This window comes from Acomys russatus, chromosome 1 (genome assembly GCF_903995435.1).
Source record: "Acomys russatus chromosome 1, mAcoRus1.1, whole genome shotgun sequence".
In the NCBI taxonomy this organism is placed as follows: domain Eukaryota; kingdom Metazoa; phylum Chordata; class Mammalia; order Rodentia; family Muridae; genus Acomys; species Acomys russatus.
The window spans coordinates 23,091,994-23,234,926 of record NC_067137.1 but is presented as its reverse complement, the minus strand read 5'-3'; the positions used below and the strand labels follow the sequence as shown (position 1 = coordinate 23,234,926).

At 44.9% G+C, this 142,933-nt stretch overlaps 4 protein-coding genes and 1 pseudogene across 4 annotated transcripts in view; 3 read left to right on the top strand and 2 right to left on the bottom strand.

The window, feature by feature from the left end:
* The window catches only part of Selenoi (selenoprotein I), a 59,498-nt gene extending 33,243 nt beyond the window's left edge, over nucleotides 1–26,255 (bottom strand). Inside the window, exons 1-4 of the mRNA XM_051171894.1 lie at nucleotides 26,059–26,255; nucleotides 9,341–9,409; nucleotides 8,342–8,450; nucleotides 4,255–4,329 (exon numbers count right to left, since the gene is read on the bottom strand). Coding sequence (XP_051027851.1) covers nucleotides 4,255–4,329; nucleotides 8,342–8,450; nucleotides 9,341–9,409; nucleotides 26,059–26,115 — 310 coding nt within the window. The 5' untranslated portion in view covers nucleotides 26,116–26,255. The remainder of the gene's footprint in view (nucleotides 1–4,254; nucleotides 4,330–8,341; nucleotides 8,451–9,340; nucleotides 9,410–26,058) is intronic.
* A 52,456-nt stretch (nucleotides 26,256–78,711) lies between these two features.
* Nucleotides 78,712–113,248, top strand: Znf512 (zinc finger protein 512). The gene is made up of 14 exons (XM_051171777.1): nucleotides 78,712–78,900; nucleotides 79,444–79,502; nucleotides 93,906–94,090; nucleotides 94,776–94,880; nucleotides 95,173–95,256; nucleotides 95,865–95,989; nucleotides 96,859–96,945; nucleotides 101,018–101,116; nucleotides 101,646–101,813; nucleotides 103,649–103,837; nucleotides 106,213–106,314; nucleotides 107,518–107,580; nucleotides 108,907–109,005; nucleotides 111,366–113,248. Exons 1-14 carry the CDS (start codon nucleotides 78,871–78,873, stop codon nucleotides 111,693–111,695), a joined length of 1,725 nt encoding a protein of 574 aa, XP_051027734.1. The 5' UTR covers nucleotides 78,712–78,870; the 3' UTR covers nucleotides 111,696–113,248.
* Nucleotides 84,268–84,636, bottom strand: LOC127211623 (60S ribosomal protein L31-like; annotated as a pseudogene).
* Nucleotides 113,249–114,307: 1,059 nt separating the features above from the next.
* Ccdc121 (coiled-coil domain containing 121) lies at nucleotides 114,308–117,061 on the top strand. The gene is made up of 3 exons (XM_051154556.1): nucleotides 114,308–114,371; nucleotides 114,905–115,217; nucleotides 115,991–117,061. The coding sequence occupies exons 1-3, from the start codon at nucleotides 114,308–114,310 to the stop codon at nucleotides 116,928–116,930; spliced, it is 1,317 nt and encodes a 438-aa protein (XP_051010513.1). The 3' UTR covers nucleotides 116,931–117,061.
* A 4,236-nt stretch (nucleotides 117,062–121,297) lies between these two features.
* Nucleotides 121,298–137,820, top strand: Gpn1 (GPN-loop GTPase 1). The gene is made up of 13 exons (XM_051154555.1): nucleotides 121,298–121,424; nucleotides 122,583–122,676; nucleotides 124,453–124,492; nucleotides 125,572–125,638; nucleotides 126,353–126,390; nucleotides 128,286–128,364; nucleotides 128,550–128,644; nucleotides 130,094–130,139; nucleotides 130,479–130,625; nucleotides 131,606–131,688; nucleotides 133,039–133,078; nucleotides 134,546–134,636; nucleotides 137,639–137,820. The coding sequence occupies exons 1-13, from the start codon at nucleotides 121,314–121,316 to the stop codon at nucleotides 137,818–137,820; spliced, it is 1,113 nt and encodes a 370-aa protein (XP_051010512.1). The 5' UTR covers nucleotides 121,298–121,313.
* The last annotated feature ends 5,113 nt before the right edge of the window (nucleotides 137,821–142,933 follow it).

The window sequence follows — 142,933 nt, the reverse complement described above, 5'->3', positions numbered from 1 at the left end:
AGCAGCTGTGAGACACCTGCTATGGGTGCTGGGAACAAGACTGGCTCTCTAGAAGCTAAGAGCACTCTTAACAACTGAGCCACCGCTCCTCCAGCCCTACAGTTTTTAAAATATAGAATACAAGAACTCATGACATTATTCCATTGAATGATGTCACTTTAGATCTAAGAAAGAAGCATTCGAGACAGACTCAAGTCCTCCAAACTGGGCAATGCTCTCTAGCTCTCACAGCATTCTCACGGTTGCTGCTCATTAGAATTACCTAACTCACTACTTGTTCCAGGAGCCAAGTTGTTTGTCACCACACTCAGTTCATGCTCGGAGACAGAAGTCCTCTCTTCACAGGTCTACTCTTTCCCTCATTTGAAGTGCTTTCAGAGTAAGCACTCAGTAAGGTAGTCAGCAAATATTATGATTTAATTTGTTGAACTTGTACAGTGCACTCACTATGCTTGGTGCTGTGAAAATGACAAGAAGGGACAGGAAAAGCAACTTAGTGGTAAGGACACTGGTCCTCTTCCAGAAGACTCAGGTTTGACTCCCAACACCCATGTGGTGACTGTGAATCATCTGTAATTCTAGTTCCAGGGGATCTGACAGCCTCTGCAGGCACCGGACACACACGGTATACAGACATAAATGCAGGCAAAATGAAATAAATAAAAATTACAAGAATCTTGACATTAACTGAGTTTGTGTCCTTGGAGTGTTTACAACTGAGAAAGGGACATAAGATAATCATTAAAAGCATGGTGGTGCATGCCTTTAATCCCAGCACTTGGGAGACAGAGGCAGGCAGATCACTTTGAGTTCGAAGCTGGCCTGGCCTACAAAGTGAGTCCAGGACGGCCAAGGCTACACAGAGAAACCCTGTCTTGAAAAACCAAAAAAAAAAAAAAAAAAAAAAGCATGGTGTGTCACAAACCATGAAAGAGTCCAAAAAAGGCAAGCGTTCCCTGTAGATAATCCAGACTGGCCTGTAGAACAAGATGAAATGTGAGTGGGAACATAAAGACTCAACTGGATTTCAGTAGGTAAGAAATATCGGAGTACATCATTTCAAGAGGGCAGAAGTGCTACTAGCAATATACACTGAGATGGAAAGCACAGTGCATATTAGAAGCCCTGAGATGAGATGTCAAAAAGCACACTTCATTTCAGAAAATGCAAGCAACATAGCTTGATTAGAAGCCAGTACCTGAAGGCAACATCAGAAAGCTATAAGAGAGGCTGGAGAGATGGTTTAGCATTTGCTGGTCCTGCAGAGGACCCAGGTTCAGTTTCTAGCATCCACATGGCAGTTCATGGCCATCCTTAACTCCAGTTCTAGGAGACCTGATACCTTTATCTGGCCTCTTCAAACACTTGATAGGGACGGGGACACACACACACACACACACACACACACACACACACACACACACACACACACACACACACACACACACACACACACACTCTAGACATTAAAAAAGAAAAAAAAGTAAAGCACTACACTTGTCTCTCTATCAAAAACAAACAAAAACAAAGAAACAAACAAAACCTCTGAGAAAAGAGATTTGAGGCAACTCAAAAGTTTAGGGATAAAAGATGCAGGAGTAGGAGAAGAGAAAAGCCACAGTTTAGGAAGTTTCACTGCAACCGTGTGAACGGCAGGCTGGAGACAGGCCCCAGTCAGTTAGCCTAGACAGAGACAGAGTACACGGGACTGAAAAGCTCACGGCAAGTGGAGCATTAGCAGAGAGGGCTGGAGAGCTGCGTGTGCTGGTGCAGACTCCTACGCTGGTGGCGGAAGCAGGAGGCTCTCAAACTGGAGGCCTGAGTTACAAGTGAGATTCAAAGAAAACAGAACAAGTGAAATGAGAGGGTAAGCATCGAAGCAAGACCCAAGAAGACACACAGCACCTTTCCACCTGGGTGACAGGAAACAGCAGTGCGCCTACAAAGAGGGAAGGCAGGTGACTAGCAGGAGTGGTGGAAGTACGCAGGGATAAGAGTGGTTCCTGTTTCTAGTGTAGCTGAAATATTCAAAAAACAACAACAAAACCAACTTTTTCCTATTCACTGACTTAATAATTTTTTATTTTCTGTGCAATTCTTACATGTTTTAAATCATCAAATCCACAAAATACACACTAATTGATTTGGTGCATTTTTTTTCTGCTCCTTATGTTGGGTCTGAAGTATGTTTCAGAATGTAATTTTTTTCTCAGAATGTGATTTCATAGGATATTCCACTATTATGAAAGACACGTCAACCCCACAAAAATACTACCGTGCAAAGTAAGTTAATATTTTGTGATACTCAAATAGTCACAAGCTAAAAAAATAATAAACTGCCTCATGTTAGTTTAAATTGCTTGTGTTGAGTCAGGATCTTTGCAGAAACTGTGGCCTTCAAACAACTGGAACATGGAACCTTACCTATGAAATGCTATGTACAAAAAGCAAGAGCACATAGGTCACCTCTCTTGTCCCTAGTGCTCAGGGCAACCCTTGACAACAACCTCCATCAGCAACAATTTAAATCCTGCTCACCTGTCCTATCAAGTGTATTAAGCCTCTATCTTTTGTTTTGTTGATTTTATTTTATTTTTTTTTTGAGACAGGGTTGCTCTGTGTAACCCTGGCTGTCCTGGAAACTCTCCTCTTTAGACTAGGCTGTGCCTTGAACTAGCCGAGATCCGCCTGGCTCTGCCCTCCTAGAGCCACTGGGATTTAAAGGTGTGAGCCACCAAGTCTGCTTTAAGCCTCTATCTATAGCCTTTAGCTCAGGCTTGCCCTGGCTCTTACAGACCTCACTCTCCTTCACTCTTACAGCCACTTGGCCTTGCCACCCACCATATCAGCACTGGTGCAGCACTGCTTCTGTGAGAACAGATGTTTTTATTTGAAAAGACTCAAACAACTTGAAACTCAGGTGTGCTATTTTACACCAAATAAATACTAAACTGCTACTACGTGCCAGACAATGATCTAGAAACTTAGGATGCAACAGTAAACAGAAGTACTTACTCTTAAAGAATTTAATATTTTAGTTAGAACAGCAGAGGGGAAAGAAGAACGGAAGAATGCAGAATGAGACAGGCACTCCTGCTGCAAAGCATTCTTGGCAGAACAGAGCATTATAGACCGTAGCCCGCGGCCCTGACTCCTTTACCGAGGAAGAGCAGCCAACCTCCTCATCTGTGTTCCCTCTGTACTCTATCGTTTCCCCCCCCAGCACCCATCAGTCATGTTCTGTGTCAGGGTTCCTTGGCAAACTTAAAGTAAACTCATGTCTTTATTCCACGAGCTGATCGATCTTGTGCTAACAGTGGCTGACTGGGGCTCTGTGGGCCACGTCTTTTGTGCGACTGTTGCACTTCTCGACTGGATGGTCCCTGCTGGAAGGCAGCCACAGACAACACAGAAGCAGAGGAGCACAGCCACGCTCCAGTGAAGCTGTGCTTCTGGCGAGTGAGTTCTCGTCAGAGGTGCGGCGTTGGTGGGCTGTCCAAGCCAATGGACGGCACACACACACATGCACATCTGGCAGCATGAGCTGACTCAGGGGGTTAAAAAGGAAAAGAACAGAGGCCTGAAGTTGGGAAGAGGAGGTGGAACGGGGACCAAAAACCGTGTAGGAGGAGTAGTGGGTTGATACACTCTAAACACATTATATATGTGTATATGAAATTACTAAAGAATTCTTAAAAATTTCTTGAACAACAACAACAAAACAACACACACACACACCAACAAAAACCTTACTTCTAGGGCTGGAGAGATGGCCCAGAGGTTAAGAGCACAGACTACTCTTCCAAAGGTCCTGAGTTCAATTCCCAGCAACCACATGGTAGCTCACAACCATCTATAATGGGATCTGATGCCCTCTTCTGGAGTGCAGGTGTACAGGCAGGCAGAACACTGTATACATAATACTAAAAAAATATAAAATAAAGGCGTGCATCACCACACCCAGCTCATGTTGTTAAAAAACAAAAAAGCCTTATTTCTAAGACTAGACCGTTAACCAGATTTGGCTTGCAAGCAGTCACCTGCCAACTTCTATTTTATTCTGGATCCCTAGCAGTAAGTGACAGCACTTTTTACAGATTCAAAAAGATAAATTTATCAATTTGAACAAAACATTAATAGACCCTAGACCCTAGTTAAAATGAATTAAGCATTGAAGAAAATGTTAATTTAACGAGTGCTTAGTCTTGCTGCTATGCCAACCACTGACAAAATAAATACTTGCCAGTTTCTTACCTAGAGTGTAGGCAACAAAGTTGAGGATGCCCACAACAATCCAGACCCAATCAGGTACATGCTTGTGACCTGGTGCTGTGAAGGAAGACAACAAGGTTTTAGTGCAGTCTAACACAATAGCGCTGACCAGCCTACCTATTGCCAGTGAGAATGCTGCCACTTGCTAATGAGAGGTTACATTACTTCACAGTGTATTCTGAATGCAGAACTAAAATGTTAAAATTTATCAGTAAACCACCAAAACCAAAGGCACTCCCTGGCTAGCCATACTGTTACTGTATATTTATTATAGTGCATGATTGAGTATTTATCTTTATTCCAAAATTACTTAAAAGGCTGGCTGTGGTGATGCACACCTTTAATCCTAGCACTTAGAAGCAGCGGCAGGTGTGTCTCTGAGCTCAAGGCCAGTCTGGTCTATCTAATGAGTTCAAGACACCCAAAGCTAAAGAGATCCTATCTCATGCAAAACAAAACAAAATATACTTATGGAATCAAAATAAAAAATTATATATGAGAGTCTGTCTTAAAAATGAGTTCACAGATGTGATAGCGCATGCCTGTGATCCGCTGGAAGGCTGATGAAGAGAGTGGCAGGTTAAAGTACAGTCTACGGAGTTCCAGGCCAGCCTGTGCTGCATAGCAGGATCTCATCTTAAGTAATCTTAAGAGTAATCAGAGAAAATATATCCCTAGATACAAAATAATGAATATATAATGAAAAGTTGATGTATATAATAAATATGTATATTTATTTATTAATTATTCATCTCTAAAGAGAAATGAAGTTTAAAAATCTGCAGGAAAAGGATGGATTTAGAATGTGTAATATTTAAGAGCAGTCACACATTCTCAAAAGAAAATAAAAACAAATGTTCTCTCTCACATACAGAATCTAACCAGTAATATAAGCATATATGTAAACAAATGTACAGGTGAGTACAATATTCCATAACGGGAAAATAAGGCTAAATCTTGGGGATGAGAAAGGGGTTGATTTCCGGCAATAGCCATGGGTTATGAAAGAAGATATAACCCAACTGCTCTTCTAGGTCTAACTCTGTCACGGCTTTTTTGTTTTGTGTAGTAGATGGATACAAAAATACCTTTGACACCAAAAGTGCAAAATTTAGTTTGATACTTCATAGTTTCCATCCCAAATGCCTATTCTTTGAGTTGTATAGACTTTGGGTCTGTCTAATTTGGATATGTGATGTTTTCATTTATTTGCAAGTTGTTTTTAAAGTTCATAAACTTAAAAAATAAAAACATGCATTTGAGGTATCCTTAGCATTAAAATACAAAATGCAAAAACCAGATCTGCAAACTTGGGGCATATAGGTGTATATAAAATAAGTATACAAGCCAAAGATTTACTGACAAATCATAAAGAAGTGTATTTTAAAACAACTTTGATAAACAAGGGATTCTTCCTTTTACTAAGGACTAAAGTGGGGCTAGAGAGATGGCTCAGTGGTTAAGAGCACTAGCTGTTCCCCATAGAACCCAGGTTCAAGTCCTAGGACCTACACGGCAGCTCAAAACTGTCTCTAACTCCCATTCTAGAGGACCCAACACCCTCACACAGACATACATGTAGGCAAAACACCAATGCATATGAAATAAAAAATAAACAAATTACATTAAAGACTAAACTAAGTTTGCACACTCATGAGATGGAGATGCTTGTTTATCTTTACATAAAGAATTCAAGCTTGGCCAAGTATTTGATATTGTAGAGGACACAGAGCACCATCAACATTTTCACGATTGGCTTTAATTTTAATTTTTTGTTTGTTTGGTTTTTCAAGACAGGGTTTCTCTGTGTAGCCTTGGCTGTCCTGGACTCACTTTATAAACCAGGTTGGCCTTGAACTCACAGTGATCCACCTGCTTCTGCCTCCCTGAGTGCTGGGATTAAAGGCTCTGAATTTTAATTTTATAACTGTTAATGCTGAGAATATTACTTCATATAAATGTGCAGTGTAAAATACTAGAAGCCTGTTAGAGACATTTCAGAAGTTGTAGGAATTCTGTCCTAATCCTAAGGCAAAATTCATTTAAGCATATTTTTTAAAAATGAAAACTAAAACCAGCCAGCAATTCAAACAGCAACTTTTAAAGATTTTGTTGAAATGCGCACATGTGCGCATGCGTGGGTATAGGCACATGAATGCAAGTACCTAAGAAGGCCAGAGGGGTCTGATTTCTTTAGAGTTGAATATACAAGCCATTGAGAGCTGCCTAGCTTAGGTGCTGGGACCAAACTCAAGTCCTCATCCAGAACAATAACTCTTAACCCCTGAGCCATCTCTCCAGCTTAAAATGGGTCACAGTTTTTATTTTTATTTTAGTTTTTTGATGAATGGTCTCATGTAGCCCATTCTGACCTTGAACTCAGTATGTTGCAAAGGCTGACTCTGAACTCCTGATGCTCCTATTTCTACCTTCCAAGAGCTGGGATTACAGGTACACCACATCCACTTTATTCTAAGTCTTTGTGCCTGCCAGACACGCACTTTACCGACAGCTGTATCTCCAGCTCCTAACAGTTAAAAAAATTAATAAATAAAAATAAATATATATATATTTTCCCTTTCTTTTTTTTTTTTTTTTTTAAAGACAGGGTCTCATTGTGTAGTTTTGGCTGGCCTTGAATTCAGAGACAAACTTGCCTCTGCCTCTGCCTCCTGCTTCCCGCCTCCCAAGCATTAGAATTAAAGGCCTGTACCAACTCGTCTAGTCCTAAACATCAATTTTAAATCAAACATTCTAATACAATACAATCCAAAGACATAGCAATTTTATACTTACATGTTGAAGATGCACAGGAAACTGTTACATCTGCTTCCCATTAAAAAGCCAGGGCTGAGTGTTTAGGGCAGTGTTCTGAAGCAGGGCTACAGCGAGGTCACACACAACACCGGCAGGGGCCGCCATATACACCACACACTTTATTTGCTTCATTCTGAACTTGATTTTGGTGGACGAGAGCTCACAAATATTTTGCTGTTGCCAATTTTTGTGATGTGACCCCATATGAGGTCCTAACCATGCTCTAGACCAGTGTCAAAAATATTTTACAAAAGGCCAGGTGTTGGACTCAGGCCTATAGTTTCAGCCTCTCAGGAGCCTGAGGTAGAAAGATCCAAGCTTGAGGCCAGCCTGGGCAACCTAGAAAGACCCTGTCTCAAAAAGAAATGTGAAAAACATACTGGGTTCATAGCTCAGTGGTATAGTACATGCCGAACCTGTGTAAGATCCTGAGTTTATTCCCCACTACAAAAAAGAAAACAAATAAATAACTAAGGCTCAATTAAGAGCCATTTTCAGAGGATCCTAGGAACCGTGTAAAGGGAAGACGCAAACAGAAGGAAGGGACACCACACTCCCGGTACATGAGCGTTCTCTTCTGTGACGGGAAATGGGAGAGGGTTGCTCCTGGCCTTACAGGCATGGTGGGCCCTACTTAGTACTGACTTTTAGATAGTTTCAAATCCTAAACTTCTGTCTACATGTAAATCTTTTTTCATTTTTTGTATGTTTGTGAACTTATGCTATATGCTAAGGCTAGCCCTGAAATCCTGACTTTCCCGCCTCACACATGCACAGTGCTGGGATTACAAGCATGCACCACCACACCAAGCTTCTAATTATTCATTATTTGCAAAAGCCTCACAGCTTTTTAGAAGGCACATCTAAGTTTAATAGGTAAGTGACTGTTTCTAAAACTTAATGGAAACATATACATTATAAAAACACAACTTAGAGGCCAGGCAGTGGTGGTGCATGCCTTTAATCCTAGCACGTGGGAGGCAGAGGCAAGCAGATCTCTGTGAATTTGAGGCCAGCCTGGTCTACAAACTGAGTCCAGGACAGCCAAGGCTACACAGAGAAACCCTGTCTCAAACAAACAAACAAACAAAAATAAAAACTACACACCTTAGTTTTATATATAATACCAACATCTTATGTAACATCCAAAACTCTCAGAAACATAAGCATCTTAGAGTCAGAAATTAACCACACTTTACTTTTTGCTACCTAAAACATTTTAAATTATGTATTATGATAATAAAATTCTTACCTGAAGCATAAAAGTCAGGATCGAAGTATGTCAGGAGTAGAAAATTGAACACAACCAGCATAAAGCCAGAAAAGGTTATGAGATTGGGTGCCAGCCACGTAGGAAATACCTGTTGGGGTTTTCCCAAAATAGTTGTAAATTAAAGAAAGCTCAGTTTAATAAACATCACAACATAAAAATTAAGATTATTAAAAAGCCATCAGTTTGAAAAATCATATGCAGGATTTGTGTACATTAAAATAGAAACAGTGACTGCAGTGGTAAAGGAGCGCTTCTGTCTTCTTCCCGTCCCCTTTCTTGGCCTGATTCTTTAATACGCAAATTTTTATAATGACAGCATTTGGTTAATTTTAGAAGGTTTCAAAAAGCCTTTTGATAAACATGATCCATCACAGTGTGTACATTTAGATTTCAACAGGAAGACACATCAAAAGCGAAAGCTGACTGGGGAGGACTGACAAAGGAGCACCTCAGATACGGCCTGTGAAAACACAGTTGGCCTGTGAGCACAAGCCTGTAGTCTCAGTTACTCAGGACGATAAGGCAGGAGGATCCAAGCGCACAGCAATTCAGTGAGTCCCTGTTTTAAAAAGTAAAGCGAGGCTAGAAAGCTGGCTTCGTGACTAAGAGCACCTGTTCTTCCAGAAGACCCGAGTTCAACTCCCGGTACCACATGATGGCTCACAACCATCTGTAACTTGAGTTCTGGCTCATCAGATGCCCTCTGCTGACCTCTGAGGCACTAGACATGCACGCAGGCTAGACACTCACACTCATAAAATAATAAACAAGCCTAAAAACAAAATTTTCAAAAAGTAAAAAGAAGGCCGAGGATACAGTTCTGTGTCGACCAACTGGATGGCGTGAATGAGGCCCTTGGTTCAAAAACCAGAAGAACAAAACATAAACTGAGAGTGGCAGCAGCAAGACTCTGTAAGACGGGTTAAAATACTTAAAGCTTGTTTTAAAAACAAAAATGCACACCATTAATAATCTTACCTTCACTATAGCGTTCCAAAATGGATGCATGACATACAGAGAGAGCGGGTTGGTATCCAACGCACTGTACTGTAAAGAAATAAGATAGTTCAGAGTTAACCCTCAATCACTAACAAATATAGTAGTATTTCTTAATGAAAAACAAAACAGTGTAAAATAACTCTGAAAAGAGCACGTCCATCTACATGCTATCCTCTTCTGGATAACAAGACTACAGCAGCAATGTCAATGGGGCAAGGCTGCCAACCAGTCAAATATTGTTTTATTTTGAGAAGGAAGAGCCACAGGGGAAGTAAACAGATCTCACCAAAGTATGGAGTTAATGCTAAGGTGGTTGCTTCATTCACATACACCCAGAGTCCAAACTGCCATGATTGTCACCGACCCATCCTTCCCCATCTCAATCAACTGTGGAATGTTGTAGTGTTTCAGTAAAGACATCACATCACGGACTAGGCATGCAGCTTAGTGTTGGGCACTGAGTTTAGGCATTGGCACTGGGAGAAAACTTTTAAGAGAAAAGTGTACATATTTTTCAGTTGTTACAGTTATTACATAGGACAGGTAATATGCACACTGTGCACATTAAACAAAGACCAGATATTTTCTCAGTCTTCTACATCTCTCGTTTGTTGTTGTTGTTGTTTTGTTTTGTTTTTTCAAGACAGGGTTTCCCTGTGTAGTCCTGGCTTTCCTGGAACTCACTCAGTAGACCAGGCTAGCCTTGAACTCAGAGATCCACCTGCCTCTGCCTCCCAAATGCTGGGATTAAAGGTGTGTGCCACCACCTTGCAGCTTCCCTATGTCCCTCTTAACCTACAGGGGTCTAGTTGCTCCCCCTCACATACTATTATTAAAACTCTTACTGACCTTTCTGCCTATTTACCTGTGAACTGAATGTGACAACCATTATCTCAGAGGCCTATCACAAGGATTGGGGAAGTTAATAGTACATGCAAAACACATAGAATAGTACATAGTAAGTGCTATCTAAAAATTAGCTATTATTATTACAGGTACTAAGCACCAAAGGAATGATAAACCCTTCAGAACAATTGTATAAATAAAAATTAGGGTCATGTGGCAACTGAGTTACATTACACTCCAATTACCAACTTAAATGCTTGGTAAGAATTGGTGGGGGAAAAGACTTGCAAAGACAGTTTAGCAGATAAATTATATATAAATATGCAAGTCTGTATAAATTATACTAATAACTTACCTAACACACACACACACACACACACACACACACTCTCTCTCTCTCTCTCTCTTTCTCTCTCTCTCTCCAGGATATCCTCTACTAGATAGAGAGAATAAGAAATAAAAATCAGACAGAGCCTGATGAAGGTATGCAAGCTTTAATCTTATCACTGATACTGAAGCAGGAGGAGGAGATGCTTCCAGCTCAGCCTGTGCTACACAGTGAGAAGACCTCAGAACCTGAAATGCCAAGGTGACGGCTCAGAAGGAAAAGATACTTGCAGTCGAACCTGACAACCCCAGTTCATCCCTGGGAACACACGGTAGAAGGAAAGAACCAGCTCCCAGAAGTTGTCCTGACTTCCACATATGTGCCATGGCATGCACATGCCTACACATAGACACGCATGAAATAAATAATATAAATATGTAAATAAAAGTTATAAAATAACCTCAAATTACAACTAAATAAATACAGACATGAACAGCAGAACTGCTAAAAGGGTGGTTCCATGCTCAAGGAGTTGATGGTCTTATCTGGGACAGTATTAAATCATTCATTTACCTGACACTTAAGTATTCAACTAGCCAATGTTTGGGAGTTGTTGGCTATACTTTATATTTATACTTAGCATGTATATAAAATACATAGTAAATAGTCATAGCTAGTACTTTAATAGTTGATACAATTAATACCTTATTAATTAACATAATTAATTCCTTAATATAGTTATGATTACATTGTGGCTAAAATTTTGCTTGTTTTTCTAGTCAGGGTTTTTCTGGGTAGCCCTGACTGTCCTGAAACTCACTCTGTAAACTAGGCTGGCCTCGAACTCAGAGATCTATCTGCCTTTGACTCCCTAGTGCTGGGATTAAAGGCATGTGCCACCACCACCCAGCTCCAATTTTTTAAAAAAGCACAATTAAGGTCAAGAATGTTTTACAAGCATACAGCCAATATTGTCAATTGTTCAAGTACTAAAATATGAACAAAAAGAAACTGAAAATGATTAAACTACTGTTAGCAGAATCGATCCGTAGTTCAAATATCTACTCAACAGATTCTACTTGATGTAACAAGGATGTTCCTCCACCTCTCTAGCCCACTATGACTAAAATGGAGTAACTATCTGGGACAGAAGATCTGCCAGGGAGAAGAAGAAAACCATGATGGGGATGTAGTTTGCTTCTACTCCCCAGAATTATGCTCTGGGGCGATCTTCAGACTCTCAGCAGGCCTACTTAAGCCATCTTACTTTCAGCACCTGTGCTGTGTATGACAAGGCTTTCTCTTTCATCTGCACAGTGCACAGCAGACGCCAGCACAAGGAAGCGTCACAGGGAGAAATCACCTGCCCTGGCAGCAGACCTGTAGCCTCCAGAGCCAATCATCTGAACCTCTGTGCAGATGACTCATAGGGAGTGTCCTGGTCTCCAGTTAACATCTGACCACGCCACGTGGTGGAGCTAGGCAGCCTGAAAAACTGGAAAAGCATCCATTTTGAGCCCACCCTCTGCAAGGAAGTATGAAAGCTGTAAGAAGTTCAAGTGAGCCGGGCATGGTGGCGCACACCTTTAATCCCAGCACTTGGGAAGCAGAGGCAGGCGGTGAGTTCTAGGTCAGCCTGGCCTACAAAGAGAGTCCCGGACAGCCAAGGCTACACAGAGAAACCCTGTCTTGAAAAAAAAAACAAACACAAGAAAGAAAGAAAGAAAGAAAGAAAGAAAGAAAGAAAGAAAGAAAGCTCAAGTGAGAAGGAAGCAGCTAAGGTGCAACATGAGTATCTAATGGGCACAATGTCCAAAACACTGTTTCTTCAAACAGCCTCTCACATTAGCTTTCCATAACTTTGAATTAGATCCAGAAGAAAGTCTTTAATGGATAATATTTCAATGTGAAAAAGCTCTTTTTATAGGCTGGTACTTTAAACCTCTACTTTGGAAGCTCAGAATAAGTAAGATGATAATATAAAATAAACACAAAAAGAGATGTTGGATTCTAATTTGACATTCAATAGTGGCCAGTGAGCTCAAGTACATTATAGCAAGAAGATCAGTGTGTGACTCAAGGCAGCAAAACAGTGGCCCTAAACAATGCTCAGTGCTCTCAACTTACACCCAAGCTTCTTAAAGCCACAGATCATTTAAACAAATTCTTAACAATCCCGGGTCAAGAGGAGGAAGACTAACAAACTTCATGATGAAGACAAAAACAATATAAACTATTAAAGGTGCTAAGCTGGACACAGGTGTTTGCTCATGTTTGTTAAATACACTTTGACTTTGCACTGGGATGTTTTGGTACACCCGAGAGAATGTGAACCTAGCAGGTAACCCAGGTAACGTCTAGCGCAGCTTACTTTGGCTCCACGGTCTATAAGGCCTGAAAAGTACTCAAGACCACAGCCTCGGACTGAGAGACTCTTTCCTGGGAACTAACTATCCACCGGTGACTAGTGTAAAGTACTCCACAGCATGTCCGACCCACAGCTAGAGCAGTCTCAGTGACCTGTCTTTTTAAGTGGTTCTGGTTACCAAGAACAAAACTCACCACTTCCAGAAAGAACACAGTCATGCCAGGTGTGGTGGTGTACACCTGTAATCCCAGCACTCGGAAGGCAGAGGCAGGAGGATTTCTATGAGTTCAAAGCTAGCCTGGTCTACAAAGTGAGTCCAGGACATCTAATTCTATACAAAGAAATCTTGTCTCAAAAAACCAAGAAAAGAAAAACGAAAGAAAACAGTCTCAGGCTATCAGCTTTTCCATGCACTAAAACCCCAGCATATCAACCCTGGATTTCATTTTCTCTACAAAGCTAAACAGAGTAGGGCCTAAAAAACAGGCCTTTGAATAACTGGCAATATCACCCCCATCACAGCAGCCCATGCCTTCATATTCCCATATGTTCACCTTTTGTGACTCCTCTTCAAACATCTTGTTTGCCACCTGAGTGTAGTTCACTAGACGAATGGTTGGAGGGCTTTAGTTAAGAGTCAAATAATAAACATCTTAGGTTTTGGAGAATGGATGGTCTCTGCAACAAATATGCCACACTGCCATTTAGAGAGAAGCAGTCATTCAAAATACACATACAGATAAGGTTGGCCTTGTTCTAACAAAACTTCATTCACAAAAGCAGGTGGCTAGGAGACTCGGGAACCCCACAACAGACAACCCAACTTAGTGTTAATCCAACACAGAGCGTGACTAAGGGCAAAAGGAAACTGAAGTGACCCTGAGTGGGAAGGAAACAGCCTGGAAGCCTCCAGGACTCAACAAGGCAGATCCTCAAGACAGTCTATATCCTCTGGCAACAAACTCACACCACAGGCTTCAGAACCCTTCAGTCACCTCGGGACTGTCCCATACGGGCCACTGGGCCACCCTGCTGTATACTAATATAAGGCTAGCTGTTGGAAGCTAACTGTAAGACTACACTGTGGGCCCCCCTCCCCCAACGAGACAGGTTTTCTCTGTGTAACAGCCCTGGCTGTCCTGGACTCACTCTGTAGACCAGTCTGGGCTGGAACTCACAGAGATCTACCTGCCTCTGCCTTCCAAGAGTGCTGGGATTACAGGCGTGTGTCACTTCCCAGATGTGATTTTTTTTTAATCCAGATCAAATTGCCCAAGAAAGTAAGTACCTCCAAAACCTGACTCAGCATGCAAATCTAGCCATGCTAATAACACCATTCCTTAGGTCTCATAAAAATGCCAACTGAGGTAGAAGTTCTAGGCCACTCCCTCGGGTGGCTATAGCATTATTACATCTCATTGTTTTATTTGGATGTGGAACTCTGAATTATCACATAAAGCAATTATGCCTATGTTACAGTAAGAGACTTTCATAGTCCAAGTAAAAGCCACAATTACTCTAACTAATGTGTTGCCAAATATCTTACATCAAAAAGCTTTTCTAAACTTTCAATCTGAGTTGGGAAACAAAGTAAATCCACTCTTCCCTCACCCGCAGGCTACAATATTGATGAATACCTGTACTTTCTGACAGACACTGTGCTAGACCACAGCAGGAGAGCCAGTGTTTCCTGAGTTCACCCAGTTTGTAGTCTAACATGACACAGGCCAGAAGAACACAAGTATGTACATATCATGAGGCAAGACAAAGAAGCCTTGAACATCTTATGAGGCAAGATAAGAGAAGCCAAGAAAATATCATGAGGCAAGATAAATCTTTTTAAAAGAAGTCATACTAGTAGTTCAGTGAGAGGAACCAAAGTGCTGGAAATAATTCTAAATCATTTTAATGTTCATGAACTTACACACTTATGATCTGTGGGTTTGTATGTAATTCACATGCTGAAAGAAAAAAAGAGGTCCTGTGAGATGGCTTAGCAGGTTATGGCACTTGTCACCACGCCTAACTACAGGTTTGATCCCTAGAACTTCCATGGAGAGAACGAGAGCAAGAGCGAGAGAGAGAGAGAGAGAGAGAGAGAGAGAGAGAGAGAGAAAACACAGGTGTCCAACATCTCCAAGATGTCCTCTGTTTGTGCATTACCTTTTTGTTTGTTTGTTTTTTGAGACAGGGTTTCTCTGTGTAGCCTTGGCTGTCCTGGACTCACTTGTAGACCAGGCTGGCCTTGAACTCACAGATACCTACCTGCCTCTGCCTCCCAAGTGCTGGGATTAAAGGTGTGTGCCACCACGCCCAGCTCTTGTGCATTATCTTACTATGAATTACATGTAATAAAAGGCTCATGCTTACCTAACTGATACATAAACTTCATCTTGTAAAACACATTTAAAGCTGGGTACCGTGACTCACACCTGTAATCCCAGTTCTTGGGAGACCAAGGTAGGAGGCTACACAGTGAGAGACCCTGTCTCAAAACAAAACAAAATATGTACTAGCTAATTGTGGAAATCCATAAAGTAAGACAAATATAAATTAATGGTGGTTCATGAACTGTACTTACTGCCAATCACCATTTTAGATGTAAGAGCAAACTCAAAATGACATTTCTGATTTTATTTCCAAAATTCCTGAGTTCAGAATTGCCCGTGGCCATTTTTAAAGCAAGATAGTTCACAATCAGATTCTCTGTACAAATTTTAAAAATTCAAAGAACTACCTTTCATATGAAATTTGAGACACCCTGCTTGAATAGAAAGAAAAAGGTTGACAGCATAGACATTTCCTAATTTAACCCTTTATACTTCCAGCACAAAGTAGGAGTTCAATAAACGCATGTAACTGTCTGCACATGTGAACAAGTAAATGCATATTTACTAGGAGATCAGCACATTCACCTGTCAGCTAATATTGTCAAGTAGATACAACAGTGTTAACTGCCAATTGCCAGAATCTAGGAGCAGCTGGGAGATGGGCCTCTGAGCATGTGGGGAATTATGTTAGCTAAGGAGGGCAAGCCATCTTAATTGTGGGCTGCTCCTGGGCAGAGAATCATGGACTCTGTAGAGTGGAGAGAGCCAGCTGAGAAGCAGTGGCATAGCATTCACCCCTCTCCCTTTCCTGGTTGTGGAGCTGATGTGAGCAGCTGCTTCAAACTCTCGCTGCCTTCACTTCCCTGCCATCAACTGTGAGGAAGAATAAATCCTTTCTCCTTTAAGTTGCTTTTTCAAGAGTATTGTATCCTAGCAACAGGGGAAAAGGGGAAACTAAAGTAAGGATTATCTGTCCCCATCTTCCAGATAAAGAGGCTATAAAATTCAAACCAGCATGGCTAATAAACCGGAAGGTCTACGTTATAAATCCTGAGCCCAATAAGATTAAGTCATCTTAGAACACTCTTGTGAAACAGATCACTCTGCTTTAAGCCAGACTATGCTGTCTTAATACAACCATTAACTCCTAGGTCAGCAGTTCTCAACCTATGAGTTGCGACCCCTTTGGGGTGAATGACGCTTCCACAGGGGTCACAGGCCAGATACCCTGCATATCAGATATTTACATTATGACTCACAACAGTAGCAAAACTACAGTTATGAAGTAGCAATGAAAATAATTTTATGGTTGGGGTCACCACAACATAAAGAACTGTATGTATTAAAGGGTCACAGCATTAGGAAGGTTGAGAACCACTGTCCTAGATTCAATGCACTACAATTGCAAGCTCTCCCACCATAGCTTTTCCTCTCCCAATGAACGGTACACACATCTCAGACTGATTCCCAGAGTTACTCCCTTGTATGGCCTTGATGGTTAGTCTGCTTCCCTGAGGGTAGGACCCATGGCTGGCTTCTAACCAACAGACACAGCAAGGCTGATGGGTGCTACTGTTTTGTCTAAGATGTATCAAAAAGAGAAGTGTGAAGGCCAGATGTCAACCTCTGATGTTATGCCTCAGGAGCCATGTACAAAGCTGTTACAGGAACCTTGCTCATTGACTAGGCTAAGATGGTTGGCCAGTGAGCTCCAGGGACCCATCTATCTCTGTCTCTTGAATACTGAGGGTACAAGCATGGGCCGCCATGTCTAGCTATTTGAGTGCTGGGAATCTGAACTCGGGTCTTGATGCACTTCCTTAACTATCTTCCCAGCTCGAGAACAGACATGCTGAAGCCTGGTGGCATTCTTAGTACCTGGGAGGCAGAGGCAGAAACACCTCTAGTAAGAGGCCAATCTGGGCAACACAGCAAGACCCTACCTTAAAAAAATAAAAATAAAAAAGCAAGCCAGGGATATAGCTCAACAGCAGAGCACATGCTTAGTATGGACAAGTCTCTGGATTTAAGAAAAAGAAATCACGGCTACTTGATGTTTGAGAGATAAGGTAGGCATATTAACAGTAAGATAACTTCTCTTTCACATCCATTTCTTGTAATACAATTGAGTATTTCTTTGATGCAAGGTAGTTCTCAAAGTATCGGTCTCAAAGTGAACACAAATCATTGGCCTCAAGCAGATCCAGAGCATCAGGGGCCCCGGAGAGGATAGGTGAGACTTATAGGCAAAGATAAGAATTCTGGAAAACTCTCAGGCCTGAAGATTCACCAGTGGGAGCAGGCATCAAAGGTGTGCGCCACCGCATCTAGCCAGAATCCGCCTTTTAGCAAACCCTCTGAAGTGAAAATAAATGAGCTAAAGGATAAGCCACTATCAAGAGCCTAGGGGCCAACAGACACCTCCTGTGAGTAACCTCAAACATTACACTTTGAGCAAAAAGCAAAGTATAATAAACATCACTAAGTACCCATTAAATGCCTACTAAATACAAGAAAGCATTATGCCACAACTAAGATTAAAAAAAAAAAAAAAAGCTAACTCTAAACTTCAAATGCATTTAAGGAGGGGAAGAGTATTAACTCTGAACAGAAATGAAGTTTCTTATATTCTCTTTATGGCTATGAGGCTCTAAGAACCACACCCACAGACATGACTCAACGATCAGTGAGTACTGCCATTTATATCTGCTAACAAGTCAAACCAGACTAAAGAGGGAACACAGCCAGGAAAGAGATGCACACGGCTTGATGACAAGCAGGTCCAACTCAGTAAGCTCAGTAAGGAACGGAAATACTTGTTGAAGAATCTGGATATCAAGCATATGATAAATGCATAAAGCTCCATGCAGATTCTTACATAGGAAAGTCACATTTGAGAAACCTGAGAAATATGGCTATACGTGGGTTGGTGGCAACTATTACTGGACTTTCTTGGACCACCAGCTCCCAAATAATGACACGGAGACCTTTTATTTATTTGAAAGCCTGGCTTTACCTTAGGCTTGTTCCCAACTAGCTCTTATAACTTAAATTAACCCTTTATATAATCTACATTCTGCCACATGGCTCGTTACCTCTCAGTCTCTTAGTCCCAACACTTGTTTCTTCCTCCACATCTGGCTGGCAAATCTTCGGGCCTGAAAGTTTCCCAGAATTCCTATCTCTGTCTGTAAGTCTTACTTATCCTCTCCCGCTTTGCTATAGACTGTTTGGCTCTTTATTAAACCAATCAGAAGGTGTGGGAGAGTGTTTACAAAATATGATACAGGCATAGGAGTAACAATGCCCACGTCCAGCCTGCCCTCAGCTCTCTGCAGGGACAGAGTCAGCCTTTGAGCAATATAAGGACGATCTTTGCACAGTGCACAAGATTGTTCTAACAGACTGCAGAGCCAGAGGATGCTTTGACACAAGCCTAGAGTCCTAGCACTTGGGAGATGGGCTGAGCCCTTCCACATCCATCATTAATCAAGAAAATGCCCTAGAAATTTTTGCTAATCCTACAGAATCATTTTCCCAGCTGAGGATCCTCTTCCTAGATGACTCTTGTTTTGTGTCAAGCTGACAAATACTAAGGAGCACAAGAAGGTCTGTGTTTGGCTTGGGACCTGTGGGTCCTGAGTTTTTCAAATAATGTATCATGTACCCCAACCTGGGCTCTTACTCAGATCCTCCTGCTTGTGTCTCCCAAGGGCTGACATTAAAGGCATGTGTTACCATGCTTCAATGTATCTGTCCTGGAGTTGGAAAGATACTTCAGTTTATAAAGTGCACAAGGACCTGGGTCAGATTCCCAGCATCCATATGAGAAAGCTATGCATGACAGTACATAAATATCATTTCATGTAACCTCAGGGTGGGATGAGCGGGATGTGTGTGTATGTTATATGCTACTTAACATTACAAGCAAGAAAGTGTGAGTAGCAGGGTTATTCATTTACTAAACACTATATACTGGGTACATGACAAATATTAACCCACTCAACTTTGAAAATAATCCTGTGAAATAAAAACTATCAAACTCATAGATAAGGAAAATTAGAGCTCAGACTGTCTGCTAATGTTCACACACAATAGAATGTGTGTACTTTTTACTTAAATATTAGCCTCCAAACTATCTAATAAAAACATTTTCATTCTCAGAGCTAAGCTGTGAATGAAATGTCCCTTTTATCCACAGTTTCACTTTCTGTGTCTTCAGTCAACTGTAGGAAATAGTAAATGGAAAACTCAGGAATAAACAATTCATAAGTTTTAAAATTTAATGCTGTTCAGAGTATCAGTGAAATCTTGTTCCTGCACAACGAGGTAGAGATATGACTGTCCAACTGTCCAGCACATCCACGCCATACAGACTACCATCCATTAGCCACTCTGTAGGGGCCAAGGATCAATTATAGTGGGAATCACATTGTTTATGTTAAAAATCATATTCCCCAATGCCCATGTCACTCACCTCACTTGACTCACCAGTAGGCACTGTATGTCATGTGATCACAAGACGGCTATAATGAGTATTTTGGCAGAGATCAAGAGAGACCATGTTAATGCAACTTTTACTAAAGTATACTGTTACTATTATTAATCCCTTGCTATGCCTGTTATAAATTAAACTTTACCATAAGCTTGCTTGTACCTGTATCTGCAAAATACATGACATACAAAGTTCTGTGTTACCTCAGGGTTCAGGTATGCACTAAGTGTCCTGGAATATATCCCTTGCAGATGAGGGGTCTACAAGACTCAACTAAATGCACAACTAGCAATGTAAAGCCCACCCATGCCACTTCTGGTTTCCACTGGCCATTTTCTCATCTGCAAACCATTAGCTACATATCCAGGTAAGCACATTACTAAAGGTTATCGTTCCAACCTTACATATTTGTACAAAATACAGCTAGTACCAACAAGGAACAGCTTCCTCTTCACTGCTACGTTTAAGAGGCGGCATGGCATGTAAGAACACAGACTCCAAATCCAACTGCCTGCCACCAACTCTCAGTCGGCTGCACTGTGAGTGGCAGGGCCTTGGGTGCTTCCTCCACATGGCACCTGCAGACAACTTTCTCCCTCTCCTGCTGAATCTCTCCCCTGTGCCTGGCAGAACTTCTCCATCCACCCTCTTACTCCTTTGGAAAGATTTTCTCTTCTAACTTCAGAATATAATTCTTCAATAGACATTTGAAAGGGAAAGAAGGAAGAGAGGAAGGAAAGGCAATGTGTGGATTTGAAACTGGGTCTTTGCTACCTTGCCCTGGTGGCTTTACATTCCAGCCCCTGCCTCCTGCGTGTTGAAACTGCATGTGTGCATCAGCACACCCGGCAACTGTACATCTTTGCCTAAAACTGCTGGCGTATTTCCAAGGCTTATTAATGTACTCAGCGAGAATAACCTCATCAAGGCGACTAAGGTGTCACTGGTGATGGGTTATTCTTGAATCACAGTTGACATCTAGGCATTGCCATGTTTACATGTAAGACTGCACTACGGGCAGTTTGCAGGCACAATAAACAGAAATCTAGCCAATAAGCTAGCATACTATTTCTACTGAGGTTCAGGAAGCATCCTAGTCTTTGAAATTACAGAAACTGTCTCTAATAGAAGACAACTCGTTCATAAACTATAGTTCGTGTTTTGTTTCCTTTTGGGTTTTTGTTTGTTTGTTTTTCTTTTTCATTCGTTTGTTTGTTTTTTCAAGACAGGGTCTCTCTGTGTAGCCTTGGCTATCCTGGACTAGGATTGTAAAGCAGGCTGGCCTCAAACTCACAGCACTCCGCCTGCCTAAATTCTTGCTAACCCTCCTGTCTCTGCCTTCAGAGTGCTGAGATTTTTGGCAGGTGCTACAATGCCCAGCTTGAGAGTTCTTTAGAAGAAGAAATTTGTGTTTTAATTCAAAATCTACAAACTATACTTTCATGTATCCCCATCCAACAAGAAATCTACCTAAATGGTTACTATAAAGCCCTACCTAGGGCCTGTCATCACAGCTTAGGAAGGACAGGTCAGAAAGATCAGGCGCTCCAAGGCATCCATCCCCGGCCGCCTCAGACTCTGAAACCAGACTGGTCTCCAAGAGACCCATTACATACAAATATAATAAGGGAATTTTTTTAAATTCACAAAACCCTGCCTCATATGACTGCCACCTCCCCCCACCTAGTCTACCTACCAGCCTGAGTCATCCCTGGGCTGCTTCTTACTTTTTATGTGTCCCCTACCCCCACCTCCAATGCCACCCCCAGCTACTCGGTCACCAGGTTCTGTCAATATTAAATGAGGGATGGAGAAGATCAAATGAACAAAGAGGACCTCTTTGAGATACATGGGCCAGTAGGAAAATGGCAAACAGGAGAGCACATACTATATTTATTTATTTATGGTTTTTAGAGGTTTTTTCCATTGTGTTCTTGTTGTTTGAGACTAAGTCTCACAATATCCTGGATGGCCTGAAACTTGCTATGTATCTCAAGCTGCCCCTGATCTTCCTGTAGCCACCCCAAAAATGTTGGGAATCACAGAAGCATGTGCCTCCTTACCAAGCCATATACTCGTTAGACATAAGCTTCGCTATGCAGCCTTGGTTGGCCTGGAACTCACTGTGTGGAGCAGGCTGGCCTCTCACTCATAGGAGTCCATCTATGTGGATTCTGGTGCGTGCAATCACGCCCAGTCATACACCTTTATAAAAGAAGCTAAGCACAACTGAGCCTCAACTATAAGGACAGCACGGCCCAATATTCTGATTTTTCAAGAACAACTGAAAATCTGGACTTTATGAGAAAGATTAATTATTAAAACAATGTAAGTTTAAACACATCTGCTGGATAAATTCAGTATGAGCTTTCCAGTTGTGACCTCTACTTTCAGACTCCCCTCTCCCTTGCTAGGTGTGGTGGTTCGGGCCTGTAACCCTAGAACTAGGCAAGATCAGAAGTTGGAGGTTAGCTGGGCTACAGATCAAGACTGTCGAGGAGACAAAAAGAGAGAGAGAGAGAGGGAGGGAGGGAGGGAGACTCTCTGCTCCCTTGGAGGACATGATGGTGCCAGGCCTGTCATCGCAGCATTCCAGATATGGAGGCAAGATTAGTAGCTTGAGGCACACCAGGACAGACACAGACACTCGTGCACACACACACACACACACACACACACACAATTTCGAATCCCTCTTTTCTGCCATAGCATTCATGTCTTCAACATTCCTAGGCAGGGATTTATTGATTATTTATTGGCATCAGCATCACTTGGTGGGGGGAATCACCGCCCCCACACACACACCAAGTGATGCTGACACCAATAAACGGGCCACAGACTAACCCACAGAAGAAATTACTCCCACTCTGCTATGAGGCTATGAGCCTGCCTTCCTCTCCAGTTTCACCTGCCACGGCGCCATTATACTCAAAAGCCTGACTTTGTGGTTCTTAGAAAGCCTCTCAGCTCATCTCTGCGTTTCATGGCTCTCATGGAACAGGCTGCCTTTCCCTTGTTCATGCTCTCTACTCAGTTTTCTTTTTTCTAGGCTGGCCTTGCCTTCTCCATCACCTTGGAAGCCTTCCTCAGGTGTAATGTTTGTTCTCACCCCATCAGTGTGTGCTCCTCTCAGCCTTTCCCGCAGCACCTAGAACTTACAGTCTGTACTCATAAATTATAAAGGGTTGTTTACCCATCAGAGAGCCACCAAACTGGGCTCTCTGAAGTCAGGAATTTCACCTTAGCTTAATTTTGCAACCCCAGTACTGGGCCTGATAAGCAGATCTTCCATGCTTGCTGAATAAATAAGACTACACAGGATGACCCCGTTTGGATTCTGGTTTTCTGGCATTGCTATCAAGATGCAAATACAGTCTCCCTTTAAAACTGAGCTGTAATGGTAATAAATTCACAGTAACTACGATCTCTGAATCAGGTTGTTGTCATCAACACATTAATTAACTAACCAACAGAAGAAACCAACTCTTGAAATTCTACTCTTGAAACTAAACAAGGTATTTAGCTCTTTTCCTCTCTAAAGCAAAAGGATACAATGCAGCACTGGCTGCTACAGTATAAATTAAAACTGTGCCTTCCCTAGGTCTGACTAAGCAAAGCACAGCAATTTAACCCATCAAGTGTGGAGTCCTTCAACAGTATCTGTCCAATGTGAAGAAGAGGAACAGAAAGGGTGGGGAGAGAAGTGATACACCTCATGAAGGTGGAATACTTCAACACAACTTTCTGAGCTTGTTATTAAGTAACGAAGCAGAACAATAGTACTTCTAAACCGGCACGTCATATTCAAAAGGAATATTCAAAAGAAGCCTTCCAGCACCCACACATACTTAAAATACCTTCTATTCACTTTCATTCCTTCAGAGGACTCTCTTGACTGGGCAGCTCTTTGGCTCAGGATGCTTTGGAGACACTGACCATATTGAACAAGACAGCTATCAGCCCTGCCCACCTAGAGCTCGGATCCTAACACAGAAGGCAGACGTTCAGCTAATCATTAAGCTAACTACAAGGAGGACTGTTTAACTCTCCACCAGAAGATACAAGGATTGAGAGTATAAAAAAGTGGAGCCACCCCAGACTTTCTTCTGTGCTGAAAGTCATCTCTCTTGCTACAGAAACCCAGCTACCTCTCGTGTGCACCCGCTCTACAGCTCTCTGTGCAAGTGCCAGGTTTCCATATGTAGCTCTCAAATGTACCTCTAGAGAAGATAAAGAATTAAACTGGCTCAAAAGTAATTTTTTTTCCACCAGCTGTTATAGAAGTATCATTTTTTTCCCCTCTGTATCTTTTTGCTCTAATATAAAAAGCCCACACCAGAGAATAAAAACCTCTTGAAGTGTTTTGACTGCAGGTTTGGGGGTGGTGTTTAAATGTACGAAGTTATAAAACATGTACTCTCTAAAGACCACACAATGAGAAGGCACAGAGAAAGAAAAGATCTGTGTGCATGTCTCATCCCAACAAAACTGACCACACAGATTGTTCTCCCTTTGGATGACTCCGATTCATTCCTTTAATATGAATGAGATATGGTATCAAGCAAAGAGCCTTCTTCTACTAGAATGTTAAGTTATACATTTGTATTTGATTCTGGCGCCCCTCCCCCCAAAAAACGCCTCATTGTGACTACAATAACCTCAACAAACTATTTTAGTGAGCACTGGGGCACTTGCTAATTTGATGTTTGTTTTCCAGGATGATAGGAAACCTGCTGCCAAACATGGGAACCCAATCAGCTAACAGAGGAAGGGACAGCTAGGGCAAAACCACACTGAAATGTCTGATAAAACAGGACTCCTGTGGAGCTGAGAAATTTAATCTAGAGGAGACTGTAAGAAAAACAGAGTTCACTAAATAAAACTGCTATTTTATAAAAAAGCTTGCTCTAAAACTCTGACTCTAGTTAGAAATAGTTTAGCTGCCGATTTTTACAGTGCAGCACAGATAACTAAAAGAGGGTGGGGCTGACGACACAATAGGAGGTATCTGGGTTAACAGCCTTCTAAAACATGAGTTGTAAAGCTTTGACTCTAGTTACTAAGAGAGCTCTGGAACTTCTTCCCAATTACAGTTTTTTGGTTTGGTTTGGTTTGGTTTGGTTTTTCAAGAGAGGGTTTCTCTGTGTAGCCTTGGCTATCCTGCACTGGCTTTGTAGACCAGGCTGGCCTTGAACTCAAGTGATCCACCTGCCTCTGCCTCCTGAGTGCTGGGATTAAAGACAAGTCACCACTTTAGTTCAGAATGGTATGGCCCAACACTGCCTCAAACAGGAATATCCTAGGGCTTTCTAAAGTCCCTGGAGGTTTTTTCTATTCCAGTTTTTCTTTTTAATTAAAAAAAAAAGTGTTTCCCCAGATAATCATTCATTGCACACGTTTGTTGCATGCCCACGACAGTTTATCACTATCCTTCGGCCATGCTGGTCCACAGGTCCAGCCTCATCATTTGAACATTCTAGTCTATTCGACAGGCACACTACTAATTTCACAAAGGAACAGGCTACCCTCAGGAAAGGTTTATCAAAGAGTAGACACTAAAGCCCATTATTTCAAGTGAAGATGACTGGATGGCCAGTAATTACATAGATATGGATGAAAATACCAGCTTTTCCTGGGGTCTCTTTTCAAGCCCTTACTACAATCTACTCAGCCCAGCAGAAACTCAACACTTGAGCTAAGAGCCTAAAAGAGAGGCTGAGTTGGGTTTCAATGAGAAGCTTGACTTTGGCATCGGTTTCTATGTACTCGAAAAGCCCGCGCGCTCTTTGCACTACATAGTTCCTTCTAGCGCAAACTGTCTCAACCAGCAGCGCCAGCGCCTGCCTCTTTCCAGGGCCAGGGTGGAGTGCATCTGCATCAAGGCCTGGAGAAGTCACTTCCCCTCCCTGAGCATCGGCCAAAGGACCATCGGGCTCTCTGAAGTTGTAAGCACTGCGAGGAAAATGGGAAGTTCATTCAAGCGAAGACCAAAAAAGAAGGGCACGGAAGGGAACGACTCCCTCTCTGGGAAAGGCTGGAAACGAGCAGCAGTGACAAGTGATAAGGAAAAGGAGAGAAAGGAATTCCCACACCCCATTCTCTTCGGGCTAAGGAAAAGACCATCTCCTGCGGAGTGCCGAGACCCAGCGGCGGACCTAGGATGCTCCCAGGCTCCCCGGCCGCGAGGCCCCCCGGGATCCCCGCAACAACGCCCGCCGGCGCGCCACGCGGCAAGCACAAGGTGACACGGACCGCGCCGGCCCCTCAGTCGTCAGGGTGCGGCCGGGGCAAGGGGGGGAAAAGGGGCGACCGCCAGCCGGTCCGCTCTACCTTGTACTTGTCAAAGCCCGCCAGCTGTTCCGGGCTCACGTATTCGTAGCCAGCCATGACGACCCGAAAACCGAACACCCACTCCGCAGCGGCAGCGACTCTGCGCGACAGGGCAATGAAACACGAAAAGCACACCGAGCTGTTGCAGGCAGGGATGGGAGAGCCTGGGCTGGCAAAGAAGGTAGAAGAGCGCTCCGCCCACCGCGCACGCGTAGGCCCGTCCAGCGCGCAAGCGCAGCCCCCACGGCTCCCGCGGGGTAGGGACACCGCCCCTCGCACGGCCCGCCCCCAGCCCCACCTCTATCCAATCGGCACGAGTTAGCCTAGGCCAAGTCCCGCCCTCCCGCTGTCTTCGTCGCTTCATTTGCTAGAGTCAAAATAGGTGAACTGAAGTAAGAGAAGAGGTGAAAGGTCACCTTCCCAGCAGCCTTTGCTCTTGTGTCTGGTGTTGGATTCCCCGGGTTACTGTGTGGGACTCCTTCATAAGCTTGTGGTCCGGGTGAGTGTGTACACGGGAGGAAGGGCGAAGCCAGGTGCGTGCTTTAAGCGCCTGGAACCTCGGGATCCTGAGTTTATGATGCGGACGAACAGGAGACTGGAAGCGGTCCAATTAGGGACTTGAAAAGGCGTGGGTGTCCGTCCCCTCCCATCGGTGTTGTGTGTGAACCTTGGACTGCCTCGTCAAATTCCACTGGTTCAATCCAGTGCGAATTCCAATTGCTTAAATCTCCTCGATTCCCCCATTAAACCCTTGAACTCTCAGTATCAACGGGGCTTTAGCTGTATTTGCAAGGAGTGTTTTTACAACTACAGCACAATGCCTTGTGGAGGGAACACGTCACCAGTGGTTAATATGTATCTAATAATAGGAGATGTTTTATTTATAACTGCTACTTTTTATTGAGTGCCTTACGTGCAGAGAACTTTGCATACATTATTGCCAACACATTAACATTATTGAGACGAGAGGTATTTTCCTCACTTCCCCTAGCACAAATACTGTGTATTTCCCAGTACCAGCAAGAAGAAATTCAGATTGCACCCCCTGTCCAGAGACATTTGTTGGTCAACCCAATTAAAAATATAGCCCTATTAAAATTACATCAGTGAATCCGCCAGTCTCCCTACTTCCCTGGAATAAGGGCAATTAATTTGAAATCTTCTTTTATGTTCCTTGGAATCATTCACTTAACAAATACTTATTAGAACCTAAGATATGCCAAGCATTATTTCTGGATGTGTGGGGTTCAAGTGGGCAGGGTTGTCGGGTTTTTTTTGAGACAGGGTCTCATAATGTAGTCCCAGCTAGCCTGCGGCTCACTATACAGCCCAGACGAACCTCAAATTCATGACAATATTAACAGTATCTCACGTGCTTGGACTGTAGATGGGAGCCACCACATCCAGCTTTGTGTATTTCTTTTAGTCAATATAAATAGGACAAGAAGAAGGAACTTGTCATCAAAACTTTTTTTTTAATATAATAAGCCTTGTACTATTCCATCTGAAATACAAACTTCATACTTAATTTTCTAACTACTTGTGGAAAACTATGTAAAAAAGTGACATGATAGGGCTTGAGAGATGGCTGAGTGGTTGCAAGCAGACTAGAGGGCTTGAGTTCAGTTCCCAGCACCCACATGGTGGCTCACAACCAACCGTAGCTCCAGTTCCAGAGGACCTGATGCCCTCTTCTAGCCTCCATTGGGCACTGCATACACACGCTGCACAGACATGCAGGCCAACACCCTCCCGTACGGGTAAAATAAAAAAATTACATTTTTAAAAACTCACATGAGTGCAAGCTAATAATAGTACAAGAGCTGCAGTTGTTAATCCTTCACAAGGAAGCACACTCAGCGTGACTTTTCTTTTTGTTTCGTTTTGTTTTTTTAACTTAAAAAACAATTCCCCTCCGTCCCCAACCCGAGGTGAGTGGGAAGGTACACACTTATAGTCCCAGCTTTCTGGAACGTTAAGACCCAATCACTTTAGCCAGAGTTGACCTTAAATTCACGATCCTCCTGCCTTAAAGGTAATTGAGTAAATTTTTTTTAAAGAACAGTTTTGAATTTTTAGAGACTTTGTTATCTTTAATTATGTGTGGGTGGGGCTGGAGAGATGGCTCAGTGGTTAAGAGCACTGCATGCTCTTCCACAGGTCCTGAGTTCAAGTCCCAGCAACCACATAGTGGCTCACAGCTATCTATAATGTAACCTGATGCCCTCTTCTGGCCTGCAGATGTACAAGCAGACAACACTGTGTAGATAATAATAAATAAATCTTTTTTTTTTTAAATTATGTGTGGGTATGTGTATATGAGCATAGGTGTGTGAAGAGGCCAGAGGCATCCAATTTTCCTGGAGCTGGAGTTACAGGTGCCTGCCAGCTTCAGGACATGGGTGCTGAGAAGAAACCCTGGTCCTCTGCAGGGCAGTAAGTGCCCTTAACTGCGGAACCATCTCTCCAGCCCCACGGCTTTTAGTTTGGTAAAGGCAAGTAGCTGTGGTTTGCTGCTTTTGTGGAAGGCTGTTACAACATAGAGTCAGTTACAAATCCTGAGAAATTCTTAAACAGAAGCAATATAGAACTTTGCACTTTATCATCTTGTACATGCTCTCTGAGGGATCTTCAACAACTCAATTGTACTTGGCCCTGGTTTTCTATTTTATTTTTTTATTAATGCATTTATTTGTTTGGGGGAGCGGGCGTGGGTAGGTCAGAAGACAGCCTTCCACAGTTGATCTTCTTGTCCCACCACGTGGTTCCTGGGGATCTAACTTAGGTTGCTGGGCTTGCTGGCAAGTGGCTTTACTCTTCGAGCCATCTTGATAAAAATTTTAGTCACCTCTGGGAATCCAATGAAACTGTATCACTTAACTTCTCAGATGGAATCAACTCATCTGAAAAAGATGCCTTATCTTCAGTTATTACACAGATCATGTTATTACACAGAAATGGCATGGCCTAAGGTGATTAAATTGAAACCAGGCAAGCTTAAAATATGACTTGCCAGAGTTCTGTGAATCATAGGATTGGGTCAGTGTCCCACACACTTAGAAAACACCTAGAGGCCAGGCGGTGGTGGCGCCCGGTGTCTTTGTTCCTAGCACTGGGGAGACAGAGGCAGGCGGATCTTTGAGTTTGATCTCTGAGTTTGAGGCCAGCCTAGTCTACAAAAGCTAGTCCAGGACAAGCAAGGCTACACACAGAGGAACCCTATCTCGAAAAACCAAAAAAGGAAATGCCTAGAAAGAGGAAAGTGTTAGACAAAATTGCCTTTGGAATTGAACCATTCACCTGTCTCTTCTCTTCTGAATCTCATTCAATGGCGCTGTTATGCTCAGAGCAGCCCAGAGCGACCAGGGATGCCCTATGTTGGCCTGTCTGTTCCCATCCCTGTCTCTCTCCCCAGCAAACCATAACCCTGAGTGTGCGTTATTGTTGCCTTGCTTCCCTTGTCTGCCACCTCATCCGCCTGTTGAACTTTACCTCTTCTGCCTTCCTACCTGTGTCTCTCTCTCTTCTCCTCTCCCCTTTCTACCAGTATGGAGACTGAATCTAGGACCTTGCCCATGCTAGGCAAACGTCTGCAACTCATACCCTCAAAATCTAGCATATCACCCTCAAGAATGGTAATCACAGAGAATATCAATTCATGCTAAAAAAAAAAAAAAAAAAAAAAAAAAGAAATGCTATCTTTGTAATATAACCTGAAAAGAACTTAATTCTTGTAGTTTCTGTTTTATTTAGTCAGAAGGAAAAGGGTGTCAGATAAGGGAAAATAGCTAGTAAGTTAAGAAACTAATATAGTTAATAACACCAATAAAAGTCATAAAAATGAACAAAAGCTTTCCGTGGAAGGTTGTAAAAGATTTATAATAACTTTATCTCCATTTTTAAATAAAAGTAGGGCCAGTTGGGATGGCTCATGCCTGCAATTCAGCATTTGGGAAACTATACAGAAGAATTGCTCTAAGTTTGAAGCCAGCCTGAGCTACAATGTGTTATCTTTAAAAAAAAAAAAAAAAGAATTAATTTAAATAAATGAAATAAAAATAAGGTCTGAGGTATAAGTCAGTGGTAGAGTGTGAGTGCTTCATATGCATGAAGCCCTGGGTTTAATATTAACCCCAGTACCAAAATAATAATATCATAATAAAAATAATGTCTCATAAGCTTTACAGTTCTTAGCTGGGGTACAGCATTTGACCTTAAGGGCAAGAAGCTCTGGGTTCAATCCTCAGTACACACACACCACCAGCACTAATACTTCTAAGAGCAATTGGGCATCATGAGACCACCCTAACAGCCCTGAACAGGGCAGAGGACTATTGCAGTTGTTTAGACTAGAACAAGAGAGAAGTCATGTGTTTTGCCTTCAAACCACTCAATTTGTAATAAAACTTCCACTTTAAGTTGGATAATTTTTCTCCACTGGATCATACAAGGTACCATAATAAGGTAATATCAGCTGGGCAGTGGTGCTGCACATCTTTAAACCCAGCACTTGGGAGGCAGAGGCAGGCAGATCTCTATGAGTTCGAGGCCAGCCTGGTCTACAAAGTGAGTCCAGGACAGCCAAGGATACACAGAGGAAAAAAAAAATTTTGTTTTTGTTTTTGTTTTTTTTTGTTTTTTGAGACAAGGAGTTTCTCTATGTATCCCTGGCTGTCTTAGCCTTGAACTCACAGAGATCCACCTGCCTCCCTAGTGCTGGGATTAAAGGCATGCACCACCACGCCAGTCTAGACAAACACCCATGTCAAACCCTGTAAGCCAGATTGTATTTAAGGTTAGGGTATGTTGGAGAGGGACCAGGAAGAGCTGAAAAGACATTAAGGTCTATTGTTCCGTAAAAAAGCAATTACTCGTGTTGATGTTATTTAAAAAACAAAAACCAGTGTTTGTTTTTCTTAGCTTCTCTCTTATCCTGGCTATCACACAAGTGATTGAGACTCTTTTATAATACAAGGCCTCACAACACGATCTGAGCAGTTTAAGTCTGTCCTTAACCCTCTATGCTATCTTGTCTTACTCCCAGCAAACGTCCCAGTGATACTGCACTTTGTAGCTTTCCTCGGATCCAGCTCCTTCCTCCTGATCTTCAGCAACCCTCTGCTTCCGTTCCTAACTCCTCCTCCCCTGGCTGGCAGGAAGCCCAGCACTCTTCTCTCCCCTGCTCATTGACTGGCTGTAAGCTGCTTTATTGACATACAGGGGGACAATTGGGGAACAGAGTTTATACAACATTTAGACAGGAAATCAGAATTTAAACTACAAAATAAGCTTATGCCTATGTACTCAGCTGTAAAAAAAAGAGCCCTCCCTTTACTTTTAGTTTTCAATACAATGCTCCTGCATAAGAGTATTACAGGAGATCCCAAGTAACTGGTCGTTTCTAGCTGTATAGTGTGTCTGAAGTATGCTGAGTTGGCATCGACTAGCACCTGCTACTTTCTGTGTCCGTGGAGGAGGATGGTCACTGCTGAGCTGTTACTCGGAGTGTCCACCAGCTTCCCAATGATATTAGGGCCAGTTTCGTTTTCCCCAGACATTGACCATTAAGCCAGTACTGTGAGTAATCATTCAAATGAAAGGCAGACAGTGAGACACTTCAGAGGGAGTCAGAGGCCAAGGTTGGTGTCAGCAATCAACTGACTGAGGGTCATTTACTCCACCCAGATAGGAATCATGGGCAGATGAGGGGAGGCAGCTGCACAGCTCACTCCTGTACCCTTCTACCTGTAGTAGATAGCTGCAGACAACAGCAGGTCTTATTCTTTGTTCCCTGCTTTTGTGCAGCGAACCTTAGGTGCTGTGACCTTTAGCCTTGTGATAACAATGTTGAGCTTGGATGCAAGTCTAAAAAGCTGGGGTTCCTGGCTACTAATGGTAACTTTTAAACAGCTTTCAAGCTTAAGGTATCAAGATTCCCCAGCCCTGAACAAGGCTGAGCATTATAGCTTTGGGGCCCACAAGAGCCAAGACCTTTAGCCTTTCATCTCTGATAGCTCTCTGGAACTTTCCCAGTGGCCAGGGCCTGTGTGTGTGTGTTTGAGGCGTGGTCTCAGGCCAGCATCTTGGGGGAGGGGGCTCACCATATAGCTCAGGCTAGCAACTGTTTGTATGTGTGTGAGCTGGTGGGGGGCAGGGGGAGGGGGTCCACCTTGTAGCCCAGGACTCAGGCTCGTCTGGGTCTGTCTTGCTGTGTGGCCTCAAACTCGTTATACTGCCTCAGCCTCCTGATGCTGGGATTGTAAGTGTGCCCCACACAACAGGCTAGGCTTCCTCAGCTCTCAGCTCTCAAGCCTTTTTACTTCCGTTGTTGCCAGCTGTCTCTAACTTAACTAATCTCTAGAGCTCCTCAGCTCCCTCTTGTAGCCATTACCACTGTCATTTCTGCCACCATCTCCACAGCTGCCATTGCCAGTCCCTCAGCTTCCACCACTGCTTCTGTTTTTATGGCCAGCCCACAGTACTGACGACAAAGATCAGAAGTAGGCCAGGACAGGCAACTTGGAAGAAGCCTGTTATTGGGCCTCCTGTTGGCAACAACAGTGTGGTAGCACAGGAAGATGACTCCCAGCCAAAGTGAACCAAACAGCTGGCTTATATAGCTAGAAAAGTGGTACTGTGGTTTTGTGCCAATACAATAGACCCGTATGTATATGGAGGACTGTTCACACTAACCATGGCATTGTCCTGGCACCAGTCACAGAAGCCTCTCTGGTGTGCCCAAGGGGAGATGCTCTCCTCTTGACCTGAGTGGTGATTGCAGGGTTATGCAGAGTCCACCAAGACTTATGAGGACAGGAAAATCTTTGAAACAGGTGTGCCTAGGGTTCTGTCTTCGGGAGGTAAAACTTTACAGCAAGCAGCTAGATTGCTGTGCGGCTTCCCCAGCTGCTAGTCTGAGGGCAGTCAGCTGACCGCTTAGCTGATTGCCCTTCCATGAAAAATCGAGGGAACAAGGCAGGTATCTAGTAGCTCTCTGGAGGGCAAGCTGCCCTATCTCAAATTATCTACAGGAAAGCTAAACACAAGAGTGCTTATAATAAGGATGTCTTAACATCGATAGTGATTCTTTAGTTTTTAATAGTGCTTAACACCTGCCCAGAGCCCCAGGAGGGTGGTTCCCCCAAATCAGTCTCAGTAGGAAAGCCACAGAATAGGAATTTATTTAAACATGTATGCTTACCATTCGTGTTTGAAAGATGAGCGATTGTTTCTTACAGTGATTACTGATGAGGGTGGCCGTTAAGTAAAAGGAGTGTTCAAACTGATCTCAATCAGGGAGGCGAGTCAGCTGGTAAAAGCATTTACCATGCCAACCTGAGGACCTGACCCCGCATGGTAGAAAGAGAGAATCGAGCCCCAAAAGTTATTCTCTCACCATGCATGCACACACATGCACCTGTGCTTGAACACATACGTCATACATATACACAATAATAACTAATGGAATTTTAATGACTGATCTCAGACAAAGTTGTATACGTGACCGTTTAATTTTCAGCTTTTTGGAAGCACTGAGGGTGATCGAACAGCTGCAGTAATTGACACCTACTCCCCAATATTCCTCCCCATTTTAGCCGCACCCAAATGGAGTCAAAGCACAGAGTTTCGAGATGAGCTGTGGTGCCGTGCATCCAGGAGCTCTTGGGTGCCTTTCCCTTTATTTCTGATTCCAAACCCTAGTCCTGTCTAATAACAGTCCTGCAGATAAAGTCACATGTAACCACTACCATTCGGTTTACTTTCCTGTGTCTGTTTTTATCCTCATGAGCCACTGGATGATTGACTCAGCAGTCCTTTGGTTTGAGAGCTATATCAAGGGCAATAGTAAAGACAAACTAAATGGAGCAGGAGACGAGGGAATTTTGCTATGGTCCACTCTCCTCTAGGATTTCTGGAAGAGCCAGAGCAGTAATTGAAGCCACAAGATTGTCAACACAAATAGTAAGTAAGGCTCTGAAATCACTCTTTTTGGGCCCAGGGCTATGCAGCTTGCTTAACCAAAATGCAAGTTTTAACTGGCTTTATTCTTAGGAAATAAGACTTAGGAATATGAAACAATGTGTAAAGGTAAGTACTTCAGGATTCCTTAGTGTGTCTTCCTTGGATAGTAACCATGTGCTAGCTACAAAGAGAGCCAAAGTCTGTGGAGAAATACAAAGTAAGTTACTGTTGCAACTTGTGAAGAGCCAATACCATCCTGCATCACAATTCTCCCTTCTATCCTAACCCTCTTGTCCCTGTGAAAGTATGAGATACACTTTCTTGGATGGAGAACCACTTTAAAGGTAGGAATTGGGACCATCATTTGAAAAGAGTTTGAATGAATACTCTGAGATCCTTCAGGCGTTAACTTTAATATTTTGATGAATAATCTAAAGATGGGATACAGAGGTAACTAAATTATAAATGAAGGGTGAAGACATGGCTCAGTGATTAAAAGCACACACTGCTCTTGCAGAGAACCTAAGTTCAATTACCAGCACCCATTCACGTGGCTCACAAACTCCTGTAACCCCATTCCCAGGGGATCTGATAAGGATTACAAATTCAAGGTCAGCCAGGGCTACATAGAGTGACCCTGTCTAAGGAGGAGGAGGAGGAGGAAGAGGAGGAAGAGGAGGAGGAGAAGAAAATATAGCACACATACACAAAGGCCTCACCTTAAAATACTTGCAAATGACAGCTGGCTCATTCCTGCACTAAGAAGGCTATAGCAGGAGGATCACCATAAGTCAAAGACCATCCTGAGCTACATAGTTCCAGGCTAAGCCAGGGTAGAAAGAAAAGAAAAGAAAGGAAGGAAGGAAGGAAATGTGCTTTATAACAATATAACAGATTCCTCAAAACTTAATAACCTAAAATTCCTCCCTGGCACCTGTTACATTTTCTCATAAGCCTGTGTGTCAGCCATTTGAGATGCACTTAATGGAGTATCTTCTTCTGATATTATTTGCTAAATCATAATTATTTCACAAGGATGCATTATGTTGCACACCTTAAACATACACATTTTTATCTGTCAGTCATAGTTCTTGTTTTTATGAGCCTTTCCTTTCAGCACACATATGCATACTCACACCACATACTGAATATATATACTGTACAGGCACACAGCACACACTCAGGCTAAACACATACACACACATACGCACACAAACACACACACTCTGCATTACTCACTAAGCCCCAGACAACTGACTATGTACAACGTATTCATTTGTTTATACCTGATTAACTCCGTCTAAGCCTTCCAGGTTCAGCTTGTTCATTTTCTTCTATAAAAGTAATTTTTATTCTCCTGGCTCAATTGTCTGGGAGGTTTACTGCCTTCTTCTGCTAACCTAGGCCTAGTTCTGGAAGTTTGTAGCCTCCATACAATTTAACCTAGGTCTAGAATGTTTTCAGCCTCTGAGACTTACTTCCTAATAAGCTCATCCTTACTTGTTCTTACTGAGCTCTGGTCTGGCTAGTTCAACTCAGCCTTTCTGGCTCAAACTCTTCTCCCAGCTGACTTATACAATCTGGCTCTCTCTTGGCCCAGAATTGCTCTGCTTGGCTTCAAATTAACTCAGTAATCTGCTCTAATCTTCTGGCTTCTCATTTTCTGGCTTATTCCATCTTCACCTGAGTTCTTTCTCTGCAACCCATTTCTCTATTACTGTCCTGGTAAAACTGCCTCCTCTCTCTCTGGAAAACTGCCTCTTAAGTAGCTTCCCCTTCCTCTCTCTCTTCTCTTGAGAGTTGGGTGTATCCTATTGTGTCAAATCTTCTCTGATTCATCACCTTTTCTGCCATTCTATTAGACATCATTTTCGAACATGGGTGCTTCCTTCTACAAACTAACTTTTGCTTCATTTGGGATTAGAGGACTATACCACCATGCCTGGACCTAAGCTTTTCTTTACCTGATACTTGCTCTATACCAGGCTGGCCTTGAACTCAGATTTGTTTGCCTTTGTTTCCTGGATTAACGATATGTTTATATTCCAGCCAGATCACAGAGCTCTAGAAGGTCTTTGGATGTGATCTCTTGCCAGAACAGCTATGTTCTGGATTAACATTCCTCTACAACTTTCCCCTTTCTGTTTAAGCTAAAAAGTATACACAGTTTAAATTTTACAACAGAAACAATAGCCAATCTCACAGATGTAACAGTCAAAATGTCCTTATGAAGATCAGCTCAGCCACTGATGTGATGATCCTCCCTAACTGCAGTCCCCATCATCTGTCCTTCAGCAACAGTGCATTTCAGATCAAGGTTCTCCAGGCTGCCAGTCTGATGAACTGTGCGTCCCTCTTCAGCTGTTTTGTTACACTGTCTCCATGCAGAGGACTCAGCTTTCTGCATCATCTGCACTGCTATCTTTCTGCATGTCTTCCTTGGGTTGTGACTTTTATTTGGAAGCTCTCAAGCTCTCTCTCTCTCTCTCTCTCTCTCTCTCTCTCTCTCTCTCTCTCTCTCTCTCCCCCTCCCTCCCTCCCTCCCTCTCCCTCTCCCTCTCCCGCTCCCTCTCTCTCTCTCTGGGAGCAGGGGTGGTGTCCAGCAGGGTTTCTCTCCATAGTCATGACCGTTCTGGATTCACTTTGTAGACCAGGCTGGCCTCTAACTCACAGAGATCCGCCTGCCTTGGCTAGGAGTATAGGCATGAACTACCACTGCCTTTCTCAAATTTTTATCTTAGCTCCAATTACTCCAACTCTTAGGGATTTAGAATCAAGTTTGATCTGTGCTAAACCTTTAAAGTTAGCTAAAACATTTCAAATCCTTTAACTGTATTTTTCATACCAAACCACAAAAATATCCTTTTTATTTAAGAAGAAAGCTTTCGTCTTATATGTTAGTTTGAACTGAATGACCAAGCTGCCCGATGAACTCAGAGATCCACCCGCCTCTGCCTCCTGTGTCCCAGGACTAAAGGTGTGCGACACCACCCTAGGCCCAAACTTAAATAAACAAACAGACAAGCTAAACCTCAAACTCACATCCGTTCCCACCTCTGGTTCTCAAGAACGCCAAGAAAAGTTCTTGTGTCTCAGTTTCCACCTCACATCACCTAGACTTGTCCCTCTGTCCTCCCACAGTGTCTCAAGCATGCCACTTTTGCCCTTCTTACCTGGACCCTTCACCCTGTCTAGTCGTCTAGAGGCCCTCAGTAAGATTTCCCTGAAGTAAAACGAATCTCACGTCTTAATAAAGGAGTAGATGCGTGTTGCCCCCATCAGCCAGTGCTAAAGCAGTATTCGTACTACTTCATACTCACTTTAAAATGATTTAACATTGGGAAATAACCCAAGGGGGGAACTTGTTGCAAAAATGGAAGGGACCCTGAGACATTACGAACATGTCGGATAGGCTGACAGGAAGAATAGTAGCTGAGAAACCCCAGACAGCATGAGGACAAAGTCTGGTCAGCAGAAGGGTAAAGACAAGGCAGAGAGGTGGGGCTTTTGGCTTCTGTCTTCAACCTCCAGGGAGGGGAGGAGGTCCAGGTTCACCACTGACAGACAGTGATTCAGTCAATCATGTCCACATAAATGAAACTTCCTTTAAAAACCCAAGAGGGCTGGGTTTGGGAAGCTTCTAGATTGCTGAACTTGTGGAGGCTTCTAAAGTCGGTATACCCAAAGAGAAGAGGGATTCTCCTGTGCCTTCCCACATCACTTGCCTCCTGCATCTCTTCCTTATACAAACTGCTCTATGGATAAAAAGGAGTGCAAGTGCTTCTCTGAGTTTTCGTGAACAGCTCTGGCAGGTTAATCCAAGGAAGGTGTCATGGGAGTCTTGGATAGCCACTTGGTCAAAAGCACGAGCAAACAAACCTGGGGCCTGAGACTGGCATCAGGATTAGGCAGCAGCCTTGCAGGGTGAGCCCTGGGGATCTGAAGTGTCTTCAGGCAGATAGGGCCAGAAGTGAGTAGATGAGAAGATACCCCACCAGTGTGTGCTGCAGAATCAATAGATGCTTGCTGGATGTAGGGGGACATCTACATCCCATCTAATGTCAGAAGTGGATTGTTGGGAGAGTAAGAAAAACGATCCTGCCTTTCCTGTAGCATGACAGCGAGCCATTTTTATAACTGCAGAAGACAAGGAGTAGTCATGTGTCCAGTTAAACGAAAACCCGAACTATAGTGAATTAATGTAATAGAGCACAGGATTCCCTTTTAAAAAGGTAAATAAATTAGGGACAGAGAAAGGTAATAAGCAGTTTTGTGTATTTCCTGGGGAAATGTCTACCTCCAAATTGGGGTGATGCCTCCAACACCCCAAAGAATGATATATGAAAATCCAACGTGAAAAGGAGAGTGATTTTATTAAGAGTTGCTTACAGAGTGGCACACAACTACTCGTTTACTGGAAATCCACACCTTCCACCCACAAAATTTCTATTTTTTGAGGTTCTAAAGCTAAGGGAAAATTGAAACAAACCTGGGCTTGGAGCACCACCTAGTGTTAGAACAGAAGACATGACTACAGGCTCCCACACACCTAGAACAAAACAAGGCTGGGAAATGTACGTTTATTATTTGGTCTACTCTGCTCTTCTTCTTTTGCTATTACTATTAACGTGTGTGTGTGTGTGTGTGTGTGTGTGTGTGTGTGTGTGTGTATTCACATGCCTGCAACAACAACACACACACGTACAGATGTTGAGAACTTGTGAGAACAAACATGTGGACAGGGAGCCTGGGGGTGGTGGTACACGCCTTTAATCCCAGCACTATGGGAGACAGAGGCAGACGGATCTCTGTGAGTTCGAGGCCAGCCTGGTCTACAAAGTGAGTCCAGGTCAGCCAGGGCTACACAGAGAAACCCTGTCTTCAAAAACAAAAAACAAAAATACAGCTTGAGGCACGGGCATTGAGCCCAGATCATCAGGCTTGGCTTACAAGCACATTTTCTTACTGAGACATTTTGCTGACTCTTCCTTTTTACCAAGGTTTTTCCTGTCCACCACAAATACTCTCTAGCCATGGAAATCATGGCTTGATAGGCGGTTGTAGTTTAGATTGGATTCCGAGGACCAAAGTCTACACAGTCTTGGTAAGAATAGAGGGAAATCGAAATTCATGCTCTTCAAGTAGACATGTAAAATGGTTCAGTATCTATGGGGAAATGTTTGCTAACTCCTCAAAAATATAAGCATACACTTTCCACATGACCCCTTAGTTCGCTCCTAGCTACACACTCCAGAGCATGTCCCAGATGCTGTGGGAATTCACAAAACGACTGCCCAGAACCTGGTGCCTTGGGATGTGATGCTCCCTGAGACATCCCTCAGAGCTCCCATCCCTCCCATTTCCCCCTGTCTCTCCATGCCAGTGCTGACAGAGGCTTTACAAAGCCCCTGCCTGCCTGATGTCCTGTCCCACCTCCAGCCCTCCTCAACCTTCTGTTAACTAAACTCACACTAAAAGAGTGTGAGACCTGCCGAACCGTAGGTCCAATACTGTCCTCTGTTTTGGTCTCAGAATCATTTATAAATCATTGCCCATTCTGCAGAACAAACAGATTTTGTTCCAGACCATTGTGTGTCCTCCAAGACCTAAAAACTGTGTACTGTTCCCCTGACAGCCTGTGCTCCTGTCTCCCCTATAAAAAGACATGTATGCAAACTTGTGAGCACTTTGACCAGAAGATAAATCACACACCTGGAACTTTTATCATTTATTAATTTTTTGCAGATTGTAAATCTGTTTGTTTTTTATTTACGGTCTCTCTGCATAGCTCTGCCTGCCCTGAAATTTACCATGTAGACCATGTAGGCCTCTAACTCACAGAGAGCCACCTGCCTTTGATTCGCTCTCTCGTGCTGGGATAAAAGGTGTGTGCTACCATACACAGATGGATTATAAATCTAAGCATCTATCTTGTCTCCCATATAATCTTTGTCAGTTTATCCTGAGGAGCATCAGAAGGTAGAGAGAAGCAAGACAGGTGGTGCATTCCCATCTTTGGGAAGATGAAACAGAAGAGTCCATCACAAGTTCAAGGTCAGCCTGGCCTACAGAGTGAGCTCCCTGGTCCAAAACAAACAAAAAAGAAAGCAAGCAAAGGAATAAACAAACAAAAAAGCCACATGGAAAGTCAAGCGCTGACTCTTGATTTCCAAACCCTTCTCTTTATACAGGCACAGCCTGGCAGTAAAGACTTTTCCTTTAGAAAGTCAAGCCTGGGACTGTGTTAGGAATAATATTCTGTATTTTTGTTTGTTTGTTTTAAGGCATCTGAAGTCAGGGCACTGTATAGTCAGCTATAGCTATCACCACTTCTCTGTCTCCGGGATGCCCTTGATCTAAAAGGAAATCAAGGAATCGCTCCCTGGGACAAATTCATTCCCCCCCCCCCCCATCTCTCTCTCCCTCCGTCTCTCTCTCTCTCTCTCATGTTTTCAATGATGTCCTATTTTTTCTTATTTCCTCACCTCAAGTTTTTTTAAATCTTTATTTCGACCCTGTTTCTCAGATCAGTAACCACAAAGAGTAAGCACTTCTTTTTGTTTGTTTGTTTTGTTTTTTGAGTCAGGGTTTCTCTGTGTAGTCTTTGATGTCCTGGACTTGCTTTGTAGACCAGGCTGGCCTCAAACTCACAGTGATCTGCCTGCCTCTGCCTCCCAAGTGCTGGGATTAAAGGCATATGCGAGCAAGACTAGCTCAGTAAGTATTTCTATGATCTCAAACAGTCTTTGTTTAAAGAAGCTCTTTTGCCACCTATGCATAGTCAGCGTTGACCAACCAGTTATGTCTCACTCGGTCTCTTTCACAGACTCAAATGTCAAGTACGGCTTTAAAAACTGGGATAGAGTTTCGCTCTTATGCCTTATGATATCCTCTCTGCAATGCTGAAGGCCTCTTAGCCTCAGAGTTCCTGTTTTTTTCTTCTCTGCGTCCTGCACACAGCTCACTAGAACCATCTATCTTTACTTTTTTCTAACAAAACTTTTGCCTCCTGTCTCCCTCTGTCAGTGGTGGCCACATCTGAGACCTTCCTCCTGATCTTCACGTGAGATAGGAAGGGAAATCCTGTGGTAAATATGGCTTGTTCTTGTTTCACGGCTCTTTCCTCCTCACTCTACTGATTGGCTTTGTTTGGCTGTTGTTTTTCTTTCTTTCTTTCTTTCTTTCTTTCTTTTTTTTTTTCAGTTTTTTTTAGGGTTCCTCTGTGTAACAGCCCTGGCTATCCTGGACTCACTTCGTAGACCAGGCTGGCCTTGAACTCACATCAAACTGCCTGCCTCTGCCTCCCTAGTGCTGGTGTTGTTTTTCTTTTTTCTTTTCTTTTCTTTTTTTCCCTCTTTGGTTTTTCTAAGACAGGATCTCTCTGTGTAGTCTTGGCTGTCCTGGACTCGCTGGCCTCGAACTCATAGTGATCCTCCTGCCTCTGCCTCCCAAGTGCTGGGATTAAAGGCATGCACCATGATGCCGGGCTGGTGTTGTTTTTCTTAAAAGCTTATTTTTCAGTTATTTTTAGGTGTGTGTGTGTGTGTGTGTGTGTGTGTGTCCATCCTTAGAGGACAGAAGAGGGCATCCATTCCCCTGGAGCTGAGTTACAGACAGTTGTGAGCTTCCAGATGTGGGTGCTGGGAACTGAACTCAGGACGTCTGCAAGAGCAGTAAGCACTGTTAGCCACTGCGCTATCTCTCCAGCCTTCACTCCTCTGTTTTTAACCACTGGTCATGTCATTCTCTTTGCTGTAATCTTTGCTTGATGTACTGTGTTATAAATCTGTACCACTGAGTGTCAGCTTCATGTGTCTGTCTAAAGCGTGGGAAAATTCCCATAAGACATGATGGAGAAGGTTCTCAGAAAGAAAACTATTCTCTGAAAAGCCTTGACTCAGCTGACAGGAGACCCAGTCCCTGGCTTCCTCCTGGAGAGTCTTGAATGCGGCACAGAGATGGCCAGAGGTGGCCCTTTCCTTTTCTTCTTTCAGCTAAGCACACTCGAGCACCCCTCCCTTCCACACAGTGAAAGATTTGCTCAGAATCACTAACCAGAGTGAACGTCCACTGAGGACGACCAACCAGACTCATGCCTAGGAGTCCCGAGGCACACTCCACACCCAAGGATCACCAACACCCCTCCATGCTCAGGGGGTCATGAACCGGTGAACTGGTAGATTCCCGGGTTTTCTTCTTGGTCTCGTTGCTTCCTTAGCCTGAGGGGCTCAGTGGCTCCTCCCAGATGAAAGGTGGAAGTGCCACCAAGGTGCTGCTGGAAACCCTGCTACTGGTGGCCCATAAGACTGTGGACCGGAGGGGGGGGGTGTCTATGTCCTCTCAAAGCTATGAGGAGACAGACAGACAAGTTGAGGACAGATCCAAGCTGTGGCAGCTTCGGAATCCAGAGGCCAGCTTTCAGGAGTGCTTTGACTTGAGGATGAGCCAGGTCAGACAGCCTAGAACCCACCTGTGTGACTTCCCTTACCGGGCCTCCAGCCGAGCTTCTAGAATACCCAGGTCTGCTCTCCTCTCAGCTTTTGTTCTTCCCACTGACGCTCATTTAAAACAGACCCCTTTCTGCGCTTATCAAAGGCAGCTGGTGTCTTTCTCCCTCCTCCTTTCCTCTCTCCCCTCCAGCAGGGACTAGAAAAACTAACAAAACAAAACAAAACTACAGAGATTATGACTTCCCCTAGGTGTGGGTAGGGGTGCCTGTGTCATTTAGGGGGAGCACCAGGCCCTTTCTGAGAGCTAGTACATTTTCTCCTAGATGCCTTCTGGAAATCCTTCGGACATTCGAGAGGGCTCATCAGGTGACCTACAGTCAGAGTTCCAAAATTGCCACTCTAATGAAATGTGTCAGCACCAGGTATGTGGCTGTGTGTTTATAGGGGACATCTTTTTGTTGTTGTTTTGTTTTTTGAGACAGGGTCTCTCTGTGTAGCCCTGGCTGTCCTGGAACTCACTCTGTAGACCAGGCTGGCCGTGAACTCAGAGATCCACCTGCCTCTGCCTCCCAAGTGCTCAGATTAAAGGCATGTGCCACCACCTCCTGGCTTGCAGGGGACATCTTGAGAGTAGAGGAGACTCTGTGAGATGTGTTAACATGGCAAGAGTGACAGGGCCACGTGTTGGAAGGTCTTGGTTGTTTACTCCTATGTTCTTCTTTGGTCTCTTTTCACGGTGATCACTGGTGTCCTGGCCTCTGACTCACTCTCAGCCTGGAGAAGAAAGGCCAGGTGCACTTGGTCGGCGGGCAGACCCTCGGCATCATTGCCATCATGGATGGAGTAGAATGCATCCACGCCTTTGGTGCTCATGGGCCCTGGTCCTCATGGTCCTTCGGATTCCAACCATCCCAGCCCATTGGTCCACTATGAGAACATTTTCCTACAAACCCAAAGGTTCTCCGGTGCCTATCTGTCCTGCATAAGGAGGCATTTCAGTCAAAAGCTTCCTTGGCTTGAAGCATCAAATTCCACCTCCGTCCTTGATCTCTCTGTTCCCACCCCGGTGCCTAACTAAAGCCTCCCTCATCGCTTATCACTCACCCACATCCCACTTTCTGACCCCATCACAGCCCTTGAAGTCTAGAGCCTTCCTTTCTCCTACAGCCCACAACTCTTTTCTCTCTGATCTTAAACTTCCCAGATTTTTGAGATGTCCGTGGCTTTCTCATTGGTGACCACAATGACATGTTTAATGAGAAAGCAGAGCTCGTGGACCAGGTTGGAAGAGGGCAGGCTTTGGGAAGTTGTGGGACTCAATGGTCTGCAGAGAGCAGTAGGGGGTGGGGCCTGGAGGTGAGGGAATATGAGGGATGAACAGTCCCAAGGAGGAATGTCGGTGAGAGGTGATGGCGAGCTGAGGGAGTGGGGTGTGGAAGGCTTTGGGTTTGCTCAGCTTTAGTCCACTGACCTGCTACATCACCGTTGGCAAAATGCTACCATTCTGAACCCTGATTCTTTTCAACTGAAATCAAAAGGACAGTATTAGATGTCCCCTAAGGTCCCCTCTAGGCTTCGAGTCTGTGCTCTTGGGTGTCCTGCTGAGAGCAACTCTCCCATCTTCTGTCCCAGTGTTCCCAGTTCACCTTCTCCCAGGATGACTTCCTGACTTCCATCCTGCCATCCCTCTCAGAAATTGACACTGTGGTCTTCATTTTCACCCTGGATGGTGAGAGGGCAAGGGCTGGTTTAGAGGAGCTGTCATTTCTCTGAGTCTCAGGGTGCCTTGTCAGAGGGAGGCTGTCTTAGTTAGGGCTGCTATTGTTGTGATAAAACAGCATGACCAAAAGCAACTTGGGTAGGGAAGGGTTTATTTTGCCTTACAGTTCATAAGTCTATCTCGAGCGAAGTCAAGGCAGGAACCTGGACACAGGAACCGCAGCAGAAGCCATGGGCGAGTGCTGCTTACTGCCTTACTCCTCATGCCTGGCCCAGTGGGCTTTCCTATGACACTCAGGCCCACCAGCCCAGGGTGGCACCGCCCACCATGAGCTCTGCCAATTAACCAATCAAGAAAATGCACCACAGGCTTGCCCCCAGGCCGGTCTGATGGGGGCCATTTTCTCACAAGAAGTTCCCCCTCTCCAAATGATTCTGGCTTGAGACATAAAACTATCAGCACAGAGGGACTGAGCAAGTGTTCTGGCAGGACCTCAGGGTGGCAGGAGGAACAGTTTCATAGCCTTTTAACTCCAATATCTCCTCTCCTATCTAGATGACCTCACAGAAGCTGGTGGAGCGGGTGAGAGAGAAGAGCTCCAACATCCAGGCCCTGGTGCACAGCTCTGTGGGACAGTCCTTGCCAGTGAGTGTCCAGCACCAGGGAGAAGATGGGGGCGTGGTGCAGCCAGGCCTTCTAAACAGACCACTCCTGTTTACCTCTGTCTCCTCAGGCCCCTCTAAGGAAACTCTTTCCCGCCGTCATCAACATCACCTGGCCGCTTCTTTTCTTTGACTATGAAAGGAGCTACATCCAGGTAGGCAGGGAGGAGAAGGTAATGTCTACAGTGCGGCTTAGAAGGAGATGAGCCCAAAAGACACAAAGCTACATGGGGAAAAGTCAGAGTCTTTGTCTTCTCCCCTCCCCCAGTTGGGTAAATTCTCAAATTATCGGGCCTCTTAAGAGAGTTGCCAAGGCAACAGGTTTAGTTCTTTCTAGGAATATATAGAAAGGGCAGGACAGGCCACAATCATCTCATGTTCATTTGTTCTTTGGGACAGGTTAATTGTTGTTACTGAAGTCATTGTCACCACCCAAAAGCCTTTAAGGCACTTGCTTTTGCGTGGCACACTGTGCTTACCCTAACGCAGCTATTGTGCTGGTGGAGTCTGAGCTTAATAGTGGAACTATAATCCGGGAGATGCACTGAGAGGAAGCAGGGGAAGGCAGCAGTTTGTATGCACTTGCAGTTTGGTTTGGAGTGAACATCAGGAAATCTGGGTGCCTGTGCAGCTCTGCCATTTAGCCCAAGAAAGAAAACAGCTTTATCCCTCTGGGCTTTCCTTTTCTCACACATGACCTGCCCACCCTCTATTGGGCAGAACCAGGGCCTAGAAGGGGTCTGGGGGAGGTGTGGTCTTTTATCATTATTCAAACGACTTCCTTCTGGAAGCTTCCAGAGCTGACGAGACACAGGCAGCACACAGCCTCACTGAACTCAGAGCTCTTACAGAAATGTCTCTCTCCCTAACAGGAAATCCACTATCCTTCTTTGTCTTTGCTAATCAGTGGCGATCCGTGTCACATCTCTGCTTCTTGGCACATTTCCCACGGTCACCTTCCCCTCCGACATCGCCTGTTTTTGAGGAAATCTTCTCCAATTAACTTCTCATTGCCTTGCCTCTCCATGTTATATTCTTCTCCACACTTACACAATCGTGATGCCTAATACAAACATAGCCCGTTATACCCCTGGGAACATTTCCTGTGTCTTACCTCAGTTCTCGTAGCGGTCTCCTAAGGTGTGTGTGCTCAGTTTCGCCATCCCCCAGCCCCTCATCTCTGCTTTTTAAAAATTTTTTTATTTATTTAAGTAATTTATTCAGATTACATCTCATTTGTTATCCTCTCACCCCTCTCTTTCCATTCCTCCTCCCTCCCTCTTTCATCCTATTCCCCTCCCCTAGGTCTGTGTCAGAAGGGGACCTTGTCCCCCATTATAAGATCACAGCCTATCTGGTCTCATCTGGATAGCCTGCTTACTCTTCTGAGTGTCACCAGGTCTCCCCACCACAGGAAAGTAGTCAAATATGGGGTACCAGAATTCATGTCCGAGTCAGTCCCCTCTCTCCACACAATTGTGGAGAATGTGCTGTCCATTGGCTAGATCTGGATAGGGGTTCTAGGTTTACTGCATGCATTGTCCTTGGTTGGTGCCGTAGTTTGATCTGACCTGCCTGGGTTCAGATCCGCCAGCCTTAATAGTCTTCTTATAGATCTCTAGGACCCTCTGGATCCTTCTATTTCCCCCATCCTTCCTTACCTCCCTCACCTAGAGTCCCAATAGGAAGTCCCATTATCCATCCCAATCTCCAGCTAAGTGAAGATTTTCATGGGATATCTCTGTTGGTCTAGTGTCCAGTTAAAAGGGAGTATATGCCATGTGCCTCTTTCTGGGTCTGGGTTAACTCACTCAGGATTATCATTTCCAGTTCCATCCATTTGCCTGCAAATTTCAGGATTTCCTTGTTTTTAATAGCTGAGTAATATTCCATAGTGTAAATGTACCACAGTTTCTTTACCATTCTTCAACTGAGGGACATCTAGGTTGTTTCCATGTTCTGGCTATTACAAGTAAGGCTGCTATGAACATGGTTGAGCACGTGTCCTTGTTGTGTGGTGGAGCATCTTTTGGATACATTCCAAGGAGTGGTATAGCTGGGTCTTGAGGAAACCCTATTCCCAGTTTTCTGAGAAAGTGCCAGTTTGATTTCCAAAATGGTTGTAAAAGTTTGTACTCCCACCAGCAATGAAGGAGTGTTCCCCTTTCTCCACATCCTCGCCAGCCTGTGCTGTCACTTGAGTTTTTTATCTTAGCCATTCTGATGGGTGTAAGATGGAATCTTAGAGTCGTTTTGACTTGCATTTCTCTGATGACCAAGGACATTGAACATTTCTTTAAGTGTTTCTCAGCCATTCGATATTCCTCTGTTGAGAATTCTCTCTTTAGTTCTGAGCCCCATTTCTTAATTGGGTTATTTGGTTTGGTGGTATTTAATTTCTTGAGCTCTTTATATATTTTTGATATTAGTCCTACGTCAGATGTAGGGTTGGTGAAGATCTTTTCCCAGTCTATAGGCTGTCACTTTGTTTTGCTGACAGTGTCTTCTGCCTTACAGACGCTTCTCAGCCTTATGAGGTCCCATTTATTAATTGTTGACCTTAGAGCCTGGGCTGTTGGAGTCCTGTTCAGGAAGTTGTCTCCTGTGCTGATGAGCTCAAGGCTCTGCTTTTCTTTTTCTTCTATCAGATTTAGTGCGTCTGGTTTTATGTTGCGGTCTTTAATCCACTTGGACTTGAGTTTTGTGCAGAGTGATTCATCTCTGCTTTTAACGTAGTGACATTTATTTAAATTCTGTCTCTATTCAAATATATGAGTTGTTTTCCTGAGTGACTTTTAATCTTTCATTTGACGTCAGTCTCATCCTTTCCTATGGAATTGTCTGAAAGATGGTTTCCATTGGGACCTTTGCCTTACCTCACTGTCTGCTGCTGTGATAAGACACTGACCAAAACCAGAGTGGAACGGAAAGTTTTGGTTTTGGGGTTTTTTTTTTTTTTTTTTTTTTTTTTAGGTTTTTCAAGACAGTGTTTCTCTGTGTAGCCTTGGCTGTCCTGGACTCACTTTGTAGACCAGGCTGGCCTTGTACTCACAGAGATCTGCCTACCTCTGCCTCCCTGAGTGCTGGGATTACAGGCGTGCACCACCGCACCTGGCCTGGAAAGCAAAGCTTTATTTCATCACATCTATCATTTCAGGGGAGTCAGGGCAGGAGCTCAAGCAGGAAGCAGGAGCAGAAGCAGGATTTGGAGGTGGGGGGGGGCTAGGAGGGGAGCCATGAAGGAAAGCTGCTTCCTGCCTTATTTTCTATGGCTTGCTCAGTTTTCTTTCCTTTTGAATTTCCTATTACATTTTATTATTTGTGTGTGCGCGTGCGTGTGCTTGAAGGAGTTGGCCACTGTCTTCTACCTTGTGGATCCGGGGGATTGACCTTTGTTTGTCAGCCAGGGCCTCTACCCTGGCTGACTGCTGTCTTACACAACCCAAGACCACTTGCCCAGGGGTGGCACCACCCACTAGCATGTGCTGGACCCTAACACATCAACCATCAGCCAGGAAAACGCCCTATAGGCACCGGCCAGTCTGATGGAGGCAGTTCCTCATCTGAGGGTCCCTCTTTCCTGGTGACTCTAGTTTGTGTCAAGTTGACAAACCCAGCACAGAGTTATTGATCTCTACTTGTAGAAATATTTTTGATGCTGTAATCATTTTTACTCTTAATTTGAAGCATTTCACTCTATGCACCAGTCCTTTGTCACATTCACTTCACCCCTTTCTTTTCCCTAGATCGTGTGAAAGGTAAGTGAAGCCGTTTCATAGGTCACGAGACGTCAGGCGGAGCGACACACGCCTGTGACTTCAGCAGCTGGAGGAAGGGGCAGAGTCAGGAAGAGCTCAGGGCCATCGCCAGCCACATGAGGGATTGGAGGTCACTCTGCGTGACAGGGGACTCCATCTCAAACACACAGAGAACCCAAACAAGCCTCACACCAATTCCATCAGCAAATGTCCCTTAAGGACAAGGGCATTTGCTGCTCTAAGTAGCTATAATGTCCGCTCTGGGAATGACAGTTCATCTGATACAATCACCTAGATCCCGGTTTCCAGAGCTGTGTTGGGGACGTTGGTTTTATTTCCCGGATGTAGAAGCTGCTCAAGGAGACCCCGCTGACTCACTTGCCAGCTCTCTTCCCTCCCCTCCAACAGGCTGCAGTCTTTTCTCCCCTTGTCTCTCCTGACGTTGGTAGTTTTAGAAGTCTAGGCAAATCTTTTTCCAGAATGTACCTCACATTTCCAAAATGTACAAACAACTTGCTGAACTGTTTTGTTTTGTTTTCCATCATATTCAGGTTTCATTTTTTTTTTTTTTCGGAGGAGACTAGCATGTCACTTTAGGAGTCACCTGGCATCCGTTTGTCTCTTCCTTGCTGAGGTCTTGGTAGCTTATTTAGTGGTGGTAATGGCTGCCATCTCTTGGCCTCCTGCCGCCCAGCAGTCCTTACCCACTGTTTTCGCATCTGCTGCTGATTTCTGCTTGACTCGGTTGTTCCCACGGTGACTCTCAACTGGTGACTTTCTATTTCTAGCTCTCTTCCTCTTATATATTCATTACCTGGCATCTTTCCTAAGGACCTTCCCATCCATTCCCCACCCCAACTGTATTTGTTTAATGTCATTATAGACTCAAGAAGTTTCTGCTGATAAATGTTTAGGGTTTGTTGTTGGTTTTTGTTTGTTTGTTTGTTTGTTTGTTTGTTTGTTTTTGAGACAAGGTTTCTATGTAGTCAAAGCTGAACTAGAACTCATTATAAAGCCATGCTTGGCCTTGAACTCACAACCTTCCTACCTCAGCCTTCTGAATACTGGGATTACAGACATCCACCACTGGGCATGGCTTAGATGTGTTTAATACACTTTATTTTATCTCATTTTGTTTTATTTTTATATATATGTATGTGTGTGCCTGCTTGTGTGATGTGCACCGTGTGTGTGCAGTGTGATGGGCCAGGGGAGGGCTTTGGGTGTCTTGGAGCTGAAGTCACAGTATGGGTGCAAGAGCCTCAGGAGCTCTCCACACTGAGCGGCTCTCCAGCCCCTCAATACTCACTCCCCTCTCCCCCCACTCCTTCCACCTCCTGTCCATGTCTCCCCTTCCCCACCCCAAGCAGAGTCTCTCTGTTCAGCCCTGGCTGCCCTGGAATTTGCTCTGTAGACCAGCCTGGCCTTGAACTCACAGAGATATTCCTGCCTCTGCTCCCTGAGTGCTGGGATTAAAGGTGTGCTCCACCATGCTCGGTGACTTTCCTTAGTACATTCCCCTCCTCATTAACATTTAAAAATTTTTTTCTCTCACATATTACTTCCCAACCATTCCTCCCCCCACTTCTCCTCACAGTTCCCCTTCCCCCACCCCCAGATCCACCCCTCCTCTCTTTCTCTTCAGAAAAGGACAGGCCTCCCAGGGATATTAACCAAACATAGCAGGTCAAGTTGCAATCAGACTAGGCATAAACCCTCGTATGAAGACTAGACAAGGTCACCCAGCAGGAGGAAAAGCCCCCAGAAGCAGGCAAAAGCTCCCACTCCCACCACTAGGAGGCTGATAATTCTCTTAATACTTATTTTTCACTTTAATCCTCAGAATGAGAGTTTGTTCAAGTTGGCTTCCTCAGGCATATTATGTCCATATTTAAACATACGTTGGGTGGGTTTTTTTGGAAAAAAAGAAAAAACAAATCAGGAAGGAAAAAAGCCATGTCTTATTTGTGGGCAAAGGGTGGCATACATTTTATATCTCATGTATTCCTCCACCTCCGTGCACAGATGTCGTCTTCACTGACAGGTGTGTGTGTGTGTGTGTGTGTGTGTGTGTGTGTGAGAGAGAGAGAGAGAGAGAGAGAGAGAGAGACAGACAGACAGACAGAGAGAGAGAGACAGAGAGAGACAGACAGAGAGAGAGAGACAGAGAGAGAGAGAGAGAGAGAGAGAGAGAGAGAGAGAGAGAGAGACTTTACCTGACCAGTCTCTTATATGGGGCATTAGCTTGTTCTCAGCATTTTGCTATTACCAATAATGATGCAAGGAGTACGCATACGTCTAAGTGCTTCTTTGAGATAGACACCTGGGAATGTTAGCTCTTTGTCAAAGGTTAAATGCAAATGTAATTTTGTTACATGTTGGGAACTGTTCTTCCATAGGTTCTGCGCCGTTTTGCTTTTCCTAGCTACCATTTATGAGAAGGCTGGGTCCATGCAGCCTCCCAGAGAGATTTGTCTAGCGTTTGCATTTTGTTACTTGGTCAGTGAGAAATTCAATTTCTGTGTAATTTCCCTTTACGTTCTGTTATTTAGTGGCATTTAGAGGCTGTGGGGTGGTCCCAGCTTCACACGTGCTGGGCAAGTGCTCTGCTAAGGAGCCACATCCCAGCCTGTGTCTCTATCATGTGAGAAGTGCAGTGTCTCTCCCTCTGCTCCCATTTCCTCCTCGCCCACCCCCCTCCCTGCTCTCTTTGCCTTTCTCTGCCTTTATCCATTCATCCACTTGTCCTAGAACTCCCTATGTAGATGAGGCGCCTCAAATCTATAATGAGCCCTTCCTTTCTGCCTCCAGCATGCTAGCATTGCAGATGTCCTCCGCCAAGCCCAGATTTTTCTTCTTTTTCTAACAGGCTTTTAAATCTTTTCTAACCCTCTGACCTTGAGTTCTTCATAAAGTCATTAGTGTTCTATTTCTGAGATGCACTGTAAATATTTTCTCATGGCTTTTATCTGCAAGAAGTCTGCTTTAATTTTTCTGAGGTTGAATTTGTCAATCTCTATTACCATTTGGATCATGAAGCATAGAAAACTCCTCCAACACCCATACTGGTGTGGCTCTTGTGCGTTTCTTTTGCAATTCTCAGGATTCTTGAGTATTCTTGTATACGCAGTAAGCCATGAACCCATTTATATTTTCCATAGCAACTATCTAATTTTCTTAGTTAATTTTCCATTGCTGTGACTAAGCACCATGACCAAGGCAACTTCTAAAAGAAAGCATGTAATTGGAGGCTTGCGTACAGAGAGTGAGTCCATGACCATCAGAGCAGGGGCATGGCAACAGGCAGGCGGGCATGGTGCTGGAGCTGCAGCTGAGAGCTCACATGTTGAAACAACAACCATGAAACACAGAGAGTTAACTGGGAATGCTGTGGGCTTTTGAAGCCTTAAAGCCCACAGCTCCTCCAACAAGGCCACACCTCCTAATCCTTCCCAAACTGTTCCACATTCAAATATATGAGCCTATGGGAACCATCCTCATCCAAACTACCATAACAAGTGTTTCAGTCTAATTTTTAAGTCCAGCTTGAATGATTTAGGGTGTTACATGTGCCATATACTCAAGTTCCATGTGCACTGGTCCAATAACAATACAGTGAGTTTGTGTGTATTTTTGTAATGTGCGAAGCATTCGGGATTTTCCTTCCTTCCTTCCTTCCTTCCTTCCTTCCTTCCTTCCTTCCTTCCTTCCTTCCTTCCTGTGTGTGTGTGTGTGTGTGTGTGTGCTGGTGACTGAGGGCTACAGAGTGAAAGACTCAGAAGATGAGCTCTGTTTTATAGGCTCTAAACTCCACAATGATGGGGCATAGCGAAAGCAAGCAGGCAGAAGAACTTACCACAGATAAAACTGAAAAAAAAATCAAGCAACAGCATGAATGATGACAGTGTTGAGCCATAACACAAAGCACAAGAGAAATATTCACACATCAAAAGCAATAAATATAAATGATCAAATAGAATGTGGGGAGGGGAGGCAAATGTTTCATGCACAAGAATTTCAAGTAATATGTGTGTTGTGTTGTTCCTCCAGGACATGGGGACTTAGTCATGCTAGCCCCTGTACCTCCAATAGGAGATCTAGAGACCACTTCCAGGAGCAAAGTATGAACAAAGGGAAATGGTAACTTCAGGTAGAGAAATGCAGCACGCACCAGCCTAAAAGTACCTGGCCCTGGGGTCACAAGTTGATAGCACATCAGTCTTGATGTGCTGGAATAAGAAGGGCGTGCCACTGCTGTGTGTTCCCCATCCCACCCACCCCAAACGCACAGTCTCAGTCTAAGCGTACAGAGAACATCGCAGACACTCACATTTAGGGATTCCCTCCCCCTGCCCCCGTAGTGATAAAGCTCTTGCCTAGGACTCAGAGGATTCTGGGTTTGGTGTTCAGCACCATGGTACTACGGATTAGATCCTGAACATTTGTGGAGCAATATGAGATCCAATGGAAGGCTGGAGTTTAATTGTAAATGTACTGATTTTTTTTTTTTTTTTTTTTTGAGATAGGATGATTTGTGTAGCTCAAACTGGCTTTGGCTCTGCAGTGGAGCCAAGGATGACCTTGAATTTGGATCCTCCCACCTCCATCTCCCATGTTAGTCTCGTGGTCGTTACAAGTGTGCTAAAGCTATATAAGATGCTAAGAATGGGGCTGGGGAGATGGCTCAGCGGTTAAGAGCGCTGGCTGCTCTGGCAGAGGACTTGAGCCCTGTCCTAGCGCCCCCTGGTGCCTCACAACTGTCTGCAGCTCCAGTTCCAGGGGATCTGATGCCCTCTTCTGGCTCTCCAGCATGCATGTGGTGCACACACGTGCAGGCAAAATACCCATGTTAAGGATTGATGACAAGGGTCAAGAGATTTACTGTGCTATTGTTGCAGTTTTTGTGGTTATTCTAAAATAAAAAAATATAAACTTCGCAGTGAGACAGGAGGTCCTAAGAAAGGGTGCTCCTCAAAGGCCACTACTCACTGTGATGTGTCTCAGGGCGACAGAAACTAGAGAACATGGAGAGCCGTGGTCTTAGAAAACCAAGCACCTCAAAGTCTATGTGGGTTCCCACCTCAACTGTCCTAACTCTCTTCGTTTCTACTTGACTCTGTGTTCTAACCTCCAGTGTGAAATTTATGGCAGTGTACCCAGTCCAAACTTAGGACAGTGGCTGACTCCAAAGAAAATGTGAGGCAGAACAAGCCATTTTGGAAGCCCTTTGAAACTTTGCCTCATCACTCCTCCCTTAATGTCAGTTTGTGTAGCTAGGCCCCAGAAGATTCCTGCATGGACTCTTCCCTGAGCTTTGGCTATCAGACATCTCAGACAGAGGGCAACCACAGGGAAGGGCAGTGGCTGGGACTTGAGCGTGCACACTGACTGTGTGCCTACTGTGATGTCATGGAATCTCAGCCTGGAGACAGAAGCGCTTCAGTTGAGAGAGGCATGGGCTTGAGTAATGGCGCTAGTTTGGGAGCTGGGTATCCCACTGCCTGCCAGCCTCAGCTTTATACTTCTTGGTTTGTTAGTTTGAGGAATTTGGGAGCTGTTTTCTTGGAATCAGAGCCAGAAGCAGTGGGCACCCAAGACAGAGGTAGGTAATAGCCACTGTATCCTGGACCTCACTTCTCCACATGCTGAACCCCTGTAGGTTTGTATAAATGCTTAGCCTCTGGGCCATAGGAGGAAATGACTGGAGGGAAGGGGGAGTTGAGACAGCATGTCTTTCTCTCAATTCACTTTAGAAGCTTTAGGCTGGGCGTGGTAGTGCGCACCTTCCATCCCAGTGCTTGGGAGACAGAGGCGAGAGGATCTCTCTGAGATCAAAGTCAGCTTGATCATCATGTGGAGACTGAGGACAGCAAGGAGTACTGTCTAAAAACAAGATGAGGAAGAAGGAAGAAGAAAAGAAAGAAGAGGAAGAGACTGAAGAAAAAGAGGAAGAAAGAGGAGGAGGAGGAGTGGTAGTAGTGATGGCTGTAGCAGCAGCAGCAGCGTTAGGGTTATATTAAGAAGACACTGAGGAAGAATGTACTAGATGTTGAGGAATTGCTGCCTAGGAGTTCTGCCATGCAGATGGCTTTAGGGAAAAGAATGTGATAAGAGAGTTAAGAGAGATGTAGCGCCCTTTTTAATCCTATTTTATTTGGGTTCTTTATATTTTTTCTTCCTACTCTAAATCCCTCCTAATATCTTCCAATATCCCAATACCAGGTAGGAGAGAAAGGTTAGTGGGGAGATGGGGTGTAGTTCCCTTTAGCTACTTTCTGCTGGTTAGAGTCGTTGGGTTCTGTGGGGAAGTCCAATCTTTGTTTCAGGATATCTCCAACTTCTCAAACTGCAGCAACAGCAACCAGGAGGAGGAGGGGGAGTGCAGGGTGGAGGAGGGGGAGCACCAACATTCTTCTTTCTCAAAGCCTTCCCCTCTCCAGAGTCCTCAGATTTAAACTATGTGCAGCTGGCAAAGAGCGCCTCTCAGAGCCCACAGGAGGCAAATGGTTTGCTGCTGTGTACTTTCTGAATCAGCCCCGTATTCCACACCTGCGATGAAAACAAAAGCATGTTTACATAACATAACTGAGCTTTTAAAGGGACCAAAACTTTCCACCTACAGAGAGGCATGGATATTGTCCATCACATGGATGGGCAGCAGAAGGTAGAGTGCGTTTGATTTATAATCAAATTGCAAGTGCTAACTTTGTTGATGGGAGTTTTATTGCCAACAGGAGAGGAATTGTTTGCACACCCAGCACACATGTTTAACATTAGCAGGCCATACTTCTTTTCTGAGTTTTCTCTCCTGTTAGTAGACCGTGAGCATCTGGCTCCCCCATAGTTCTGCCATCTTGCCCAGACTTGGCACGTCGATCTTTTTTTATTCTAGTCATTACAGTGTGTGGTATCACATTGTGGTTCCATGTGTATTCCCCCTGTGACTAATAATGCTGAGCAGCTACTCCTGTTTATTATCCATTTGGAAATTGTCTTTTGTAAACAGCCTACTCAAGTCATTTGTTGTGGAGGAATGCTGAGTGGATGTTACAACTGTCAATAAAGTGCTGTTTAGCCAATCAGCTGGGCAGAAGGACAGGGAGTAGAAGGTGGGACCTCCTGGAGGAGAGCAAGGAGTCAGTTGGGAGTGAGAAGGTTGACTATGTAGGAGGATGAAGGGGCGAATAGCCAGAGGAGCATCTTACTGGCAAATGCTTGGGGTATATGTGATATATATATATATCAGTTTAGAGTAGTTGGTTACCATAATTTAGGAGATTTGTATTGGTTTAGATTCTGCCCAGCGTTGTGCTGGCAGCCTTGAAGTACGCTTCAGACTTTTTTTTTTATTAGCAATCTAAGGCAGAACCGATACATTTTTAATGTAACAAATTGAAGCCCAACAATTTGTACATATTTTTTTATTTGTGTGTGTTTGTGCACTTGCTCTCAGGTGCATAACGAATGTGTGAATGCGTTTGCCATTGTTCACATGTAGAGGTCAGAGGACAACTGGGTGGAGTTGCTTCTCTCCTTCTGCCTTTATGTGGCTTCTGAGCCTCAGGTCATCAGGCTTACACAGAAGTGTCTTTGCGTGCTGAGCCATCTCACCAGCCCCTTTGTATATTCCTAATGATTGGAGGGTTACTTCTTTATGTCGTGAAATGAAAGACTCCATTGTACAGTACAAACGGAGTTCTCCGCTAGACACTGCACAGCACACAGAATCTCTGTCCTTTTCCTTTTATACTTACAACTAAGATTCATACCAAATTACTTTTTGTGTGTGGCGTGAAGTAGGGCTGGAAGTCCTTCAAGTCCTAGGTAGACGTTTAGTCTCTCTAGCAGAGCAGAGGAAGGATGAGTGGCCACTTAGATACAAACACAAACTCAACACACGCACCCTTTGTAACCAAGACAATAATTTAATATTGCTGAAAAGTCAGTGCTCAGGAGGACGTTAGTCTGTAGAAAAGTATCTAACACTTACAAGGCCCTGAGTTCAACCCCCATCACTTCCCCTGAATCAAAGTTAATTTTAAAAAATCTATAATGAACAAAGATCAAAACTTGAAATCTGCATGTTTCTAGGACTTTCTTTGCCACTTCTTCCTGACCCCAGTCCTCTCCAGTGATGATTATTTCTTCTGCTGTTTGTTTGTTTTCTGAGACAGGCTCTTGTCATGTTGACCAGGCTGGCCTAAAATTTCCTATGTAGGTTGGGGTAACCTTGAACGCACTCCATCTCCTGAGTACTGGGATTTTAAGCACTGTGTTGACTGTTGTGTGATGGTGACTATGTGAGAGCCAAAGTATGCTGACAGCTGCAGGATGGCCATGGTGTGATGTTCCCAGTGTGATGGTCACTGTGCAATAGCCACTATTTGATGGCTGCTTTGTGATGGTCAATGTGTGATAACAACTGTGATTGCCCTTATGTTATGGGCCCCATGTGATAGGCACTGTTTGACGGCCCTTGTTTGGTGACCAGTGAATGACAGACACTATATGATGGTCATTGTATTATGGCTACTTTGTGATTGGCACTGTGTGATGGTCACCGTATAATAGCTACTCTTATGGACACAGTATGATGTCCACTGTATGATGGCCATTTTGCAGTGTCCACAATTTGATGACTAAGTATGAAATTGAGAAGGAGAGAGGGAGGGAGGGAGGCGTGGAGAGGGAAGGAGAGAGAGAGAGAAAGAGGGGAGAGGAGAGAGAAGAGAGAAGAGAGAAGAGAGGAGAGAAAAATCAGTGTGTTTGTGTAGGGCCCAGGGATAGAACTCAGGTTCTCGGGCTTGAAATCAGTGCCCACTGAACCATGTAGCTGGCCCCAATATAGAGTTTAAAGCTATAGCTTGTGTGTGTATGTGTGTGTGTGTGTGTGTGTGTGTGTATGTATGTGTGTGTGTGTGTGTGTTAATGGAGGTTCAAATTCAGGGCTTTATTCATGGTAGGCAAAGCACTGTACCACTGAGCTACATCTCTGGTCCATTTTTTCCTTGATTTTTATCAAGAATAATTTCAGGCAAATCAAAGGCACACAGAATCAGTACTGAGTTGAGCATATGCATGAAGGCCCATGTTCAATCCAGCATGCATGAAGACCTACGTTCAATCCTTAGTATGAAAACAGGTGCCACCTGTTGGGGACAATAGGCCATATGGCCAATGTTCAGCCATCTTGTCAGAGCCTGCACCTTTAAGTTTTTCTGTTTTTCCCAGAGGTTGCATTCACCAGAAACTAGCTGACCCTGTTATGGTTCAGCAGTTAGACTAGACAAAGATAGAGCAAGATATTCTGTGTGGCAGGACGTCATGCCCCTGCCTGGAATTCCCTGTGTTTTGGGATAGTCTGCAGCTGGGTTGCTATAGCAATATGCTTCCCTGCCTTCTGCCTTAAAAAAGCTACTGCCTGACTAATAAAATTTGAGAGCTTGATCAATATTTCAGACTTGCTCTCCTTCTTTGTGTCTTGTATTTTATTTTCATACAAGTGAATCTCCTCCCAAGCTTTAGTTGAACCTCCGCAGGTCGGGGCAGCCACCAGGTTCAACTTTTGCTTCATTATTTTGAAGCATGGTAAATGTTTTAGTAATATATTTTGAGATCCTTCCCTGACTCTACAAAGAAAAAAGAAAAGCATATTAATCACAATATCTGTATTAAATCTAAAAATGTAACAATAAAATCTGAACTATTCAAGCTGGGCAGTGGTGGCACACACCTTTAGTCCCAGCACTTGGGAGGCAGAGGCAGGCAATCTGTGAGTTCGAGGCCAACCTGGTCTACAAAGTGATTCTAGGACAGCCAAGGCTACACAGAGAAACTTTGTCTCAAAAATTAAAAAAACAAAAGTCTGAACAATTCCGGAACACCTCACACAGTGTCAGCATGTAAATCCTAATTAGTCATGAGATGTCAAGATCGAGCAGCTTCTTTACTCCTTCTGGTCCACACATTCTTTTTCTTTATTAGTCCCATTTATGTGCTGGAGAAAGGGTCATTTGTCTAGATTTTGTAGTCAACATATTGCTGATCAAGTACCCATGCTGTGTAGCCACGTACATAGGGGCCACATTAATTGGACTTAGTGGGTTATCCAAAAAGCAAGCATGACACTGGGAGGTGGACATGTTGTGGGGTGTGGGGGGAAAGTTGGTGAGGGGTGGGTATGATTGTATTTTATTGTATACATATATACATTTTTTAATTAGGAAATATTATGATGCTGCCCTTCGTGTTGTGACTCGACACATTCTGCTGTCTTTTGCACTTTTTGTGAGTTGGGATTTATACAAAGTTCATGGAGAAGTGCACTTGCCAGGGGATCAGGGTTGGAAAGTGAGACCTTTAAGAGGGATTAATGCTGTTCTTTCTAGACTGAGTAAGGTCTCACAGGCATGGCTCCTCACTCTTCTGTGGACTGGATGAGATGCCTCAGGAGTTGGCAACCCTGTTGTCTTCCACACCCTCTTGTTCTGCCTCTGCGCTGAGTTGAAGCCATGCAAAGATCGCATCCAAAGCTAAGGACTTGCTAGCACTAGGCTCTTAGACTTCTGGAACCACGAGGCCAAATAAACCTCTTTTCTTCATAAATGAGCCTACCACAAGTATTCTATTTCAGCAATGGAAGATGAACCAGAACCAGCAGGAAATTGGGTCTGAGACTTATCAGAATTTGTCTTCTGGCAGAGAGGGAGGACGCATTTTGTTGATGATGATAATCATCAGTAGGCAGCTAATATCCGGCTTGGTATGGCATTTTATTTTTATCTATTGTCTAGCTAGCATTTTTAGAGATCAAATTTTTATCAATCACAATATCATACACCTAGGGATCAAATCCAGGGTCTCTTGTGTGCTAGACACAGTCCACCATTGACCTCCATCCCCAGGCCTGTATGGTATTGTAAATACCATTTTCTAAATGATACTGAGACCTGAAACTACAATAGACCTTTCTGTATTGACCTGCTTAGAGGATTCTACTATGTTCGTCATTTTGACTCTGTCTCCAGTAGGAATATTCTTTAAATCATGCCATGTGTAAATAACAATAATTTTATTATTTAATTTCCAATCCTGTGTCTTTGTTCTCCTTGCTCTAATCTGTGATTGTCTTCCGGTACGATGTTTAGTAGCAGTTGAAAACAGAAGCAAATCCATATTTTCATCTCATTAGTGCAACAGATGCCCTCAACACTCATGGAGTTACAAGGGATTTTGGAGGTCTGTACTAAGAATCTGGAACAAAGACCAGGTTCTCTCTTCTTCTCTCTTCTCTTCTCTCTTTTCTCTCTCTCTCTCTCTCTCTCTCTCTCTCTCTCTCTCTCTCTCTCTCTCTCTCTCTCTCTCTCTCTCTCCGCCCCCCTCTGAAATTCATAGACAAACTCAGAGAAGAGTTAGTGTCATTGCCCTGAGTCTAAGTTCTGCAGGAAGGACAGGCACTTCTGTGTGCTTCAGTCTTGTGGAAGAACTCTTTCCTCTTCCGGAAGTTCTGGTCTCTGCTCTTAAAGCCTCCAGCTGATTGGGTGAAACCCACTCACAATATGGAGAGCAATCCACTTTAACGTGCACTGATTCTAAATGTTAATCACATGTAAAATTTACTGTCAAAAATGTTCTAGGCTAATATATGACCAAAAACTGGGTTCTATAGCCTAGCCAAGTTGACAGAAAATTAACCATTAGAATTCTTTCTCTTGCTTAGATTCATTATTTTTAAAATTGTGTGTTATATAAAATTGTGTGTTTGTGTAATTTTTTGTGTGTTTGTGTGAAAGAACTTGAGCACAGGTACCGGATGACACCAGAGGTGCTGGTTCCCTTGGAGCTGGAGTTACAGGTGATCGTGAGCCATCTGACATAGGTGCTGGGATTTGAACTCAGGTCCTCTGCAAGAGCAGTACGCACTGTTAACCTCCAAACCATCTCCTCATGCTCAGTTTTTTTTTTTTTAATTTGTAAAGGATTCATAATTTTGGTTCTTACATTTAGGTTTTCATTCCATCGCAGATTTTTAAGTATGATGTGAAATAAAGGCCCAACTTCATTCTATTACAAGTGGCTATCCAGTTGTCCCAGCAGCATTTATTGAAGATTATTCTTTTTGCACTGAATAGTCATGGTGCCTGAGAATCAGCCAATTTTTAGTATTAGATTCTATTGACCCTAGAGGTCTGTTCTTATGCCAGTCCGCAGCTGTATTTGTTTACTGTAGCTTTGTGCAAAGTCTTAAAATCAAAAAGTGAGTCTTCCAAGTGTTCCTTTTCAAATTTTGTTGTTTTTTTGGTTTTTTGGGTTTTTGTTTTTTGTTTTTTGTTTTTGGTTTTTTTGTTTTTTTGTGTTTTTTTTTTGTTTTTTTTGTTTTGTTTTGTTTTGTTTTTTTGTTTTGGCTCCTGGGAGACCTTTGTGATTCCTTCAACTTTTTAGGACAGGGTTTTCATTCCTGCCAATAGGGTCACTAGGGTCTGGATGGGGCTTACACAGCATCCCTACAGAATCTAGAGGTCGCCTTGGTAACAATGTCATCTTAACATCAAGCCTTCCCATCATGAACAAGGAATGTCTTATTTACTAGTTACTCTGTACAACAACATTTTGTAGTTTCCCATCTTATGACATAGCTACCTCCCAAGGCCCCACCTACTAATACTGTCACCTTGGGGGTTAGGAATTTAGTACATCAAGTTGGGGGATAATATCAGCCCCAGTGCATGTTGGGGAAGTTCCATGGTATTTCTAATTTGTTGGATGTGTTTTTAGAAATGAAGAGATGTTTGGTTTTCCCTGCACCACTGATGTGAGTGTGACAGTTCCCTGCTCTATGTTATTAGTATGGTATATAATGTCCTGATCATTGTGCTGTGTGTAGATATTCATTCACTATTTTAAAAATCATTTCCCTGTGTATGCGGTGTTATGTTCCATAACATTTTCATGTGAGTATGCTGTACATTGAGCACAGCCCCCCACTCTTCCCCACCCTTCTCCCACACTGTCTCCCCATTATCTTCACTCGCTCTTCTAGGTAATTTCATTTCTACTTTAGCGGCATGTTTACACATGTGATTTCATATCTACATAAACTCTAGCAATCACAAGTGAGAAAAATCGTCTGCTGTGGGCCTTTCTGAGCTTATTTGCTTAGGACGAGCTCCTTTTGCATCCTTTTTCACAAAAACTATGTAATTCTTTTTTTGTTGTTTTTGTTTTTCAAGACAGGGTTTCTCTGTGTGTATGCCTGCCTGTCCTGGACTCACTTTGTAGACCAGGCTGGCCTTGAACTCACAGCGATCCACCTGCCTCTGCCTCCCAAGTACTGGGATCAAAGGTGTGAGCCACCATGCCCGGCCATGTAATTCTTCTTTATGAAGGAAAAAAAATCCACTGTGTATGCACACGCATTTAAAATCCATTTCTCTGTTGTTGCAACATAGGTTGGTTCCATAAGTTAGTTATGCAGTAAACGCAGATGTGCAAATGTCTCTGTCATATTACACACCCACACATTCTTTGAATAAATTTCAAACTTTTATAATTGTCATTCTGTAAGTTCTGGCCAGTGCAATTAGGTGTACTATGTTTATGTCTGATGAAAAAGTTCTCCATTCTACCTTAAATTTTTTAGTAGTTTCACTAAGTATAAGTCTAGATAGGCCGTTATTCTCTTTCAACACATTAAAGAATGTTATTCTGTTGCTTTGTGGTGCCCACTGTTTCTAATAACGTATGAGCTCTTCACCTGACTACTCATTTGGATATGGGAACTCTTCTACTTGGAGCAGGTTGTAAGACTCTTTCTGTCCCATTCTTAGCAGTTTTGAATGTTCTTAATTCGCCTGTTTCTTGGCTCCTGCTGTCATAACACTTACATATCAATGAGTCTCAATTCTCACAAGTTTCTAGTTATTAAGTTAGAGAACAGACTGCTTCAAAGCCATTTTTAGAGCTGAGGAGATATGTCAGTCAGTGAGCTACTTGCTTTGCAAGCACAAGGACCTGACTTTGATCCCTAGGACTATGTAAGAGACCTGTGTTCGATGGCACACACTGTAATCCCAGCACAAGGGTAGGGGGTAGAGGCAGGCATGTTCTTGGGGCTCCCTGTCCCCCTAGTTTAGGCTTCTTGACAATCTCCAGGCCAATGAGAGACCTTGAGGTTGACTTTTGGCATCCATGTGAACAAGCTGCATTAAGCAGACACACCCCTGCATACTTGTGAACCCACATGAGCATGCACATGTACACACAAACATAGACAAAAAACCAGCAGTTTTTAGATTCCTGGAAATTTGAGCAGAAAGTACTGAGTTTTCCTATACTTCAGTGGTCTAATTTTCAAGTAATGTTTCCCTGCACTCTCGCTCCCCTTTCCCTCCGAGGCTCTTATTGCTGTATGTCCTGTGTTCCTTGGCTCTATTTTACGTCTCCACTCTGCATAGCACTCTTCAGATCTTTCATCACATGGAAATTCTAAATTGAATAGGATTTTTGAGATGGGGTTTCTTTTTCAGGAGCTTAGGGTAGCGAGTCCCTGCAGTAAAGAAACAGAGAGCTATGGTGACTCTGAACAGCTGCTTGCTTCTCTTTTCCCATGGACACAGTCTAGGATCCCAGTCAGAGAATAGCGCCACCTCGTGGCACCTCAGCTAGGGAACTACAGCATGCTCAGAGGCTCATCTCCAGATGATCCTAGATTTTGTCAAGCTGACATGTAATCGTGTCAGCTATGGAATTTGTGTGTGTGTGTGTGTATACATATACATATATTTAATAGATATATAGTATATAATTTATAAAGACTATATTTTATTACTTTAAATGCTAAATTTAGAGTTTTTACTGAAGTAAAAATGCTGTGCCTTTTTTTTTGTTGTTTGTTTGTTTTGTTTTTGTTTTTTTGGTTTTTCGAGACAGGGTTTCCCTGTGTAGCCTTGGCTGTCCTGGACTTACTTTGTAGACCAGGCTAGCCTTGAACTCACATCGATCCTCCTGCCTCTGCCTCCCGAATGCTAGGATTAAAGGCATGTACCACCACGCCTGGCATGCTGTGCATTTTTAAAAACTGCATATGTATATTTTGTTTTAGTTTTTGAGATAGGGTCTTACTTTATAGCCCTGGCTAGGCTGGTGCTCACTATGTAGTCCATGCTTGTCATAAACTTGTGACACTCTTCCTCCTTAGTCCCAAGTGCTGATATTACAGGCATGTCCCAGTACATGCAGCTGCTGTTATTTATAAGTTGTTCTGGATTCAGGAATTTGGTGAGGAAACTCCATGCACTATATGTGGCGTGGCCTGGTAGGGTTTGCTGTGATCTCAGCACTTGGGAGGTAGAAGCAGGAGCAGCAGGAGTTCAAGGTCACAGATAGGTAGGAAGTCCAGAGCAGCCTGAGCTGTGTAAATCCTTGTTTCAGCATAACGACAAGGCTGGGCAGGGTGGCTCATGCCTGCAACCCCAGAAGCTGGAAGGCAGAGGCAAGAGGATCAGGAGTTCAAGGTCATCTTCAGCTACTTAGACTTAGTAAACTAAAGACCATCCTGGGCTACATAAGACTTTGTCTCAAAACAAATAAAACAAAAAACCCTCACACATGCAAACACAAAGCACAACAAAGTGTTATATTTGTATATGTGTGTATTACACACATGCAAACACAAAGCACACTGTACGTGTGTGTTATACTTGTTGGAGAATATGTCTGTTATTGCCATATTGTTATACTTACTGGCTTACTCAAGTGATCTATATTATTGCAAATTTTGATGTTTTATAACAGTGACTTCCATCTGCAGAAAATTACCAGATTTGTTGAGGGTTCTGGCAATCCAGTGAACATTGGTTAAAATTCTCAGAGAAGGTTCTTTTACAACCTTGTGTTAAATTAATTTCTCTCAAAATGTATGAGGAAAACAACTCACAGGGAGAGTGGCTTCAGTTCCTGGCATGTGGAGGTAGCAGGGCAACATGTGGACATTGCTGCTCTCCTTTTACTACATGAGCTCCAGAGATGGAACTTAGGTCATCCGGCTTGGTGTCACAGATTTAATAAATCATTCACAAATAAATAAATGAGATGGTAACTAATGATACAGCTGCAGAAGATGAGTTAATACTTGATGTGGGTCATATCAATATCCATAGATGAGATGAGATGTGTTAATAAAATCTCCACGCTGGAATGTAAACCTGACAATGTTTCTTTCTATGTGTGTTTCTCTAGGCTTTGAAGCAACATGATGCAAAACAGATCCAGAAGCTCACAGATCGAAAAGATTCTACCCGTATCATTAGCTCAAGGCTAATGGCAGATCAACTGTGGATCTGCCTTAGGACTCTAGTCTTTAAGAGAGGGTGGAAAGGGGAGGGGATAGAGAGATGGCTCAGAGGTTAAGAGCACTGACTGCTCTTCCAAAGGTCATGAGTTCAATTCCCAGCAACCACATGGTGGCTCACAGCCATCACATCTGGCCTGCAGGCAGAATGCTGTACACAAATAAATCTTAAAAAAAAAAAAAAAAAAAAAGAGCAGGTGGAAGAAAGTGGGAAAAGAGGGTGTGACTGGAGAGTATACCATCTTTCTAACACCCTCCCTTCCAAAGTCATGCAAACAGTCCATGATTCCTCCATAGCTCCTTTTCTCATGCTTCTCAGTCCATATATTTTTATGTAAAGTCCCAATATGAGAAGGAAACTTGGTGGGACAGGAGAATGGATGAAGAAAACCCCCAAGAGTTTGATGAGGGAGGTCTGTTACCTTTATTCCTCTACCATGGATTCGGGGTAGACATCTTTGAGGGAAAAATGTGTCAGGATCTCTGTGTCCCCCACTGCCACATACTTCCCAGTCCCGTGCTTCTAATGGGATGCTTACAGTACATGATGGAGAGAGCTTAGCATGGACTTTTAAAAAGACTTGATAGCTGTGCTGTGCCACTAACTGCTCCATGATGGACACGACTTCACCTTTGCCCTCATGATTGTTAAATGACGGGTGTTCTCTTAGATGACATCAGCAGGCATTATGCTAAGTAGCAGCTGCTTTATTCCTATCACCAGCTTCACAGGTGGAAGAGGCCAGGATGAATTTTATTGGAAGTGACGATGTGACAGGGTGAGCAGAGTCTGACTTCAGTCTGCCCTACTGACAAAATGCCTGTGCTAGCTTGGTTCACGCCAACCTGATACAAGCCAGTGTTGTGTTGAAGAGGGCACCTCGACTGCCCCTTCCACATTGCCCAGCGGGCAAGACAGGGTGCATTTTCTTAATTGATGACTGGCGTGGGAAGGCGCAGCTTTGTGGGTGGTGCCACCCCTGGGCTGGTGGTTGTAGATTGTATAAGAAGGCAGAGTGAGCAAGCCATGAAAGCAAGCCAGTAAGCAGAATTCCTCCACGGCTTCTGTACCAGGGCCTGCCTCACAGATCCTGACCTGAGTTCCTACCCTGACTTCCCTCAGCAATGGAATAGTATCTGAGAAGTGTAAGATGAAACACATCTTTTCCCCACAAGTAGTTTGTGGTCACCATGTTTAATCACAGCAATAGAAACCCTAACGAAGGCACCATCTTAAGTGTAAATGCTATAAGTAAAATACCTGTACTTTTACTTCATTTACTATGACAGCAATTATCTCTTTCCTGAATTAACTTTCTATTTCTTCTCGGTTAGCTTACTGGGACTTTAATATCACTTCAGTTCCATTGACATTCTTTGTTTTTTTTTTTTTTTTTTTTTTTTTTTTTGACATTCTTTGCTGTGTCCAGTATTTCAGGACTTCCCATGGGCTGGACCCAGGAATATGTATGATGGTCAATAAACAAGAGTTTTTGATGGATCTTCCAACATCTGGAAAACACAAGGTCAGGAAATGGAGTTTCTGGGTAAAGGGTAGAGAAAGATTTAAAATAAAGGAAGGAAGGAGGAAAAGAGAATGAAAGGGAGATAAAGAGAAAAGTTTGAATAATAGAGACTTTTTGAGATGTACTTATGTTTTATGTGTATGGATGTTTTGCCTGCATGTATGTCTGTCCACCACATACATGCCTGCTGGCCTGCAGAGTCCAGAAGAGGGTGTGTCTCTCCTGGTACTGGAGTTACAGAAGTTTGTGAACCACCATGTCCATGTTGAGAATCAAATGTAGGTCCTCTGGAAGGGAAGTCACTGCTCTTAACTGCTGAGCCATCTCTCCAGCCCCCACAGCAGGGAGGTTTTTTGTTGTTGTTATTTGTTTGTTAAAATTCCATTTATTTATTTGTATTTTTTTCTTTTTTGTGCATGTGTGCACATGTGTTCCATGTCATGTATGTGGAAGTCAGAGGGCAAGTCATGGAAGTTGGTTCTCTTCTTCCAACATGTGGGTCTTAGGGATTGAACTCAGGTCATTGGCTTAATGACAAGCACAGGGGTGTGTGTGTGTGTGTGTGTGTGTGTGTGTGTGTGTGTGTGTGTGTGTAAAACTAGGGTGTCATTTCTTGGGAGCCATCCACCTGTTTTTTTTTTTAATTTCTTAAATTTTTTTTTCGAGACAGGGTTTCTCTGTGGAATAGTCCTGGCTGTCCTGGACTCACTTTTGTAGACAAGGCTGGCCTTGAACTCACAGCAATCCACCTGCCTCTGCCTCCAAGTGCTGGCACAGCTTCACTTTGCTTACTGAGATAGAACTTCTCACTTGGATTCACTGACTGGCCATGACTGGCCATGACTGGCCAGTGAGCCCACAGATGCACTTGTCTCTGTTTCCCCATCACCAGGGCACCCTGTCCTTTCATTATCATGTGGGCTCTGGGGATGGACCTTAGCTTTTCTATTTGTGTGGCATGCACTTCACTGACTGACTCATCTACCTTGCTCCCGATGGAGGAATTCTTCACATAAATAACTGATGTGTGTGAACGCAACTCCTTATCCCCCTCACAGCTCCCTTAGACCCAGCATATTTTGGACTTGAAATGACGACTACCTATCTTCTTCCTAATTTTCCCTTACTGGCTCCTAAGAAAATGGAAACATTTCTCTTGTTTTTCAGGTTGACATGTACAGAACTGAGTTTACAAGAATCCCACAATGCGTCTTTTTCCTCCGTCTCTGACTTTGTGGCTCAGGAGGTTGTCCCGCCTGGCTGCTACTGTAAAAAGGGAAAGTGTTCCAGTGACTACAGCATGTCCTCTGTGTCATCCAACAACAGCCCGAGCCTGTCTCATCTCCCTGTCCTTTCTGAAGGAACAACTTGGCAATCCCACAGCAATAGTGGGCCTGTTTCCCCGCCAAGGGAACCCTCTGTGTCTGGAAAACAAGGCACACCCCAGACTACTCCTCAGCTGACAGATCCTGAGGATGCCATATATTTTTTAGGATTTGGCAGTTCTTCCTCCCTTACAAGCTCTCAGCTCTTCTATTAGCTCTATTTTGGAATCCCTAGATCCTTGCAATCAACAAGAGAAAACAAAAGATAAAAGAATCGTTGAGTATCAGATCATGGGTCGAATTCTATTTTGAATGAGAGCCGGGGACCCCTAGCTTGGTCTCTACTCCAACTCTCTCCTTCAGTCAGAGGAGAACTGGAGGGGCGTGTGTCTCAGGAGGGCTCTGCTTTGCGGGAACAACTAGTGCCAGCTACAGAACCACAGACCGGAAGCACAACGCTTAGTCAGTGGCTACCAATAACTGAATTTCAAAGTGAGAAATGCAGAGGGTCGAACTTGAGGTCACCGTCTCCAAGTGTCAGACCTGCAGAACTGGAGCCATCTACACAATGGAGAGGTGTGAGGTCATCTGAATTGACTGACAGGCCAAAAGGGCGAGGAGAGAAATCTGTGGCATTTCATCTTGAGCCACAGTTGCCAAAAACCTCTCCACTAACAATAGGGCTTCAGAAACCAAAAACTTCAGAGCCACAGCCTCAAAGTCTCAAAACTGTGGAGGTAACCAAGGAGCCACGGGTTGAAAATGTAAGAGCCGTTCAGTGGCTACCCGGACCTGAGTTCCATGGTGCAAAGTTCGTAGGATTAAATTATGGCTCACCATCTCAAGGTGTCAAGTGTACATACTGTTGGGAGGTAGGAAGGCACCTGAAAGGACTCTGGGGCCAAAACCTCAAGGGAAAAAAAATCTGTGGATTTTAACCCAGGACCAGAACTAAAAAAAAAAAAAAAAGGCGGGGGGAGGAACTGTGCATCAACCCCAGAGCTACAGCCTCAAGGTGTGAAAACTGTGCCATTACTGCATGGGCCACAGCTTGAAAATACGAAATCTGTACAGTGGATACTGGTGTCTGAAATCCACATTAAGAAATCTATGAAAAGAGAAGAAGAAGAAGAAGAAGAAGAAGAAGAAGAAGAAGAAGAAGAAGAAGAAGAAGAAGAAAAGAAATCTACGACAAAAAAAAAAAAAAAAAAAAATCTTGGCCTGCAATCTAAACGCATCACACACAAAGAGTTAAAATCTCAGTACAACTAATGGATGAGAAGACATCTGATGCATTGACTACAAGGCCCAAGATACAAGGTAAACAACTTTCTGTGCTAACCCAGGAACATTCATTATCACAAGTTCAAAAGTATTGATTTAAAATCTGAGCTACAGTTTAGAAGTATGAAAACACGTGACCCAGCCTTAAGGTCAAAGGTCAGTAATATAAAATCAGCGGCATTCAAACCCAGGTTTCATTTAGAAGACAGCAACTCTCCTGAACTGACTCTGGAATACAGCCACAGGAAGTAATACCCCTAGGGTCATCTCCAGGAGCACAGCCTCAAGATGTGACATCTTTAGTGGTTTTTTGTTGTTGTTGTTTGTTTGTTTGTTTGTTTTTTTTGAGACAAGGTTTCTCTGTGTAGCCTTGGCTGTCCTGGACTCACTCTGTAGACCAGGCTGGCTTCGAACTCACAGCGATCTGCTTGCCTCTGCCTCCCGCATGCTGGGATTAAAGGCGCGCACCACCACTGCCCGGCTTCATCTTTAGTGTTTCAACAAGAGTCACAGTCATCATAAGTGAAATGTGGGGTGTTTAGCCAAGGGCCACAATCACAAAACAATAACAGAGTTGAAAAGCGCAAAATTCCCTGAGTTGGCACTTCAGACAAAGCCTCGAGGTATAAAACCTGAGATCAAGTCTGGGTCCCAGTGGCAAAGTGCAAAATATCCTGACTTGACACCTGAAACAAAGTCCCAAAATATGAAATGTGCTAAGCTAAGTCATAGCTCATCATTGACAGGTAAGCCATTTACTGACTTAACTGTGGGGACCAAAATTCAAAGTGTGAAACTAGACTCTAAAGTTGGACCACAGTCTCAGGGTATAAAATCTGATTCTGTGCTAAGGACAAAGCCTCAAGAGCTGCAGATGGAGGACTTTGGATCAGGCCCACAGTTACAAGATCTGAAGTCTTCGAGGGCGGTCATGGGCATGAAGGTCCAGGATGTCAAATGTGTGGGTAGACCACACTTACAAGGTCTGGCATCTGAAGCCTTTACAGAGAAGAGTGTTCATGGGGTGAAATCAGTAGAAATCAAACCTAGTCCAAGGTTACAAGGTGAAAACCCAATTTCACCCCAAAGAAGACTGTAGGGCTGGATTCACGTCCCTATTTGCTAGTCATGGGCACAAAACTTCAAGGTGTAGATGCTATGGGGCATCACTTTACAAGTGTATAAAGTCTTCTGAAGTAACAACACAGGTAAAATCCCAAGGTGTAACATCAGTGAACTTCAGTTTTGGACCACAGACACAATAAAAATCCATCTGAGTTGGTTCAAGGAGGAAAAGCTCCAAGATATGGAATCTGTAGAGTTTAGTCAAGGCCCAAAGTTACAAAGTATGACACTGGAGTTAACACCAGAGCCAAAGCCCCCAAATGGGGGATCTGTGAGGTTAAACTCAGGCCCTCAGCTGCAGGATGAGAACTATTCCAAGTTGATTCTGGGGACGAAACTTCAAGATGGAAGATCTACAGAGGTCAGTCCTGGCCTGCACTTACAGGTATGAAGCCTTCTCAAGTGACTTCAGGGGACACTTTCTAAAAAGAGAGACCCATGGGCTTTGTGCATCAGCCACTGTGGCAAGATGTAAAATCTTTTAATGGTCTTGATAGGCCATTGATAGGCATTTGATAGGAAACCTCTGCAGCTCCAGTTACCCTCTCAGTTACAGGGCAGGATACCACCTATGTTAACACCAGAATTACACCTTCAAGGTATGACCTCTGAGGCACTCAACCCTAGATCAGAGTTAAAGGTGTGAGCGCTGAGCTCACAAACCAACAAACAATGAAAGATAAGGAGGTTGATCGTGGTGCAGAATTGCAGGTTGTGGGATTATCAGAGTTGCCCTCAAACCCACCAATTTATAGCGTGATACCTTCTGAACTCAATGCTGGAAAGCAGGAGCGAGATGGGAAATCTCACACACTAGGTCAAAAGCAACAGCTTCAGAGTATAAAGTCAATGGTGTTCAATGATGAGCCACATTTGCAACATATCAAGGCGTCAGAATTACGGACAAAGCTTCAAGACCTGAAATCAGTGGGATTCAACTCAGAGCAAACGTTGCAAGACGTGACGTCCTCTGAGCTGGACCTGGGAAGAGGTATGCAGTCTTTAGGGCTCAGCCCTGGGCTACAGCTGCAAGAGATAAAACCTCCTCAGGTGTGTACAGAGACCACGCTTCTAGATGAGTCATCTCTGGAATTCAAGCATGAGTCTAGATTGCAAGGTAGGAAATCCTGTGACTGGAGTCACTGTAAAAATGTTCTGTCATCTGACACTGGGATGGAGGATGCAGACTCCTCTGAGTTGCACTCTGGTCCAGACCTTCAAGGTATAAAATCTAAGGTGTTCTGCCTTGGGCCACACTTGGAAGATATGAATTCTGCATGTACCCCCGATACAAATTCTCAATATGTACACCTGGGTCATATTTGCAAGCTATAAACTCTTCTGCATGCATTCCAGAGCCAAACCCTCAGTGTATGAATTCGGTGTGCACCCCTGCATCACATTTGCATGGAATGAATTCTTCCACATGCATTTCAGGATCAAAATTGCATTGTATAGATTCTACTGGATACAACTCTGAGCCACATTTCCAAGGTGTAAATTCTTCTGCATGCACCCCAGGGTCAAGTCCTCAGTGTGTGAATTCCACTGAATGCAATCCTGAAGCACATTTGCAAAGAGTGAATCATTGGACATCAATTCTAGGACCACAAATTCAATGTGTAAATTCTACTGGGGGCAATTCTGAATTACATATTCAAGGCATGACTACTACTGTCTGCACTCCAGGCCAAAACCCTCAGGGTGGAAACTCTAATAGGTATAATCTTGGGCCACTTATTCAAGGTGCACAACATCTCCAGAGTCACAAATTCAGTGTGTAAATCCTGTTTGGTGCAGTACTAAAACTTTGCAAGATACTAATAATTCTGCACATCCTCCAAGACAAGAATCTCAGTCTGTGAATTCTACCAGACACAATCCTAGACCACATTTACAAGCTCCAAAACTTCGAGGAAAACACTTGCGAGATTTGAATTCTGAATTAACTCCAGGGTAAAACAATCTGCATGTAGTACCTTTAGGATACAACCTGCAATGTACAAATTCGATGAAAGGTATACTTGGGGCCACATTTGCAGGGTATAAAGCCTTTTAAATTGACTCAAGGAACAAACGTTCAAGGTATTAACTCTGCTCCACAATTTCAAGGTATGAATTCTTCTGAGTCAAAATCTCAGTGCATACAGTCTGGGAGGCCCAGTTCAGGGCTACAGTTGCAAAGTATGGAGTCCTTTGAGTTGACCCCTGGCTCAGCAGCTCGATGTACCAAATCTGTTCTGTTGAACCCTGGGACGCCTTTTCAAGGTGTGAAATCATCTAACTTAGTGGTAGAGGCAAGGTTTCAAGAGAATCCTTTGGTTTTTTTTTTTGTTGTTGTTGTTGTTGTTGTTGTTGTTGTTGTTGTTGTTTTTTTAATGAACCCGCTTGAGTCATGGCAGCAAATTCACAATTTCTTGGAATAACTCCAATGCCAGTGAATAGACTGGATGTGTAGAGAAATCTCCAAGGCCACATCCTCAAGTCTTAAGACGTGTGGTGGTGAGCTCGGGGAAAAGATCTCAAAGGGGACAATCTTGGTGTCACCACCAAGACCATTCTGTCAAGTCCCAGATTCTGCTTCAGGGATAACACCAGGGCAGGGATCTCAGCTTCCTGAATCTCTCAGTCCGACCTCTAAGTCATAGCTGCAAACAGAAGGATCCTCAGCATCATCAACCAAGCAAACCAGTGAAGCTGTGGGAAATGGAGACTCTGCAGAGCTCACCTTTGAGACCCAGCAGCCACGGCAGGTAGCAGCTAGGCTAACTAAACCCCAGAATATGAGCATTGAAAATGCAACCATCGGGCTGGAGAGATGGCTCAGAATTTAAGAGTACTGCCTGCTCTTCCAAAGGCCCTGAGTCTCAAAGTACCGAGGAGGAAACCGAGCTGATCCATGGAAGGGCACTACATCACCACCACAACGGAAACCTAAAACCTGGAAGGTGGCTTCCGGAAGTCCTCTTAAAAGAGATTTCCAGTCCAGATCATGCCAGTCTCCCGCTTCTGTACAAGGCCATGTTAGAAAAAAACAAAACAAAACAAAACATGGAGGGCAGCAGAGATGTGGTAGGAAAGGCAGAGGCCAAAGACTATGATTTTTGTCAGGTTCACTCTGTATCAGAGAGTGATCAGGATGGGAAATGGGCCAAATCAAGCCTCAGGAAGAGCTCTGATTTAACAGAGCCAACCAGGACAACCACTGAAGACCTAAAACAAACACAAATCTCTACAAAACCAATGGGATGGCAGAAGAGAGTCCTTCCGGAACACTGACTGATCTGTCAAGAAGCAAGAGTATTACACCCTCTCAAACAACCACCGTTTCTTCAAAGAGACAGCCTAAAAATCCTCTCAGCCCAAGTTCACCCAACTGCTTTTTCAGGGCCTAAGGCAGATATTAAAAACAGCAAATAGAGTTGTGATTAATTCTCGACAGAAGCCTGAGGACAGGACAAGGCCAGGCAATTTGTGCTCAAGCAAAAATTTACACCCCAAACAAAAAGCCAAGGATTTCTGCCTAACAGGGGCCAGCACACCAGTTGTCAAGCGAGGGGCAACAGGTTTGATCCCTAAGCAAGAGGGCAGATCGCAGGGACAAGTGACCAATCTACACAAGCTCAACAGCCAAAACAAGTGAGCGCTCTCCAACCCAGACCTCTGCAGTGGCAGAAGACCAGGGTCTCTGAAAGACACGTCTCTATCCAGGCTGCTTCAATCATACAGCCTTTGAGGAGAGTTCCAAATGTCAACAGTAGAGCAAAGAAAAAGTACAGCCCAGCGTCTAGGAACTGTTCTAATGTCGGAGCCAAATTTCAGGCCCAAGAGAGAGTAGTGCCTGACTCCTCCTTGAAGAGAACCCTCAGAGTCACCTTAAAGAGAAGCACGCACAGGAGGAGGAACATCATGGCTTCTTCAGGGAGAGAGCCCTGTGTAATAAGCCTGAAAGAACCCAGCGCAGCCTCTCTGAGAGAACTCACTGAAACGTCTCTGAGGAGACATTACAATCATTACAGTGCTTCTCAGAGAAAGCACAGCAGTCCCTCTGACAGGAGTCATTGCAGTCCCTCCCATCAAAGTCTCTTCAAAGGAAGAGGTCACAGTCCATCAGAGAGGAGACAACCTAGTCCTAGGAGAAGCCCTTGGAATCCCTCAGGGAGGAGCCCTCATGGTCCTCCAGAGAGAAGAGGAAACAATCCCTCTGCAAAGAGACCACACAGTCTTTTGGGGAGGAGCCTACAGAGTTCCTCTTCTCAGACATGTCCCAGTCCCTCAAAAAGGGTCTATCTTAATCCCACCCGGAGGACACAAAGCAGTTCTACCAAAAGGAGCCATGGTAGACTCTCTGAAAGAACCTCTTCCAGCCCCTCTGTCAGGAAAAGCCATAGATCTTCTGGAAGGAACGCACTACATTCTTTGTAATACCAGGCCACACAGGCCTTCCAGACTCATCTGCAGTCATTCCGAGCAGACTCACTCCAGTCCTTCTGAGCGCTGCAGCAGTCACTCTGAGAGGAGCCAGAGCAGGCACACTGAGATACAGGGTCGCTTTGGAACAGCTCGGATGCACAAGCTGGCTATGAAGGAGGGAGTAGTGTTAGCAGGTGCCATCTGGCCACCTGAGCGCACCCCATGGGGTAATGTCTGTTCCCACCATCCTCTTCCATCCTCTTATGAACCCTGTAATGTAGCAGTGCAGCAGTGTCTTTTTTCTTACCTGGCGAGGCTTAGCTCCCAGACCATTCCCCTGCACAGGCAGTAGGGACAGGAAGCCCAGTGCCCGAGTGCTCTTAGGGCCAAGGTTAGATGCTCCTGAAGCCTGGGGAACCTAGACAAAGAGAGCATCCATTTACCTCAGTAGCAGTCTTGAAAGGCTGGTCAGGAAGGGTTCTCCACAGTTGGCCTGGGGCAAGTGCAACTACCCTAGTCTGCGTTCTGTGCTGGGTCCCCAGAGAAAGCAAAGCAGTAGAATTTTATCTCAGCTTATAATTGTGGTCTGAAGGGAGGGCAGTGCTGGGTTAAGACGGGAAGTGAATGGAGATTTAGAATGAGATGTGGAAGAATGGAGTTCGGTGTAAAGGATTCCAGACTTTTTAGTAATGGAAGAGCCTTTCGCATACAAAGCCACCAATTTTATAATTAATAATAAAGATATAAGATATAAGGAAATAAGTTACCAGATGCCAGATATTATACTACAGAGGAGTTTATTAAATGAGCATGGGGGGAGAAAGAAAGAGGGAAGGGGTACCCCAGAGAGAGAGGGAAAGAGACAGAGACAGAGACAGGAAGAGTGATAAGAGAGAGAGAGAAAGACAGAGGGGCAAGGTAGGACTGTCCTTTTATATTGCCCTGGGCAGGGACACGCCCTCATGGCTGGTAGGCAATGACATCACAGGTAGGCGGACTGAAGCAGAATCCTAACAAAGACACCAAAAATTTCAAAGGCTGGGCAAGTTTGGAGGCATGAAGTTAGTGGACAGGAGAGATCTGCCCCTAGTAAGTACATCCTGCAGAGCTTCACCCAGCTGCCGCTTCCTGCTCAGCCACTGCCTACAGTGACAGAGCATCTGGGAGAGAAGCAGGTGAGAATGGGTCTGTAATTTGAGATCAATAAAGGGGTGATACTTGAACTCCATTTGCACCCGTAAGACCACTTGTGGGATGGCTGGGACTAGGTGTGCATACTCAAGGTTGGGGTTCACGAGGACTCCTTAAAATTTCAGATTCCTATTTGCTCCAACCCCGCCCCCCACCATGGCCTCCCTAGTCCGCTGTGGAGTTGGGAATATGGGGTCTCAATAGAAGAGGAATACCAGTCATCACGTGACTCCTTCCCTGTTGCAGCCCCCTCCAAAGAAGCTAGGGTAAAGTAGATGTTCAGAACAGGGCTGGACCACATCCTGTAGAGGAGAGGAGAACAGAAATGGTGTTGGTCTGGCCGGAGGGAGCCCTTGGGTGAATTGTTAGGCGTGGAGGGCGAGTGACGTCTTCCAGAAACAGTGCAGTCACCGCCGTGAGTTTCTTGGTGTGAGCATTATACTTTAGAACTGTGGAGCCGAGAACACGCGGTCCTTTCTTTTGTCCGGTACTCAGAGTTGGGTTTTCAGAGCCCGCCGTAGGCCCCACCATTTATATCAGATCCACTTGCCCCTCACCCTTCTGACCAGGGGCTGGAATGGGGCTTATCGAAATGGTGGCAGGAAGTCAGGCTCTACTCACATTCTCATTTTCAAAGAAATATTTCTCATTGCCACCAGATCCTTGCCAGGCTATCTGCAAAGTAAGGAGAAAACAGCAGAGACCATTACCCAAGACAAGGCTGGAAGGATGTCGGTAGGGAGGAGGAGAGATGGCATTCAGGGAGGTCTGACGTCACACAAAAGATGCGCTGCTTCAGATTCTTGCCCTGATCTCTGCACTTCCGAGAGACGACACACAAAAACAGTCCAACTAGGGAAATCCGTACTCCAGGAGTCTATACCTCTCACTCCTTGAAACAGCATCAGAATGGCAGGGCCTCCTTTGGAGACCTTGCTTGTTGGGGTACTGGGTCCTCAGAAAGCAAGCCAAGACGTCCCATTACCCACCCATCCTTTCTCGGTTCCCACCTCACTGAGGCGGTTAGTGTTCAGGTCTCCCAGCAGCAGCGTATCTGACGTGTGGGCCACCAAGTAACGCTCCTTCCCCAGGATCTTCACCTCTTCTACCTCATAGCCATAGTGCGACTTGAGCACCACCCTGGTCCCCGAAGACAGGTTCTTCACAATCACCTGTAAGGGACAGGTCCGAGCCCTTCAGGCTTTCCCAGCACAAGAGGAGCGAAGGTGCCACGCCCTCACACACCTCCATGATGCTGAGCTCAACTAATACCTGTGTCTGCACCTGTCCCAGGATGCTGTTGATAAAGACAGTACCTTACACTCACACAGGGATTCGCTACCTAGGAAATGCCTTCACATCTCTCTTTTGCTGTTCATGGTACATGTGATTCTGAAAGTTCTACTGAATAACACCACTCACTCACTTTGTTCCCACAGCTTAGTACAAATCTACCTATTAGGTATAGTAGTGGTAATAATAATAATAAAAATGATAACTATTAATTAGTAATATAAAGTAATGATAATAATTAGTAATCAGTATTATTATTTGGGGTTTTCAGAGAGCCTCCCTATGTGCCTAAGATGACCTACAACTAGCCATCCTCCTGCCTCAACCTCCTGAGTACTAAGATTTTCTTTTTCTTCCTCTTCTGTTTTGTTTTTGCTTTTGTTTTTGCAACAAGGTCTCACTATGTAGCCTCAGTTGGCCTGGAACTTGTGATGTAGACCAGGCTGGCCTCAAACTCATGGGCCATATGCCAGAATAGTTATATAGCAAGAAAGCTGCCAGGAAGTGACCCTGACACCTTCTGTTCCCCACGACAGCTCTGCCAGAGGGACAAAGGTTACATTGGAGACTATGGCTGCAGCCTGCGCGTGAGGAAATGTTACAAAGATGAATGCGCCAAGAGCCATCTGTCCCAGCATGAGGGCCATCAGCTGCTCACCTAGCTAGGACCCACAAAAGTCAGCTCGAACTTGTTCTTGTAAATACTCCTTCGGAGGCAGCAGTCAAACTGTTCCACCCCACCACAGAGTGTGCCCTAGGGGGAAGGGACAACATGAGAGGCAACCCATAGTGCACTGGGGGGGGGGGGCAGGTATCAGATACCCTCAAGACCTCAAATCGTAGTGTCCCAGTCTAGAGACCAGTGGCCAGCAAATAGCTGGGCAGGCTTTGGACCCATCAGAAGAAAACAGGTGGAGACGCTAGGACTCACAGACACCACATGTGGACAAGGAAGAAGTCAAGCTGGCCTGGACAGCTCTGCCCCTTGGGGCCTCCAATAAGTGTAGGTCATTCTGAGAGACAGTCATTCTGAGAACCGCAGCTGTCACTCTGAGAAGAGCCAGAGCGGTCACACTGAGAGACAGTGCCAAGGAGAGGCTCAAGCACAGTTCCCCTAAGGAAAGGCCCAGATACAGCTTGTCTAAGAGTTCAAGACTTATTTAAGTATATCTCCTAGGGACCACACCAAATATTTCAAAGGCTGGGCAAGTTTGGAGGCATGAAGTTAGTGGACAGCAGAGATCTGCCCCTAGTAAGTACATCCTGCAGAGCTTCACCCAGCTGCCGCTTCCTGCTCAGCCACTGCCTACAGTGACAGAGCATCTGGGAGAGAAGGGGGTGAGAATGGGTCTGTAATTTGAGATCAATAAAGGGCGATACTTGAACTCCATTTGCACCTGTAAGACCACTTGTGGGATGGCTGGGACTAGGTGTGCAAACGCTAGGAACTCAAGGTTGGGGTTCACGAGGACCCTTTAAATATTCAGACTCCTCCCATTTGCTCCAACCCTCCCGCCCGGAGGGTCTCCGAGTTCCCTGTTGCGATGGGGAGGCGGGGTCTCAATGGAAGAGGAAGCCGAGCCATCACGTGACTCCTTCCCTGCCGCAGACCCCTTGGAAGCGGCTAGGCGGAAGTAGATGTTCAGAACAGGGCTAGTCGCCGCTGAGACCACATCCGGTAGCGGCGAGGAGAGCGGAAGTGGCGTTGGTCTGGCCGGAGCCCTTGGGTGAATTGTTAGGTGTGGAGGGGGAGTGATGTCTTCCAGACACAGTGCAGTCACCGCCGTGAGTTTCTTGGTGTGACCATTATACTTTAGAACTAGAACTGTGGAGCCGAGAACGCGCGGTCCCTTTCTTTTGTCCGGTACTCAGAGTTGGATTTTTCAGAGCCCATCGTAGGCCCCACCCTTTTATATGAGATCCAGCTGCCCCCCCCTTTCCCCATTTTTATTTTTGTCTATTCTCCATGCCCTCGAACTCAGTTCCTCAACAGATTGTAGTTTATATTCTTTCAGCATCCCCAGTGCCCCCCCCGTTTCTTTTATCTATTTGCCCCCCCCCGCCCCCCTCCCCCCCACGTCTTCCTTTTCGAGCCTCCGTCTAGGATAAGGCTTTGAGAATGGGTAAAGATGAAAGCTCTGGTATTGTCAACCCACCTTTACATGGTAGAAAAATAGGATGGCACACGTTTTCTAAAAAGTGTCGCCCTCGGTCCATTTGAAGTAGTTGCCGGGAGAGCGTCACATCTAGGCACTAGGGGGTTTGATTTCTTTGTGGATGAGGTTCAGAGGTCCCCTAGCACTTACTCGTGTGCTTATGATTTGCTAGACTCCGGGACCCACGTCCTCTAAGCAGCAGAGGAGCACCAGGATCGTGGGAGCTAAGAAGTAAGTGAGGTTTTCCGAGGACATTTTTGTAATCATGTACACAGTGCTGATAAAGATGTTCTGTGTCTGCACTGTGGAGCGTCACAAGCTTTTGGGCACTTGAATGTGGCTAGTGCAGTTGAAGAACTGAGCTACACATTTTATTTAATTTTAATTGACTTAAATTTCGATAGCCGTCGGTGGCTAGTGGCTGCTGGGTTGGGCAGTGCAGGTATAGTCCTAATGTGGGAAAGGAAGACCTAGCTTGCAATGAATTATAATAAAAATGGAATGTGTGATTCAGTTAGTGGTAAGCCCTGCTCCCCTCCCCCCAGATCAAATATGTGCTCATAATTGGTGAACTTGGGAAGGAAAATAAAAATAGCTGTAAGCAATCTTTATACTTCCAAGCTGCTTAGTTGTGACGCCGATTTATTATTTTGTGTAATGAATGTGCTAAGTTTTTCCATGGCTAATACAAAAAAGATTCTTATTAACTTGGACCTCCCTGGTGAATTCATTCGTTTAGATGACACTTATTAGATGTCTGATTTGTGCCAGCTGTGTAGTAGGTTGGGTATACAGGCATGGAAAACAGAGCTAATGGCTCAACAGATGAGACAGGTTAGCATAGCAACACAATCCAGTGTAATAGGGAAAAAAAATTTTGTTTTGAGGTAGGGCCTCAGTGTCTGGAAGTACCCTATGAAGCTTAGGCTGGCCTGTAACTTGCAGTATTCCTGCGTCTGCCTCCTGAGTACTGGGATTACATGCCCGTGCCAGCACACACGTGGTTTGTCTGTTTGAGAGAGGGCTTCATTCTAGCTCAGCCTGGCTAAGAACTAACTATGTCGCCCAGGCTGGACTTGAACTTTTGCGTTCTTCTTTTTCTCAGCCTTCCCAGTGCTGGCATCACAGGCATGGGCTGCACCTATGATCTGTGCACTGCTAGTCAATATTTTTATAGTGGAACTTAATACCACTTTTGGGGAGTGGAGTGATGGTTTCAGTATTACCAGAATATTCCACACGAAGACAGGCTTGAGGGTCAAAGAATAAGGCAGTTGACTAGATAGGAGTTGCAACCTCCTGTCCCAAGAGAACAGCGTCTGAGCAGATAAAAGATGTTTATAATAACTAGTTCTGTATCATTGGTCTGGAAGATGGCAGCAGGTGTAGGGCATTGCAAGGCATCCTCTAGAGAAGATAGCAAGAGCCAGCTCATAAAGGCATTGGGGCACCGTAAGGTACTGGAACTGTAATTATCCTGGAGGGGAAGGGTCATTTTTGAAGACGTGGATGTGGGTTGAAGGGTAAGTAAAACTTGTACCTAAGAAAGACATGTGGTGTGTGATAATAGTAACTATTACAGATGCCTGTGATTGGAGGAGAGGGGAGGAGGAGCGTAGGGTGTCTGCAGGTCTCTGTCTCTGGATTTGGGATTCCTAAACCAAACTGGGAATTTCTGAACGAGAGGTAACATCAAAAACAAAACAAATGGGTCTGCACTTCAAATGGAAGCAGATCTGAAATGCAGACTTGAGAGTTACCTTCTGTGAAAAGTAATTGGAGACACTATTTTCCTGTGCAAGATGAGTGTATTCACAAGCTCCTCTAGGAACTGTGGTAAAAGCAGCGTGTGTCAGTGTGCACCTTGGTTTGCTGGAGAGAGTTGTTAAGCAATATGAAGGCCAATGAGAAGCCCTTCTCTTAGCCAGGGTTGAAGTCTTTGAAACACACACACACACACACACACACACACACACACACACACACACACCAAACAAATAAACCAAAAAACCAACTCTTAGGTTTATTTATTTTATGCGTTTATTGTTTTGCTCACGCGATGTCGTACGGAGGTCAGAAGAGGCCATTGGGGCCCCTAGAACTGGTGTTATGGATGATTGTGAATCTCTGTGTGGATACTGGGAATCAAATCTGGGTCCTCTGCAGGAAGAGCAAGTGCTCTTAGGCACTGAGCCACGTCTCCAGCCCCAGGAATACTCATTCTTAATTATCTTCTTAGGGGACTGCAAAGTTTGAGAGTTGATGCTTTGAAAGCTGATGGGTTGAGAGTAGAATGCAAGCATGGAAAATAGCAGTCTTTAAAGAGAGGTTGAATAGGCCAAGGGGCAGGGGCTGGGGAAAAAAAAAAGATAGGTCGACTACAAAGTATGCTAAGCTGACCCAAAAGTCTTTTTTTTGTTGTTTTTTTGTTTTTTGTTTTTTTAATGAAATCTATATATTTGCTCTTAGAAGAATGGGCAAGGAACAGTGGTTCTCAGCCTTCCTAGTGCTGTAGCCCTTTAACCAAGTTCCTCATGTGGTGACTCTCCCCAGCCATAAAGTTATTTTCATTGCTCCTTCATAACTGTAATTTTGCTGCTGTTATGAATCATAATGTAAATATTTGTGTTTTTCCAGTGGTCTTAGGAAACCCCAAATGGGTCATAGCAACAGGTTGAGAACCACTGGACTAGAGGCTCTTTTTTTTTTTTTTTTTTTTTTTTATTGTTTGAGACAGGGTTTCTCTGTGTAGCCTTGACTGTCCAGGACTCACTTTGTAGACCAGGCTGGCCTTGAACTCACAGCAATCCGCCTGCCTCTGCCTCCCGAGTGCTGGGATTAAAGGCATGCGCCACCACTGTCCGGCTGAGGCTCTTAAAAATTCTTAATCCAAAAAGCATTGATAATAGGCTAACCTTGTCATTTAGGATTAGAAGCAGAGACTTGCTACACCAGTGATAATTATAAAGTCACTAGTCATGAAAGGCATTGCGTGATAATGAGGCATTTGTTCTAGTATCATTTTTGATAAATAAAACTGCCTTGGGATGACAGGTGGTACAAAACACTTGTTTTGCTGAATCATTTAAAAACAAGATAATAACCTAGAGGAGAGGGTTTTTGTTTTGTTTGTTTGTTTGGTTGGTTGGTTGGTTTTTTGAGACACAGTCTTTCTGGGTAGCCCTGGCTGTCCAGGAGCTTGCACTGTAGACCAGGCTGGCCTCCAATTTACAGCCATCTGCCTACCTCTGCTGGAATTAAAGGTGTGTGCCACCACCCTGCAGAGAGAGAGGCTCTTAGCCACCTTGACTTAGCCTGCCATATGCTAATCATGCTGATCCTGTGAACTATTGATTCTCTCCCATGCTTATGCTTATTCATGAGATAGCCGATGGAGATTTCTGAGTCTGTTGACAATAAAGACATTCTCTATAAGACTTTTCTAGCAGCAGTCGGTAGGGACTTGTCTCTTAGTGGCCTGTTGGTGATGTGAAGTCTTTTTTTCCTTCTTCTTCTTTTTTTTTTTAAATTACAGTTAAAAAAAAAAAAAGGTTTTATTCACTTTATATTCCTACCGAAGGCCCCTCCCTCCTCTCCTTCCAGTCTCACCCTCCCATCCCCTTTCCTCCCTCCCCTTTTTAGAAAAGGGGAGCCCCTACCCCACCAGCCCAGCCTGTCACATCAAGTTGCATCAGGACTAAATGCATCCTCTTCCACTGGGGCCCAACAAGGCAGCCCAACCAAGGGAATGATCCAGAAGCAGACATCAGAGTCCACGTCAGAGACAGCCCCTGCTCTAATTGGGAAGTCTTTATTAAATAGAGATTGTTCTTATTGTCTGGAATGCCTTTCACTTCTAGAGGCCTGTCGATTCTCATTAAAGTATAACTGACATAGAGTAGATGCATTTGCTTCATGTTTACACTATGTCCAATTTTGATATAAAAATCAATCTATAAAACCACAAAGACATTTCTGTCTAACCCCTCAAAAATTTTTTTTGTTTTAATTTAGCTTAATTTAATGTGTATGGGTATTTTTCTTGTATGTCTATACCACGTGTGTGTCTTGTGCTTGCCAAGACCAAAAGAGGGCATCAGATCCCTGGAACTGGAGGTAACAGTTATGAGCTGCCATAAGGCTGCTGGGAATTGAACCTGGGTCCTTTGCAAGAGCAGCCAGTGCTCTGAACTACAAGCTATCTCTTCAGCCTTTTTTGTTTTTGTTTTGGTTTGGCTTTGGTTTGGTTTTGGTTTTTCAAGACAGCATTTCTCTATGTAGCCTTGGCTGTCCTGGACCTGCTTTGTAGACCAGGTTGGCCTCAAACTCATAGCAATCCACCTGCCTCTGCCTCCCTAGTGCTGGGATTAAAGGCATGCACCACCATGCCCAGCTAAGTTTTGTTTGTTTGTTTGTTTGTTTGTTTTAAGATTTATTTTTATTGTTTTAAATTATGTGTGTGCATTTGTATCTGTGTAGGTGTTATGCATGTGTGTGCCTGTGTCCACAGAGGCCAGAGGGGTTGAATCTCCTAGAGCTGGAGTTGTAAGCCTCCCAGTTTGTGTGCTGGAAACTGAACTTGGGGCCTCTGGAAGGACAGCCAAGGCTCTTAACTGCTGAGCCATCTCTCCAGCCCCCTCTTAAAAGTTTCCTGTGTCCTTTTGCAGTCATTTCTCCCTTTACTCCTGTCCCTAAGCACTAATGACCTGTAGGTGTACAGTGGTTTACACGTCCTACAGTTTTATATAAATCAGTTCACATCTCATGCCCCTCATCTCTAAAAATAATGCCATTTCTTTGCCAGAACAATAATTTTGAGTTGAAAATAGTTATTTGTTGCCAAAAAGAATTCCATTATGGTTACATCACAATTTGTATAGATTGGGTCATAGCACAGCATTATGTGTAATTTTTTTATTTAAAATTATGTTCTTTTTTTTTTTTTTTTTTTTTTTTTTTTTGGGCAGTTCTGCAACTTTATTTGACATTCAGCAGGCTAGTTCTCATCCACATTGAGTGGCTATAGATTCTTGAATGTGGTAACAGGCATGTAAGTTACCAATGTGTAGAGCTTGTTTGGTGAGCCCTCATCTTCATTACATTTTCTGGACAAACATACTTGGATGCAATATGGAACATTCCTTATTCCTTTGGCCCAGACAGCTTTATTGAGCCTGGCGTCTATGCGCACATCTGGAGTCCCCATCTCCTTCACGATAAATTTCCGAATTTCTGTGAGTGCCCAAGGGCTTCTTGAAGGCCACTCCATGGATGCGCCTGTGAATGTTGACGGTGTATTCTCTGGTCACCACCTAACTGATGGTGGAACGGCCGTATTCTTGCCACCCTTCTTTGCAGGAGCCATTGTGCTGGGCCAAAGCTGGAAAGGACTGGTGTGAGGGATTGTTGGAGGATAACTTTTTCTATTCTTTTACCCTGAGATGATACCTGTGCTTGATGGTAAGGCGTGTTTCTTGGATGCAGCAGAAGGATAGGTCCTGTTTTCTCATCCACTTTGATTGTCTGTGTCTTCTTATTGGGAAGTTGAGACCACTGATGTTGAGAGACATCAATGAGTGGTGTTTGTTGATAACTGTTGTTTTGTTGTTGTGGAGTGTGTGTGTGTGTGTGTGTGTGTGTTTCCCCTTCTTGATTTGCTAGCCTGGTACTATATTTTCCTTGTTTTGTTTTGTTTTTTTTTAGGTTGGAGCTTTCCTTCAAAGGCCTACTATAGAGCTAGATTTGTACATAGATATTGCTTAAATTTGGTTTTTATCATGGAATAACTTATTTTCTTCATCTATTGTGATTGACAGTTTTGCTGGGTATAGTAAGCTGGGCTGAGCTGTTGTCTCTTAGAATCTGCAACACATCTGTCTTGGCTCTTCTGGCTTTTAAAGACCCCATTGAGAAGTGATGTGTTACTCTAACAGGTCTGCCTTTATATGTTACTTGGTCTTTTCCCTTGCAGCCTTTGTTCTGTATGTTTAGTGTTTTGATTATTATGTGCCAAGGGAGATTTTTTTCTGGTCCAGCCTATTTGGAGTTCTGTCTAATTCTTGTACCTTGAGAGGCATCTCATTCTTTAGGTTAGGGAAGTTTCCTTTTATGCTTTTGTTGAAAATATTTTCTATGCTTTTGACCTGTGATTCTTTTCCTTGTTCTATACCTGTTATTCTTAGATTTGGTCTTTTCATGGTTTCCCAGATTTTCAGGTTGTTTTCAGATTTAACATTTTCTTTCTTTTTCTTTTTGTTTTGTTTTGGTTTTTTGAGTCAGGGTTTCTCTGTGAAACAGCTCTAGCTGTCCTGACACTTGCTATGTAGGCTGGCCTTGAACTCACAGTGTCTGCCTCCTGAGTGCTGGGATCAAAGGCGTGCACCACCACTGCATGGCTTTTAGATTTAACATTTTCTTTGATCTGTCCATTTCTTCCATCATGTCTTCAGTGTTTGAGATTCTCTCTTCCATGTCTTGCATTCTGTTGGTGAGGCTTGCATCTGAGCTTTCGGACCAAGTTCCTACATTTTTCATTTCCAGATTTCCCTCAGTTTAGGTTTTCCTTATTGGTTCTATTTGTACTTTCAGGCCTTGAACTGTTTATTCATTTCCTTCCACTGTTTGTGTTTTCATTTTTTAAAAAAGGGATTTACTCATTTCCTCTTCAAAGACTTCTACTATCATATTCATAAAGACTAGTAAGGTCTTTTTCTTGTGCTTCAGCTGTGTTGCAGTATTCAGGGCCTGCTATGCCAGGGTTCCTGACCTCTAGCGCAGACATACTGTCCTGGCGGTTACTGGCTGTGTTTTTACAATGGTGTCTAGGCATCTGGGTTTGGAAGATTGTATTTCTAGGTGCTGATATCTGGTCTTGTGTTTGGTGGCTAAGTGTTTTGTTCCTTGGTCTGTTTCCTCTCTGGTTCTTAGGAGAGTGTGGTGGCTGTGTAGGAAATTCTTCTGGGATACTGATAGGTGCGGCCACTGGATATTCAAGGCAAAATGTGTGTCTAGGTTTGGGGAAGAACGAGGGTGGGCTAGCAGGTGTGAGCTGAGGGGGTACTTAGGAAGGAGGGAAGCAAGGTGTCCCACCAGGATCTGCTTAGTCCCCTGGGCATGGGGACAGAGAATTGAGGAGAGGCTGCAGCGGCTGGTCTGCTACAGAGCTGGGGAGGATACTGGGAGAACAGGACTTGGAGATCATGGAGAGACTGATGAGGATCTGCAGTTAGATGCTGCTTCCCTGTCCAGAGCAGCCTGTGGCTTCCAGGGAATGCCTGCTGGGAGTGCAGGCCTGGGATAGAGCCATGAGTGGGAGAGAGGGAAGTGATCAACCAGAGGTGGGGACAGTGTGGGGTACAGGGAGGCTGAGCAGGCAGTTGCTACAGAGCTGGGGATAAGACTGAGGGATTGGTTTCAGAGGAGCTGAGGGAGAAGCGAAGATCTGCAGGAAGCCTACCTGCTTCCCTGGCTGAAGTGCCAGAGGCTTTTGTAAAAATATACTTATGTTTCTTCTTTGTGTGTGTGTTGAGTAAGTGCAGCATGTGCCTGTGTGTGTGCTTATAGAAGCTAAAGGCCCAAGGTAGGCATCCTCTTCTATTGCCAGCCACCTTATTTTTTGGAGATTCCTTCCCTTCTTGCAGTGCTAGAGTAATAGACACATACATCCACGCCTGGCTTTTATGTGTGTGCTGGGGATTTGAACTCAGTTCCTCATGCTTGCATAGCAAACACTTTATCCACTAAGCCAGCTTCCAAGACTTCATCTGTGTTTCTTGTGTTTAAGAATCCCATTTAAGACTGTCTCTGATTCTGTTGCCTGCTTTTGGATCCCTTTCCCTTAGCTAGGCTGCCTCACCTGGCCTCAGTGGGAGAGGATGAGCTTAGTTCTGCTTCGACTTGGTATGCCAGGGTGGGTTGGTACCCATGGGGGGGGGGGCGAGACTCCCCTTCTCAAAGAAGGGGAGGGGAAAGGGGGGTCTGAAGTTGTGACTGGAAGGAGAGGAGCGAGGGGGCTGTAATGAGGCTGTTAAGTGATAAGAAACCTTTACTTTCCACGATTGCAAGAATTTCTCTTCTTTCATTTAGTATTTTTGATGTTTTGTTTTGTTTGTTTGTTTGTTTTTGAGATGGAATTTGGCCAAGAACTTGCCATATAGACCAGGCTGCCCTCAAACTCATAGAGATCAGATTCAGGGCCTTATGCGTGCTAAGCAAGCCCTGGGCCAAGGTCCTTTGCCAAGGTTCTCAACTTAATGCTTACTACAGAGCATGAGTTTTTCTCCTAATTTGTGCGTTAGATTGTGTTTTCTTCTCTGGCTAAGTTTGCTTTTCTTTTTAAGATATACTTAATGGGGTCCTTATGTCCTGAAGTGAGCAGTGAGAGCTTTGTGTCCCTCCCACGTGCTGTTACTTGCACCCCGGGAGGAGTGCACCGTAGTGGCGCACCATACAACGGCTCCAGTTTCCTTTACGACTTCATTCTCACCTGTTGTGAACTATTTAGGAGTAGGTTATTACATTCCTAGATATTTGGATTTTTTTGTGTTTTGTTTTAGAATATTTATTAGTGGTTTCCAGCTTGATTCTGATAGGGTCAAAAAACACAGTGAGTTTCCTATCAATAAAAATGTAAAGTTTGAGACCCAAAATATTGTCCATTTTGGTGACTGTCCAGTATGAAGTTGAGGAGTGCGTGTCCTTAACACAGTGCTCTGCAGAAGCTAATGGCCATGGGGTGTTTGGTAAGTGTTAGAGGCTGATGATGTAATTCACATCCTTTATTTCTTCACGGAAGTCTTGTCTGGTTGTTCCATCAGTTGTAGGAAAAGCAACAACTGTAGTTCTCTAAGCGTATGGCGTTGTCTGCTCTTCTCTAATTCGTAAGTGTTTAGCATGTGTATTTTGAGGTTCTATTGTTAGAGTTGCAACAGATCATTATGTGTTCTGAATAATTTGACATTTTGTCATTAGGAAGCCTGTCTTTTTATATCTGGCAATACTCTGTCTTGAAGTCTGTTTTATCAAGATTAAAACCGCCATCATAGTTGTCTTGTGTTTGCCGATTATATACTAGTTTTCGTTGATTCATTATTTTAAAATCTGTTGTTGTTGGTGTGTGTGTGTGTGTGTGTGTGTGTGTGTGTGTGTGTGAGAGAGAGAGAGAGAGAGATTTGTAAGTATGTGCAGGTGAGTACAGATGCCTGCCAAGAGCTCCCTTGGAGCTGGACTTGGAGGTCGTTATGAGCCACCTGATGTGGGTGCTGAGAACCAAACTCAGGTTCTCTAGAGTGCAGTACATGCTTTTAACTCCTGAGCCATCACTCCAGCCCCCATTTATTCTTGATTTGTGTATTTATATTTACAGGTTACTGATCATAGGTCACATATAGTAGGATATCATTGTAGTGACTGCCCATCTCCTGCTTTTAACGGGAGTGTTTAGACTAACAGCATTTGAGTTAATGTTAATAGGGTTGGATTTGTGTCTACCCTCTTATTCTTTGTTCTCTAGCTGTCTGTGCTATGGTTTGTTCCTGTTCTTGAATGCTTAAGGTCGCATTTAAACTTACTATTCTTGGTGGCTGGAGAGATGACTGACTGGTTAAGAGTGCATACTGCTCTTGTAGACCACCTAAGTTCAGTTCCCAGCCCTCACATTGGGTCCCTCACAACTGTCCATAACTCCAGCTCCAGGGGAATCTAGTGCATCCAGCTTTCATAGGCATGAGTGCATTTTCATGTATATCCCACACAGAGGCACACACCCATATATACAGAATTTAAAACAAAATAAGAATCTTCACATTTACTGCTGTATTGTTAGTTTGGCTAAGACTCTACATTAAAGGTTAAGTACAGAAGCTGGGTGTGGTGGCACATGCCTTTAATCCCAGAACTTGGGAGGCAGAGGCAGGCAGATTGTTGTGAGTTCGAGGCCAGCCTGGTCTACAAAGCAAGTTTAGGGCAGCCAAGGCTACACAGAAAAATGCTGTCTTGAAAAACCAAAAAAAATTTTTTCAGTGTTTCCTGTAGGAATTACAACATTTGTGCATCCTTTCATAATCTATTTAGAGTTAATATCTGCTCCTGCTTAAATGTATAAAGCTCACAAACTCATAGATGTCTTCCATCTCCTGCCATCTGACCCTTACAGCTTTGGGTGTGTTCTCCGCATGCTACTGAACCCTTACCAAATAGTGTTTACGTTTTGCTTTAAATGTTTCCCAAGCTATTTGTGCAAGCACACATTCTCTCCTTCTCTGAGACAAGGTCTTGCTTAGTAGTCTACCTGGCCTTGAATTTACCATCCTCCTGCCTCAGTCTTTCTAGGACTAGGAATATAGTACCAGAAAGCACTGTTATTCTGCGTCCCCAGCCACCGTTTTCCCAGATAGGGTTTCACTCTGCAGCCCAGGGTAGACTGGAACTTGAGGTAGTCCTCCTGCCTCATCCTCATAAGTACTGGGAAGATAGGTGTGAACTAACATATCTGAAGATAGGTGTGAACTAACACATCTGGCTGCCACATCTGGCTGTCTGTTTTCTCTTCCTTCTCCCTTACTGCCTTCTTCTCTTTTATTTAATTCATCTATTCTTGGACCATCAAGTTAGCCCTGTGGGTAAAGGCCACGCCTAAAAAACATTTTCAGTTCTTGGGATCCATATGGCAGAAGGAGAGAACCAACTTCATATGCAGCTAGCTTTCTTTTTTTTTTTTTTTTTTTTTAATGTAATCTAGGACCCAAGCTCAGGAAATAGTGTCCACTCGTAGGGTGGATTTTCCTACCCCAGTTAACCCGGTCAAGATAGGCACTCATCGGCGTGCCCAGAGGCTGACCTGATCTAGACAATCCTGCGCAAGTAGTCTCTCTGATGATTCTAGGTCCTCTCGGTTGAGAAATTACTGATCAAAACCTGAAACCCAAAGACATCAAGTATATTTTTATCACATTTTTGGTGTGTATATGCGTGGGCATGTGTGGGTACCAAGGAAAATGTATGGGGAGGTCAGGGACAACTTGCAGGAGTCAGTTCTCCACCATGTAGATCCTGAAAGTCAAACTCAGGTAGTCGTGTTTGACAGTAGGTACCTGCTGAGCCATCTCGCTGGCTCCCAAACACATCAGTTTTAATCTATGCTCGTCTATTTACTATTTGTCTTCATGGGTTCATGGCTACTTATAACAACAACAACAACAAAATCAAAAGCTTCTGTAGTCTAACAGTTCCAATACTACTTAAAACGTCTAAGTCTCTTCGGACATTCCAGTATGATTAAAAGCAAATTACATATTTAACCATAAAAGTATACAAAGTAAACAATCCTAGTCCAAAGAGAAGAATGGGAGCATAGCAGTGATCAGACCAAGACTGAAATCCAGCAGGGTGAACACTAAATTTTTTGTTTTTGTTTTTGTTTTTGTTTTTGTTTTTTTGAGATAGGGTTTCTTTGTAGACCAGGCTGGCCTCAAACTCAGTCGTCCGCCTGCCTCTGCCTCCCAAGTATAAATCTTAAATCTCTGTCCAGCATCTTGGCCTCATCCCTCCTGCTCTCCCACCTGCAGTACACACATCCTCTAACCTGAACAAGCTCCACTTTATGCCTGTAGCTTTCTTCCTGCAGCCCTGGCGTCTTCAGCATCCTGTGGTTTCCATTACTTCGCCTGCACAGCTTCACACAGTGGCATCAAGGGGCCTCCTTCCAGGGAGTCTGACCTGCCAACCGGACCAATTTCTGCGTGCATCTTCCCACCTTGATTAGCCTAATCAACGCAATCCTTCACAGGCATGTCCAGGCAAATCTAACCCAGATAGTTCCTCACAGGTGTGTCCTCACATGATTCTCCATTCTGTTGATTAGAAACCCTCACAAGCGGGTTACAGAAGACGGCTTCATCGTTAAAGTACTCTCTGTGCAAATGTGCAGACTGGGATTTGGATCCCCAGAAACTCATGGAAAGGTTGGATGAGCTTGGTGGCCCACTTGTAGTTTCAACGTCAGAAGGTGGAGGAGACAGGCTCTCCAGAGCAAGCTGGCTAGCAACAGTAGCCATATCAGCTAGCTCTGGTTTGATTGAGAGCTCCTGCTCCCGATGAAAGTGGTGGAAGAGCAATTGAGGACTATTTCTGACATCAGCCTTGGGCCTCCGTATGCATGCGCACCCATGTGCACCCACATACATGCAACGAACAAAAACATGTATACAACACAAACTGAGTTTACAAAATGGTATGCTTCCATATGGCATTTTCATACACTCTTAATCTCAGCGAATCCCCTGTTCCTCCCTCTCCTATGCCTCTACCAGCAGCCAGCTTAAACCTTACCCCCTCCAGTAGCCGCCTGTTTCTTCACTCTTCAAATCTAAGTCTCCTTCCCACAGCATTTTCCTCTGCTGGAGTGACTTGCTCACACATTCCTCACAGAACAAATCTACTGAAAACAAATTCTTAGGTTTTTTTTTTTTTTTTTTCATCTGAGGAAATAATACTGTAGGAACTTTTCACTGAAGCTAGAATTCTGAATTGACAAATATTTTCCTTCAAGATTTTAAAAAAATATCTATTTATTATTATGTATACAGTGTTCTGCCTACATATACATCCGCAGACCAGAAGAGGGCATGAGATCACATTATAGATAGCTGTGAGCCACCATGTGGTTGTTGGGAATTGAACTCAGGACCTCTGGAAGAGCAGTCAGTGCTCTTAACCATTGAGCCATCTCACCAGCCCCCCTCAAGATTTTAAAAATAGTGTCATGTGGCTCTCTGACTTCTTGGTTTCTTCTGGTCATCCATACTCCTAAGGGTCACTGTTCCCTCTATTGAAAAACGCTGCCTTTCTGAAGCTATGCTCTAGTGTTTTGTCTTTAATAGTTTCATTAAGGTGTGTGTAGCTGTGTCTGTCTTTGAGTAAAACTACTCAAAGTGTAGCCGTCACTCACATTGTATTAAGGTGTGTCTCTCCGGCAGTGAACTTAGAGCTTACAGATTCTGTTACTGCTATTGAGGAATCTCCTGCCTCAGTATTGTGTAAAAATCACTCCCCAATTGTCTCTGATTGGTTAATAAAGAAGCTGAAGAGCTTATGACTGGGCATGGGAGATAGTAGGCGGGACTACTGTTCCCAGTCTGGGGAGTCACATGGAAAGAGAGAGAAAAGGACAAGAAGGTCACCAGTCATGAGATGGAGGTTGCCATGTGGGAGCCACTATGGGGACAAGGATGGAGCAGAGGTGGCCAAGGCAAGACTACATGGCAAGTAGCATGGGGCACATGGCTGAGAGGTAGCCAGGCTGGTGTAGACGGGTTAGAATAGATGAGAATCTGCCCAGTTATGGTGCTTGAAGCTTATTAATAAATGTAACAGGTCTCCAGAGCAGGCACATAAAAAAAAAAATTAATTCTAACAGTTAAGCTTTTCAAATCTTTCAATTTTTTTTATTTTTTCCAAATGTGTTTTTCTTTTGTGTGAGTTGTGGTGTCTGTGTGTGTACATATGTGTGTATGTACGTGTAGGCCAGAGACTTCCTCACTTCCTCCCCATCTTATTTATTTCTTTAAAAAATGTGAGGGAAGGTCGCTGGAGAGATGACTGAGCAACGAAGAGCACTTGCTGCTCCTGGCAGAGGACCTGGGTTCTAGTCGTAGCACCACGTGGTGGCGCCCAGCCACTGTAACTGCAGTCCTCTCCCGACTTACACACACTGTAACTGCAGTCCTCTCCGACTTAGACAGGCGCCACTCATGCCTTCAGCAGTGCATATACACATAGGCAAAACATCCAGACTCAAAATAAAAAATGTGTTGGCATTTGTTAGAGCACAACCTGCAGGAGTTGGGTCTGTTTGTTTTTTTCTAGAGAGGGTTTCTATGCAAAACTGGCCGTCCTGAAACTCACTCTGTAGAACAAGCTGGCCCCAAACTCAGAGCTCCCCTTGCCTCTGCCTCCTGGGTGCTAGAATTAAAGGCCTGTGCCACCACTGCCTGGCTCAGTAAGTTTTTTAATGACCAGTTTGGTTTAAAAATCTGAATCTAGCTATTTACCAGGATACTCTGGCCACTTCACTAAGACAAGATAGCATTGTTCTTAAGCTACAAAAGCTAAGGGTTGTGTCGCATAAGTAGGGCAGGGCGCCTTATCAGTGTTGGGAAGGAGATGGAAGGAGGAGGAGGGTGGGTCAGGCTGGATCCACAGACTCTTCTTTTCCTCGGTGCTGAGGAGCCTTATATCAGACAGGACAGATGGGATACATGTGATTATACATTCAAGGAGCAGCTGAGCGGTCACGTGGTACACTATCACTTTGCCTGCTCTGGTTTCTTGGAGTAGCCTGGGAAGGCCTGCCTTCCTGGGCTGCAAGAGAGATCAGGTATGTAGTTTACTTACTCTGTCTGCACTGGGGATAAGCAGAATTGCATATGCTGTGTTGACTTGTGATTGTTAGGATGTTTTAACCTGTGCTCTGTTTCTGTGCGACTGCTTTTTTTTTTTTTTTTTGTAAACAAAACAAAAACCAGTCTTCATAGTCTTGCGCATTATTAACTTGGTTGTGTTTTCACAATATAAGAATAACTAATAGGAAATCTCCCCAGCTTCTCTCCTGTGGTACCTATCTTTGTGTTGTGTCAGTAGCAGGACCCAGTGCTCCATAAAGGACAACAGCTTCCAGTACACTATCCCTCACGATGACTCCTTAAGTGGCTCCTCCTCCTCCTCCTGTGAACCAGTGAGTGATTTCCCAGCGTCCTTCCGAAAATCTACCTACTGGATGAAGATGAGAAGGGTCAAGGCTGCTGCCACTTCACAAGTTGAAGGTATCCGTTTCAGAGGCTCAGCCCTAAGACAGGAATGTGTATGTGAGGTGCTTAGTGTCTCAGTGTCGCATGGGTGTTTGACACTAGTGATTACACAAGGTTTTGTTTGGGATGGGCAACTCCGGCTGGCTTCAAGCTCAGTGTCTGTTTCAAGCTAGCATCAGACTTTTCATGAAGGTCCTGCATCAGCCTCCAGAGTGTTGGAATTACACTACAGCCAACTTGATTAAGCAGGTGTTGAGGCATCAGGCTGTCACACACTGTGGACCTCTATTCTTTCATCAGTAGAGTGAGGTTTTACCAATGCTACTTAGCAGCAGCCTTTTTCATAGGATTTGACCTTTTTCTTACTCTTTTGTTTCCCTCTGCTCTTGAGGATGTGGGCTGGGTGATGGGCTATCGTGGTAGAGTGAGCTAGAGGGTCAGTCAGTGGTTCATAGCTGTCTCTGTTGAGTTGTGCTTCTGTAGCCATAAGTCATAGTCAAGAGAGTTTTAGAGGCCCTTGGGCATAAGGAAGGTATGACGGTTTCTGAGGGGAGGCAATCTAAAAGGAAAAGACTCCATGGGTTAAGCACAAGTGGCACCAGGTTTCTCCAAGTGGCCCTGTGAGGGTGAGTGGCCTGCTGACCTGTGGTGGTGGGTACTGAGGGCAAGCCCGACTGTTCTTTGTTGTGTGGAATGTCAGGTGCAGGAGCGAAGGAGCAGGAAAAGGCCAAAGGAAAGAGGAAAGTCAAGCAGGAAGAAGATGAGGACTATCGCGAGCTTCCTCAGAAGAAGCACAAGCTGTACGGTAGGCCCCGCACTGTCTGTCCTTCCTGAGAGACAGAGCCTTTAAGGCCTTTAAGGCCGGAGGAAGAAAGCCTTTGCTTTGGGGCTTGGTTGGCTTTGGGGCCCCTGGACTTTGATTGAGTGAGGAAGTGAATGGCCTTCACCGGCCTTCTTGTACGCTTTCCCTTTGCCCTTCCTGTCATAGGAAGGTCAGTTGGTTGAGGGAGTGGGAGCTGGTTGCTGAAGAGTGAGGGAGGAGGTTTTGTGAGGCTGACATGTCAAGCTTCAGGTTTCTAAGTTTCCATCTTATACAGGGAGGAAGCAGCGGCCAAAGGCTCAGCCTCACCCCAAACCCCAGGCTCGTCGGGTTCGGAAAGAACCGCCAGTCTATGCAGCAGGTATGCTTCTCTTTGAGTGCCTGCGTGTGTCTGTGAGGCTCTCACTTCCCCCTCCCCTGCCCTCCATCTGTGCAGGGCAGGCATCTATCACCAAACCTCCCCTACAGCCCACTGAAGTGGCAGTCACTGCTGGTTTGGAGGCCAATAGACTTAAGTTTTGGCACTTTATGCCTGAGCTGCCTCAGTCTGTTTCTTGTACAGCCCTCAGTTTCTTTGTGTGCAAGTAGATAAGGAAATTTAAGAGACATAAACACAGTTAGCATGATCTCAGGCTCACAGGGACAGCGAGCCTCGGCATCTTTGCATGTCTTGGCATCTTTTTCTTAGATCATGGTCTGGAAAGTGGTGCCCAGTTCTGACTCGCTCCTTTGGGTTTTGGAGTGAGTCTCAGATGGGCGTTTTTCTCCCCTAAGGGGCAATGGGTAGAAGTTTCTGAAACTCTACAGTAAATGGAAACAAGTTCTGTTTGGAAGTTTTGTACTGCAAGAGCCTGTGCATCCTCGTCTACCAAAACAAACGATTGTACAATACTTCTCCTCAATTGTAGACTTAAGAGTTTTGATCTGAAGAATGCTGCAGATTACAGTGTCCTATTCTTTCCATTATAGGAAGTATGGAGGAAAAATGGTACTTAGAAATCATGGACAAAGGCAGTGTTTCCTGTCCTACCTGCCAGGTAGTGGGGAGGAAGACTATAGAGGGTTTAAAGAAACACATGGAAAACTGCAAACAGGTTAGCTATTTTGTGGCATTTTGTGATTTCCCCCCTTAAACTATAGACTTCTGGTACTGTGCACAGTCTGTTATAGCTAACTAGGGATAGTGCTGGGTGTGGCAGCTCATGCCTTTAATCCCAGCACTTGGGAGGCAGTGACAGGCAGATCTCTGTGAGTTCAAGGCCAGCCTGGTCTGCAAAGTGAGTCCAGGACAACCAGGGCTGTTACACAGAGAAACCCTGTCTCAAAAAAACAAAAAACTAGCTAGGGATAGCATTGTGCAATAGAGAAAATGCAGACTTTGCATGTACAGGTTTGGGTTTGCGTGTTTGTTTAATTGTACTGCTAGTTGCAATTTTAATGTGTGGACCTTGGTTTCTTCTTACCGAGTGCAGAAGAAATGACAACTGCCTTAGTGTGCTTGTTACTTGTACATCACTATGACCAGATACCTGACCTAAACAGCTCACACTCTGACTCATGGTCTGGAAGGGTATAAGCCCATCAGCGGCCAGGAGAGCGTGATGGCTGGAGTGCCTCCTCTGTGGGTGCCAGGAGTTGTGTCAGTGCCTCTCACATGGCAATTGAATCTAGATCCAGAACAGGAGGGAAGCAGGCCTAGCCTACAAAGACCCATTCCCTAAGCCACCCTCCTCCACCAGCCAGACCCCACCTCCCAATGGTGCCACAACCCTCCAAAACAGTGACACCAGCTGGGGACCAAGTATTTCACACATGAGCCTGTAGACAACATGAGACTCAGGCCGTAACTCACAATGAGAAAGAAGTGACATATGCTGGTACCTGGACCAGCCGATGGCATTTAGTGACTTTCTGTTTTTCCTTTGAATACTCTGGCAGTGAGCAATGACTTTTTGCCTTTCAGGAAATGTTTACCTGCCACCATTGTGGGAAACAACTTCATTCACTGGCAGGAATGAAGTACCACGTCATGGCCAACCATAATAATTTGGTAAGAGTTTCCCATGTTCTTTGTGAGCCTATGTGATGGTTATATATACACACATGCATGCATACATACATGCACACACACGTGCATATATGTACATACATACACTTGCACGCATACATGCATATATACATACAAACACATACATATATGTTTATTTAAAAGAAGTTTTTAAAATTAATTTTTACAAATACAAAGTATGTGGGGAAAGAAGAGTCTACCCACTGGTGGTGGGAATATAAATTGATGTAGCCACCATGTAAGTCAGCATGGAGAGTTCCTCTAAAAGCCAAGACTAGAACTACCCAGTTACATCATCCCTATGCACATGGTTATTGCTGTATAATTCTTGAACACCAAAAAGTTCATGTGAACGACCCCCCTTCCTCCTTCCGCCCTCTGCTCCTTCTAAAGGTTTCACCCTACATAGTCCAGGCTGATTGGATTTCACAAACCCAGATTGGCCAAGAGTTTGCAGTCCTTCTGCCGCAGCTTCCTTACAGGCATGAGCCTGATTAGCCTGCTGTTTGTTTAATTTGAGATAGGCTCTGTTGTGCCCTTGGCTGGCCTCAGACTTCCCTTGTAGCTGACTCTGACCTTGAACTCCTAATCTCACTGTGTCTCCCTCTCAAGTGCTGAGATTACAGATGTGTGTCACCACACCTAGCTGTGTGTGAGGATTTCAAATGTTCAGTTAACATGTGAGAATGTCCAATCCACTGATCATCAAGAAGATGACTATTACAACTAAGGCAGGGAGCAAAGCCAATGTTAAAGTGTCATAGTGCATAGGCTTGTACAGTTCCAGCCCTTAGGAAGCTGAGGCAGGAGTGTTAAGCTTGGTCTGGAGCTTGTGTGTGTTCAAATGTTAACTGCTTGCTTCCAAGCTCCTTAAGAGCAAATCCTCACATATGATGCTGTGTAAACCTTGCCTCCCAAATTGTCCCTGATTGGCAAATAAAGTGCCTGCACCTGGGATGGGCACGGGAGCGGTAGGCAGAGCCTTGGTTCGAGAGCTTTGGGGTCACAGAAGGATCATGATGAGGAGAGGGGGAAGGAAGGAAGGAAAAGAAGGAGCAGGCCGCCATGGGTTAGTGTGAACCAGGAGCACATTGCCATGGGTTAGTGTGAGCCAGGAGCACATGGCCATGGGTTAGTGTGAGCCAGGAGCACATGGCCATGGGTTAGTGTGAGCCAGGAGCACATGGCCATGGGTTCGTGTCAGCCAGGAGCACATGGCCATGGGTTAGTGTGAGCCAGGAGCACTTGGCCATGGGTTATGTGAGCCAGAAGCACATGGCCATGGGTTAGTGTGAACCAGGAGCACATGGCCATGGGTTAGTATAAACCAGGAGCACATGGCCATGGGTTAGTGTGAACCAGGAGCACATGGCCATGGGTTAGTGTGAACAAGGAGCACATGGCCATGGGTAAGTGTGAGCTAGGAGCACATGGCCAAACGCAGCTTACTCTGAGCACTGGCCTGATGGAGCAAGAACAGCCCGAGAGGAACATGTGCAAGTACTTATGGGATTTGTGGATAGGAAATAGACAAGATAGCTTAGAGGGTTAATACCTGGTCCAGCCCCAGGTGTATTATGGCTTATTAAAGGTCTAATAGGTTTCTGTGTCCATTTATTTCTAAAATAGCAGGTTAAGGAATAACTGCCACCTTAATAATCATATAAATCAATATAAAATATCATAGCCATTTCCCACAACACCGGAGAATTGCTAGTACAAGGCCATCTGGCTGGGCTAATAGTGAAACCTTGTCTCAAACAAGACAACTTGTTTTTGCTTAGGATGCTGGGAATGGGGGACAGCAGACTGGTTCCCCACCCCCAAAGAACTTGTGGGCAGTTTTCCTCTGAAGAAAGCACAGTCACAGGCAACAATTCCCCTTCTATACTGGAAACCCACAGACAACCTGATAATAGTGTCGTGTCAGCTCAGTGAGAACAGCAAAGACTCATCTCTAGCAGGTTAGGGGGACAGTGCACACAAGAGACAGAAATTACTCAGCAGGCAGACCTCCCTGGGGTCTACAGATACCCTAAAGATTCAGAAACACCCTGTACTGAGGAGGCGGGAGAGTGTGCAGTGCTCTTGCAGAGGACCTGAGTTCTGTTTCCGGCACCCACGTGAGGCAGCTCACAACTGCCTGTAACTCCAGTTCTAGGGGACTCTAACGCCTCTGACTTACAGAGGTACTGGCACTCATGTTCACATGCTCCCACATAGATACATACACATAATTAAAAATAGAATAAATCTTTAAGGGTGGAGGATAGACCTGGTATTCCTACCTAAAGGAAGCAAGTGTGATTGGGATGCATTGCATGAAATTCCAAAATGATCAATGCAAGTATTATGTTGGGGGAAAAAGTAATAAATCTTTAAAGGAAAGAGCGAAATATCCTGAGCCTTCTTTGTCCATGTCTGCAATGCCACCTCCATCTTGGTATCTGGAACCCCTACGAATGCGGTTTTGACCCCATAGACTCAGCCCGCCTTCCGTTCTCTATAAAATTTTTCCTTGTAGCCATTACATTCCTTCTATTCGACCTAGAAATTGCATTACTACTACCAATCCCCTGAGCCTTACAAACCCCCGACATCTTTCACATAATCCTATACGCATTCCTCCTAGTCTCAATCCTCTCTTTAGGGTTGGCCTACGAATGGACACAAAAAGGACTAGAATGAACAGAATAAGTGGTAATTAGTTTAACTAAAATTAATGATTTCGACTCATTAGATTATGGCCTCACCATAATTACCAAGTGTCTCCTACCTATATCAACCTAACCCTAGCTTTCTCCCTATCACTCCTAGGCACCCTAATATTCCGATCACACCTTATATCTACACTTCTATGCCTAGAAGGAATAATACTCTCTCTATTCATATTAACATGCACCTCTTCCCTAAATACCAACTCAATGACCTTTTTTTCAACCCCCATTATTATTTTAGTATTCACAGCATGTGAAGCAGCTGTGGGATTAGCCCTACTAGTAAAAATCTCAAATACATACAGAACAGACTATGTACAAAACCTAAATGTCCTACAATGCTAAAAATTATCATAGCCTCAACCATACTTCTCCCTTTAACCTGACTATCAAAATATAAATTCATGTGAATTAACGTGACATCACACAGCTTCATAATTAGCCTACTCAGCCTCACTCTCCTGTGACAGGCCTGAGGGGAGCCCTGTGGAACCTGGGAAGGCTGCAGTGTTTGGTGGAAGATTGGATATAGGAGACCTAAGGCCAGGCTGCAGCTATGGCAGCTCAGAAATCCTCCTGGGTTCTGCAGCCCAGGACACATCAAGAGAAGCTGCCCTCTCCTGGGCGTAGGAGTTCTCAGGCATGGGTGGAGGGAGTATCCCACCACCAGAGCCTTCTCTGCTGTAGAGAAGCATCCTGGAGATTCTCAGCTGGATGGGGAGGCCATCTGAGGATCTCCCACCTGGCCCCGTCACTACACTCAGAGCATCTGTTGCTGATGCTGCAGCAGAGATGTGCAAGCTGATGCCGCAGGAAGTATGCCCACACCTTGTTCTCCTTTAGGTTGCTTGGGAGCCAGGATCACACAAGCCTGTTAGCCAGGGCAGCAGTATTTCTGCAGATCATGCTGCTGATCTGGGCTGTAGATGTTGGCATGGAGAACAGGGACAAGGAGCCCAGTACATCATTGACTTCCTCTATCTTGGCTGGTGCTGGTGTCTTTTACTTAGTGAGTGCAGGTAGCTCACTGAAGCTGGGTCTGGCGCTTGTACCTCATAGGAGAGATATAAGAGTAGATAAAGACTCTTCATCTTCCATAGGATGGAACCTTTGAGCTGTACCAGAGGCATTTGTGTGTTTAGCTTAATCTTCTCCTGAGCGGTAGAGATCAGAACTTGCTGCCATCTGGAAGATGGAGAGAGTCAAAACATGGACTTATCGACATCTGTATAGCTCATAGTCCAATTCTCTCTTGTCTTTTTTTTGGCCAGGGAAAGGGAGCTGCTGTTTTGTTTTCTGTCTCATGAATCATATTTATTTGCTTTTTTTGTTTCCAGCCAATTTTGAAGGCAGGAGATGAAGTGGACGAGCCAAGCGAGAGGGAGCGGCTTCGCACAGTTCTGAAGAGGATGGGAAAGCTCAAGTGTATGCGTGAGGTGAGAGCCCAGCGGCAGGTCCTCCTCCCTGGGCGCTCAGGTCAGCGCCTTTCTGTTCTTCTTTCCCATTTGTCTTCCCTTGCAGAGTTCTTAACTCTTGCAGTCATTAAGAGTTGTTTATTTTTCCTCTTCTCCACACGTCTATTCCCCTCATCCTCATTGTTCCAAGGGGCTTCTTTACAGCCTTTCTTTAGTGTGGTGAAGATGATTCTCATGAGCTCTCATGACTGTGATGAGCTCAGTGTTGCCGGGTAGGTGACACTGGGTGGCTTGGGTCGCAGTCCGAGAGGGAAGTTCTGTCATGCATAGGTGTGTGGGTCTCCTTTCTCAGTGACCACTGAACTGACTCTCCATCTGCCTTAGACAGGATTGCCAAGGAGGGGAGGTTTGTGCCAATGGGAAATGTTGGTGAGCGTCTTGTAGTCTCACTACTGCCTTTCTGTGGTTCTGTGGTGCTTGGTGACTTCTGAGAAACTTCTGGATCATGTGAAACCTACGATTCTAACACAGGCCTCTTTCCCATGTTCAGAGCTGCTCCAGTACCTTCACCAGCATTATGGGTTATCTGTACCATGTTAGGAAATGTGGCAAAGAGGCTGCAGAGCTGGAGAAGTTGACCCTGAAGTGTCACCACTGTGAAAAATCATACAGGTCGAAGGCTGGCCTTGCATACCACATGAGGTCAGAGCACGGGCCTGTGAGTATTGATTCTGTTCTAGACATTGCGGATGTGTGCTGTGCTGGTACTGCCCCCTGTACTTGTGTGTGTCCTCTCTTCCTCATCTGTGTCCTGTTTCCTCTTTGAAGGCTTCTGTTGCTCTGGTGGAGGAGAGGGGGGCGAGAGAGTATGATGGGCATGTGTCTTAGTTTCCAGTGCAACCTACAAGGCATATGGGTTCAGAGTTCATCATGGCAGGGCAGCTGAGAGCTAGGATCTTGATCCACACATAGAAGAAGACAGAGACAGAGAGCTAACTGGGAATGGCACACCTCCACTAACAGTTCCATCAACTGGGGACCAAGTATTCAAGCATCAGAGCTCACGGGGCGGGTGGGCGGGGCGTTGGGGGGACATTCTCATTTACACCACTACAATATCTGTGTGTGTTTTCTCTGTGTGTAGGCACACATATTTGCAGGTTCACACACCTAAGTGCACACACATAAAGGTCTGAAGTTGACCTTGGGTATCTAGCTCTCCACTTAAGTGTTGAGGAGGGGCCCCTTGCTGAATGAGCCCAGAGCGCACAGGCCTAGCCAGCCTTTGTCTCCACCAGTGGGCTGCTGTGCCTGCCCAGCTGTTATGTGGCTGCTACAGCTACAAGCTTCAGGCCTCATGCTTGCACGACAGCTACTTTCATCAATTGACCGTCTACCCAACCCCTAATTATTATATTAATTATTCTAGATTTAATTTAGGTATATGAATATTTACCCTGCATGTATATATGTGAACTGCGTGAGTGTCTGGTGCTCACAGAAGTCAGAAGAAGATGTCATGTCCCCTGAAGCTGGAATTACAGATGGCTATGAGCCACCATGAGGGTGCTGGGAATCAAATCCAGGTCCTCTACAAGAGCAACAAATACTTTTAACTGTTGAGCCATCTCTCCAACCCCCATTACTATATATTTAAAACTAAAACATTCCCTCTTATTTAGAATTTTTTGTAGGAATATGTCTCTATTCATTTTCTTTGTGTCTTGACTTTGTTTTTTGTTTTCATTTTTTAAAGGCAGGGTTGTTGGGGTTTTCTGTTTTGTTTTGTTTTTCCAAGACAGGGTTTCTTTGTGTATCCCTGAATGTCCTGGACTCACTTTGTAGGCCACACTAGCTTCAAACTTACGGAGTTCTGCCTGCCTCTGCTTTCCAAGTGCTATGATTAAAGGCATGTGCCATCACACCCAGCTTTGTTTTTATATTTCCAATGTGATTGACTCAGCATAATAGCTTGAGACTCATGTTTTCACCCGCTGACTGGACAGAAGGCCAGGAGCCTTCCTACTTCTCTTCCTGGAGCTCTCTGGGTGTTGCCCAGTTCTCTGCTGTGCCCTCTGCTGTTGCCTGTAGGGAGACCCTGAATGCTCTCATCTAGACTGGAGGCTATGCCCCTGGTCCCCAGCTAGCCAGCCAGAGAGCTCAGAGATCCTCCTGTCTCTGCTCCTCTAGTGGTGCAATTATGGGAGTGCACCATCTCACCTTCCTTTTTAACGTGGGTTAGGGGGATCAAACTTAATAAGCTGAGCTATCTTCTCCTGCTGCCTTACCCTTTGTGTGCGGTGGGGGAATATGCCGGAATGTGTTTGTGTGTGCACACATGTACGTATAGGTGTGCATGCTAAAGTAAGAGGTCTACAGTGCGTGTCTGGAGCTTGCCTTTGTTAGCTGGACTGGCTGGCCAGGGAACTCTGAGTATCTCTAGGTCCCTGTGTTAGTGTCACAGACTTTGTCCTGCTAAGAGCATCATGTTTAATCACTGGATGTGACTGAAGCTACTTGTCAGCCCTGTCTTCACATATCTCTCTTTTGCAGGTCTTCCCAGAATCAGGGCAGCCAGACTGCTTAAAGGAGATGAGTCTGGAGGCCAAGGGTGGAGGTCGAGTTCAGCGGCGTTCTGCCAAGATAGCTGTGTACTACCTGCAGGAGCTGGCCTCTGTTGAGCTGACCAAGGAATGGCCAAAGAGGAAGGTACTCCAGGACCTGGTACCAGATGATCGGAAGGTATGGTCATGGGTCACTGGTACTCAATACTTTGTAGACTGTTTCCCAGTATGGATTTGTGCGGTGTTCTCTCGAGCCTCGGTTGAAGGATCTATGGTTTTTATAGGAATACCACCCAGGCAATGCTGGAGCTTCTTGGTGCATCCAGTCAGAAGGTATATATATGGTGCTGCTTTGATGAGTAAAAGTTACTGATGGTGATACCCGGTGAGTTGGCAAGGTTGTGTCTTCAGGTAACTCAGTGATACAGTTACGCTGGTCCTCTTGATTAGGGCAGCTTGAGTAGAGACCAAGCCTACCCAAAAACCTCCTGTCCTTCATGCTACCCATTTCACCAGCATCCATTGATGAGCCTTCCCTACAACAAGTGTACCGTGGTGTTACTTAATGAAAAACTTTCATCTTTCATGGCTTTTATAGTTATCCGTTGCAGTTGTACTGTGAGAGAAGTCTCTTTTATGTCATTTTATTAAAAGTATCAGAAAAGTCCTCCCTCACAGTTCATGAGGAAACAATGGTAGAAAGCCTCCCAAATGATGATCTCCTATGAATGCTCAAACACCTTACAGATGCTCAAAACACTTCATACCGAGTGGTATGGTTATTGCCTAGAACCTGTGTACTTTAAATCATTTCTAGATTGTTTATCTGATACAAAGTAAAAGTGTTATAAGTAACTATTGAGCCATGTGTGGTGGTGCACATAGCGCTTGGGAGACAGTGGAGGGAAGGGTGCTGGTAGAAGTCAGCCTTGGCTACACAGTGAGACCCTGTTCCACAAAACAAGCAAAATAGTTGTTTACTGTATTATTTAGGGAATACTGACAAGAATAGTATCTGAAAATTACATTGCATATATATTTATTTTTGTTTTTCAGGTTTTTTGAGACAGGGTTTCTCTGTGTAGCCTTGGCTTCCCTGCACTCACTTTGTAGACCAGGCTGGTCTTGAACTCATAGCATCCACCTGCCTCTGCCTCTCGAGTGCTGGGATTAAAGGCATGCGCCACCACCCCCAGCTGCATTTATATATTTTTAATTATTACATTTTGTTTATGGGGAGGGCTGCATATGGAGGTCAGAGGACAAGGTGAAGGAATCTGTTCTTCCACTGTGTGGGTCCTGGGGTTCAGTGCAGGTTGTCAGGCATGGTGGCAAGTGCTGTTCCTCAGCTGTCTCACCAGCCCCACACTCAGCCTTCACGAGTTGCAGCTGGTTAAGTGAGCAAATGTAGAATCTTATGCTCTGCATAGCCACTCACTTTTTTAGGTACTCAGTTTTATTCTATATGTTTTAAGTCACTGCTATCAGTAGCTATCTCTCTGCTCCAGTTGACTCAGATCAGAGTTTTCAGAGGTCTGTCAGATGGAGTCCTGAATCTTTTGTTGTGCCTAAACCTAAAAAACATATTTTTTGCTGGGTGTTGTGGCCACTTTAATCCCAGCTCATCAAAACTACCAGCTCATAAGCCTGGCTGTGGTGGCACATGCCTTTAACCCTAGCACGCAGGGGCAGAGGCAGGATCTCTGTGGGAGAGTTCTATGACAGCCAGGGCTACACAGAGAAACCCTGTCTTGAAAAACCAAAAGGAAAGAAAAACCTGCTAGCTCAGAGAGGCAGAGAAAGCACCAACTGACCTTCCTACTCACATCCTAGAAGGAGAAGCCCTTCTTCTCCACGCTGTCTTAAGTACCCTTCAGCTCAGTGTCCCCATTTCCTGTGTTTTCCTATGTCAACTGGTTGCTTTCTCCACTTCCTGATCCATGGTTGGCTTTATTTAGTTTTGTTTACAGAAGGCTCTTGGGTTAAAGGTGTGTACTAGGGCTGAGCCACACACAACCAGAAACAGGTTTTCCCAGAACACACTCTCGAGGTTCACAGTGTGATCAAATATCCTGCACCAACATCATCTGTGAGGGGCTAGAGAAATAATAGCTCTCTTGTTAAGAGCACTTGCTGCTCTTGCAGAAGACCGCAGTTTTGTTCCCAGAACCCACATTTAGCAGCTCACAGCAACCTATAGCTCCAGAGGATCTGAAATGCTCCTCTGGCTCCTGCAAGTACCTGTGCTCACAGTAACAAACCCACACACTAGCACACACCAGTATGTGTGATGGAGAGAAAACAATACCCGCCCCCCCTCTTTTTTTTTGAAGTCAGGGTTTCTCCATGTAGTCCTGACTGTTCTGGAATTCCCTTTGTAGACCAAGCTGGCCTAGAACCCACAGAGGTCTGCCTGCCTCTGCCACCTGAATACTGGGATTAAAGGCATGTGCCACCATGTGTTCTCCCTTTTTTTAAAAAGTGGCTCCGCAGCTTTGAGGATGTTCTGCTTGGGAGTTGCTTTCTTGCAATCTGATGTTTCTTGTCTTCTAGTTAAAGTATACTCGCCCTGGGCTACCCACATTTAGCCAGGAAGTGCTGCACAAGTGGAAGATGGATATCAAGAAGTACCATCGCGTCCAGTGTCCTAACCAGGTGATGCTTGCTTTTTCAACATGTCAGTAAATGCTCCTGAGAGTCTGCTGTCATGATTGCTTCAAGACAAAGCGCTTGAACTGCAGTGTGGGCGTGCAGCAGTTATTTAACTTTGCTCAGACCTGGGTACCTCCATAATTCTGTGAGGCTCGGCAGGACAGCCCTGATGCTATGTGCAGCATCATTTGAGGTCACTCATGGGGGAAATGAACCGGACCTCACATGGGACTGGAATGTCTCAGCTGGGCGTGTGGCTCTCCATATGGTCTCTCTGCAGGATAGCTGGGTTGCCAGTAGGGAATATACATGACTAATTGTGACACAAAAGTAAAGATGTGGGTCTTTCAAGGTCTCAATTTATACAGCAGCCGTCGATAGCAGCTTGTTAGTCAAAGGCATCAGAGGTGTATTAGTTACCTTTCTGTTGCTGTGACACCATGACCGAAGGCGAGTACAGAAGGAAGGGTTTATTTAGGCTCATAGTTGTAATGGGCCAAGAGTCCATCATGGTGGGGAAGGATAGCAGCAGGTGGTGGGTGTGGTGGCAGGAAGAGAAGGCTGAGAGTTCACATCTGCAACAGCAAGCTCGAGACAGAGCGCAAACCGGAAGTTGAGTGAAACTACTGTAAATGCATAGCTCCCACTCTCAGTAAGGCTCCACTTTCGAGAGGTTCCACACTCTCTCTCCAAACAGTGCCCCCAGGTGGGTACCCTCAGTAAGGCTCCACTTTCGAGAGGTTCCACACTCTCTCTACAAACAGTGCCCCCAGGTGGGTACCAAGTGTTCCTGTGGGAGCTGAGGTGGTTTGAATGAGAATCTCCCCATGGGCTCATGTATCTGAATGGTGCTTGGGAAGGATCAGAGGATGCTGTGGCCTTGTTGGAGGAGGTTGTCCCTAAGCGCAGGCAGGCCTGGAGGTCTCATGCCATGCCATCCCCAGTTAGCTCTGGCCCTGCTTCCAATGTGGCTAATGTGAGCTCTCAGCTACTGCTCCAGCGCCATGCCTGCCTGCTGTCATACTTCCAGCATCATAGTTATGGCCTCTGAAGCTGTAGGCAATGCCCAGTTAGATGCTTCCTTTTATAAATTGCCTTGGTCAGTGGTGATTAAAGGTGTGCGCCACCATGCTCAGCTGCAAATGATTAATTCTAAGAGAAGGTTTCTGTGTGGTCCAGTGCTCACCTGTTGCTTCTCTTTTCCAGGATTGTGAGGCTCTCTACAGTAGTATATCTGGCCTTAAAGCTCACCTGGGCTCTTGTACATTGGTTTGTAACATTTTCAATTTACTATCTTAATGTGTCCTCCCCGGTTGTCTGGTGTGAAAGAGAGCTCAGTCTCGCTGAGCAGCCATCCATCCTGCTGGCCATCATCTTCAGAGGCTGCCTTCTGCCTCAGTGTCATGGATGTTCTTGGTCCTGTGGGTGAGGTAGCAGGTGCATCTAAGATACAGGAAAGGTCAACAAAGTACCTGTTGAAGGAATTTGAAGAATTTGGAATCCCAGCCAGAGATTGCTTCCTTTGCCCTAAGCCTCACACTGGGCCTACCTTGCTTTATTTTGCCACAATCTTCCTAAAAAGAAATTGGGGTCTGGAGAGTTGGTTCCGTGGTTAAGAGCACTGGCTGCTCTTCCTAAGGATCTGGGTTCAATTATCAGCACCCATATGGTAGCTCACATTAGAGTCTGTGACTCTAGTTCCAGGGGATCTGACACTATCACACACATATACAAGCAGGCAGAATACCAATATACATGCAATAAAAATAAATAAATCATTAAAAAAATTGCTTGAATTGGTGAAAATCCTCCAAACCCATCTGGACTTGCCTCTACTGGACTCAAGGGATAGAGGACAGGACAGGGTGTCGGGCTAAAACCCAGTCTCCTCTTGGAATCTTTTCCATGTTGACCTTGCAGTCCACAAGCCATGGAAATGCTGCCACTTTCCGGGCCCATTCAGAAATTTCTCCTCACATAAAATGAGCACCTACAGCTTCAGGAGGGGAGAGGGAAATCTCAGTTCAAGGCACCAAGGGCCCTGTAGACATCTCCGCCAGATCTGTGTAGCAGTCAGTGCTCAGGAGAGGGTCACCTTGATCTGGTTTCTGAGTCCTTCAGCTAGCTATTACCAATGGGATCCTTCTAACTCTGGATTTCCAAGGCACTGTTTGCCACCGTGGTTCACAGTGGGAAGGGCTGTATCATGGCGCCTCGAGTGAGCCTGGGGCGCTTGATTATTTGTGGGGAGGAATTGAGAAAAGCCAGAAGTGAGGTGAAAGGAAGTGGAGGAGGTTAGAACATAGTGGAAATAGAATGCTGGGTTGTGTCACAGTGCTGTGGGTGTTGGTTCACAGTGGCCTCAGGACAGGTGTGTCACAGTGCTGTGGGTGTTGGTTCACAGTGGCCTCAGGACAGCTGTGCAGTGGTTGGGTTTGTCTTAGCTGGGTTTTGTAAGATATATTGCCATTTTGAACCATTTCCCATGATTTCTGATTAAGTAGACTTGCCCCATTTCATTTCTCACAATCACAGGCCCAGGTATGTTTTCCTGAATTTACCCATAGTTCTCTTTTCTTTCTGTCTTTGAACCAGGGTACCTTTGTGGGTGGAAAATACAAGTGTCTTCTGTGTGAGAAAGAATTTGTGTCAGAGAGTGGTGTCAAGTACCACATCAACTCTGTCCATGCCGAGGTATGCTCTCCGCCTTCCCCTCGTGTCTGTCACCCTGTACACCCGTCTTCTAGCTGTAGGGAGTGGCCCTTGCCTTGGCTTCATGTACTAGGACTGGCAAAGAACTATGTTGAGAACTTGTCAGAGTTGAAAATGCTCTCTGAAATTAGATGAGTATAAATGTATTTTTTTTAATGAAGATATTCGAGCTAACTATGGTTGGGCAGCTCTTAACTGGGATTAAATGAAACATTTGGGAACCAGATAGAACTTACATGTTTGATCTTGTCTTATAGCATTTTCTTCTGATAAACATTCAGGTGTTTTGATGTCTTCCAATAGTCTTGTATTTTTATTTTATTTTAGATGAATGTTTTTCCTGAATGTATGTATGTCTGTTCCATGTGGGTGCCTGGTGTCCTGGTGGCCAGAGGAGGGCAGAAGCTCCCCTGGAACTATAATTTCAGATGGTTGTGAGCCATCGAGTATATGCTGGGTCCTCTGCAAGAGCAGCCTGTGCTCCTAACCACTGAGTCATCTCTCCAGCCCCCAACAGCTAGTTTCTAATGCTGCTTATATTATTGCATAAAACAAGGCAGAACCAGGAAGCTTGTCTTAAGTTACACTTGGCCTGGTTGCAAATGCCTGTTATTCTAGTGCTTGGAAGGTAGAGGCAGATTGATCAGGAGTTTGGGGTCACTGTGCTATCATTATGGGTATAAATGTTTTAAGTGTGTAAAAGTGTGAGCTGGGTGTGGTGGTGCACACCTATAACCCCAACCCCTGGACATGCCAAGGCAAGAGCATCACAAGTTTTGAGCTCACCTAAGCTACACAAACTATACCACAAAGCAAGTGGAAAGGAAAAACAACAGAGTGGCAACATGCAGAATCAGTTATTTAGCCCAATATTTTGGAATGTTGCTTTTACTATGTTGATAAATCTAGTAATAAGATACTGGTGTGTACCTGTAACCCTGGACTCAGGAGGTGGAGGCAGAATTTCAGAATCGGCTACACAGTGAAGTCAAGGCCAACCTTGACTCCATCAGGCCCTGTCTGAAAAGAGAAATAGATTGTAGCAAGCTATTTGACGTGCTCTGCTACATGGCTGTGTGTGTTCTCACTGAAGGCGTGTCAATGTGGGATTTCCCCGCTTCCAAGAGCCCATGGAGCGTAGGTGGCCAGTTCTGTCACCCTCCATCAGGTAGTCGGGAGACTTCACTTTGCTTATTTGTTTCCATTAATTTTTTTTGGAAAACTCATCACATATATTTATGCACACTTGGGCTTTGCTGCTTCGTCCTATGGTCATGCTCCTCTATCCTAGCTGTTTCCTATGAGCTGATATTCCAACTTGGGAGACTGATTGGATTACACAGTTAGAGTCAGGCTTTTGCTTTTCCAAAAGAATGCTTTGTAATACATTCCCTTTACCTCATAATTTATTTCTCTCTCTCTCCCCCACCCCCCCTCTCTCTCCCTCTCTTTTTTTTTTTCCAAGACAGCATTTCTCTCTGTAGCTTTGGCTGTCCTGGACTCCCTTTGTAGACCAGGCTGGCCTTGAACTCACAGTGATCCATCTGCCTCTGCCTCCAGAGTGCTGGGATTAAAGGTGTGCGCCACCACGCCCAGCCAACTCCATAATTTTCTAAAAGGAAACTCAAAGAGATAAGTGACTTTCAGGAAGCCAGGGGGAAAGAGAATTGCACTCAGAGAGTCTGGTTGGAAATTCATGCTCCTGTCACTGTGTTGTGATGAAGTGAGCACCTCTGTGAGTCAGTGCCACCGTCACATGGACAGGATGCTGAGTAAATACACTTTATGATCACAACCTCTTTTTCGTTTCTTTTTTCTTTTCTTTTTTACTGTGTAAAATACATGTGCCTACATGTATATGTGTGTCCCACCTTGTACTGCTGCATGCACATGCCATCCCCTGCAGCATAGTTACAGGTGGTTGTGGGATGCCCAGTGGTAGTGCTGGGAATAGAACCTGCAGCCTCTGGAAGAGCACAAACTGCTGCTCTTAATGGCTGAGCTGTCTCTCCAGCCCAGGGTTTGGGTTTTTGAGACAAGGTTTTTAAGGCAGCCCAGGCTGCCCTCGGACCAGCTGCATCTCTGAGAATGATGCTGCCTCTGGCTGGTAGGTGCTAAGATCCCAGGAATGCACCACCACACCTGTGTCTGGGCCGTGCACTACCCAGCACTCACTCATGAAAACAGATGCATACCGCATTTTCCAGAGTGGAGCTCTAAGCTCCACATGTCCCCTCATCCCTAAGCCAGACCTAACACTCCCCTGTCTCCAGTCCTGCTTGCCCTTCATTTGGCCTTCATGGTGTTTGTAAATGGCCCCCGGGGTCTGCTTTGCCCTTCAGGATTGGTTTGTTGTAAACCCGACAACCACCAAAAGCTTTGAGAAGCTGATGAAGATAAAGCAGCAGCAGCAGGAAGAGGAGAAGCAGCGGCAGCGGCAGCACGGGAGCCGCCGGTCCCTGAGAAGGCAGCAGCAGCAGCAGCAGCAGCCGCCGCACACAGAGCCTCTGGAGAGCCAGCCAGAGCCCAGGGCAGGGAAGGCACAGGACAGCAACGAGGGACTGGTGCTGTCCACGTTATGTAAAGGATCAGAGCCAGAGCCGGAGCCACTGCCAGCACAGTCCCAGAAAGCAGAGCCCACCAAGACCACTCACAAACGAGGGAGGAAGTAGGCAGCCACTCCGTGCTCCCAGGAGAGTGGGGGTGATGCAGTTGTCATGGGGACCTGTGAGGGGACGCCTGAGTCATGGGGCTGAGTGAAGATGCTTTCAGCTCTTGCTGTCAGGTTGTGGCTTTCAGCTCTGTGCACATTTCACTGTCTTCCAGACTAGTTGACTTTCACCTGCTCCGCCCTGCCAGGTTCATCTTCCCATGGAGTCTTCTTGCTTTTTCTGTTGCCCAAAGAGCTGCCCTGGGGACGGAGCTTCTGGCCCCCGGCCCTGTGCAAGTTTAAGGAAGGAACCTTTAGCTGGTTTTCTTTGTTCTTTCCTGTCTGGGTTACTACTGTCCTTGGAATCTCGGTTGATTTAGTGGCTGCTCCATCATCTAGCTTACAGAGCAGTTCCAAATTAAGTTTTCTGAAAGGCAGTGACAGGTTTTAATCCTTCTGTGCTTGTGACGTAAGAGGACTAGAAAGGAGAAGTGCTGCTTTTGTTCCAGTGTAGCCCTGAGCCCCGGGAAGCAGAACCGATGGAGCCTGCTTGTGTATAATTTGGTTTGGCTGTTGAGAAGAAAACGATTTAGCATGAAAAAGCTAGGAGCTCACTACGCTTGCTCTCAGAGCAGGGCTGACTGCACCACAGGCCTGAGAGCACAGCCAGGGAAGTCTGCATCCCAAACACTAAGCTGAGAGGAAGAGCAAGGCAATGGCAGGAAGCACTGTCCCCTTCCTAGGTTGCCACAGTCACTACCCCGGGAACTTGATTTTGCCTCCTTGATTTTAAGGATTGAGAAACAACTCAGTCCCCCGCTGTGTTGACTCTGTGCCCTGACCCTTGGAAATGCCACTGAGGTTGCAAAGCAAGGTGCACTCTCCCCTCCCCTGCACTTACCTCATGTGTCAGGCCACACCCACTCAAGTCCTCCTCCATGGCATTAGCTCACCTGTCTGAATGTTCTGAGAATACTGTCCTACTGTTTGTGTATGGAGTTCTATCTGCTTTATAGTGTGTGATTCTGACACCATGTAGAGTGGTCTCTGTACCTCATGCTTGTCTGGTGCTGGTCAGTGGGCTCTTCCTGTGAGGGTGGATATCTTTAGGACATGAGTTAGAGTAAGTAGCCTTGTTGTCGTGTTTCTGGTTTCTCTTCCTTCTTTTATGTAAATATTGTTCTTCTATATCCCCACCTGTTGTATGGCATATGCCGCTTACAAAGTTGACCTTGATAGGGACAAACACTACCTTTTCAAACTCGGAAAGGCCATTTGCCGCCCTTGAAGTCTCTGTTCTCTGTGCTCCTTTAAATAGCTTTATCATGTGTGCTTTGTGAAGACCACTTTTCAATAACGGGGCATTAAAATTTGAATTGGGCACTACTAGAAGGGGTCGTTTTGAAGCAAGCCGAAAATGATGTTTGTGCTGTTTTTTATTCCTGCTTACATACACCGTCACAGCTCCCGCAGCAGGGAGGGTTGTGGAAGATACATAAGAAGCCGTGTTAAGTTCTGGTGGCAGGGACTTGGAGAATGTTTGGCGATGGCAAATAAAATTACTCACTTAGGAATGTCTAGTTCTCTTTGCTGCTGCTGACACCACACGGGACTCAGAAGATGGCTACGAACTGGGTGGGGGCTTCGCAGTTCCAAGTCATTTCAGTAAGTCCTTGGCTCCTGAAACCTGCTGGTCACAATGACGGCAGCCAAAGGGAGCTGGTGCGGAGGACATGGCCTGTCTCCTGTGGGTCTTTCGCAGTAGGCCTTTTTCCTTTACAAGGCCAGGAGTCAACAAGACTTGTATAGGTTGTCTTAGTCACATCATTCAGTTTTTAAAATCATTCGAATAATACAATGAAGGATGACAGTATTTGGTACATAGAGGATGTTGAGCAGTGTGAACTGGTTGTGTGTGTGTGTGTGTGTGTGTGTGTGTGTGTGTGTGTGTGTGTGTGTGTGTGTACAGTGGTTCCTACACCCTTTTATGGTCTCCACAGGCAAGGCAAAGCATAAAAGTGTCAAACAGGTCTACACATAAACACATCAATAAAGCTAAATATTTTTAAAGTGAATGAGAAGAAGAGACAAAAACAGGACAGGTGAACGATAGAGAAAATGGGGTGAGAGGCATAATTATGGTGGAATTATAACTAGATGGGTGAGACCCTGCAATCAGTCCTCAGCTCCCATCCCTTTCCTGACCACACCTGTGGACTGTGCACTACTTCCTTCTACCTGAATATCCACTCCTGCACATGTTACACCTATGCTCAACATTCAACTCTCAGCTCCAAAACCAGCTTGATTACCCACCAAACAGCACCTCCCTAACCTAGTCGTCTTACCTGCTGTTTGAGTACAGGTGTTTCTTCACATTTACTATTTTTTTTCCCAAGACTGGGTTTCTTTGTGTAGCCCTAGCTGTCCTGACTAGACCAGGCTGGCCTCGTACTCACAGAGAGCCACCTGCCTCCACCTCCTGAGTGCTGGGATTAAAGGCATGCACCATCAATGCCCACCTTTGTTCATAACCAGAACATAGGCCCTGCTTTGGAGAGTCTTCAGTGCTAACCTGGCAGCTTTCTCTGTATTCAAGGCCAGGGTTCCTCTTCTGCCCTGGCTTTTAAGAAGATGTCTGTCCATTTCATCTTCAAGACAATGCACAACATAGACAGTTGCCCAAACTGCATTGGGGGTAGGTGGAAGACAGCTCTGACCCAAGCTAGGATCCCAGTTGCCCCAGAGAAAGGAACTGCAGTGGTCGGTAGTCAAGTTGCCAAGAAGGCAGCCACGAGGACTCTCCACCACCCCAGAGACCTTCCTCCCCTCAGCTCTGCCCTTCCTCCTGAGACAGGCAATCTCTCAACAGGCCTGTACCACATCTCAAAGTGGTTCTTCTGGACTCTTGACATTCCCAATACCAACAGACACACAGTGCTGTGGGGTCCCAGAGGTCTCAGATTCAGTGGAAGTTGCAGTCCAGCCCTTCACCATAGAGACACCAAATCACTAGAGAGACTTCTGTGACATCCCATGAGATCACTGTACAGGGAACATTTGACCCCAAGCTGAAGAAGAGGGTACAGTGGTAGGCCAGGGAGGCTTCTGTGGGTTTCACCTTGTTGGGGCTAATGTGATAGCACCTGAGAAATGGGAGGGTTGGACAACTGAGAGGGTGTGTAGGGTGCCTGAAAGAGCATCGGTGGGAGTGGAAGTAAGATGTGTGAGGGGCAAGGCCCTACTCCTCAGTCATAAGAGAGGAGATGGAGTCCCAAGAGCAGGGTAACTGCATCTTAAAAGACAGAAGACCCAGGTCTGGGGACAAATCCAGTCAATTTTCAAGGACTGATTTGGTAGTTGAAACTAAGGACTCAAGTGATGACAGCTCTAGCTGTACAAAGTCTCACAGTGTTGAACCCAAAACAAGGGCGCCTCGTGAAAATTGTGTTTCCCAAAGGCAGACACCTGGTACCAGTTCTTTGGCAAAGACCCTCAGTGAGCCCAAAATTCACCCTAATAAACACCTGAATTCTGAAACCAGGTAGGCACTGAGGAGGAAGATTGATGTGAGTGGAAAGCTGTCTAAACTTAGCAGCAATGATGTAAGAGGGAGGGCCTGGGAGACAGCTCAGTGGCTCAAGTGACTGCCACGTGCCACGAGGACCTGATTTGAGATCACCAATACCCACTTATAAAGCTGGGCAGCATATACCTGTAACCCCTAAGATTAGGATCAGGGCATGGAAATAGGTAGATCCCAGATGTTTACTGGCCTACCAGTCAGCATAGCCTAATCATTTAGCATGTGTTTAGTGACAAACCCTGCTTTGATTACAGTTTGTTTTGCTCTGTTAAAACACCATAACGAGGCTGGGTGGGGTGGCGCATGCCTTTAATCCCAGCACTCAGGAGGCAGAGGCAAGTGGATCTCTGTGTAGTCTTGGCAATCTGGACTCACTTTGTAGACCAGGCTGGCCTCTGCCTCCCAAGTGCTGGATTCAAGGCGTGTGCCACCACCGCCCGGCTCCCACATCAATCTTTACTTAAAACAACAACAAAACCATGCCCTATAGACTTCTACAGACAATCTGATGGAGTCATTTTCTTAACTCGGTTCCTCCAGCCAAATAACTCTTGAATGTGTCAAACTGACAAAATTCTAACTAGCACAGGTGCTGTCTGAGCATGACGGGGAGCCAAAGTTTCGTCTGTTGTAAGAACGTAAGACAACGGTCTGTATTAGTTTCCAGTTACTGTTTTCTCAATTGTGCCTAAGGACCTGCTGAAGGTTTATTTCCTTTGTTCTCCCTCCAGGCTTGCCAAGAGTCCCAAAGGTTTTCCCCAACCATCAAAGTATCTTACTACGCTAACTGAAATTTTCAAGCCGGAGAGGCTAACAAAATTGGAGAATAAGGTCATAAGAAGGACAACTGAGGCACTGGAGAAGCTGAGCCAGAATATAGAGGAGGCGCGGCTCCAGGAGGAGCACCTGCTGCACGACCACAGGCTGCTACAGCAGGAGCTTCTCTATCTGGAGACTGAGAATAGCCGCTTCCTGAGATTCCTAAGGAAACAAAATGACCTGTGTAAAAAGAAGCACGAGGCCCTGTGGGATGAGTATTTCCAGAAGTGCGAGAAGATACGTCACAGGAAACGAGAACTGGCATCGAGGCTCGCCCAGCAGAAGGCAGACCTTCAAGCCCAGCTCTTTCAGGGGATGATCAGGCAGTACCAGCTGAGGCAGCAGGTCCAGTCGATGGAGCACATCTCTGTGGTGAGGAAAAAGCAGGAGACGAGGATGCAGACATTACAGCAGGAGCTGGAGACCATTAAAGCTGAGACAGCCAAGAAGGACTACCAGGCACACGTGCAGTTCCTGCAAGGGAAGACACAGCTAGTCAGACAGCTGCAGGAGCTAACCCTGCTGCAGGCGGCGGGAGACTCTAGCACCAGGGAGGTTAAGTACAAGGTCCAGGCCTTGGAGTCCACAGCCAAGAAGGTGAATTCAGAATTTTGTGATAGTGTCAGCAGAGAGGACCAGGAGTTACAGGAGGAACTGGTGACGCTGGTCCAGGAATACCACAAGTTAGAGTCTGCAAAGCGGCAGCTAGAGAAAAGGAAGGAGCATCTGAGGGAGGAACGGTGGTACCAAGACGCCTTAGCCAGGGGGAGAGGACACCTTCTGGCAAACAGTGGGAGGAGTCAGGATTGCAACCCTTGCCCCAAAGGAAAGCGTGTCCCAAGGCTACCCTGAACCATCCTTCATGCATCAAACCCAGAATAAAGCCAATGTAATTTATTTATTAGCCAGAGAAATAAGAATCAGAACTACTAGGCCCCTACACTGTCTTGCTCTACCAGGGAGGCTCTTGAATGCCGGTGACACTGGGCCAGCTTGTAAAGTCACTTTGAGACTTGTCGTGATCCTTACGTGTTGCCCTGGAGGACCGCTGGACGACATGGGATTATTGTCATAAGCTAGGATTCAGAGAGCAATAAAATCACTACTCTACCTCAGTCTGTTGTAATACTAGAAAGACAACTTCCTCAGTAAGCAAACTCATTTGTGGAGAAAGCGAAAGTGAGCTTAGTAACAAGAAGCTAGGCCTGAGTACCAAAGCCTCCTGAGACGCTGGGGAGAGGAACGTCCCAGGAAGAGACGAGTACTGAATCCAAAGGCCTTACAATTAGAGTGAGGTGAGTCATTTAAAACAAACTGTGCATTGCCAGCGAGATGGCTTGCATGGTAAAGGTGTTTGCAGCCAAGCCTGATGACCTGAGTCTGGTCCCCAAAAGCCATCATAGAGGAAAGAACAGAGTCCTTCAAGTGGTCCTCTCACCTCCACACGGGCACCTTGGCACACACGCCCATAAGCATGCATGTGCACCCACATACTAAATGTGAAATTGTATTTTAAACAAGTATGGCTGGTGACTGATCAGAGGATTTGGGTAAAAGGAGGGGCAGGTGGAGTTGCTAAGAGCCACAGAGAGGCAAAAGCCAAGGAGACAAGTGAAAATAATGCTTTTGGCTTCCCCAGTGGAACCGTTTGCTCCAAAACAGAAGAAATGAGTAAGGGTGAGAAAAAATTAAGAGGAGGTGTGCAGTGAGGAAAATATATTGCCTCTACGGAGGAGGTGGGAAAGATTCTTTCTGTTGCAAACTTTATTTTTTTTAATTTTTTGGTTTTTCGGGACAGCGTTTCTTTCTGTATCCTTGGCTGTGCTGGAACAAACTGTAGACCAGGCTCGTCTTGAGCTCACAAAAAACCTGCCTGCCTCTACCCCAGTGCTGGGACTAAAAGCATGTACCACCACCACAAGCTTTTTTTTTTTTTTTTTAAAGATAAGGTCTCATTTGATAGCCGAGACTGTCCTGGAATTCGTTATGTAGCCATTATGTGGCCTTGACCTCATGGCAAATCCACCTGAGTCAGTGTTCTGACTGCTGCAGTTACAGGCATGAGCCACTGTACACAGCTGCTATAAACTTTATAAGAAGCTACAATTTTTGTTTGTTTCTGGAGATAGCTTTGGCTGTCCTGGACTTGCTTTGTAGACCAGGCTGGCCTCGAACTCATGGTGATCCACCTGCTTCTGTCTCCCAAGTGCTGGGATTAAAGGCATGTTCCACCACACCTGGTGATTTATTTATTTATTTTTTAAAATCTATTTATTTGTACAGTATTCTGCCCACATGGGTGCCTGCACACCAGAAGAGGGCACCAGATTTCATTATAGATGGTTGTGAGGCCCTTCCCCACCCCCAGAATATAAAACATAAAACAAATTTTCTTAAAATTGTCATCATGAGGAAAAAGGGGGTTGTCACAGTCTGTCATTAAATATAGATGGGTAGAGGCAGTCTGTCCCATCGTCCGTCCAAGTCTCAGTCAAATAAAAAGCAACGGAAAGACATAAACATCAGACAAAGAGTAACAGAAACTGTGCACCCAAGCTCCAATTGGAAGCAAAACTGAAAAGTGGGACACCCGCCCCATGCCGTGCTGCAGGAGCGACGTGCTTTGTCCCTGCACATGAACCTCCTTAGGTTCTTCACATAGGGGCACTCTGTCCCCACCCTGAGAATCTGGAGCATCTTCCAGACTCCTGCGATCTCGGCCCTCTGGTGTGCCCGCTCAGCTGACTTGATCACTAGTGGTACACAACTGTCTCCAGACCACAAAGTGAAAGTAAGACTTCGAGCTAGACAAACAACAAACAATACATATAACACTTGCCTCCGGCTTAGACTCCCATTGGGTCAGAGGTCTTGCGGGTTGTGAGGGTTCCCAGCCAACACACCGTATGTTATGCCCAAAATTTGAGAGACTCCCTGAACAGACCACCCAAGAGCCAAGTCCAAATCCAATAGCAAGGAAGTGTTTATTGCAGGTTCAAACCCAGGACACATCTCCTATGCACTGACACAGCAGATGCAGGGAAGTGGCCGTGAGTCTCAAGAGAGATTTTTATAGGTTTTAGACAAAGAAATACGTTTTACAGTATATGATTGGATGACAGGCAGAAAAGTTGCAAGCAGGGAGTTATAAGCCTTGACGTTTCATGTTTGGGTAATAGGTATATGGGCAAGTTGGCCTATAGAAAAGATTGGTTAAAGCAATCATCGGGATATTAGGAACTTTGGGCTGGCTTCCCCTAATTGGTTGTTGCTATGTGCCAGACCATCTGCTGGTCAGCTTGACTAGCAGAGAGTATATCTGGACTTTCCCAAGGTGAGCTGATTGTGTTGCTGGGATCTTTTTCTGTTTAGTTTGTGGTTTTTTTGGAATATGGGTTCAGCCCTTGGCTAGGTTTAACACAAAATGGAGTTTCTTTTTCAAAATGGAGTTTGGTCCTTACACTATACATATCCAATGCTGTCTTCTGTCTGGTAGTATTCTATTGAATATTTAGAAAACTAAACAGTATGGTTAGGACAATGCATCCTCAGATCACTTTCCTTGAGGAGGAAAAGAGAGAGGAGTCCCAAAAAGGCAGGAGGCAGGCAGGACACGTTTTAGGCACCACAAACATCTACTTCAAGCTGCTCGTTCTGACCAGCAGGCCTTGGGGACTAATCTGCCATGGACGCAACTGTGTATGGGACTTACTTCAATCTCTTGTCATCTTTTGTTTTTCAGACTGGACTTGAATTTGGCTGTCTTACTGACTCAGCATTTTGAGTGCTGGGAGTACAGGGGTTATATAAAAGGACTTAAAGCAAATAATTCCCAGATTCAAGCTCCTCCTCCTACCCAATGGGGGGGGGGGCAAGTGCCTGCTTTTACTTCCATCACAATGAGTGGGGTTTTCCATGGGCTTGGAGTATGAATAATAGTCATTTACCCTGAGACGGTAGGAATTAGGGAGGAGATCAACAGGCATCAGAAATCTCCCCATACAAAGCTTCAGCTTGCCGTATTGCTGATGCCACAGCCAGGAATGGGTCAGTGAGTAAAGGTGCTTGCAGCCAAGCCTGCCAACTTGAGTTCCATCCCTGGGACCCTCATGGTGGAGAGTGCCGACCTCCACAAGTTGTGCTCTAACTTATACACAAACTGCGGCATACATGCACACTCACATACAATCTGTAATTAAAAAGACTCCAAATTTAAATGCCATCACAGTTAAACTAATTGAATGGTATGTGTACAGCCAGAAAAATAATTTTCAAATAAAGTCCCCTGTATCACCACTAGAAAGTAACACAAGCCAGACCGTGCCGCCTGTCTTGAAAAAACAAAAACAAAGTTTTATTCGCCCCGCAGGAATGTCAACAAAACCCAGGGCCACCTCTTCTCTACAGCCCTAGTCCTTTACCTCCCTCTTAAAGGGGACTTTTTAGGAGTTTTACTTCTGGTTCACTTGGGCCTTTGGTTTTCTTTTACCATCTAGTCTTTTCTTCTTCCCTTGGACAAATGGCCACAGAGGTGGGCAAATAAAACATTTTAGCTCACAGTCCCTGTCACACAGTGCTCTTTCTTTCCCTCTGGAGACTCATCCTCTATGTCTCTACCCATACCCTTCACTATTGACTGCTCTGGCACACTTAGACCACAAACACCCTTTTTCTCTCATCCCCTTTGCACTCGGTGATGACTGCCTGAACAGTTTCTTCCTCGCTTATTTAAAGGACAATATTCATGCTATCTTTCGAGTGTTACCCTAATTTTTACCTAATATTTTCTAGAACATGATGACCTTAAAAAAATTTTTTTTTCTTCGTAAAATAAAAGGTGGATTGACATCTTAGTCCGTTAACCTGACAATCTTGACAGGGTTGCGCAACTTGGACCCCTGGCTTGGAATCCTACCTCGTTGCGCTCCTGGGCACACGACATTACCCTTCCTGGGTTCTTGCTGGTTCCCTAAGCTCCCATCACTTATCCAAAACCCCTGCTTGGCAGCCACAGAATCTAGCTAGTCCCAGAGCCTATCTGGTGCCCACAGCAGCTGCTTTGAGCGGTTTGGATATTCTGGCCAATCGCAGCCCTAAACTCAGCGAGGCCGGTTGGTCCGACCAATCGCAGCCCTAAACGCAAGAGGGCGGATGCTCCTGCCAATCGCGGCCCGGAATGCAGCGAGTCACTCGCCCGCTGACCTCTCCGTGAGGGGTGGGCGTGGCTGAGGAAAGATGGCGGCGCCCGCGGCTTCTGCTGAGCCCGAGGCTTCCGGGGCTCCTCAGCTCCCCGTGTGTCTGCTGGTATTGGGAATGGCAGGATCCGGGAAAACTACCTTTGTACAGGTGAAGTGCACTGTGTGGAAGCCGTAGTGGCGCTCGATAGGTTGTCTGTGGCTAAGGAGGAAGGGAGGAAGTTGTCTAGCCAACTGGAGGGTCTGGGCTCGTGGTTTTCTCTGGGTGTTGGGGGTGGGGGTGGGCTGGTCTCTGACTCCAGTTCCTTCCCGAAGTCTCGAATCCTAGCCTGGGTCACTTCAGGCAGCCTGCGAGGTAACCTTTGTGCATGCTTGGCACAACTTAAATGGTCCTGCTGTGGATTGGCAGCTTTCCGATGGCCCAGGCTTAAAGAGTAGGGGGCTATAATGCCAACACACTGGCTTAGCCTGAAGAGTTGTGGAAGAGTATTTCTTTCTAACCTACCTCGTTCTAAGCTCTGAGAATACAGAAGAAGTGAAATTGACAGGGTTCTTGCTTTCACGGAGTTAATGTTTTAGTGGAGGAGATAGAGGGGGGAAAAAAACCCCTTAAGAGGGTCATTCAAAGTCAAGACTTTGATGGAGGGTAGGGGGTAATAGATGCTAGTCGGGAAATAGACCTAAGATGGGTTGTTTTTGTTGTTGTTTGTTTTGTTTTTTCCAGACAGGGTTTCTCTGTGTAGCCTTTGCTGTCCTGGACTCAGTTTGTTGACCGGGTTGGCTTTGAACTCACAGAGATCCGCCTGCCCTGCCTCCCTAAGTGTTGGGATAACAGGCTTACCACAATACCAGTCCTGAGTCTGTTTTAATTTAAGAAATATAAAAACTCAGAAGATGATCAAGTACACCATAAGCCACCCCAGGTGAATAACTATGCACAGCTTATTTTAATCTAAAAACAAATCATATTGAAGAATCCTTTACTACCAATTCTTCAAAGGTGCCAATTCCCTTCATTGGCACCTTTGGAAACTTCCAGGCTTTTTGTTTGTTTGTTTTTTGAGACAGGGTTTCTCTGTAGTCCTGGCTGTCCTGGACTTGCTTTGTAGACCAGGCTGGCATCGAACTCACAGTGATCCACCTGCCTCTGCCTCCCAAAGATGGCTTTTAAATGGAGAGTTCAGTGTTGAACAAGTATAATAGGTGGAGAGAAGAAGGAAATTGTTAGAGATTTTATAGATGTGGTCAGTAACGGACTGGGAGTTCTCTGGGGCCATTACCCTCTAACCCTGTCTTCCTGCTGTTGCAGAGGCTCACGGGACACCTGCACAACAAAGGCTCGCCACCGTATGTAATCAACCTGGACCCAGCTGTGCACGAAGTCCCTTTTCCCGCCAATATTGGTGAGTGACTTCAGTTTCCTTTTTCCTTTGGAACTAGTTAACTACCCTCTTTTATTTTCTTTGGATTTGCCTGAGTTCCAGAACAGGCTTCTTGCTTATTCAGATTTCTCTCTCTCTTTATTCTAATGGTTTCTACATTCCTATCGTTCCTGCTCATTTCTATATCTCTTTTGTCCTTAGTAGGGGAAACTTAATAATTGATTTGAGAATGAGGAGTGACGTCAGGTCAGGCTCGAACCTGACACACGAATCATAGAGTTTCTTCTGTTAGAGGTTATGAGCTCTGCCATAATTCACTCTGATCCTTCCATTCCCGAAGTTGTGTGTGTGTGTGTGTGTGTGTGTGCTGTGTATGTTTGTGTGCTGTGTGTTTGTGGTGTGTGCTCTGTGTGTGTGTGTGTAACATGTGCATTGTTCTCAGGAGAGTTTTCTGAATGAGACTGTGAGAGAGATGATGTATTGGTGTAATCCAAGGGAGTCTGAGGCAGAGTGTTGAGAGTTCAGAGTCAGCCCGACCTACATAGCCAAACCCTGTTTGGAAAAGAAAAGATGGGGGTGAGGGGTAGAGTATTATGAAAGCGCATGTGATCCACTGACAGGGCTCTAGCTGGGCTCAGGCTTTCTGATTCCCAGGCCATGACTGCCGCTTGTTAATCGTAGTAAGCTTCTTGTCTCCCAAATATACAAGTTAAGGATAGTGGGAGATCTTGTTTTAATCATCATAGATTAGGTCAGGCTGTGGTGGCTCACACCTTTAATCTCAGTGCTCGGGAGGCAGACACAGGCAGATCTTTGAGTTAGGGGCCGGCATGGTCTATAGAGAGAGAGAGTTCCAAGACAGCCATGGCTACACAGAGAAACCCTGTCTCATAACCAAACCAACAACCAACCAAACAAACAAAAAATCATAGATCATTTTGGAAAGATCGGGCAACATGTCTTCTATTTAAAGTAGAGGATAAAAATATAATATTGTTCATTTATAAACTTGTGGGTAGGTTTGTTCTTATTTTATGTGCATGGGTGTTTTGCCTGCATGTGTGTCTGTGTATCATGTGTGTTTCTGGTTCCTGCAAAGGCCAGAAGAGAGTACCAGAACCCCTGGAACTGGCTTTACAGAGTTGTGAGATCACTGAGAATCTCTGTAGCCCCTGGTGGATAGGTTTTGGTAGGTCTTAGTAGACAGAGTTAATGTCCATATGTCTGCATTGCCTTTGTTACCGTGCAGCAGGTAGTAGAGCTCTTCTTGGTTTGAGGGTTTTGGTTTGTGTGTGTGTTTGCTTTCCTACGCATGTGCCTGCTATCTTTGAAGCTGTCTAAAACATATGATCTTGTTTTAGACAATACCTACCATAGCAAGAGTTCTTGGCCTAACCTTTTGTTTGTTTGCTTAGTGCTCTGCAGCCCTGACTGTCCTGGAGTCACTCACTACATCAGCCTGGTGTTGAACTCACAGAGATCCACCTGCCTCTGCCTCCTGAGTGCTGGGATTTTAAGGTGTATGCACCACCACACCCAGGAGCCCAACATTCTTCATAGGATGCTTGGCCGTTATCTTTAGTCAGGAAGGAAGTGTGGAGGAAGGTAAGGTATCAGGAAATGCTGGCAAGAAGCCCAGGTCAGGTCTGGAGGCACTTCTGCCACCTCAGCACTCAGGAGGCTTGTAGAAGAACAGCTCTGACTATGTGGAAAGTTCAAAGCCAGTCCTGACAACTGAGACCATGCCTTAAAAACAACAACAACAACAACACAAAACCATCGTTTCTTTTCCCTCAGATATTCGTGACACGGTGAAGTATAAGGAAGTCATGAAGCAGTATCCTCCTCATCCGCTGTGGGGCTGACTGGGGCCTCACAGATGGTGGCCACTGTTACTGCTTTCACGGAGTGCTTTTGCCTGTCAAGTTGTGAAATATACAAGTAGAAAATTTACTTCCTTTTAAGTAATTGCATTTATAAGATGTAAAGTGAATAAGATGAATGTAGGAAGGATTAGAGATTTCCAGCAATCCTATCTTAACATGTGACTCAGTTGTCTTAGCATCACTCAGACTGTGTTGTAGCTAAAGATCAGTGTCGCACGCCTTTAATCCTAGCACTCGAGGAGGCAGAGGCAGGTGGATCTCTGTGAGTTCAAGGGCAGCCTGGTCTACAAAGTGATTCCAAGATAGCCAAGGCTACATAGAGAAACCCTGTCTCGAAAAAAAACAAAAACAAACAAACAAAAAATCACATGAGTGGCCAGGAAAATACATTGAGCTGTGTTAATTCTTATGGATTGATTTCAGCATGACATGTGACTCTGTCAGTAACTTTAAGACGTTTGTGTGGTCAGCGAGACTACGAGTAAAGAGTGTTGCATGCAGCCTTGGCTAGCCTCAGACTCACAGAGACCTGCCACCTCTGCTTCCTGAGTGCTGGGATTACAGGTGTTGAGCTACCACGCCCAGCTACATAGATGATTTTAATCTCTGACACCAGCAGCCTGCCACTGTTTGACATGTGTATTCATTAAAATTTGGTCACGCTCAGCCGTGGTGGCCCACGCCTTTAATCCCAGCACTCAGGGAGGCAGAGGCAGGTGGATCTCTGAGTTCGAGGTCAGCCTGGTCTACAGAGCAAGTTCCAGGACAGTCAGGGATACACAGAGAAACCCTGTCTTGAAAAACCTTTAAAAAAGAAAATTCGGTTATGCTATTGTCTTTATCTTGTGTGTCCAATCCTAAAATGAGAGCTGACCAGGAGGACCTTGCTAGTAAATGATTCTTCTAACAGTAAGGTTGTGTGGTTGTCAGCACCCATTAATCAAACACTGATACCTAATGTTGGTAGATGGATGATAGATTAACTGTATAAACTCATATGTGCAATTTAAATCCTTAACTGAATGTTCAGATATGGACTTGGGCCAAATGGGGGCATAGTGACCTCGCTCAATCTTTTTGCGACCAGATTTGATCAGGTATGACATCTTTTCCATGTATAGACATGACACTGTAGAATCCTGACATGCCCTGCCTTGACCATGTTGGTAAAGAAGAACAGCAAGAATGAAGAAATACCAAAAGTAAGCAGGTATTTTGGTAGACAGGGAAATGGCTTATGAGTGAGGTGGGGTACTTTATCTTTAATCTTGTGAGAAAACAAAACAAAAATTGAAAGGCCTAGGTTCTTTTTCTGGCCTATTAATCGGCTGATAATGTTATGCTGAGGCTGGGATTGAGGGCACAGGGCAGTTATAGCAAGGAGTGGTGAAATAGTGATGTGTTTTTTTCTTGTAACAGGTGCTTGTCTGTCATCCTTTAGGTTTTCTTGGTCACTTATTTCCACGAGAGTGGGCTATAGTCATTATAATCTGATTCTGCCGCTGGAGACATTAACTTTTGACTAAGGCAGGTGGGACGTTTTTTTCCAGAATTCTCTGCTTAGGTGGCTGAAGCAGAGAATCACTTGGGGCCGGAAGTGCACTGCATGCCGGGATAACACAGCCTGTTTAAAACAAACAAACATGGCTAGGGTGCAAGGGACCCCGACAGCAACAGGCCAGGCTCTGTTTCCTCGCAGCAAGGAGTCCATGGCTTGGTGTCCTCAGATTGTGCCTTACAATTCACGCCACCCTGGAGGGGAGGTGCCGTGTTGGAATTAGATCCTGTTAAGTGATGTCTTTTTTTCCTAGGTGATGAAATTTATTGAGAAGGCCCAGAACACATTCAGGTAGGTGGTTTTAGTTGACTACTGACTGCCTGCCGTTGGCACATTCTAGACTTCTGAGAAGATTTGGAGACCTTTGCAAACTAAGTGAGACAAAGTCATTAGAAAGGAGAAGAAAGAAAGGTGGACGAGAAAATCGTTGAGATGATACAGAGGATTACTCCCAATTGCTGTGACCTGTCCCATGTCCCCATTCCTTTTTACATGACTTTTGGAGAAACACTCCTGTCTTCCCTTCTCAAAAGACTTTTGCTTCCTGTTTGAGGGAGCACAGTCTGCCATAATGGGGAAGGTGTGTGTGTGTGTGTGTGTGTGTGTGTGTGTGTATACACATATATGTATATATATATGTATAGATAGACATATAGACATATATAAATAAAATTAATCCTATTATAATTTCTCACCATTAGCTATTACTAAATTCTTGATATGTTTATTTTTTCTAAGGGAGAAAAGTAATTTGCTCTTTTATCAGAAAAAAGAAAAGATATGCTCATTATAAAGAATCAAACCATGGGCCAGTGTGATGGCTCAGCAGGCAAAGGCACATGCCACCAAGCCCCCTGAGTCTGATTCCAGGGACCCATCTGGTAGAAGCAGAGGACTCCTACGAGTTGACCTCTGGCCTCCACATGCTTGCCGTGCCTCTGTACTTAGACAAGCACACTAAAGAAATGTAATAAAAACGTATTTTAAAAGAACACATGATATTTGAAACATGAAACTGTCACTCTCAGTCCTAGTAAGAATTATTATTATTTAGTGATTAGCATTTCACCTATTCCTATACATAAAGTATTATTATAGTTGAGTAGTTATAATTAGAACTATAATTGAGGAAATTTTGTTTTCATTAGAAAAATAACAAAATGAGCCAGCCATGGTGGCACACACCTGTAATTCTAACACTTGGGAAGCAGAGACAGGTGGATCTCTGTGAGTTCGAGGCCAGTCTAGTCTACAGAGTGAGTCCAGGACAGCCAGGGATACACAGAGAAACCCTGTCTCTGAAAACCAAACCAAACCAAACAGGTTTTTTGAGATCATACTCTTTGAAGTTTCCTTTTTAAATGTCTTATATTTACATACTGGTACGTGGATTGTGATTATTTAATTTCATACTTCTCTCTTCTTATTAGCAGTCACTCCTCAGATTCCTTTTTCTGCCTCCCTAGTGCCTATCTTATATTTATTTGCTAATTTTCTTACTACTTTTTTGTTTCCCAGTGATCCACCTGCCTCTGCCTCCTGAGTGCTGGGATTAAAGGTGTGCGCCACCACGCCCAGCTGCTTATTGGCTGACTTTCTTATTAGTTTATTTTTATGGGGATTGGACCTAGGATGTTGAACATCCTAAGCCTGTCCCCAGCCTGTGTTCTATACTGATTTTCACTCCTGTCCCCAAGCTTGCCTGTTTTTAAATGTATATTTATTAAGATACAACTTACATGCTTTCCATTGGTACCAATCAGTGGCTTCTGGTACATCCACAGACTTGTGCACAGGGTCACAATTTTAGAATGTTGTCATTTCAGAAGTATTCCATAGGCAATATTCCCCCATTCCTCCATTCCTCCATTTCTTCCTCTCCTTCCCTCCATTCCTCCTCCTCTACCCCAAGAGAGTTGCCGTCTGGTTTGCCGCAGTCTCCTTTGTAGTGCGGTGTTTCTGTAATTATGCCTTTCCTCTCTGGGTACTTCCTGCAGCTTGCACTGTGCTGTCCTTCTTGTTAGCATATGCAACCTGGAGCATGCAGCTTCAGGGCACGGGGCACGGCTTGGCAGTGTGCGAAGGTTATTGCAATCTCGGATCAGTAGACATTTAGCAACCTTTATGACAGAATAGCTTCAGAATTGCTGAGGTGTAACATCCCTTTAATGATATCCTCGACCCAGATATGTCTTGATTGACACACCCGGACAGATTGAAGTGTTCACCTGGTCAGCTTCAGGGACAATCATCACGGAGGCCTTGGTGAGTTCTGGGCCTTGTTCACAGGGCCTATCAGCCCCTCTTTACTGCCTGGGGCTGAATACAAGAGGGAGAGGCTCTGCACACCCTGTCAGCTCTGGGTCTCTCTTGCCAAGAAAGGGAGGAAAACCGTATGGGAGCAAGCAATGAGTACTCTGATTAAGACCTCACTTCCTGTGTGGTTCTAGGCATCCTCATTTCCAACAGTGGTCATCTATGTCATGGACACATCCCGGAGTACTAACCCAGTGACCTTCATGTCCAATATGCTGTATGCGTGTAGGTAAGTCATGATTGGCAGGCATGATGTTGTGGCAGGAGCCCTCTCTCTCGTTCTCCTGTTTGTTTATTTGTTTGTTTGTGTTTTTCGGGACAGGTGGTCTCTATTTATTTATATATTTTGAGACAAGGTTTCTCTTTGTAGCCCTAAGCACCATTTATACCAGAGAACTCTATTCTATTGAGACTTGGATCTCACCCAGCTGGGAATAATGAAAATTATAGTAATAAGGAAGATGCTGAGGGAAAATGCCAGCAGTACACGTGTCTCTCTTCACAGGCCTTCTCCTAACTCACACCAGTCAACTGAGTAGTAAATACAAATGACCACAAATCCAGGCCTACAACCAGGACTCAAAACCAAAAGAGGAGTTAAGCTAGAGGGATGGCTCAGTGGCCAAGAGCGCTTAGTGCTGTTTTTAGTTCTCAGCACCTATATGGTGCCTCACAGTAACTCCAGCTCAAAGAGATCTGACACCTTCCTAGAGCCTCCACAGGCTCCTCAACACACATGGTATGCACACATATACAGGCTCACATACATACAAATAAATAAGTGTCTTTTTTTAAAAAAAGGAGCCAGGTGTGGTGGCTTAGGCCTTTAATCCTAGCACTCAGGAGGCAGAGGCAGGCAGATATGAATTCAAGGCCAGTATGGTCTACAAATTGTGTTCCAGGACAGCTCCTTTATTATCCTGAGTGCAGTAGCCGTTTTCCAGTGTCCGCATAGCTCCAGATGTCAGGACTGGGGCTCTAGCTCAGCAGCGAGGGGGTGCCCCGCATGTCCAAGGCCTAGGTCAGCATCAGGACTACAGTTGTACAGACTTTAAGTGTATGTGATTTTCTCTTGTCCATCTACCTCAGTAAATGGGAAATTTTCAACGTGCAGGACAGTATTTTTGGAGACTAAGGCAGGAGAATTGCTATAAATTCAAAGACCAGCCTGGACTACATACTATTAAGTACTAGGCTAGTATAGGCTACAACATGGTTTAAATCTCTTAAAAATAAAGCAAAAATTGTATACATTTACATGGCATTTGTGTGGGTTAAAGGACATAATGTATACATGTACAGGTGCCTGCCAGAACAGCCCTCCTCTGTGGAGTCCTCAGCAAATGCCCATTCCCTCCACTCAGACAAAGAGAGAGGATTGTTTGATAAAATATTAAAAAGGATCAGTTTCAAGGCATGGTATGGGGTGGAGGGTTGGTTGCTGGCTTGATGGTGGTGGTCATTTCCTTTTGAGGGAGACTGAATTCAGTCTGAAGGTTTTCCTCTTCTCTTCACTTAGTCCCAGGAGCTTAACTGCTTTTTAGTTATTTTTTGGAAACAAGCACTCAGACTGGTCTTGACCTCATGAACATCCTGGCTCTGTCTTCTGAGTGCTGTGACATTATGCCTGGCTGAAAATGCTTTTACTAATGCTGGCTCCATGTTTGATTTCTTTCAGCATCTTGTACAAAACCAAGCTGCCTTTCATCGTGGTCATGAACAAAGTGAGTGGTGCTTCCTGTGGTGTTCCAACAGGTCTTTAACACAGAGCCCTGCCTGATGTTAGGTTTGGATAGTAGGCGTGAAGAGTGACGTCAGGTGCTGTCAGTCTGTTCAGGTTTTACTACAGAAAGTCATAGGCACAGCAGGGGAGGGGATGCCCGCAGACAGAGTGGGTGCTTAGTGCCGCATCTCACCCAGAGTGACCGTAGGGCAGACTGAGTAACCCATCAGCAGTCGCGCATCCGCCATCTCTCAGCTCCAGGGATTGTGTGTCGGTGGAGGAGCAAGCAGTCTATGGGAAATGTTGGTTGCTGGTGACTGACTGTCTTCTCTTTGGCCAGACTGACATCATTGACCACAGCTTTGCGGTGGAGTGGATGCAAGATTTTGAGGCTTTCCAGGATGCCTTGAACCAAGAGACGACCTACGTCAGTAACCTAACACGGTCCATGAGCCTGGTGTTAGATGAGTTCTACAGCTCACTCAGGGTAAACTCAGTCTCCTCACTGTACTGATGGGAGCTGCAGAAAATGTCTTAGCACCAGTTATCCAGCTTTGAACCAGCATCGAAAGGAATGCTTTACGTCTGTTGAGGGACGGCCACAGCATTGCTTAGTAGAACGTGGCTTGTGGGCCGGGACACAGCTCAGCGGCAGAGCACTTGTCTAGTGTGCAGAGTCACAAGGCCCAGGTTTGACACGAAAGTGTGGCAGTTCACAGGATCAACAGGCGCCCTGATCCATGTGTACGTCCAGTTGAGGAGGGTACATGGAGAAATGAAGCATAGTGTGGCTAGTGGCAGAGGGATGCTTGGCACATGATGGGGAGGGAAGAGATGAAAGTGAATGATTTTGCAGGATGTCGCCTTAGGATTTACACTGAAGGCGGAGTAAGGTTTATATGAGCAAGGGCAGATGTGGGTGGCCCAACAGTACTGGGAGAACAGAAAGTGATGCGGTTTGCTTTGGTTTGATGGGGAACAGACTGTAGATCCTGCTGCATGTTTCATCCTACATAATTATAGTGTTTTTTTGTTTTTTGTTTTTTTTTTTTTCGAGACAGTGTTTCTCTGTGTAGCCCTGACTGTCCTGGAACTCCCTCTTTAGACCAGGCTGGCCTTGAATGCAGAGATCCACCTGTCTTCTGCTTCCCTGAGTGCTGGGGTCTAAGGCGTGCACCACCACCACCACCCAGCTTATAGTTTTCTTACATTGTTGATTCTTTTCTTTCTTTTTTCTTTTTTGTTTTTTGAGACAGGGTTTTTCTGTGTAGCCTTGGCTGGCGTCAAACTCACAGAGATCAGACTGCCTCTGCCTCCCTGGGTGCTGGGATTACAGGTGTGTGCCACTGCAACCAGCTTTTTTTTTTTTTTTTTAATAACTCTTTAATGACAAAATTTTAGAAGCAAAATGCTCACTTAAAAATACACAGCCGTCCTCTCAGTGGTGTTTATGATGCTTGTTGGCAGGTGGTGGGCGTCTCTGCTGTGGTGGGCACCGGCTTCGATGACCTCTGTGTTCAGGTCACCAGTGCTGCTGAAGAGTACGAAAGGTGAGCGCAAAGGAAGGCTGTCGATTCGTCCTTCATCACCCACCATTCTCATCTGGCATACATATTCTGTGTAAAGTCTGTTTTTGCCTTGCATGTATGTACTAGAGCTGATCACTCAGGAGCAACACATTTCCCTTCCCTTTAGAGATACGGAAATGCTGAGTGTTCCCTGGACTGAGAGGTTGTGGTGCAGGAGCCGTCAAGCCTTTTTTGTAAAGAGCCACTAGATAGATATTAAAAGCTTTGTGAGCAGCTTCTTACTTCTGTCACTGTAGGACGAAAGACCTGTAGGTAGTTCAGAAACTAAAGGTCATATTGTATCCCTGAAAGACATCACCTGCAGAAACAGGCTGGGGTGGAGCTGGCACCTATGTCGCTGTTACTAGAAGCATATGCAAATCCTAATAGTTGCCGACACAGAGACAGGTCACAGATGCCTGCTCCAACTGCTGCTGTTGCTGACAGTAGGATCCCATCCCTTAAAGGAAAGGACAGACAGCATCTGTGGCTGGGACCATGACCTCAAGGCTGCTTGTTAGCTTGCAGTTTGGCTTCATGGTTTGCTCCTAAGGACCACATGTGGTTGCCAGGCAACATTATTTTCCCACTGATTAACCAGCAATGGTTTTGTGTATGTTTCCAAGGCTCAAGATTGAGTCTGGTCTGTTGTCACTCAGGCCCATCACTTCTTTATACATTGGGCGTCCTGAGCAGCAGCCCGTCTTCTCGCTTGTTTTCCTCACAACCCTTACCTTGATGTTTCTTTCTTTCTGTCTGTCTGTCTTTTTTTTTTTTTTTTTTTTTTTTTTTTTTTTTGATTTATTTATACAATATTCTGCTGCCTATGTGCCTACATGCCAGAAGAGGGTATCAGATCTCATTATGGATGGTTGTGAGCCACCATGTGGTTGCTGGGAATTGAACTCAGGATCTTTGGAAAAACAGACAGTGCTCTTAACCTCTGAGCCACCTCTCCAGCCCAGTGTTTTTTTTTGTTAGTGTGAACATAGCCATCAGGCGTTGCTAAGTTCCCCGGGGGTAGACTCAGTGATGGGGACAGTGTACAGGGGACTTAGTGAGGTCAGGTCTTCTGTTGTTGGTGGGATTTTTGTTTTTCAAGACAGGGTTTCTCTGTGTAGTCCTGGCTGCCCTGGATTTGCTTTGCAGACCCGGCTGACCTCAAACTCACAGAGATCCTGCTTTTGCCTCCTGAGTGCTGGGATTACAGGACTATGCCACTACGTCCAGCTTTGTTGTCAATTTTAAGAAAACAGAAATAATAGGTTCAGGGTCAGGGTGGGAGTTATGGGTCATTAGGGAGAAGAATTTAGAAGGCCTTTCTTTTTCCAGGGAATATCGGCCTGAATATGAGCGTCTGAAGAAATCACTGGTAAGAAGGATATTGTGTGTGCTAGAGCTGTCGGGAAGTCGGCCTGAACTCACATATGGCACAGGCCTGCAGTCCCGCCTGTCACCAGAGACTGAGAGTGGAGTCTTGGTTGGAGGAGTTGGGGACCAGTTGCATGCTGGTCTGTGCTGTACAGCACTTGGGTAGGAGAGATGGAAAGGAAAGTTCAGGGCCAGCCTCAGCTATGTGATGAGTTTGAGGCCAGCATGGGCTACATGACACACTGCACCCAAAAACCAAAAACAACAAACCGTAACTCTAATTCCCCACAAACATCCATCTTAGTCTTCCTGGTGTGAGTGCTTTTTTTTTAGGCTTTCAGTGTAATTTTAAAATTTACCATCATGGGTTTTCTAGCTTTACTGAGACACACTGGACTAAAAGAATTTCAGTGTTTCTTTTAAATTCTTGTATCTTTTTGTGTCTTTGTTTTTGGTGTTGCTCCACATACTGAGCCTAGCTCTGTTTGGTCCGTCCTGTTTGGTTTTGAGTTGGGATCTCACTGTACTCCAGGTTGGTCTAAAACTCTGGGGCTCTAGTGATTTCTTACCTGAGTAGGTGGGACCGTAGCTGTGACACCATATCCCACCACAAATGCTTGGTCATTTAAGTTGGTAAATGTGTGTGCATTGAATATTTATCCTTTTGCCTCATCCTTCTGTGAGCTGGGATTACAGGCATGAGCCACCAAACTGGCTTTGTATCTGAATTTTTAAATACCAGAATTTTGCTGACATACTTACACCAAGACCTTTTTATGCCCCACCTCACCCACTCCTGAGGTCAGTTTAAAGGCTTGTTGTAGGACTTTGAGGAATAGAGAGGTCTCAGACTCTCACCCAGAATGCTAAATTGAGACTCCCTGTTGTCAGCGGCGGCTCTTTGTCATAGAACCTGGGAGAACTGCAGTTGAGGGTCTTTTTCATGGTTTTAGGTATAAGTGCTCAATGATTCATTCATTCAGCATGCGACTGAAAGTCTTGCTGTCACTTGGGCCCACATGACCACTGGTTCTGTCTCCATATCTGTCATCCTTTACCAGCCTCTAGAATTTTTTCCAATTCCTAATCTCTTAAAGGCTGGCATCGTGAGAGTGGGGCCTAGCTCGGTTGACTAGGTGTTTGCCTAGCATGCATAAAACCTTGGCTTTGTTTGCCAGCCAAGCATGTGGAGACTGCTGTTAGGTCCAGGGTCATCCGAGGCTCCACAGTGAGTTTGAGAGTGCCCTACACCATGAGGCTCTACCTCTAAACAAATTACAGTCTTTAAGTTTATTTGTGTCAGGGAGCACGTGTGGAGGTCAGGATAGCTTGCAGGAGTCAGTTCTCCTACAGCATGGGGTCCTCAGATGGGATGCATGTCATCAGGCCGCAAACACATGCACCTGCTGGGTCCTCTTGACAGCTCAGGATCTCTTGTTTAACGTGAGGACATTCCGCCCGTCTGCAGGCGAGTGCCCACAGCGATCAACAGAAGGAGCAACTGGAGCGCCTTCGGAAGGATATGGGCTCCATAGCCCTGGACGCAGGCACCAGCCAAGGTACCGGAAGTGCTCTTGCCGTTAGGAGGGAACGGAGGGTGGAGCCACTCGGCAGCAGGGTGTGTGTGAGAGCAAGAGAAACGATGGGGAAATGGAGACGTGCCTACATGTCTGTCTAAGAGGAGAAATACCTGAGGATGTGCATGGCTTTACACTGCTCCTGTTTCTTTTGAAGGTTTTTGTACTTTGGCAAGGTACTCTGTCTGGCTTTCTTTACAGTGTGTTAAAACTGCAGTTTAGACACACAGAAAAACTGTCAGTAGTACAAAGAACTGCTATACCTTCTGAGAGTCCCAGAATGCTGACATTTATAGATTTTCCCTTCTTTCTGCCTCCTTCCCCTCATTGTGACTTTACATATCGCAGAGTATATACATTACTAAATTATTTAAACTCATACATATGTATGTTCTTTTACTTTGAATCCTTCTGTGTATACTTTCTAAAAATAATGATACCATTTTATAACACTCCAGTACAGTTACTAAAAATGAGATGAGCATGGACACACTGATGTCTAACCCATGGCCTTAGGTGTAGCCAGTTTCCTTCAGAGCAGACGTAGCTCATCAGGCTGGGGATCGAGCGGCCTGAGCCACTGGGCGGTCCAGCTGCCCTGGACTTCGTGCTTGTCCCTCTGATTTCCTTACTTAGTGGCCTGCACATGTTTTATTACGTAGCAGCAGTGTTATAAAATGCTTCAGTGTCTGCTCAGGCTGGCCTCCCTGGTGCTCTCGCCTCCCCGTGGCTGTTCTCATGTGCCTGCTTCTCCACACGCACTTCCGCACCAGACTGTCTAGCTTCCCGCGGAGTCTTTTGGTGTTTGTACTGAGGTTACACTGTGCTCCTAGTTCAGGACAAGGTGTCATCTCTGTGATCTAACATCTTCTGTCTCAAGAGCACAAAGAATTTTTGTGTTTGACAGATCTTGAATCTTTCTGGAGTGTTGTCTGTATATGTTTTGCATATTTCTTATTACACTATTCAATGATTTTATTTTTTAAAAAGATTTATTTATTATTTATACCGTATTCTGCCTGTATGTGTGCCTGCATGCCAGAAGAGGGCACCAGATCTCACTATAGATGATTGTGAGCCACCATGTGGTTGCTGGGAATTGAACTCAAGACCTTTGGAAGAGCAGCCAGTGCTCTTAACCTCTGAGCCATCTCTCCAGCCCCGGATTTTGTCTTCTTTATTACATGTTGTTTTGTTTTAAACTGCTTAGTATGGGTTTGTGTTGTTTTTGTATTTTAGTGTTTTTATTCTGCTACCTTACTGTCTGTTTGTCCTTCCCTCTCTTCCTTTCCTCTCTTTCTTTCCTTCTTTCTGTTATTTTTATCAGTGACCCTCTGAGAATGTCTAGGATGTGCTCATATTAAAAAAATATATATATACTCCTGGGGCTGGAGAGATGGGTCAGTAGTTAACAGCACTTGCGGCTCTAACAGAGACCCCAAGTTCTCAAATAAAATAAAGTAATGAGTGTAAAAATACATAATTATCCTTGCCGAGGTAAGATGATAGACTTCCCATAAAAATCATGGTGGAGCCAGGCTGTGGTGGCACACACCTTTAAGCCTAGCACTTGAAAGGCAGATGCAGGCACATCTGAGGTCAAGGATATCGAAGCCTATAGAGTGAGTTCCAGGACAGCCAGGGTTACATAGAGAAACCCTGTCTTCCACAAAAGAAAAAAGGATCTGGTGTGGGAATTAGTTGCAGCTCAGTAGGACCCAGAAACCACATATATGGACTTTATTTTTTAATACATTTTAAGTTCCATTTTATATACTTTCATTTTTTTCTTTTAGCAGCATTTTTTTCCTTGGGTTACCTTATTTGTTATCTTGGGTTATTGTCTATTTGTGACCTCTCTTCACTTATGTCCAGCAGAGAGCAGCAAAATGGGAACCTGCCTGGGTAGCCAGTAATACAGATGCTTATGTGCCGTTCTCAACACTCTCCTCACTACCTTGTGTATGTGTGCCCCAGGGTCCTTAGAGTCACTCACGGTGCCTGAAAAGGCAAGTGATGAATCTGCTGCTGCATCCAGATGAGCTGTTGACGGGAGGAGCGTTTCTGTGGATGGTGTCGGATGATGCCATGTGTATTTGGATAATTCTTAGCTGGGTGTAGAAGGAAGCATTCACTGTTGGCACGTCCTGACGTCATCTTGTGTAGGATCACAAGCCCCTGAGACCCCCGACCTCACCCCCAAAGCAGAGTCTTACTATATTGCTTTTGCTGTCCTGGAACTATGTAGATCCGACTGACCTCAAACTCAGAGATCTGCCTGCCTCTGCCTCCCAGTTGTTGGCACTAAAGGCGTGTCATCATGCCGGGCCTGCCACTGAGATTCGTTTCCTCCCTATTCTGCCTTCAGCCTGTCTTACACCCTCCCCAGCTGAGCTCCCAGCCTCAAGGCTCTTGAACAGTTGTCAGTGGTCGTAGCCTCCTGTAGTTGTAGGTCCTGATTGAGCTAACTTGTGCTGAGTCCTGTGGCAGGAATGGCTTGATTGGACTTGTTTCTCCTCCTTGGGGCTTAGTCCCTGTCCACAAGGAGGGACCTGTACCTCTAGCAGCATATTTGATTTCCCATGTTACCTTCTTTCTCCCTTGAAGGTGGCCCTGGCTGCTCTATTCTGTACCATTTCACCCTGTATTTTTTCAGGTTTCCCTTGAACCTATATCCCACCTAGATGCTTCCTTGTCCTGGGTCACCATTTGCCTTGTATTTCTTTATCTTTTGTTAGAAAAAAAAAACATAGCTTCTAGCCTGTGAACCAGTGAAACAGACTGCTGGGGTTTCAGAGAGGTGTTTCCTGTGTTTTCCTCTGTGGAAGTAAGGGGCCTCATGAATTGTGGTTAGCAAGGTCAAGTGGAGTTAATACATTTAGAGGACTCACTCACCCACATTTCTCTGTGCTTACTGATAAGCCTACCTCTTCAGAATCAGCTCTTCGAAGACACATCTATACTGATGAGTGTTTTAATCCTAGACAGCGTGTCTCCTACCCTGGACCCTTCTGACTTGATCCTGACTCGAGGAACCTTGGATGAGGAGGATGAGGAAGCTGACAGTGACACTGATGACATTGACCACAGAGGTGAGAGGCAGCTGGTGGAAACAGCAGCTGCACTGTTGGCTCAGGAGATTGTCATCGTTGGGAGGAGATCCTGAGCATATATGTGGCCAGTGACGGGAAAGAGGAGATGGTAAAGCAGAGTATTGTATACATAAAAATAAATAAATCTTAAAAAAAAAATTCCAGGTGTGGTGGGCACACCTTTAATCCCAGTGGGGGCGGCAGAGGCAGGTGGATCTCTGAATTTGAGCTCAGCCTGGTCTACAAAGGGAGTCCAGGACAGACAAGGCTACACAGAGAAACCCTGTCTTGAAAAACAAAAATACAGCCAGGTGTGTGGGGAAAAAAAAAATACCCAAAACAAACCTCCCCAAAAGTAGCTTCAGCCAGGTGTGGAGACACATGCCTGTGACCTCAGTGTTAGACTGAGGCAGGGGGCCATGGGTTCCAGGCCATCTTGGGATCCACAGTGAGTCCCCATCTTGAAAAAGTGAAAAATAAATTTTAAATGTGGTTTCTGACAGGTGGGTGACAGGAGCTCTGGTTCACTTGTCTACCGTGGGGTTTTAAAAGAAGTACCTTTTCTCCTGCAGCCACAGAGCAAAGCCGAGAAGAGCCAGCATTCCAGAACTTCATGCAGGAATCAATGGCACAGCACTGGAAGAGAAATAAGTAGGCCATGCCCCCTGCTGCCAGGAGTGTGACATGCTCTACTGGGTCTCCACGCAGAGGACGTCCTTCCTGCGAGTCAGGGTGCAGTCGAGCTGTTTCCTCCAGGAAACTGACTTCTTTGAGGACTGGACTAAAATGAAGTCAGGCTGAAGGTGGAGCTGGGAGGTGGGTGCCCATCTTTGGTTAGCTTCTCTGGACATTTATGCAAGAACATATTCTCACCGTTCCACAAGCTGATACCTGTTCAGCCTACAACTGCAAGCTGCATCATTTGAACTCAAGTACCTTTGGTGCTGCTGGGACAGCAGCAAGACGACTTTGGATCTTGACTAGGCTGCATCCATGGACTGAGCTTTAGACCGTGCTCCTGACTCTGCACCCCAGGCTGCTGGTCTTTAACAGAATCATAGAGGGAGAATGAGCTCGTACAGAGGGGCAGGCAAGTGTCCCTGGCAGCCGGTTCTGTATGAGATGCGCTTTTACGAGGTGGCACATTATCAAGAATCCTGTTTGAATGGTGACTTAGATAAAGTCTTTCACTTTAACTTTGGTAATCCTGTCTGTCATGCTTTGATATTAGAAAATACGCGATCACTAACAGTCACAACTGTTACAGCTGCGCTTTAAAGACGTGTCTGGTAGGATGTAGCATGTAGCTTAGCTTCCCTTGTACATCCACCCAGCCAGGCCCAAAACCGTGTCCTATTTATATGTACTTAGAACAGTACAAACTATTGTTCGTGACCACAGGATTTGGTCCATTCAATACAAACATAGCTGGAAGGGTTTACACTGGTTCTCAAGAGTGTAGTCTCTGGGCCAGATGTAAAATCATCAGCCAGGAAATTTTTATTGATACATCTTCAAATCAGCTTCATTAGAAATGGAGTAGGGGAGCCAGGCGCACTCCTATAATTCCAGTACTCAGGGAGGTGGATCTCTGTGAGTTCGAGGCCAGCCTGGTCTACACAGGACAGCCAAGGCTACACAGAGAAACCCTGTCTTGAAAATCAAAAAATCAACCAACCAACCAAAATGGGGTGGGGCTCCAGCTGGCTGTTTAATAAGCCCACACAGCCCTGTGGTGTGCTTTGTTTTCAGAACACTGTTTCAACTCAGCCTATGACCTAATCCCAGGCCAGGTGAATCAACTACCCAATCCTCATAACTTGCCTTTTCTTTTTTAAAAATTATTTATTCATATTTTATATGCATTGGTGTTTTGCCTGCATGTGAGTCTGTATGAGGGTGTTGAATCCTGGAGTCACAGACATGCCAAGTGCATCCTGGGAATTGAACACGGATCCTCTGGAAGAGCAGTCAGTGCTCTTAACTGCTGAGCCATCTCTCCAGCCTAGCTTGCCTTTCTTATCTTTCTTGACTTTTAATTATTTAATATTCCATAGCTACTGGGAAATGCTGAGCTGAAAATCTGACCTTTTTTTTAATGCGACAGCCTTTCTGCCAGACACCGTGGTGCACACCTTCAATCCCAGCACTGCGAACTATATAGGGAGACCCTGTCTTAAAACAGAAGAGAAGGAAAGGGAGGGCCTTCCTGTGCATTCCAGGCCACGGCATCTGCGGGGCTGCGCTGCCATATCGCTTGCCCTGCTCTTTAAGGGGAAAGCATTTGCAAAGCAAAAGTTGGGTACCCTTAGCTCTTCTCTGTGGTGCCTCTCATCCTTTTCTTTCTTATAGTGTTACCTGTCTCTCTCTCCTGCTGTCAGCTCTGTAAGGGTCTTGTCCTTACATCAGTCACACAAGACCTAGGATATGGTCTTAATGAATGTTTCCTAAGTAAGTGAACTAAGTACTTCACATACACTACCTGCTGTGGGCCACTTTGTCATGAACATGAAGCTAAGATCTGTCTTAGGGTTTCTATTACTGTCAAGAGACACCATGACCATGGCAACTCTGTTTTTTATTTTTTGTTTTTTATATTATTCCTATGTGCATTAGTATTTTGCCTGCCTGCATGTCTGTGTGAGGGTATTAGATCTTGGGAGTTACAGAACTTGGATCCTCTGGAAGAGCAGTCAGTGCTCTTAACCACTGAGCCATCTTTCTAATCCCCCAATCATGGCAACTCTTCTAAAAGGAAAACATTTCATTGGGGCTTGCTTTAGTTTCAGAGGTGTAGTCCATCATCATGGTGGGAAGCATGGAGGTGTACAGGCAGACATGGTGCTGGAGAAGGGGCTGAGAGTTCCACATCTTGGTAGCAGGAAAAGAACTGAGACACTAGACCTGCCTTGAGTGTCTGAGATCTCAAAGCCCTCCCCTGTAACCAGCTTTCTCCAACAAAGCCACACCTACTCCAGCAAGGCCACACCTCCTAATAAGCACCACGCCCTATGAGCCCTGGTCCAGAGTGTTGAGGATTAATTTACAATATCATAAATATTTTAAAATAAGTTACAGTTTTCGAAGGCAGGAGGACTGCAAGAGGCCAATCTAGGATACATGATATGACTCTTTAAAAACCCTGAAACTGGGATGGTGAGATGGTCTAGTGGGTTAAAATCACTTACTATGTGGACCTTTGGTCCCTGGTGATTCTGTATCTCCCAGGAGGTCTGATGCCCACTTAGCCATAAGTGCCCAACTCTCTGCCAGAAGGAGTGCTGAGTCATAAGACCTTCAGTCCAGCCCAGGGTGTGGGAAAAGGAGATTTTCTCAATAAGTGTTACTGCTCTTTTACCTGGGCTGCTGGCACAAGACCAGGTGGCAGCGAGGAGCTCAGGGTTCCAAAACTGAGCCAGGTGACAACAGCAGCCTGGCCTGACTTAGGTGAATGGAACAGCTGCTTCTTGCAGATGGGCACTGCTGTGGGTGCCAGCGATCCCTGCTGACTTGCCACCTAACAGCAGTAGCTTGTGACAGCCAGGCAAGCTCTAGCGGTGACTGCAGCAGTTCTGTGGGTCCTGGGTTCCAGTGATGGATTCTTCGGGGAGAAGAGGAGCCCTCCTTTTCCCCCAGTGTTACGGCTCTGAAGAAACATCCAGTCTCAGATGTCCTTAGGTGAAGTAGACGGTGCTCACTGCTTTATTTCATGCGAAAGGACATACAAACCTTGGGCAGTGGGAGGGGTTTTGAGGATGAATGTGTCATTGGCTGGGACTTAGGAGGCTGGTAATGCTCTATTTACACGGGGACAGGTGACAAGCTCATGTGACTGACCACCTGTAGCCACATGGGGGTTTGTCAGCTGTTCCTGAGGCAGGCACAGAAGCAGGAGTGAGCTTTGTCCACACCTTCCATTCTCAGGATGAGATCTTAAATCTTGAGATTTCTAGGGTTTGAACATGCTCCCCCTTGGCAGTTGTCTGCCAGTTCCTTTGGAGGCACAGTCGGCGCACCCCACACCTGGCAGCCCACGTGAAGGTGGAAGTGGACAACTGACTGCATACCACTGTCTCTGCCCTCCGTCTTCATGCCCCAGCACACACGCACATGATAAACAATCCTGCGACATTCTGAGGTAGGGAGCTCACCACTAACCTTGGTTCGCCATTTGAGGGAGCAGGCACATCCTTTGTCAACTTGTTTGCTGTTTGAGGTTAGTGATGTGTTCAGCCTTTGGAGCTTATTGCAGAAACCCAGAACTGGCTGAAGGGTGGCGAGTACGTCATGGTGAAGTGCTAATCAGTACATCTGTGCGGCCCTCCAACAGCCAGGAACATCACACAAGAGGATGGGGAGAATGTAAGAACCAGAGGATGGAGAAGATATAAAACAGACAGGTGTCTGATGTAGCCACTGCACTCAGGAACTCCTGCAGCTATGGCTATCCATACAAGACCTACACGACACTGTCCTGTCAGCCTCTCATTGTGTTGAGAGGGCACCCTTGAGGCCCCACCCCTCTGGTGAGTGAGGGGGTGTGAGTAGCTGCCGCTGAGTGGCCCTTTCTCAGTAAGTCAGTTCCCATCATGCTTGAGGCGACTCTGAAGAACTATGGAGCATGCACAGAAGACAGTCTTGTTTGGAAGAAGGGAAAAACCCATGTATGTGTATAAAACAGCCAAAGAATTCTAAAAAGAATTAGAATAACTCAAATGACTTTTTTTCTTTTTCTTTTCTTGGTTTTTTGAGACAGTTTCTTTGGCTGTCCTAGAACTCTCTCTGTAGACCAGGCTGGCCTCGAACTCCTAGAGATCCACCTGCCTCTGCCTCCCGAGTGTTGGGATTAAAGGCGTGTGTCACCACCACCACCACCACCAGGCTCAAATGACTTTTTTCAAAAACAATTTATTCGTGTGTGTGTGTGTGTGTGTGTGTGTGTGTGTGTGTGTGTGTGGTGTGTTGTGTGGCCCATGCATGCACCATAGCATGTATGGAGACCTAAGGACAACTGGAGTCAGTTCTCTCTTTGTACCATGTAGGTCCCTGGGATCAAACCTTTTACCCACTGAGCCATCTCTCTGGCTCCTCAAATGTCTTAAAAATAAAAAACAAAAAACCCTGAAACAAACCAAAGGCTGTCCTGAAAGAAAGTGAGATGCTGCCCATCCAGCGGCTGTAACAGGT

Bases quoted from the DNA above. Each gene is read 5' to 3' on its own strand.
- Gpn1 (XM_051154555.1), top strand. From the start codon at position 121,314: ATGGCGGCGCCCGCGGCTTCTGCTGAGCCCGAGGCTTCCGGGGCTCCT. The intron at 121,425-122,582 runs GTGAAGTGCACT...CTGCTGTTGCAG, and splicing joins GGAAAACTACCTTTGTACAG to AGGCTCACGGGACACCTGCA. The intron at 131,689-133,038 runs GTGAGCGCAAAG...TTCTTTTTCCAG, and splicing joins GCTGCTGAAGAGTACGAAAG to GGAATATCGGCCTGAATATG.
- Ccdc121 (XM_051154556.1), top strand. From the start codon at position 114,308: ATGTCTGTCCATTTCATCTTCAAGACAATGCACAACATAGACAGTTGC. The intron at 114,372-114,904 runs GTAGGTGGAAGA...AAGATGTGTGAG, and splicing joins TTGCCCAAACTGCATTGGGG to GGGCAAGGCCCTACTCCTCA. The intron at 115,218-115,990 runs GTAGGCACTGAG...TTCTCCCTCCAG, and splicing joins CACCTGAATTCTGAAACCAG to GCTTGCCAAGAGTCCCAAAG.
- Znf512 (XM_051171777.1), top strand. From the start codon at position 78,871: ATGTCTTCCAGACACAGTGCAGTCACCGCC. The intron at 94,091-94,775 runs GTATCCGTTTCA...GTGGAATGTCAG, and splicing joins TGCCACTTCACAAGTTGAAG to GTGCAGGAGCGAAGGAGCAG. The intron at 101,814-103,648 runs GTGAGTATTGAT...TCTCTTTTGCAG, and splicing joins TGAGGTCAGAGCACGGGCCT to GTCTTCCCAGAATCAGGGCA.